This window comes from Tamandua tetradactyla, chromosome 7 (assembly GCF_023851605.1).
Source record: "Tamandua tetradactyla isolate mTamTet1 chromosome 7, mTamTet1.pri, whole genome shotgun sequence".
NCBI lineage: Eukaryota > Metazoa > Chordata > Mammalia > Pilosa > Myrmecophagidae > Tamandua > Tamandua tetradactyla.
Genome location: NC_135333.1, coordinates 29,131,593 through 29,269,387, shown reverse-complemented (window position 1 = coordinate 29,269,387; position 137,795 = coordinate 29,131,593). Strand labels below are relative to the sequence as shown.

Sequence of the window (137,795 nt, the reverse complement as noted above, 5' to 3'; positions counted from 1 at the left end):
TGGAAAAGTCATTCTCAGAAAGGGGTCTTCTCCTGGCAGCCCCCAATGCAGATAGCCATTTTATTTGACTTAACATGTTTTCACTTAGTCTTGTTTTCAAGTTGATATATAGAGATCTGCCTCAAATTTTAAACCTTGTGATCTAACATTCTTATTGAATGGTGCACGCTCACTGGATGCAAACATGTTCTTATTGAATGGTGCACGCTCACTGGATGCAAACATGAAGCAGCTTTTATCCCTGTACCACCCGCCTCACCAGTTCATATGGGCTCTCCTCTTCTCATTTGTTAGTGGCATCTTGAACAATTGCACAGCTTTCTGGTCACTATCAATAATTTTAAAACTTCACTCTCACTTCTCCTTCCCCTAATGCCTGGGAGGCCCTTGGTCACCTGGTCCCTCTCATAGCCTCCTCCCACGGTTCCAGCTTGGTGTTAGGGTGGCAGCAAGAGGGAGGGTGCTGTCTTCTCCAGGGCCTCTCTCTCTGTTGCTTCTGATGGGTGCCCTCCCCTGGAGATAGGGTGTGTGAGGAGGGACAGGCCCTCGGCTCAGCTGCTCCCCATCCCGCTTCAGATCCTGCCATCCCCTGCCCTCCCCCACCCCAATGATGTTGGGCCAGACTGAATTTATTAATAGAGAAACACGAGCCAGAGATTCTGGATTCATTCTGTCAAATTGAGTGGCTGGATAGTACTAACAGTTTTCTGAGTGCTCCAACCTGCACTCTGTGATCCATTAAATGAACTGAAGATGCTAGAACTTGCTTTGGTATTATTATAGAGGAGGAAATCCAGACTTAGAAAGATAATATGTTGAGACCTATTTACTCTATGTGACCTGCTCATTCATCTGCTGGGATCAGACAGAGACCACTCCCTTCATCCAGACTTTAAAATTACATCGGGGTGATGAAACGCTGGGAGGTCTAGTAAGAATCGAGAAACCTGGTTCCGACTGGGGACGTGGAGCTATGCCACAGTGCAGATGTGCAGCTGCACAGAGACAAAAATATTATATAATGAGCATGCAAAATGCTTTCTCAGAATGAATCGTGGTTAGAAAAAGTTCATAACAACAAGGCATAATTTGTCATAATGTGCTAGTGCTTACTAATTTACAAAAGAAGCTGGATCTTTCAGGTGTGATCTTACATGCCCCACACACACTCTGTTGAGACACCAAGGGAAGGTGTCATTTACTGTTGGAAAATGGGAGAAACAAAACATTTACTGAGGGACCGTTAACATCACCATAAATCCTTATACTTTTTAATCTATTTGCATCACTCTCTATTAAATTAGCCACATGTTATACAGCTCTTTGTTAAAGTAATTCTGGCTTCAATTGGTAGGAAGAACACTAGACCCCTTGAAAGGCTCTTTTGTCTTTTGCAAGCTGCTGATAATGGTGAGAGGTGCCCTATTTGCATCAGAGATGCCCCTGAATTCAGTGAGGTGATGGGGTTTTGGAGCAGTGGGCACCGAGAGAAAGAACTCAATATGGCTACTTAATGGAAGGGTAGGGTGAAGTAGTAAAAGTAGAGTATGACCTTAGAGATTTTTGGCAGAAGTTAATTGGTCACGGCGTACGTAGGGCTGAAAATTGTTGTATAGCCCATTAAAATCTTAATCTGTACAAGTGAAAACAAATCTAAAACTAGTGACAGAGGCTTTACTTGAGTCACCACAATAGAGAAGTATGCCTTCCCCTTGTTCAGTTCCTAGAATTGAGCCAGTTCATAGACCCAGAGTCCCTCAATTAAAAGGAAGGGAGTCAGACCCCTTGAGGAGGGACCCTGCTACACTGTCAAATCTTTATGTGGTCCATGTTTCTTCTACCCTTCTCCAAATGTACTGCGTACTGGAGAAAGGGAAAAAGTGAGACTTTTGAAGATTACTAGACACTGACTCTGAACTGATGCTAATTCCAGGTGCTAAATTTCACTGTGTTAGATCTGTCAGGGTGGGGCAGATGGATGTCAGGTGATAAATAGATTTTATTTCACAATGGGCCCAGTGGGTCCCCAAACCTATCTTGTGGTTCTCCTCTTCTATGTAATAAATATACATTGGGAATAGACAAACCCAGAAACTGGAAGGATTGCCATATTAACTCAATTGTTCGAATGAGGACCATTTGTTAAAATGTTTTTATTGAGAAGTCTTCACATACATGCAGTCCATACATACAGTACAATCAATGGCTTACAATATCATCACATAGTTGTGTATTCATTCCCGTGATCATGAGAGAACATTTGCATCCTTCAAGAAAAAAAAGAAAAAGAAAAAAGAAAAAACTCACATGCTCCATGCACCTTACCCTTCCCTCTCATTGACCACTAGTATTTCAATCTACCCAGTTTTGAATGAGGACTATTTGATAAGAAGGGCCAAATAGAAACTCCTAGAACTTTTTTGCCCTATCAGAAGCAGTAAATCAAAGGAAATAACACATTCCTGGAGGAACTGGAGAAATTAGCTAGTTTCACCATCAAAGACTAGATTCACTCACATTTCCATTCTTCTTGCCTATTTAGCCTGTGCAGGAGAATTACAGGGGATTATCAGTTGCGCCTTCAACTGTAGCTGCTGTTTCAAGTTGTGGTCTCATTACTGGGGACAAATCAATATAGCCCCTGACACTTGGTTTGCAGCTATTGATATATTAAATGCTTTTTCCTCTAAACCTGTTGGAAAAGACCACCATAAAGTAATTGCCTCTACTTGGAAGGGACATCAGTACAATATCACAGTTTTAATTGCAGAACTAAGTCCATTTCGAGTTCTCTGTTGTAGCAGAGATGAAAGGGACATTTAATATTTGGTCCACAACAATGTTGATATTATGTTGATTGGGTTATTAGGACCTAGCAAATCCACTAGGTGCTTTGGAAAGGCATAAGCATGCCAATGGATGGAAAATAAATCCCACAAAATTTTAGGGGTACACCCACTGGTGAAGTTTCTAGAGATTCAGTGATTTGGGGCGGTGTGGCAAGTTGTATTTTCCTAAAGACTACAGCAGTCTCTCCCATCCTGTGTGTTCTTCTTATAATGGGATTTTAACATTTCTACCACCGAGAGGTGGGGGTCTCTGTTCCTACCCCTTGAATCTGGAAGGGGGATTTAAAAATATATATATATATAAAAGTATACTTCATGTCTGCTCACTCTTTTTTGGGGATGTTCACTCTGAGGAAACCAACCATCATATGTGAGAAGGACCAAACTGTCTTGTATGGGACGACTACTACATGGAGAATATGTGAGGCCCCTTGCCTGACAGCTGGTATTACCTGCCAGACATATGAGTGAATTGCCTTCAGAGAATTCCAGTTTTCAGCTGTCAAGTCTTACATCTAAGCACCCAGACATTGCAAAGCAGAGACAAACTATCCTTGCTGTGCTCTGGCCTAATTCCTGTTCTACAGAATTTGCAAGCATAACAAATGTATATTTTTGGATTAATCTGTTAGCAGCTGTGGCAACCGGAATAGGCATTTCAAACTCTCTCCTCTAACACGAAGCACAAGTTCCTGCATCTCGCACCTCTTACCACAAAGCACCCAGTGAGTCTCTTTGGATTCCAGAGACAGCATTTACCATCTTTAGGTGTGCTGCTCTGGCCCATTTACCAAGTAACGCACAAGGTTGACAGTTTAGAGTTTGCCTCAAAATTTTATTGGTTATTATCCTGCTATTAGTTTTCCCAGTTATCTTTAGAATCAATTTATCAATCATTTTTAATAAATCCCTCCTGGTATTTTTACTGGAATTGCATTAAATTTAATTCTTAATTTGAGAAGGTCTGAAGCTTTGACAACTTTATTATATCGTATTTTTCCGTCCAGGAACTATGAATGCCCATTTATTTGGAAATTTTGTTTTCTTCTCAGATTCTTGATAGATTCATCTCAAGGGTTTAAAGATATTTCGGGGCTTCCTTCTCCCCTTCCTTCCTTTTTTCCTTTCCCCTTCCCTTCTTCTCTCCCTTCTCCCTCCTTCTTTCCTTCTATCTCTACTCTATTTTGGCTAATATCTCCCCCCAGCCTACTTCATTCCAATCGGTTATTATTAGTACAAAGAAAAGCTATTGGTAGTTGTGTAAACAGTTTATACCTAGCTCTTTCCTGAAGTCTTACTTGTTGAATAATTTTTATTTAAATATTATAGATTTTCTAGATATACAACCATTTCTTCTCCAAATTACATAGTCTTAGCTCTTGTTTTTAATATTTTACTTATTGTTCCATCCAGCTGCATTAACTAAAAGTGGAAAGTGTTGAATAATCATGAAAGTGTGTTTCTCTGTCTTCAGTGGCACTATCTAGACGATAACTAACATCTCACCACTCAACAAGAGACTTGCTGTTGAGTTCTTAAAAACACTCTTGGTTCTGCAAAAGAAGTGCTAAATATGTCTTACATACAAAGGCTGCCGTTCCCTCTCCAGGGTCTCTGTGTAAGGAGCTGTGCCTACCTCCATGTCCTGTGGCCATGTGAGCACCTGTTAAGGCCACACCAACCACACCTGTAGTTGGACAGTAGTGGCAGATAATAGGGGCTCCCAGCTTGGTGACATGGGAGTCTCAGGGGTGGGTCAGTCCCCTGGGACCCCAAAACCCACCAATCCTGGGCTACTGGGAGACTTCTAGTGCTATGGTGCATATTTGTAGAGTTTCTGTTTTACTCTACTGTCCTGATTGATTTCCTAAGTTGTCACCATCATTGCATTGCCAGAATGAACTCTGCTTGATTAGCCTTTCCTTCAACAGCTGGACTTGATTTGCCAATATTTGATTGATTTTTGTGTCTGTAGTTGTAAATAAGGTTATTTTATACATCTCTTTTTGTGCTACCTTTTTCAGGTTTGGGAACATGGAGGAAAGAGTTTAAAAAATAATAAAGCACATCTTTATGTTTATATTATTTATTATTTACATTTATATTTAAATGTATTAGATTACATTTTTATGTCAACATAAAAAGGAGTCAGATATCATTTATTAAATAGTCTGGTACAGTAAAAAGATTAATACTATAATCATCCACTGAGTTTTTATAATCTTTGAATAGCATGCTTTTTAAAGAAAATTTTCTAAACTTACTGTGGAATCATTCATAACATTGAAATAAGTTCTGAATCATCATCAACTTTCATGAAGTACCTAATTTAGCCTGAGCAATGTTCCACAAGCATTTGAAACAACTAAATTATTCAAAGAGTCTTAATATGTGCAATAAAGAATAAACTAACATGTTTATAAGCATCAGAAGAACTCTTTTCTTTTCTTGGGAGACAAGAGTTAGAGTGTAGGTAAGGCAAAAATGCATTGACTGGTCTTGAAGCCTTCTCCTGAGCTTTGAACTCTAGCCTGCAAGCGTTTTTTGATTAACTGATTTCCATTCTAAGAGAACCCTCATCTTGATAGTTGGATTTCTCTCTAAACAGAAGCTTGTGTGCTTTCTCCCCATATCTTAAGGATGGGATGGGGCATTAAATGAATTAGGAAGTTTTCCTTCCATGTTTATCTTTTCTCTGGCATTATTTAAACAACATAGGAATTATCAGTTCCTTAAAAATTAGATTACACTTGCCTATAAAACTGTTGGGCCTGAGGCATTTATAAACTTCTAATTTATAAAGTTTTGAACAAGCTTTTCCATTTTTTTCTGTTTTGTCTCTGATAAATATTCTTTCTATATGACAGCTGCATTCATCTCTCAAGGGTGCAAGGCCAAAAGCCCGTCCTGGGACCTGTGCCTTGTCCACCACCAAATGGCATCTGTGGCATAGTATTAAATTGAGCATCTGATTAAAAGCACCACCAGAAACAGCCTGTTCTAGTGTGCTAGCTGCTGGAGTCTGATATACCAGAAACAGAACGGCTTTTAAAAGGGGAATTTAATATATTGCTAGTTTATAGTTCTAAGGCTGAGATAATGTTCTGATTAAAACTAGTCTACAGAAATGTCTAATCTAAGGCATCCAGGGAAAGATACCCTGGTTCAAGAAGGCCAGTGATGTTCAGGGTTTCTCTCTTGGCTGGAAGGGCATGTGGCAAAGTCTGCTAGCTTTCTCTTCCGGCTCTTGTTTCATGAAGCTCCCCGGGGGGCATTTTCCTTCTTCATCTCCAAAAGTCACTGACTGGTGGACTCTCTGCTTCATGGTGCTGCAGTGTTCTGCTGTGGCTCTCTCCTGGCTGTCGTCATTCTCTGCTCTTTCAGAATCTCAAAGCTTTTCCAAAAACGCTTTCTATTTTAAAGGATTCCAGTAAAGTAATCAAGACCCACCTGGAATGGGTGGAGATACGTCTCCACCTAATGAAGTTTAATACCCACACTTGATGGAGTCACATCTCCATGGAAATAATCTAATTAAAGTTTCCAACATACAGTACTGAATAGGGATTAGAAGAAAGGCTCTTTACAAAATGGGATTAGGATTAAAACATGGCTTTTCTGGGGTACATGCATCCTTTCAAACCAACATACAGCCTTATCTGTTTTTTCCCAGTCAGCATTTCTATGTCTTTTTAAATTAATTTGATAAGTTATATAGTTGTATATTTCATGTAGATTTTCCAAATTATTGGCTTAAAATTATGCATTCTATTCTTGTGTAAGTCTATTAATGTTCTCTATTTCTAGACTTACATGATTTTCTTTTCTCTTTTAACAATTTAAAACAATAAAATCTACATGTAATCAATTAAGGCCGTCAATAACCTCAGTGCAAAATGTTTTCTAGCCCAGAAGCAGAACGAGTCTTGGTTATAGCTTTGCCCCCCAGTATGAAATGCCACTTTGGTTGCTGTGGTCCCCTGGAGGCAGCGCCCTACGAGGAACCTAACTGAGCATGAGGACTGTCTTCCCGCGGGAAGAGGGCGTTGAACAGCTTAGCTGTCATCTCTTCTGCATCCCTTCTAGGAAAAGGTTGTCTCTTTAGTAAGGAAGAATCACACCATGCCCAAAAGTTCTTTGTCCTGTCTTCTCAAAATTATGTTAGAAAATCTGTGCTTGCCATCTCCACTTGCTTACTGTTTATTTACGTAAATGCTTCTTTTAAAGAAATTAAAGAAAAGTGACCGCATTATTATCCCCAATGAGATAAAAAAAAATTACCCGGATGTCATATGGACCATAGAAACCATCTTCCGAGGGCACCTGCGAAGAGCCATCTCGCTGGTGCAGGGACTCTCTCCGGCCATGGACAAACCCCGCTGGTGTAGACACAGCCTGAAGGAGAACTGGTATAAAGCCAGGCTCTCCCTTGAGAGTTAGAAGAGTCCTGCTTTCAAACAGAGGGCTGGAAACAGCTGTCTAGGGTAATGAGCCTGACAGGGTAATGAGCAGGACATAAACAGGGGCACTCTGTGAATTGCTTTAGTCTCTTGGTGTTGCAAAACTGCTGCCATTTCATGGGGATCAAGAAGAACCATAGCGCCATCTGGTTCAACAAGGAGAGGCATGCTTGGCACCCAGGCCCGGGGGAGCCCCGCCTACTTCCCTTCATGGTTCGATGGCTTCCCCGGCTCCATCGGAGCCTGATGCCAGTCCAGCCGCCCAGCCCCTGCCCACTCGGCTTGAGACCGGGTGACAGCCTCCTGGTACCAGGGTTCCCCACAGGATCTTCCATGAAGTGCAGTGCCCTGGGCAGACAGGCGCCGCACTCTGTCCTGCTTGGCTGTTGGGTTTCATGACGCACGATCACATTTCTTGTGAGTTTAATAAATTAGAGCCAGCTGCGTGGAGTCCTGTCAGCTCTGGGTTCCTGGAAGTGCATGTTCTGGGCCTGAGAGGTCAGGCTCCGAGCCTATCCGTGACCTCGCCACCCCTAAGACCTCCAGGGAATTATACTCACAGTTCCCACTTATCTCTTCCAGCCACAGTGGGCCTGTGTCTTGTGGTCCCACTTGCCTGTCAGACAGACAGAATGCCATGGCCAAGGTCACTCTGGAGGCCGCAGCTGGTGGTGTTCTTTGGTGGAACAAGAAACCCATGAAACATGAGGGCAGTGTAAGGGGCCACCTGCCCTTTCTTGAATGGACCATGCTTCTAGCTGAGATTAGAGTTCTTTCCACTGCTTTGGTAGTAATATGTCCTTTAATTACATATGTATCACGTTCACAGTAAATGGTGGGTTTTCTTTTTAATTATATTGTGGCAGCATATATACAAATAAAATTTCCCATTTCAACCACTTTCAAGTACAATTCGGTGGAATTAATTACACTCCCAGTGTTGTACTGCCATCACCCCCGTCCATTTTTACCAAAAACTTTTTGGGAGTTTCTTTTTAATTGTTCTGGATTTAAAAATTAAAAGTTGGTGCTTTTCCTGTACTTCAAGACTGCAAACCTCCCCCCCCCCTCCCCTCCATCCCCACCCCACTGACTTTTTGCTGCACAGTCACGAGTTGCCTGGCACTGGCCAGGGTGGGAGATGGCAGAGGGGCTGGGAGGGAGCTGGGGCCACGTGGCCTCCTCCCCTCTTGGGAATTTTATTCATTGATGAAAACTTCATCTGGAAACCACTGATGTAGATGTACGGAAGCAAGAAGTGAGCAGTAAGTAAGGGAGGGAACGAGGTCCCTGCACACGTGCTGAATCCAGTGACCAGAGACTGGCCGGGGGCTTCCAGCAGGAATTGGGCCCCACATCCAGGACCCGGGGTGCAGTCTCCAAGCTGGGGAGGGTAGATCAAGGCAGGTCTCTATCTTGAGATTTTAAGACACAGACCCCTGCATGGGGAAGAAGTCAGGAAGCCAGCTGTCGGGGGCTGGCATGAGGCGGCCCTGCCTCTTGAAAATAAGACTGCACCCAGGGATGAGAACACAGGCTAAAGAGGTCAGGGGATCGCACCTCCTGCCTTGGGTGGGGGTACGGGGGAGCTTCACCACGGGGAGAGGAGGACCCAGGAATAGGAGGACAGACAGGTGCTGTGCATGGGGCTCCAGGCTCTGGGTTGGCAGGCCAAGGTGCTGCTGGAGGAGCTGGGAGAGCTGGATGTGGGGAGCAGGTTCAGAGGGAGCTGGCGGGGCTGGGGGCTGCACAGTCATGAGTTGCCTGGGGCACTGGCCAGGGTGGTAGGAGCTGGCAGAGGGGACAGGAGGGAGCTGGGGCCACGTGGGCTCCTCCCGCCTCCTGGGATTCAGTCCTTAATCGCAGCCATTGACAGGGACCTGCATAGGTCCCACGGGATGCTCAGAATCTGCCTCTCAAGTTCCTAGCTTTTTTTTTTAACATGGGCAGGCACCGGGAATCGAACCCGGGTCCTCTGGCATGGCAGGCAAGCGTCCTTGCCTGCTGAACCACCGTGGCCCGCCCTCAAGTTCCTAGTTTTGTGAGAACCGACCTTTCTACCCATCATGCGACCCTTTTTCTGTGTCTGGCCTTCCTTTGAAAACTGTTAAGAGACAACTCTTAAAAGAGATTTATATCATGCAGATATAAAATGAGCACATGTTAAGAAATGTATTAAATCCATTGTTCAGGAGGGAACTAGGCAGCTATCACAACCAGTTCAAAGGTGAATGCAAAAAACAAAGACGCATTTACACTTATGGACCAGCAATGCTGAAATAAACCATGGTGGGTGGGTGGGGGAGTGAGGGATGACCCTCCACCTACATAGTTTATTTGCTTATCTATAGATGAGGGTTATTTTACATTGCTCTTGGTTATTGACAATTTAAGAGTTAATAAACTGCTCAAAGGCAATGAAAGGCTAGAATCAGACAACCTGGAGGAGTGTACTTTACACAAGGAGTAGTTTTCCACTGGAAACATCTAGTCCTCTTTTTTATTACAAATTCCCTTAAGTCACAAAGAGAAACTTTAAGGTATCTGGTTAAAACTGTTGTAGTAGAGTTTCCAGCAAGCCAGGGCCAAGAAGTGAATTGTATTACCCCCACTACTCATGAACCAGAAGTGGCACCGCTTGGCATTCTCTTTGTCTCATATGAAGCTGAGACCGTTAGGTTCTGGTGTCAACTTGGCCAGGTGATGTGTCCAGTTGTCTGGTCAGGCAAGCGCTGGCCTGACCATTGCTGCAAGGACATTTTGTGGCTGGTCGATAAACAGGAAGGCTGGCGTATAATTAAATCATCAGTCAGTTGGTTGCAGCTGTGGCTGATTAAATCTGTGATTAACTAAAGGCTTGTCCCCCCCTGATGAGATAATCCAATCAGTTGAAGGCTATTAAGGAAAAAGGAGACTCTTTTGCTGCTTCTTCAGCCAGCGAGCCTCTCTTGTGGTATTTGTCCAGACCCTTTATCGGAGCTGCCAGCTTCACAGCCTGGCCTACAGATTTTGGACTCTTCCATTCCCACGGTTGCATGAGATATCTTTATAAGTCTCATATTTACACATCTCTCCCATTGGATCAGAGAATCCTGACTAACGCAGCAGCCTTGATCTTTTACTTTAGTGACTGTAAAAACATGTGCCTAAGGGCTTTCTGAAATTTCCTGGCATCCTCTACTGCCCCACTCCATTTTGGGGGGATTGTTTGGTGGCAGTGGCATGGCCCCCTCCCCCTGTACTCAGCTCGGGGTGAACGGGACTTTGAGAGGTGCACCTCCACCTGGCCCATAGGACTAGGTGCCAACTGATCCCCTTGGGGCTTATGAATATCCTCAGTGTTGTAGGGAGGCGTTGACCCCACTTGGGAGCTGAACCATGCCTGCTGGAAGCTTCCAAGCACAGGTGGGAAGTTGATCCCTCTCATGAGAGTTAAGGAAAGCTAGTCTCCTTGGGGACCAGGGGCATCTTGTCCCTTGGGGAGCTGTGGTGGGTTTTCCAGACACAGCACAGCACCTGGGCATTGGAGTAAGGCTTCTGTTGTCCTCTAGCCCAGCCTTCCCCCATCGCAGTGCATTCAAGGGTGGCCCAGGCATCAAGGCCCCCAAGATCCCCCCACACCCTCTTTGGTCTGTAGACACAAAAGCCCCTTCCTCCTTCTGGCATCTCCTCACCTTCCAGAGACCCTTTAGGAAGTAGTTTAAGGCCTCATAGAAGGTGATTATTGTAGTCTCATTAATCCTCACTCTCATCCTATGAGGGAGAGAAATACCTATTTTTGTTCATTTTGTGGATGAAGAAACTGAGACTCAGAAAGGTAAAGGAGCTTGCTCAGGTCGCATGGTGACAGAGCAGGCTGCAACCCCCAGCCAACTGCACAGCTAGCACCCCTCCTACTGCTCCAGGGTCCGAATTAAGTCATGGGATCCTTGGCTATGAATTTTCATAAGCGAGCCCTAGCACTGGGGAGGGAAGGCTGCCATGTTTTTCAGCATTGGGACTTAACTGCTTTGTCCTCACGTGGGGGTAGTGCATTATCTGTCTTTGAAGAGAATAAATGCTGACTGGGTCTTTCATCCTTATGGCTACAGTTTAATTCCTGGTATCTCCTTTCCTTGTACCCAGCCTGAGGTGTGGGTGTTAGGGCTTGCTTTCTAGTTCTCCATTTTCAGCTCAGGCCACCCTTGCCAATGAGTAATCACATGCCTGGGCACTTCTGTGGCCTTAGCAGAACCACTGGCCTAGGGCAAAGCCACTCTAAGAGGGTAAGTAGGGGTGCGGTGGTGGTGGTGATAAAGGGCTGTATTTGCACATGTTGAATTTGGGGCCCCTCTGGAACACTAAGGGGGTATCCTGCTGATGGTCGATTGGATGTACGGCTTTCAGATTTGGGGGAGAGAATTTTCCTAGACATGCAGGAGCTGATTATGACTTGATTATGACTGAATGGAGTCAGTCATAACTCCATTTGAATGGAGTGGGTGAAAAAGGAGTGCTAAGAACTCCTGGGAACATGGGGTTACGGGCCAGGCTGGGGAGTCTGAGACCCAAAAGAGGGCAGGAGAGAGGTAGCTGGAGAGGAAGAAGGAAAGTCAAGAGTGTGGTGGGAAGGCATAAAAATAAGAGATTTTCAAGGTGGTAGGAGAGGCAACAGTGGTGGACGCTGTCTCTTAGAGGTCAAGGTGTAGGTGAGTCCATCAGACTAAGTGGGATGAGCTCCTTGATGATGCTGGAGAGAGACAACTCTGGGGTGCAGGGTTGCAGAGCCAGCTCTGTGGAAAAGCTTGACTCTTTGGAAAGGAAGGAAAGGGATGCCATGGAAGCCTAAAGTGGACATCTGGTTGGGGTGAAGAAGGTGCAGGGTCGATTACGTTTTCAGGCCCAAGAAGACACACCATACGTACACGAGATACAGGAAATAGGGGGGCCAATTGTTGGGATGAGGAATAGTGGAGGAGTGGGATCCAGGCCACACATTGCCCAGTACGGGGAAGTCGGGAGACACGGAGGATCTGAAGTTGGGCTTCAACCTCAGAAAATCAGATGGCCACGAGCCTCCTTCTGGAAACTTTGCTAATATATGATCAACTGTGTGATCCCAGAGATTACACTGAATCTAAGCAGGAAACCAATGATCACCATGAGAACAAGTGATCTATCACTATGAGAACCACCCCCAAACTTAGAGGCTTAAAAGTGCAACCACTAATTATAATGGCAATTCCAGGGCTTGGCTCAGTCAGTGGTTCTCCCGCTATGGTGGGTCATTTGTGTGGCTGCATTTAGCTGGGAGCCTGGCGAGGTGGTCTTGCTCACACGTCTGGCAGGCGGTGCTGGTTATGGGTTGGGGTATCATTTCCTTCCATGGGACCTCTCCTCTCCCAGGCTTCTCTCTACATGCACAAAATATCATAGCATGGCTCGGACTACTTTAAGAATGGCTGACTTCTAAGAGCACAAGAAGCTGCGATGCCTCTTAAGGCCTAGTTCCAGAAGTTATACAGCTTCCCTCCCAGTGCATTCTCCTGCTCAAAGGAAGTCACAAGGCAGCCCAGCTTCAAGGGAAAAGGAAACAGTATCCACCTCTACCCCAAGGAATTTGTCTTCCACAGAGAGATCCGGTCTTTGTCCCAGGTCCTGGAGGGTAAACTTTGGAGTTTTCCAGTGGGAGTGTCTTTGATATTCATGGTGGGCTTTTGGACCAGATCTGATAGTTTATGATAACAAGGTGACTCAGCAGAGGGGCTGGCCACACCAGAAAGACCAACCTCCAAACTAGAGGGTTGAGACTTTGAGCCACATCACAGTATATCAGCTGGACCTCGGGGGACGAGAGGGAGGCTGGAATTGAGTTCAACACCATGGTCATTGATTTGATCCATCTTGCCTGCATAATGAAACCCCAGTAAGAACTCTAGACCCTGACCTTAGGGTGAGCTCCTTTCATTGACAATGCTCTGTGAGCATCGCCATACACCTTGGCCAGAGTGCCAAGTCCTGAGAGTTCTTTGTGACTAAGAACCTCCCAGACTTCACCTGATGCGTCCTGTCTTTCGGCTGGTTGTGTCGCCCTAGTGTAGTGCTTGCCTGAGTCTTGCAAGTTGTAATGGTGAGTTCTTAAACCTGAGTCTGTGGGGAACCCAAATTTGCAGCCAATTGGCCAGAAGTAAGGGCAGCCATGGGAACCCCCAAGCTTGAGGCCAGTGTCCGAAGTGAGGACCACCTCGTGGAGGAATGGGTCCTTAACCTAAAAAGTTTGGCCTAACTCCAGGAAATCCATGTCCAAACTCCTGGCCCTGTTGGGACAAGCGCTGTGGGCACTTGGGGTGGGAGATCTGAGGAGACAGCAGATGTCTCATGCTTATAATGCATGAGAGTAGAGGTGGAGACTCAGGCAGGGATTCCACCAGGCAGGAAGGATAAAGGAAAAACACAAACCATTCAGGCAGGTGGAAACAGGAATCTTCAAAAGAAGGGCCAGGTTTTTGTCTTATTTTTGGATTAGAATTTTATATTTAAGAAAAATATTTTCTACCGTTAAATACAACACAAGTACTAACCATATTTAGCTTAATAAGTTATTAGGTGAATATTGTTGTAATTGCCTACCCGCAGGACAGAAGATGGAACCTTGCCAGCCACCCCCCCACGTGCCTCTCCCAGATAAGCACCTCTCTACCCCCATAATCAGTACTCTGACTTCTATAGTAACCACTTTCTTACTTTTCTTTACCATTTTACCAGCCAAGTGTACTTCCCTGAACACTATAGCTCAGTTTTGCCTGACTCTAATCTATAGGTACCCACTCCATTTCTCTCTTTTTCCCTCCTTGCAATATATTTGTTTGTATAATTTTTTCTGTTGAAATTGAATCAGTCATTAGAAGTATAAACACATGTTTATTATTTCAAGAGTAAAATACTTCAATAATTAATTATCAGAAAGCTGTTCATTTTATGGAGAAAAACACTAATTAAGAACTTTAAACAGTTGGATGGAGAAATTGCGAGTTAGCACCATAAGGGCCCAGGCCCCGCCCCACCCCTCCCCCATTTTCGGACAGATGTTAAAGGTCAAAGAATGTTGACCTCCCTCCTCTACTAACCAAAGATTGTTGAACTTTATAAGCCTTCCCCTGGGCACACCTGTCTCTCTTCTCGTCTCCTGGTTTTGGGTGGAGTGCAGACTTCCATCTCCCAACCAGCCGCCACTGGGAAGATCTTCCTGCGTCTGGAAGCCCCTAATTCACCCCCTGGGTCATCTTCTCTGGTCTTGGGGTTGTACTGGTTTGGAACCAATACAAATATTAAGAAAGAGTGTGTTTCTGGTGTTTATGGCGGCAGTGTTTGTGATTCCCAATGGATGGAGGTGGCCTAAGGGTACAACAATGGAGTACTGGAAGGGGGAGCTGCGGTGTTTACTTACTACAGACTACTGAGCAGGTGCAAGAAGGACTGAAGTTGTGGGATATGCAACTAAGTGAATGAACCTTAGGACTGTATGTTGAATAAAATGGCAGAAACAAAAAGACAAATACTATCATGCCTCACTCATATGGACTAATTATAATATAGAAACTCAGGGAACTGAAGCCGAGAGCATGGGCTGGGGCCTATTGTAAGGGGTTCCAGATTGTAAGCTCTTAAACAGCAGTAGTATATATTTAGGAGTTGTAACTGATATTTCTAAAACTCAGAGTTAGAGAACTGAAGCTAGGAAAGTCAACATTACCCCATTTAGCAACTGTTTAAAAAGCTGAAAATGTAATCAGACTTTGCTTAGAGTTATGAATGAAGCTGATTTGGATAGGACTAAGGTAAATCAGAGTACTGGATAAAGGATGATATGGCTCATATTTTCAAACTTTAACCTCTGTGCAAGACCAAGGGAAAAGATGTTTATTTGGTGTAAAATTTTTATTTTGGGTAGCACGTTATCTAATTTGGCTTGTATGGTCAGTTTATTTGAACACCATAATTCCATGGAGCCTTGAATATGGTGTGAGATCTTGTTGGTTGTACAGGTTAGTGTGATGCCCCAATAGAGCCCAGAGTAATTTGGGCAGAGAACAAAACACTATATGCAAAGTCCCCTTGAGGGACTGGGAAGAAAAGATAGAATATTTAACTTCCCTGTCTGGGGAATTCCCAATATTCTCGCAAGCAATGGGGACAACCAATTCAACAGGCTGAGCCCTGGATCTTGGGGCTCAGCCCTATGAAACTTATTCTTGCAAAGGAGAGGCTAAGCTTAATTATGACTGTGCCCAGGAGTCACCCCCAGAAAACCTCTTTTGTTGCTCAGACGTTGCTCTCTCTAAGCCAAGTCAGCAAGTGAACTCACTACCCTCCCCACTGCGAGGGACATGACTCCCGGGGGTAGAAATCTCCCTGGCAATGTGACTTCCGACTCCTGGGGATGAACCAGGACCCAGCATCGTGGGAATGAGAAGGTTTTCTTGACCAAAAGGGGGAAGAGAGAAATGAGTCAAAACAAAGTCTCAGTGGCTGAGAGATTTCAAACAGAATCAAGAGGTTATCCTGGAGGTTATTCGTATGCATTTTATACATATCCCCTTCTTAGTTTATAGTGTACTGGAGTGGCTGGAGGGAAATACCTGACGCTACTGAAGTATATTCTAGTAGCCTTGATTCCTGAAGCCGACTGTATAATGATATAGTTTTTACAGTGTGACTGTGTGATTGTGAAAACTTTGTATCTGATGCTCCTTTTATCCGGGGCATGAGCAGATGAGTAAAAAACAATAAAGGATTTAAAAAATAAACAAATGGGCGGGCCAGGGTGGCTCAGCAGGCAGAGTGCTCATCTGCCGTGTCGGAGACCCGGGTTCGATTTCTGGTGCCTGCCCATGGCAAAAAAAAAAAAAAAAGAGAGGGAGCTATAGGGTAAAAATCAGGTAGACTGAAGGGGTAAGAGTTATGGGATGTATAGCTTCTTTTTTTTTTCTTTTTATTTCTTTTTCTAAAGTGATACAAATATTCTAAAAATGATCATAGTGAAGGAAACCCAATTATGTGATGATATTGTGACCCATTGATTATATAATATAATTGGACTGTATATGTGTGGATATTTCTCAATAAAAACATTAAAAAAGGCGGGCCGCGGTGGCTCAGCGGGCAAGAGTGCTTGTCTGCCGTGCCGGAGGACCCTGGTTCGATTCCCGGCCCCAGCCCATGTAAAAAAACAAACAAACAAACAAAATATAATAAAACAAGAAAATGTTTAAAAATGTTTCCCTTTCTTCCTCCCTTCCTTCCTTCCTTCTCTCTCTTTCCTTCCTTTCCTCCCTCTCTCTAAAAAAAAAAAAAAAAAAACATTAAAAAAGAGAGAGACAGTGTGTTTGTCTACTGCATGGGACCAAAGGCAGAGAGGGCTATTGTGTCTAGAACCTAAATTTTCTTTAACACACAGTCTAAATCAAACTGTCTGTGTAGCTCATTTAGACAACCCAAACACATGGAGCCCATAACAGGAACAAAACCTTATAATTCTGCATTAGCGTAATGTAATACCCGGAGACATCCCAGACTATGGTGGGCTGATAACTAAAGAGTATCGGTACAGTCCCTTGAGGGACTGGAGAAATAATATGGAACTGTTAAACTTTCCCACCTGGGTAGCCCCTGTTGCTCTCTCAAACATTAGGGACTCCAAGAAAATAGGTCAAGCCCTTGATTTTGAGGCTTGTCCTTACGGAACTTTTATTTTTGTAACGGAGAAGCTAAGCCTACCTATGTTTATGCCAAAGACTTCCTTCCAGGAAAGCTCTTTAGTTGCTCAGATGTGACTCCTCTCTCTCTCTAAGCCTAACTCTGCAAGGAAAATCGTTACACTCCCCCCTATGTGGGACATGACATCAGGGGGTGTGAGTCTCCCTGACAATGTGGGGCATGATTCCCAGGGATGAGCCTGGCACCATGGGATTGATAATGACTTCCAGAGCAAAAGGGAGAAAAGAAAAGTAACAAAATAGCATATCAGTGGCTGAGAGAGTTCAAATAGAGTTGAGAGGCTATTCTGGAGGCTGCTCTTATGCAAGCTTCAGCTACATATTGTTAATTGCCATGGTTTGCCAAAACCCAACCAACATCATGCGTCTTAACCCTGAAGAACACTTAGGGCTCTAACTGAGACGCCATAAAAGTTTCATGCAATAAATTTACTTTCCTGAAACCCAGAGGGGCCAGCCTCTCCAAGAGTATCTATTAATTCCACCCCCCTATCCTATATTATAGACACCACTTTCCAATATGAAAAAGTTAGAAAGAGCATAGCTCAAAGATCCTTATAGTGTGGGAGAAGGATCAAAGGAGAAAGTGGAGTTATAACAGAGAAGATAGGATTTAACAAATGACTCCTGAATCGCTATATTGATATTTTAGCCTCTAGTGTTTGGAGAAGCTTGAAGGAAAAACCTGAGACTGAAACTGCAGCCCATATCAAGCTATGGAATCTGTTCTGTAGCTGCTTGTTGGAGTGTACTTTGAAAATTATTGCTTTTCCTCTTTTGGGCATATGTGTTATATTTCACAATAAAAATGTTAGAAAAGAGAATGTGTTTGCTTGGTAATTTTAGGAAGAATATTATAAGTTATTTGAGCCAACAAATACATAGATTTAAGTAAAAAGGCAGAGTAATAGAGATTTAATTATAACTCTAATTTCTGTATAAATTTTTGGATAGCAATATTCTTTTTACTTTTAAACTTTTAAAATTGAATAACATATATACAAAGCAAAGAAAGAAAAAAGCAGTAATTTTCAAAGCAGTCTTCAGCAAGTAGTTAGAGAACAGATCCCAGAGTTTGTCATGGGCTACCATTCCATCATCTCAGATTTTTTCCTCCTAGGTACTCCAGAACATTGGAGGTTAGAATATATATATATTTCTCTATATATGTTTATCATCACAATCGACTTTTTTCATTTTTTTGTGAAAAATAACATATATACAAAAAAAGCAATAAATTTCAAAGCACTTTGCAACAATTAGATGTAGAACACATTTCAGAGTTTGGTATGAGTTACAATTCCACAAGTTTAGGTTTTTATTTCTAGCTGCTCTGAGATACTGGAGACTAAAAGAAATGTCAATATAATGGTTCAGCAGTCATACTCATTTATTAAACCCTACCTTCTGTGTATAACTCCACCATCACCTTTGATCTTTCTCCTTCTCTTTATGTGGGTTATGCCCACTCTAACTTTTTCATATTGAAAGGAGCTGTCAATAATATGCGATAGGGGGATGGAGCTAACTGACGTTCTGGAGAGGCTGGCCCTCTGCATTTCAGGACTTATCCGTTCCAGGGACCCAAATGGAAGTTCAAGGTTTCTGGAAAGTTATCCTAGTGCACGGAAACTTTGTAGAATCTTACGCATCACCCTAGATATTCTTTAGGATTGGCTGGAATGGTTTCGGTTGGAGTTTGGTGAGTTATGATAGGTAGCATTGTCTGACTGAAGCTTGCATAAGAGTGACCTCCAGAGTAGCCTCTCAACTCTATTTGAACTCTCTCAGCCACTGATACCTTATTTGTTACACTGCTTTTTCCCTTTTGGTCAGGATGGCATTGTTGATCACATGGTGCCAGAGCCCGGCTCAGCCCTGGGAGTCATCTCCCACACCACCAAGGAGAGTTTCACCCCTGGATGTCATGCCCCACGTAGAAGTGAGGGCAATGATTTCACTTGCAGACTTGGGCTTAGAGAGAGTGAAGCCACATTTGAGCAACAAAAGAGATCCTCCGGAGGTGACTCTTAGGCATAACTATAGGTAAGCTACATACATTAGCTTCACAAGAGCAAGCCTCAAGATCAAGGCCTTGGCCTATTGACATGGGAATACTTAATGTTTGACATAGTATCAATGTTTGACATACCATTAAGTAATCGGTACAATTTGGTAGTCTTGTTTTTTCTTCTGTCACTCAAGGGACTTTGCCAATACTTTTTAATTATGTGCTTATTATACTCTGGGATGTGGCCTGGCATTACATTAATGAGTAACAGTATTCTTTGAATATTTAATTTTTTAGTAGTTTGGTTTCATTTAGGTCATGAGTCTTTCAAGATAAAGTTCGGTTTGAGAATTCCTCACATCTTGTGAGAATAAGTTAAAATCAAAATGTCAACTTTGACACATCAAAAATTCCCAGAGAAAAGAGTCTAAAATCAAGTACAATAACCATGATAAATTATCTTTGATTCTGATTCAATGAAGCCTATGAAGAGACGAAGAAAGGAAAAAACTGAAAGATAAGCAAGGCATCCAAAACACATTTTGGTCTCATTCAAACCTCAAAACCACAGACAAAATAATGCTTTATGAAGGCAATTCCGAATAGTTTTGAGTCTCTGGAGGTAAAAATTAAAACAAAATGCTTGTAGGAATGACTCCTGTAGCTTGCCAGCCATTTTCAGAAGTTGAAGATAAAGACTTTGGAGATCAGCCTGAGCCATTCATACTGAGGACAGTCCCTTCTACAAACATATCACCAGAAACTTTTACCTGAATTCTGCTCGCTGTGCTATGGAACAGGCTGGCTGAAAGGGGGCATCTACTCGGTACAGGGGGAGCACAGGAGATGAAACCCAGAACAGCCAAAGTTTCCAGGGTTGAGAAACTGTTGTTCTTACACTGAAAATTGCAACATTTAAAGGTCAAATAGTAACATTTATAGCAATAAAATTGTAGTGACATTTGTCATTTCTGGGGGGATGACATTTCAGACATACTCTCATATATGTCTGAAACCAGAAGTTGGTTTTATAATGGGGATGCTTGACTTGGCCTCCTCATTCCCAGGCCCTGGGTTCGGCTTGCTCAGCTAGTTGACCAAGGGCCAGGGGCATCAGCAGAACAGAGAGGGTCAAGGGGGACTCCAGGCATATGAGGCCTGGGGCTGCAGGGGCCTTGGGCATGAGGGGTCAAAGTAAAAGGTCTCTCCCAGGCAAAGACTGGTAAAACCCATACAATGCTCACATTTTGCATATGCAAACACTGAATGAGGCTCAGAGACAGTGAGCAGCGTGCCCCAAGTCACAAAGCCAGGCAGAAGTCGAGTTCAGGCTGGGGTTCCTCTCTTTCCGTTCCCTCAGCTCCTGGAGCTCAAGTGGGAGCCTGAGCGTCAAGTACCCACCCAGCTGCCCAAGCAACCGCTGTTGCCTTTGGGATCCTGGGAAGAGAGAATGGTGCCCCTCTTCCATTTCTAGGTCCTGACGATTTCCAATCACCCTTCTTAGCTCAGCATTTCTGTTGCAAACTCCTTATTGGTGATTTTACCTAAATCTCACCATTTTATTTGTCAACTTGTACCCTCCTCCCTCACGTCCACCTCCCTGTGTGGGAGGAGATTCTCCAGTTAATTTTCCTGTATAGAATTTCTGTATTTCCTTCCTAAAGTTCAAGTGTCTAAACTAACAGTCCCTCTTCCTGTACATCCAGGTCCTCTTCCTGGTGTTTCATGTTTCTCCAGTGACACACCACCCTCCCATCCTCTGGGCAGCTCTACTTTCGGACACAAATCCAACCGGAAACCAGGACTTGCAGTTTATCAGAAAGAAACTGACATAAAGTTAGAAAATAACGAAACCAGTGGGGTGTGGAGAGTTCACGTGGAGTTTATTGGGGTAAATAAACCAGGAAGTTTCCCCTCAGGGCAGACTTAGAACAGTTCTGGGGGTGGGACACCTTGGTTTAGAGCTTTATTTAATGGGAACAAGCAAATGAAACAAGGAAGCATGAATGGAGCTCAGTTAGAGGGAGTTGAAGTCCCACAGTGCTGTCAGGGGTTATAAAGCTCAGAAAAGAGCTCTCAAATACCACCAGGGATGCTTGCCCATGTCGACAGTAACAACTCGGTCATAAAGCTTCAGTATAGGTCACGCCCTGTTACACGTGCTTTACATATACCTACTAACAAATCCTTTTAATAACTCTGTGAGTGAGAGACGTATCATTCCCATTTTATAAACCAGGAACCTGAGGCACAGAGAAGCTAAGTAAGTTGCCCAAAGACACACAGCTAGCAAGTGGCAGAGCTGAAATATGAAAGCAGACAGGCTGGCTTCAGTTGTATCATTAACCATGCCCCAGCACTGCTTCTCTCTACCCCACCTCCCAGAACAGAGCAACGGGGAATGATTATCCCAGATACCCACTTGCGATTGATTCTCGTGGTCAGACCCAGGACCTCTCACAAGTTTCCTTTACACTTGTCTGATTTTTAGATATTTTGCTATTTAATATTATGGTATATGTATAAAAAGATCATATTTTAAGACTTTTGGGGTATTGAAATCTCTGTAAGAAGCTTTTGCTTTGACATCTCCCTGTGTTTTATTTTCCACGTCCCACTTCATGGCAGCCTGGCCAGGGGACACAGCCCCCACCAGGCTTAGTCACTCAGAAAGCCAGGAAGCAGAAGGAACAACCTTTGCAAAGTCAGTGAGGCTTACAATGGAAACCTCATTATCTCCATGCCTGTAAAGCTGGGCCAGGGCTTTGAAGAGTCACCTGTACAGACACAGGCCTGGGTCAGCATTGCTCCCTCTTTCTGCTTCTGTTTCCTGATGATGTCAGCATCCACAGGGGGCCCGTGGGGTTCACTGCCATCGGGGGCACCCACAGAAGGCTGATCCGTCCCACAGCAAACAGGCAGCGCTTGGCTTTCAGGGCAGGCCTGAGGGGTGGAGAGGCGCCTGCTAGGTTGGGAGCAGGGGGCAGTGTGGGGAGTCTCCAATGGAAAGGGATGGGGAGAGCCTGGAAGGGACATGTGTGTGCTCTGGGGAGTTGGGGAGGTTGGGGACCAGTCCCCTTGGGCAGGCAGTGGGATGAAGGGACAGTTTCGGGCATTTTGTTTCTGCTTGGATGTTTTGAGAAAGGGGAAGTTCCCGTCCCCATTCCTGCCTGGGAGTCCTTAGATAGGGCCTCAGGCTCGGTCAGCCTCTGCTCTGGCAGGGACGACATCTGAATTGGAAGAGAGAGCTCGGAGGTCAGATAACCTTACTCTGTCCCTTGCTTTACCACGATGTGTTAGTGACAGTGGGAATGTTTCTTCCCCACGTTGGGCTTCTGCCTCTCCATCTTCTGAAAAGGGGTATTGGAGTAGACAATGTCTGAGACCCCTTCCAGCTCTGACACACGGATTTAGGAGTGTTTGTGTGTGTGTGTGTGTGTGTGTGTGTGTGTGTGTGTAAATATTTGGGGAGTTCGGCAGCAGGAAAAAATGGATGCAGAAAATGGAACCTGGAAACCTGCTCTATTCAAGTTCAAAGCTCAGTGTAGCCTGGTAAACTGAGGATAATCCCTTCACCAGAGGTATATGAGGGCATTGACTCTCTTTGAAAACTAACCATCCTTTCTCCCAAATGCTCATATATTGACCTTGTATCCTGTGACCTTGCTACATTCACTTGGTTTTAAAAGTTTTATTGTAGGATCCATAGAATTTTCTACATACATTAGTGGGTCGTGTGTAAATAAAGCTAAATGCATTTTACTTCTGTTTCTTGACTTATTGCATTGGCCAGCACATCCAATACAATGTTAAATAGAAATGGTAAAAGTAGACATTCTTGCCTTGTTACTGATTTTTTGGGAGAAAAGAAGTGTTAGCTTTTTCATGTATGCCTTTTATTAGGCTGAAGAAGTTTTCCTGTATTCCTAGTATGTTGGAAGGTTTTCTTTGTATTTGTATTTTTTTTAAATCATGAGTGGGTATTGAATATTGTCAAATGCTTTTTTCTGCATGCATGAAAATAATTATTTATTTTTCTCTCTTTTAATCTGTCAGTGTGGTAAATGACATTGACTGATTTTCAAATCTTTGCATACTTGGTATAAATCTCACTTGATCATCTCTAGGAGTTTGGTTTTTATTTTTACATCTCCCATTTCTGTCCTCATCATGTTTTAGAAGTATTAACCCTATTTATGAGTGCTGTTTTAAAGTCTTTCTCTGCCTATTCTATAATCTATGTCATTTTTGGATTGTTTCTTCTTTCCAAGTCTAGTGAATTTTTATTGAACAAAAGATGTCGCTTATTTTTTGTTGGTGTGTATTGGATTGCGTTGTCTTCCTTAAAAAAATGTTGGGCTTTGATCTGACAAGTTATTACATGACTTGCAGATCAGTTTGATCTCTCAAGCTTTGTTTTTTTGTTTCCTTAGAACTGGTTTGGAGGAGTCCTTACTCTGGCAGGCGGTGGAATGAGGGGGCAGTTTGGGGTGCTTTCCTTCTGCTTGGGTGTTTTGAGAAAGGAGAAGTTCCTGTCCTCGTTTTGCTCTAGTTTAACCTTCCTACTAAGTTCTCTACTGAATATGCTGGGGGTCAGCGAGGACTTTCCATTCTGGCTTGTTGGAATGCAGTCTTCTTCTGTCCCTCAGTGAGCTCTGGGAGTTGTTCAGAACACGCCTTTCTTGTTACTTACTCGGTCTTGCGGAGCGTCACTCTGTGCGTGCATAATTTAATATTCAACAATATATTCAAGGAGAAACCTAGGTAGATTTCTGAAGTTCTTTCTCTGTGCAGTTCTTTCTTCTCTTGTCTTCCACACCTCTACTTCTAGCTTCCTCCTTTCTCTGGTTCAGATATTTGCCTCTTGACGCAACAAGATCATCACGGTCGCCTTGTGATGTCTCTCCTTGCACTGCAGTCCAGAAAGAGGCAGGAAGCTGGGGTGATCATAGGACCTACCTCATTTGTTTCCCTTCTGGGAGGGATCACAGTCCTGGGAGGCTTATTTTCTGACGGTTGAAAATAGTGTTTTATATATTTTGTCAAATTTTGTGGTTTTGAGAGTGGAAGGTTACGTCCAGTTCCAGTTACACCGTCATGGCCTGAGTGGAGACTCGTCCCTCCCACTTGTGTCCTCCCTCTGCTCCTCTGCCTTGGCTCATCCGTGTTGATTTTGGTGTGCATCAGAGCGTGCTGTCAGCCTCTGTGACTGTGCACATGGATGCACAGTGTGTGCACCTGTGTAGGGGTCAAGTGGGCATGGATCTCCACATGTGCAATGGCAAGCGAGCCTGGGGGTCCGTGCCAGCCAGGCACAGTGGAAAAGCACATAAGGAGAGAGCTGGATTCTTCCAAATGCAGAAACAGATTTGCATTTTCTGACCTTGCTATTTGTCATCTTTTCTACATCCTGACTTTTTTTTTTTTTACACAGCGGGTAAAACGTCATTATTTTACTTTTACTTACTTTTTCTATTTATCTATGTTGTTTATACCCTGCCATGCCAATGACTATTCTTTTTACTTGTTGAGTAACATTTCTTTTAGTTGTTTGAAAGTTATACATCTTATTTTGTATATACAGGAGAACATAAAAACTCACAGGTACAGTTTTAGGAAAAATAATAAACTGAACATCAGGCTAGCCATCACCCATATTAAGGATGTATTCACCTCATAACTATTTGTTGAAAATTATTCTAGGTACTTGAGATACATCAGCGAAATGAACAGATCAAAAATTCTTTGCCCTTATGGAGCAGGTAGGGATAGAAAGATGATGGAATGAAATGGAGCTAGTGGGGAGAAAGAAACAATAATACAAGCAATACATATATGATAATAGCATATTAGAAAATAACATGAACTATGCAAGATAAAGAGCATTAGGAGTTTGGGGATGGGACGAGGTGGGTCAAGGTATGCCTTTTCGAGAAGGTGCTTGTTTCCGTCTGCTAAAGCTACCAGAATGCAATACATCAGAAATGGGTTGGCTTTTTCAACGAGATTTATTAGCTTACAAATTTACAGTTCTAAGCCTATGAAAATGTCCAATAAGGCATCAAGAGGAAGATACCGTCTCTGAGGAAAGGTTGCTGGCATCTGGGGTTCCTCTGTCACATGGGAAGGCACATGGCTACATCTTCTCTCCTGGGTTCTGATTTTAATAATTCTCTCCAAATATCCCCCTAAACTCTCTCTCTTTTACTCTCTCATTATTTTACTTTTACTTACTTTTTCTATTTATCTATGTTGTTTATACCCTGCCATGCCAGTGACTATTTTTATTACTTGTTGAGTAACATTTCTTTTAGTTGTTTGAAAGTTATACATCTTATTTTGTATACACAGGAGAACATAAAAACTCACAGGTACAGTTTTAGGAAAAAATCTGTACTTTTTATCTGCCTTTTATCCTCTCATAAATGGCTTCAGCAAAGGATTAAGACCCACCCTGAATGGGTTGGGTCACATCTCAATTGAGCCAACAGATCCCACCCACAGTAGGTCTTCCACCGCACGGATGTATTAAAATAACGTGGCCTTCTGTGGAGCTGTGTGAGCTCCAAACCTGCACAGTATTATTCAGCAGAGACTTGAGAGGTGAGGCAGTTAAGCCTGTGAATATTTTGGGAGAAGAGCGTTCCAAGTAGAGGGAACAGCTAATGCAAAGGCTCAGAGGCAAGATGAATATCCAAGATGCCGGTGGGGCTATTGCACAATGAGCTAAGAGGAGAGGCGTGGGAAAGGAGGTCAGAGAGACAAAAGGGAACCAGATTTTGTAACGTGTTGAGAGGACTTAGCTTTTACTCCAGCTGTATAGGAGAATCATTGTGAGTTTTTCATCAGACAACTGGCACTCACCCTACCTTTGGCTTCTGTGTTGTGAATAGAGGATATGGGCAGCCAAGGATGGAAACAGGAAACTCTTTTAGGAGGATTTCCCACAATTCTAGATGAGAATAATGGTGACTGGCACCAACCTGTTGACCTTGAAGGTGATAAGAAATATGGGCCAAAATCTCAATCCGAGTAGGTTAAAGATAAAATGGATGGAGAGGAGTTGGAATGGGAGAAGAGAAACAAGATGTAAGATGGTGCAAGAATTGGGGCCAAGAAAATATTTTTTTTTCCAAGGATGGAAGAAATGACATGTTGTGAGCCAATGGGAGCAATTCAGTAGGAGGCCAAACTGATGCTATAGGGGTGAGAAAGGGAAGGGAGAAATTTTGGAACCATGTGCTCATGTAGATGTGGTGGGGGGAGACCCAGTGCATTAGTGCAGGGGTTGGCTGAGTGCAAGAGCACGGACAGTTCATTGGTGCAGCAGTGAGAGTGTGGGTGCAGATGCTGGAGCTGGAGGACTGTGGAAGCTCTTTCCTGGTCTATCCTCCTGGTGAGGTCCAAAACAAGAGGAGGCTGAGAGTGAGAGTAGGGGGCTGTGGATTGGTGGTTGCGAGAAGAGTTAAGGTGTGGGGATGAGGAGAGCGAATGGACAGGCAAGTGTAGGATGAAGGTCTGCCAGCATTAAGGGCTGGATTAGAGTCATGAATTTAAAGTGAGACCAATGGGTATGGCTTGGGTCACTTACGTAAAGTACTTGAAGAGTTAGATTTCACCAAGCTTTTGGTTTTGCCTAACACAGGGACAAAAGAGGAGGATGGGGTTGAGGGTAAATGCTGATGGTGTATAAAACATTACCATTTTCTGTACCTTGGAGGCACTACCTCCTCCTCATGAGCTGCAACCCAATCGCATCCTCCATCCAACCTCTTTCTTAAGGATGACCTTCACATTGAACTCTGCGTTTGTTTTTCCCTGATGTTTTAGTTTCCTTGGCTGCTCAAGCAAATACCATGCAATGGGTTGGCTGAAACAGTAGGAAATTTATAAGCTCACAGTTTAGAGACTACAAAACTCCTAATCTAGGTGTCATCAAGGCAATACCTTTCTCCCAGGGAGTGGCACTCTGGGGCTGGCTGCCTGAGATCTTTGGTCCTTGGCTTTTCTGTCACATGGTGATGCACACGGCAGCCACTCTGGGCCCTTTAGGAACATAATTCTTATGACTCACATAGAAACTTGCCAGCTTACAAAGCTCAATCACCAATGGGTCTCATCCAATTTCTGCAGCAGCCCATTTTGTAGATGAGACATTTGACACCCACAGAGGTTAGTAACTTTTCCACCGCCCCATGTGAGCAGGAATATATGGATAATTACAACTTACCGAGTGGGTCCTGTAGCTTGTCACCTCATCGCTCTTGCTGAGTGGCCCACCCCTCAGCAAGGTGGGCAGTGCCCGCAGTGGCATGTGAAATAATTAATGATCCTGGTTGGGTATAGAAGATCATTTATAGATAAATAGGTTTTATTTTACTTTATATTAGAAATAAATACAACTAGCAGTTCAAACTCATAGATTCGAGGAAATGATTGCTTAGAATGAGGCTAAATACAAACAGGGAAGACATTTTGTAAAAGTTGACCTTGATATGGCAAAATCCGTGCAAATGGCTGGCTTCTAGGAGCTGCAGGGTTGCCCTTACTTGATTCTCAAAACAATACCAAAGCATGCACTTTTATTGTGCCATTTGAATGGTGAGGAAACTGAGACCGAAGGAAGCGACTTGCTGAAGGCCACTCAGCTCAGGACACTCTGAATTTAGGACCCTGATCCTGTCACTAGACCACCCAGCTCCTACCTGCAGGTGTGAAATAGGGCAGGACCCCCGCCTTGCTTCCTGCCTCCTTCCCCAACAGCATCACAAAGCTGGCGTCTGGGAGAGGGGATGGTAGAGGCCACCAGGAATGCACTTCAAATAGTCTCCACGTATGTGTTTGAAGGGTGCCAATGTCCCATCCTGAATGGGGCTCTCGGTGCAGAGACTGGGGAGACGGGGAACCACTGGACATAGTCCCATGCATGACTCAGGAAGGCGTTGTGTGCAGGGGCAGGAGCCCCTGGGGATCAGCACAGGCTTCCCAGGGGAAAGTGCTCTGCAGCTGCAAACTGAAGGCCCAATAGGAGGGGAGAGCGGGAAGAGCACTCCTGGCTCAGGAAACAGCATGTGCAAAGGCCGGGAGGCTCAAGGAAGTGAGGCAGATTGGGAGAACTGTTAGGCTTTGGGATCTGAGGGCATCGACTTCAAGAAGGCTGGACAGCTGTCAGGGAGGAGACGGGGATGCAACCAGGGCTCCTGAGCCTTGCAAAGGAGATAGAATTTCCCTTCTGGAGCAGAGGTTGGCAAATGTCCTATGCAAAAAACCAGACGGTGAAAAATTGTAGCTTTGGAAGCCATGCTGTCTCTGCTGTAACCTCATTGTAGGATAACAGCTGTAAACAAAGCAGAAACAGGCGTGGTACCTTCTATAAAACTTTATTCACAGGGTTCCATTTAATTTCCAGATTTGGGAAGTATTATTTGATTTGATTTGATTTTTTATTGCTTGAAAACGTGAGCAATCCATTGCTAGCTCATGGGTCATTTGCCAGAGGGCAAGGGGCTGGATTCGTTCTAGGGGCCACAGTCAAGTGTTCACTGCCCTGTGGGCGATGGTGGCATTGAGGGAGCACCCCGTGCTCCTCCCCATCAGCAGCACCGGGGACCGTTTCGTGCTGAGCTGGAGCGTGGCCCTCAGGGGTCCCCAGGGGAGCTGGCTGTCCTTGAAGGCAGTGGCCTCGTCTGGGGACGAGGCCCAGCCCCAGAATCTCCAGTGCATCTTCAACGGGGCCGACCTGCTCAGCTGCTCCTGGGAAGTGAGGTCCGAGGTGACCAGCTCAGTCTCCTTCACTCTCTTCTACCAGGCCAGCCCCGACTCAGGGTGAGAGGCTCCTGCCCTCCTCCCCCTGCCCCCCAGGGCCCTGCCTGCCCCAGCCCCCTCCTCTCCCTGGAGGCCCCAGCAGAAGGCCTGGCAGCCCCATCCCCACCCCTGGGGCCCTTTCCTCCTCCCTGTCCTCACCCGGCTGTGCTCCCCAGGAAGGAAGAGTGCTCCCCCGTGCTGGCGGAGAAGCTCAGCGGTCCCTATACCCGGCACCGATGTCAGATCCCCGTGGCCGACCCTGGGGCCCACGGGCAGTACACAGTCTCTGTTGAGCCCAAGACGGAAGAGAAATTCATAAAGAGCTCAGAGAACAGTGAGTTTTCCCCTAGCCTTCTACGTGGGGGTTCTCGGGGCAGTGCTGCTTCCTTGTGTCACCTGAAAAAACTTGGGGCCCCACATGACCCGGTCCTCAAGTTCATCAGTTTCAGAACAGCCCAGTCCAGGAACCACAAGTGAACAGAAGGAGTTCAGATGTTTATTTATAGTTCTCCGAAAATATTACAAGTGATACTTTGGTAACCCAACCAGAACAATTCTTAGAAAACATACCCCTATCCCTTTTGCTCTGTGTTTTCTTCTCTATCTCCGCTCTCGGGATCTCTCATCTCCACCACTATCTCCTAATTGCCATCTCCTTTGGGACTGCCAGTGGTCACTCCACATTGAGCACGCTTCAAATGGTATTCCCCGCCCTCCGTAACCTGCTTTCCCACAGTCTTCCCCTTCTCAGTAAGTGGCAACTCCGTGCTTCAAGTAATCTGGCCAGAGAACTTGGGTCATTTTGTCATGTGTTTGTCTCAAATACCATGTCCAATCCCCCCCGCAAATTCTGTCCTCTCTGTCTTCGCACAACATCTAAAATCTGACCATCAGTCTGCTGCTTTGGCCTTGGTTTCAGCCACCTAATCTCTCCTGCATCCCATGACAGCCTCCTCACGGGCCTTCCCGCCTCTACCCTTGCTCTCCCTTCAAGTCCTTCCCAATCCAGACTGGGATTCTCAGACCGCTCCCGGCCCCGAACCTTCCAGGGCTCACCATGTGCCCAGAGTAAAAGGCAGAGCAGACCATGGCCTGGCCCCAGCTCAGTTCCCACACTCTCCTCTCCCTCCACTCCGGCCACCCCGGCCTCCTCCCTGTTGGTGGAACTTTCTGGACACACCCCTGCCTCTCTGTTCTGTGAAATCTGAGTGGCTTCCTCCCTTTTCTCCTTCAGGTCTCTGCTCAAATGCCAGTACCGCTGTGAGGTCTTCTGAAAACCACACCTGCCCCAGAAATCATGCTCTATCCCCTTACGTAATACACTTGATTACTGTGTTGGCCTCATGCGGATAAGGGCTGGTTAGCTTTCTGCTCTATCCCTTGTGCCCAGGACAGTGCCTGGCGCACAGTAGGTCCTCACAGTGTGTAGACTCAGCCTGCGCACATAGCCTAAAGGTAGCTCCCCTTCCCGCACTATTCCTGCCTCCGGGGTTCTGGTGTGTTCTCAGTCCCTTCACCCCAGTCCCCCAACACATTCTCCCGCCCTCATGACCACATCTACCCAGCATGAATTTTTCTAGAATGGGGAGGGGGGAGAGGGAGGGAGATAGTGGGACTGGGCTGGTGGAGGGTCGGGGCTGGGGGAAGGGAGAAGGAATATTTTCGTCTGGAGGTCTTTGACACATAGGAGGATAAAAAATAACAATGCAGATAAATGTGATCCCGTCACCGTCATTTTGTCCCTGCTGTACTTGGAAGACCCTGAGGAGAAGATAGCTCTGGTATTCGCTTCTATTTGTCCACACTTTAACAGTCCAGGAGGCCCTTGGCCCCAGCCTTTCACTGCTAGGACGCAGCAGCGTGGGCACGGGGGAAGAGTGGCAGGTTTCCGCCAGACTCTGCAGCTCCTCGGAGGCTGATCTCTGACTCCCACTTTATACTTTTATAAAGGGAGACCAAGAAACTCTCCCCCAGCCCCACAAGGAAAAAGAAGGAGGTCCCGGATTCGGGCTCAGCTCGGACTCTCGAGGCTGCATTCTTTTCCCTGCTGCGATGCCGCCTTCCCTCTGCCCCAACCCCTGACCCCGAAATAAAAAATCTGGGCCCTTTTCCGCCTGCAGAAGATCCTTTAGTGTCTGCATGTCCTGAAGCCTGAGAGGGATCAGGCTTGTTTTCGCAGGATAAGTGAGAACTCAGGCTGGGCCGTGCTGGATCCTTTTCCCATGGGACACTTTAGCCACAGGTGCAGACCTGCCCGTGGGCTGCTCTTCAGTGAGTCTAAAGCTGAGACCCCCCTTCACTGACCCCTTCCCGAGGGGCGGGCTGAGCAGTTGGTTACTCCGCTCTCCATCTCGCAGATGAGGAAACAGAGGCTCCGAGAGGGAAGGCCACTGATGCTTGCTCAGCCCTGCCTAGAACCTTCCGCCTCTGTGTGAGCTTCCTGGGACTGCTGTAACAAATCCCCACCAACCAAATGGCTCAAAACAACACAGATGGGTCCTCTTAAGGTTCTGGAAGCCACAAGTCGGAAACTCATGTCTCTGGGCCAATGTCACAGTGCTGCAGAGCCACGCTGCCTCCACGGGCTCCAGGGGAAGGAGTGTCTCCTCACCTTTCCAGCTTCTAGAGCTGCACTCCCTGCCCTCCTTGATCCCGGGTCCCTCCTCCATCTTCAAAGTCAGCCACCAGCACCTCCCACTGTTCTCCCTGCTTCCATGCATCCCCTTCTCCTCTGCATGTACTCAGATCTCCCACGGCCTCCCTGGGCTTACACTGAGGGTCCGCCCCATTGTCAAAGCTGACACCACCACCACCCCCCCACGCCCTTCACTTAAGCACACCTGCACAGTCTCTTTTGCCAAGTAAGGCAACACATTCACAGGTTCCAGGGTCCAGGCACAGATGTCCTTGGAGGCCAGGATTCATCTGACCACAGCCTCTCTCAGGGCTCTTCTCCGTGGCACCTGACATCCCTCCCTGGGGTGGACCCAGGGCCGGAGTGGGGAGCCCAGCCTGTGTCCCCTCAATGCTGGACCAGCCTCTCGGGGCCGGGACGGGGCGTCTGTAGCGATGCCCCCGAGTCCTCCCTCTAAAAGGGCATCAGTATTTGCATTCTGTCTCGACATAGAACAGAGGACAGTCCCATGCCTGGATAGCCACCCAGGGCAGCAGCACAGATGAGATAGGCTGGAGCAGTGGGGTGGAAAAGGGCACCTTCCCAGGGCCTGGAACTCTGCCCACGTTCCTCCAGGATGCACGAAAGGCAAGTGCCTGAGAGACGCCAGCAAACGCGTTTACTTAGGGTATAGGCACATGATTGCCAGACTTGGGCCCTTCAGCTCCAATGAGGGACCAGTGATGTGGCCATCTCTCACTCCCGATGGACAGACGGTGGCTATCTCCTCATCTCCCAGCACGGAGGGGGACACAGAGTCACCAACATGGGCTGGGCTTGGGGGCCAGGACCAGGGCTGATCGCACCAAGAATGCTGCATGTGAGGCTGAGAGTTGGACCCACCCTGAAGGCATCCCTCCCTCCAGTCCAGATGGCCTTCCCAACCTGCAACGTGGCGAAGGGTGGTAAGAGCTGCCGCCTGCGCTGGGAAGCAGAGGGGCTGTACTCCAAAGATGCAGGACACACCGCCCAGGCCCAGTACAAGAAGATATGGCCTCCTGGGAGATGAGGATGGGGGTAGGTGCATGGATGGGGAGGGAGGTGGGTGGGTGAATGAGTGAGAAGAGACCCAGGAGGGCCGGTCAGAGGCGGCCACTGGACCATGGGATTGCAAACCCGAGCGGTCAGCAGGCCACTGTGCCATCATTTAGGGAAGGAACTGGGGCTCAGAGAGGTGTTGTGACACCGTCAAAATGAACCCACTCGACCCTGAATTACAAGAAAGAACAGACCGCCAAGACGGGGAGGGCTCAGAGACTTGGGATGGATTTTCAAGAGTTGCAAAGCCCTGGAGACATTTATTTGGAGAATTCTTCCCCAGAACCCCACTATGCAGCCGCCAGGAGCAGACTGCTCTGATGAAGAAAATGGGACAGGCAGGGCTCAGGCTCCAGCCCCCCGCCCAGGTGGTCCCTGGGTCCACGGAGTGCGGAGCAGAAACCATTGAGCCAGCCCCAGTCCTCAGGTTGCAGATGGGGAAACTGAGGCCAGGAAGGAGCTGTCCTTCCCCCAGTTACTCTAACATATATACACAGGCTTAGGGTTTGTTTTTGTTTTATGTTATACATATTACATTGCAATTTTTCCACATAATCATGTCCAAACATTTGGGAATTAATATCTTGAACTACCTAATGTATGGAGATCCAATCATTTTTCACAGAGTAGTCTACTTTAGAACGTACTAAAACTTTGATGGTAATTTCAGTATTGTCAAACATCTTAGTTGCCCTAATTTCATTTTATAACAAACATTGCTGTAATGAACATAATTAAAAGAGAACGACAACAACAATAAAAACCAAGAATCATTCTCTGCCACTTAATGAAACATACTATAAACCTACAATACTCAAAAGAGTGAGGTGCCACCGAGAGAACAATGTAATAAATTCTAAGCCTAGAAACTGAGGTACAAGGATTTTCTATATCATAAAAGCGGCATTTCAAATGCAAGGACAAACGACAGATGATTCAACAAATGATGCAAAAACAACTGGCTTCTCATTTGGGAAAAACACAAAACTAGATCTCCATCTCACAGCTTCCACCAAATGAAATTCCAAAGTAATTAAAAATTTTAAAGATAAAGCTCGAAACCCCGAAAAGACCTAGAACAAATAGAAATTGGCACATGTACAGTTTGAAGTGGAGAGGGCCTTTCTAACCTGCACTAAGAGTGGTGCTGTGCAGGGGCTCCCTGATGGAGCTGGAGACAGCACAAAAACGTGAAAACTGTGCAGACCGAGAAGCTGCATGTACCAACTTAGAAGGCGAACCAGAGACTAGAAAAAAAATTGCACCATTCACAAAAGGCTATGGCCAAATCATTTAAAAAAAACTTAGAAAAAAGATGAACACCCAATAAAACAAAGGCCTTGAGCATAAAACACTAAGCTTAGCAGGATAAAAAAAATCAGTGTCCAAGAAACTATGAAGATGTGTGCAAACTTGGTAGTTATCAAATAATGCAAATTAAAACAATCTAATGCCGGATTTTCTCTTTCTTCTTTGCATCTCAGAAAGGCAAAGACTTCAAAGACAGGCGACCCTCAGTACAGGCTCAACATTGACCCGCAGCCCTTACCATATGGTCGGTCAGAGCAGCGCTTTTGGAAGGGAGGGGAACTGGGCAGTTTGGATGAAAAACCCCACAATGTGTTTGTCCTTTGGTCACTCTCCTTTGCGCACAGTACTTTCCAACTTGTCTCCAGCAGGTGTGCATTCCTGAGCCACCTCTTCTCCCACACTTCCCCAGCTGCCTCCAGCCTGTGGGTGGCAAGGGGGTCACTGCAGCCATTCATCAGCCTTTCACAGGACGTCTCTCATTGCGGGGTCTCCAGTCCCCTGAGAGCCCCCAGCCATCCGAGTGAAAAGCAGCAGGGCTTCCAGGAGCTCACACGCAGTCTCTCGTGTTCCTTCCTCGCACACTTCTCCAGGTCCCTCGCCGTTTTCTGGGAGTGACCATCAAGACTGGTACTTTGATGCTGTGTCTGGGACTGCCAGCATCTGAGGTGAGCTGGCCCAGGGCCCACGCAGACCCTCCCAGCCCCAAGCCCCCCAGGGCCACCTGCCTTGGGCCTGCCCTGCACGTTAGCACCTGCTGCAGCTGCACAATCCTCAAGCACAACCACACGTGTCTCACTCTCAGAACAGGCTCGGCTTGGACCCCAACTCACTCTAATTTTTAAAAAAATCACTGAAATAAAGAGGGAACAAAACAGCAAAAGCAAAGAATCCGATTTAAAAAGAACAGGAAAGGGAAATGGTACGAGTATGTATGGAAACCTCTATTAATACCAGATCTGAGAAAAAGTTAATTTCAAAGAAAGTGTGTGTATGTGTGTGTGTGTGTGTGCATGAGAGCAAGACTGAGTGAGAGAGAAGTGATTTGGTGAAGGGCAGGAGGAGAAAGTGGTTATGGAGCTGACTCATTTTCCAAGTTTCCATCCATTGCACCATGGAGGTCTCTCCTGGGCTTTGCGGAGATGACCGGGAATAGGACACCGGGACAGAAGGCAAGACAAAGGGAAGGCAGACCTCTCCTTCCTCACTCTCCAGCCTGGAGGGTCTCAGCACACCTCCCCAGCCCTGCCGACATCCCAAGGGGGCAGCGACAGGTAGTCTTGCTGCTTCATGGCTTTGAAGAGCTGAACAGCTGGTACCTGGGGCATGGCCTGGCATGGAGGAGGCTTCTTGGCTTGGATAAGCTGGTCCAGGCCCCCCATCTCAGGACAAGGTCCAGGAGAGGAGGGCTTGCTCCGGGGTGAGAGTGGCCCAGGCCCAAGGCCAGGGAGGAAGCAATAATCACCCACCTGCTGCAGGACCAGAAGACCCTCAGGTTGAGGGGACACAGGGGTCTCAGGTGCCAGGGGTCCCCCTGGGCTTAGGCCTGGGCTGCTGGCTGCAGGGGATGTGGGACTGCCCAGACTGGGCTTGGGGGACTGGCCTATGGTTGCAGGGAGCCCCACATAGTCCTCAAAGCCTGGCTGCAGGGGCACTGAGGCAATGGGGGGCCCAGTGGCCAGGGCAGGACTGAGGTTGTGGTTTTGGTCTGAAGGGAAGCCCAGAGGGGGAGCCAGGGAAGGAACCAGGGGGACAGATGGGGCCCCTGAGGGTGGGGTGAACACCAGGTCTGCGGTGGTGACATAGCCAGAGGCCAGGACGCCTTCCTCAGGGTCCCCAGTGGCAGTGGGCAGCGCAGCTGGGCTGTCCCGTGGGGCCTGTGCACCCACCGTCGGCCCAGAGTGAGGAGAGGCCGGGCCTTCCCCTGCTTCCAGGGAGGGGGTCCCCTCAGTCCCTGGGCAGGGCCTCCACGCCCCACCCAGGACCTGGGACAGGGGGACCAGCTGCACCTGCCCCCCGGCAGGCAGACACAGGTACTCCAGGGAGCCCCGGGAGCTCACGCCTGCCTGTGGGGGCGCCAGCTGGCACTGGAGGTCCGGCAGGGAATGGCTGTGCAGTGGCCCCAGGTAGGGGCCGTTGAAGTCAAAGCCAGAGGCCTGGCTCTTGGGCCTGCCTGGGGTGGGTGACGGACTGGGCCAAGGGCTGGGCGGCTGCTCCGGGGACAGGTCTGAGGTGGCCAGAGCCCAGCCAGGCTCAGATGGTGGATCACAAGTGTCCTTAGGGTTCTCTGTGGTGAGAGCTGACACGTCACTGTCCCTGCAGACTGCAGGGGACATTCTGCAGGGAGGACAGAAGCAGAGATGTTGGGCCCACTCTGAGCAGGTGCCTCAGCTCATGCACAAGGGACAAGGGGTGACTCTGGAAGGCCTGACCCCACCCAGGGCTTGTGGGGAGTGTTACAGGAGGGTCAGGGCTCCAGAGAAGGAAGGACTTTTGTTTCAGTCTCCCTGTGCACTACACACCAGGGCCTCCTTGCTTTTCCTCAAAGTGTACCTTGGACTGGCCAGATCTGGGTCTCCTCTTCCTTCTACCTGGTGAGGTCCTTCAGGGCACAGGGTCAAACCAGCCGTGCATGACGGACCCACCCGGAGCTCCTACATTCTATCAGCCACACAATCAACTGTCCTTGAGAAAAGGCAGTGGTGGGCTGAAGGCACCAGCCCGAGGGTCTGCAGCCCTTGCCACCCCCACTGAGACTCTAGGGAAGCCCAGAGGCCTCGGCGGTGTGCAGTGCCCCAGGCAGGAGCTCAATGGAGGTCATCTGTCCCAGACTCCTGCCTCTGGTCAAATTCACCATCTGGCCCTCTGCTAACCTGAGGCTTAGGAAGTTCTTGCTGATATCTGACTGAGGTGTCTCCTGCTTTAGAGTAAACCAGCTTCCTTGAGGTCCCTTCACAGTGCACCACAGACCAAAGCACCTTATTGGAGACCCTGATGGGCCCGACAGAGTTCCCCACCCCACTCCACCACTGCCCTCTGAGCGGTCAGGAGCGAGCCTGGCAGCCAGACACTCACCCCACAAGCTTGGAGACGGGGCTGTCCCATGGCTCCTTGTGGGGGGGCCTCCTGCTGAGGAAGGCCGACGTGCTCTCCGGGAGCTGGAGCCCCACACCTCCGTTCTGGGAAGAGGAAGGACATTTCTGTCTGTGGGGTCTGGGGGGCCTCGGGAAGGTGGGGGTGGGGCAGGGAGTGGAGGGGTGGGTGACGAGAACCCCCCAGACCTGGAAGGAACCTCAGCCCCGTCGGGCCACGCCACGGCCTCTGAAGTGGAACAGTGAGGCCCAGAGGGGGTTGTGAGGTCCCCAAGGCCCCCCGAGCATCAAGACCGGCGGCTGTGTGCCCGAGCCCCCCAGCCCTCCTCCACGCGGGCCATAAGGCCGTCGGCACAGAAAGCGGCCCTGCCGCCCTGACCAAGGGGGCCCGGCGCCGGGCGCTGGCAGCACACTCTGCCTCCCAGCAGCCCCGTGGCCCCCTGGCCTCATTTCCCGCCCACGCTGGTTCCCTTAATGAAAGACCCTGGTGTACCAGGAGACCTTTACTTCTGCTCACAGGAACCTTTCCCACCACCTCTGACCCTGCCAAACTCAGCTCGGATGTCCTCCCCCCTCCCACCCCCTCCCAGCCCTGGCGAAGGAACCCCTTCCTTTGAGCTCAGTTGGGCCCAGGACCTTCTAGCCCTCAAGTCTCCCAACCCTACTCCCGTGGGTGGGGCTGGGGCTCCTTCACCTCCAGGGCCCCAGGAACAGCACTGCAGGCCTCTCAAAGCTTACAGGGTCCCTGCCCTGCAGTCACTCAAAGCCCACGGGGCGGGGAAGGACGGGGGTGGGGACAGAGACATGGGGATGCAGGAGCAGAGAACTCATCCCACCTCCCCCCATTACCAATGGCTGCTGTCAAGGGCAGATGTACCTGGAAGAGGCGGCTCTTGCTGGGGTTGGGGATTTTCTCTTGCCACTTGCGGTTCAGCCTGGAAAGACACCAGGAGGTGAGAGGGGCCAGAAATCTCAGGGCCAGCCATTCCCATGATCTTGTACAGAGGGGAAACTGAGGCCCAGGGAGTAGGCAGGACTTCTCAAGGCCCCACAGGGGGTTTGTGGTCGAGCAGGGACTGGAGGGAGCCCCGAGCCAGGTGCCCCTGGTGCCCACCCACCTGCCCCGTGGGGTCCCCTCACCTGTACCCATAGATGCCGCAGAAGCGGACGGCCAGGAGCAAGGCAAGCGTGAGGATGATCAGAATGAGCACCAGCGCCCACACGGGCAGCACTGCCGGGGCAGCCAAGAAGGGAAAAGGAGCATTAACATCACATCTGGAGCAGGCAGGAGACTTAGGAGGCAAGGGGAGGGTTGGGACCGGGTCAGTGCCCTCCCAGTCCCTGCTCCGTATGGGTGCAGTACTCTAGAAATTCCCTGTCACAGCGGATGCCCTGGGGGAGTAGGTACATGCAAAGCTGGGAGGGCATTGAGCTGACTTCCCGCCACAATGTTCAAAGTGCTGGGAGGGCACAGCAGAATTAGATCATTTCCAGTAGCAGGCTTTTGTGCATGGAGTGGCAATAACTACAACCCATGGCAATCATGGGAGGCTTCCTGAAGAAGGCAGCATGTAAGTGGGCCTCAAGGAACAGGGAAGTTTTGGAGAGGTGGAGATGGGGAAAAGCCATGTTGGCAGAGGATGAAGCATGTGCAAAGGCCAGTCAGGGGCTCCCTAACACCTCCTGCTGCTCCGGCCTTAAGCCTCTCACAGGCTGAGCCTCCTCCAGGATTCCCTCTTCTGCCTTCTCCTGGGCCTGGTGGCCCTTCCTTCCTTTCTGCTTGAGTACAGCTCTGGGCTCTTCCCAACCAAGGGTGGCTGTAGACAGGTGCGTGCTCCCGGAGCCCTCTCTATCCCCCTGAAACCACCCATGGCCCTTGTCACTGTATGTGTCTCCTTGTGGTCACTATTAGGAAATGTGAGGGGACAATGAAAGTGACAAGTGCACAGAGGTGAAGGAAGATCAAAAAATCCAATCAGCATTCCAAACCCAGATCCTAGTCTGCAGGTCTTTGCTTCCATGATGTCATGGTTAGGGACATGTGTCAACTTGGCCAAGTGGTGGTACCTATTTATCTGTTTGGGCAAGTGCTGGCCTGTGTTTTGCTTTGAGGACATTTCATAGAATTAGATCATGATCACGTCAGAAGCATCCACAGCTAATTCCACTTGCAATCAGCCAAAGGGGAGTGTCTTCCTCTAATCTAATCACGGGAAGCTTTTTAAGGAGGATTCAGAGGAGACAGGTTCCATTCCTGTTTCCGCTGGCGAGCCTCTCCTGTGGAGTTCATCCAGACCCTCCATCGGAGTCATCGGCCTGCCCTGTGGATTTTGGACTCTGCATTCCTGTGGTCACGTGAGATACTTTTATAAATTTTATATTTGAGAGTGTTCCCTGTTGATTCTGTTTCTCTAGAGAACCCTAACTAATACATCTTGGTACCAGGAGTGGTTCTTAAGAAACAGAATCTTAAAAATGGGTTTTTATGAATGGTTTTCTACTCTGACTGGGCTCAGAGACACTAAGGACTCTGATTCCCATAATCAGAATGACACTCCCAATCCACGGAGTGAGTTGGCAAAAGACATAGTCAAAATATCATCATTCAATTCTCCTAATGCTTCGCTTGTACGAAGCCAGACCTGAGGGATAATGTTTTTGACACCTTTACAGAGTTTTGTAGAAATAAGAGGTATAGAGATGTTGCTTGGTTCTTGTTAGATACACCGGCTACGTTAAGGGGTGAAAGGAATGGGCTTAAGGCTTCAAATGAGAAGTTAAGTGCCGTCTGAAAGATGTAGATGTTTCTATGAGCATCCTGAAGGAAAATCTTATTTCCTGTAGCCGTAAACTTGAGATCTCTGAAAATCAGACTCAGAATCTTATTGTTAGAGTAGCAACTTTACAACATAAACTGAAATCTCAATCTTGCATGGTGTCTGCTGTTAAAGTGAGGGCATTGATTGGAAAGGAGTGGGACCCTGAAAAATGGGATGGTGACATATGGATTGATGATAATGATGTCGGGGATGAGGTTGAAACCTTAGATCATGCTGAGTCTTCTCTATATAACCCTGTAATAGTTTGCTCTGAGGACATAACCGCCCCACCTCTAGCCTGCCTTGAGGAATTGGCCACCCAACCTCCTTCTGAAGGGATTAGCCCTAAAGTTATTAATCCTATTTCACCAGATGAAACTGCAAACGAAAGCCCTGAAACAAATGGCTTGGAAGATATTTCTAATTCTACTCATGACCCACCCCCCCCACCCCTCATTTCTTCCAGACCTATAATATAACTAAAGTCCCAACAGGCCCCTAAAGGTGAGAAACGAAGTATCACACATGAAGAGGTACATTATACTCCAAAAGAACTGTGTGAGTTTTCCAATTTATATAGACAGAAATCAGGGGAATATGTGTGGCAATGGATTTTAAGGGTGTGGGATAATGGTGGGAGGAATATAAGGCTGGATCAGGCTGAATTTATTGATATGGGCCCACTAAGCAGAGATTCTGCATTCAATGTTATAGCTCGAGGGGTTAGAAAAGGTATTAACAGTTTGTTTGGATGGTTGGTTGAAACATGGATTAAAAGGTGGCCAACATTACCTGAGGTTGAAATGCCAGAACTGCCCTGGTATAATGTAGATGATCCAGAGGCTTAGAGAGATTGGAATGTTAGAGTGGATTTATCATGCAAAGTCTGCTCTTACGCCCCAGGAATGTCCGGAGGATGCACCTTTTACCAGAACTGTGAGAAATAAATTTGTGAGACTAGCACCATCATCCCTAAAGAGCTCTGTGGTTGCACTTCTCTGTAGGTCAGATATTACTGTAGGAACTGCTGTCACTGAACTGGAATCCTTAAACACAATGGGGATGACAGGATCCCGAGTTGGCAGAAGCCAGGTGGCAGCACTTAATTGCCAAAGACAGGATAGACGTGGCTATTATAATACACAGCAAACTCAAAGCAGGCGTCAAAATTATATTACACGCAGAGATTTGTGGCATTGGCTAGTAAATCATGGGGTACCTAGAAATACAATAGAAGGGCAGTCTACTAAATTCTTGCTCAAGCTGTATAAACAAAAGAGTTCTAGGTCAAATGAACAGAAGTCTAACCTGAATTACAGAAACACAGAGTCATGGCCTCTTAATCAATTTCCAGACTTGAAACAGTTTACAGACCCTGAGCCCCTTGAATGAAGGGGAGGCCAGATCCCTTTGGGGGAGAAACCTGTTACACTGCCACAAATTTATACTGTTAATCTTCCTCCAAGACTTCCCCAAGGAGACTGACAGCCTTTTACCAGGGTAACTGTGCACTGGGGAAAAGGAAATGATCAGATATTTCAGGGATTATTAGACACTGGTTCAGAAGTGACATTAATTCTAGGGGACCCAAAACGTCACTCTGGACCACCAGTCAGAGTGGGGGCTTATGGAGGCCAGGTGATCAATGGGGTTTTAGCTCAGATCCATCTCACAGTGGGTCCAGTGGGCCCCCAGACCCATCCTGTAGTTATTTCCCCAGTTCTGGAATGTATAATTGGTATAGACATACTGAGCAACTGGCAGAATCCCCACGTTGGTTCTCTAACTCGTGCAGTGAGGGCTATTATGGTGGGAAAGGCCAAGTGGAAGCCACTAGAACTGCCCCTACCAAGCAAAATAGTAAATCAGAAGCAATACCGGATTCCTGGAGGGATTGCAGAGATTACTGCCACTCTTAAGGACTTGAAAGATGCAGGGGTGGTAATTCCCACCACATCCCCATTCAACTCCCCTATTTGGCCTATGTAGAAAACAGATGGGTCTTGGAGGATGACAGTGGATTATCGTAAGCTCAATCAGGTGGTAACTCCAATTGCAGCTGCTGTTCCAGATGTGGTATCATTGCTTGAGCAAATCAATACTTGAGCAAATCAATACATCCCCTGGTACCTGGTATGCAGCTATTGATCTGGCAAATGCTTTTTTCTCAATAGCTATTAGTAAGGACCACCAGAAACAGTTTGCTTTCAGCTGGCAAGGTCAGCAATATACTTTCACTGTCATACCTCAGGGGTATATCAACTCTCCAGCCCTATGTCATAATCTTGTCCGCAGAGACCTTGATTATTTCTGTCTCCCACAAGACATCACACTGGTCCATTATACTGATGCTATCATGTTGATTGGACCTAGTGAGCAAGAAGTAGCAACTACTCTAGATTTACTGGCAAGGCATTTGCGTGTCAGAGGATGGGAGATAAATCCAACAAAAATACAGGGGCCTTCCACCTCAGTGAAATTTCTAGGTGTCCAGTGGTGTGGGGCATGTCGAGATATCCCTTCTAAGGTGAAGGATAAATTGCTGCATCTGGCCCCTCCCACAACCAAAAAAGAGGCACAATGCCTAGTTGGTCTTTTTGGATTTTGGCAACAACATATTCCTCATTTGGGTGTGCTACTCCGGCCCATTTATCGAGTGACCAGAAAAGCTGCTAATTTTGAGTGGGGACCTGAACAAGAGGAGGCTCTGCAACAGGTCCAGCCTGCTGTACAAGCTGTTCTGCCACTTGGGCCATATGATCCAGCAGATCCAATGGTGCTGGAAGTGTCAGTGGCAAATAGAGATGCTGTCTGGAGCCTTTGGCAGGCCCCTATAGGAGAATCACAACGCAGACCCTTAGGATTTTGGAGCAAAGCCTTACCATCTGCTGCAGATAACTACTTTCCTTTTGAGAAACAGCTTTTGACCTGCTACTGGGCCTTAGTAGAGACTGAATGCTTAACCATGGGCCACCAAGTTACCATGAGACCTGAGTTGCCTATCATGAGCTGGGTGTTGCCTGACCCACCAAGCCATAAAGTAGGGCATGCACAGCAGCACTCTATTGTAAAATGGAAATGGTATATACGAGATAGGGCCAGAACAGGTCCTGAAGGCACAAGTAAGTTATATGAGGAAGTGGCCCAAATGCCCATGGTTTCCACTCCTGCCACATTACCTTCTCTTTCCCAGACCAGAGCTATGGCCTCTTGGGGAGTTCCTTACAGTGAATTGACTGAGGAAGAGAAAACTCGGGCCTGGTTTACAGATGGTTCAGCATGATATGCAGGTACCACCCAAAGGTGGACAACTGCAGCATTACAACCCCTTTCTGGGGTGTCCTTGAAGGACAGTGGTGAGGGGAAATCCTCCCAGTGGGCAGAACTTCGAGCAGTGCACCTGGTTGTTCATTTTGCTTGGAAGGAAAACTGGTCAGAGGTGCGTTTGTATACTGACTCATGGGCTGTTGCTAATGGTTTGGCTGGATGGTCAGGGACTTGGAAAGACCGTAATTGGAAAATTGGTGACAAAGAGGTCTGGGGAAGAAGTATGTGGATAGACCTTTCTGAGTGGGCTAAAAACATGAAGATATTTGTGTCCCATGTGAATGCACACCAGAGGGTGACTTCAGCAGAGGAAGATTTTAATAATCAAGTGGATAAGATGACCCGTTCTGTGCATACCAGTCAGCCTCTTTCCCCAGCAACTCCTGTCATTGCCCAATGGGCTCATGAACAAAGTGGTCATGGTGGTAGGGATGGAGGTTATGCATGGGCTCAGCAACATGGACTTCCACTCACCAAGGCTGACCTGGCTACAGCCACTGCTGAGTGCCCAATCTGCCAGCAGCAGAGACCCACACTCAGCCCCCGATATGGCACCATTCCCTGAGGTGACCAGCCAGCTACATGGTGGCAGGTTGATTACATTGGACCACTCCCTTCATGGAAGGGGCAGCGATTTGTTCTAACTGGAATAGACACATACTCTGGATATGGGTTTGCTTTCCCTGCATGCAATGCTTCTGCCAAAACTACTATCCGTGGGCTTACAGAATGCCTTATCCATCGTCATGGTATTCCACACAGCATTGCTTCAGATCAAGGAACACACTTCACAGCAAATGAAGTGCAGGAATGGGCACATGCTCATGGCATTCTCTGGTCTTACCATGTTCCCCATCATCCAGAAGCAGCTGGATTGATAGAACGCTGGAGTGGGCTTTTGAAAACTCAATTACAGTGCCAACAAGGTGGCAATACCTTGAAAGGCTGGGGTAATGTTCTCCAGGAAGCTGTATATGCTCTGAATCAGCATCCTTTGTATGGTGCTGTTTCTCCCATAGCCAGGATCCATGGGTCCAGGAACCAAGGGGTGGAAATGGGAGTGGTACCACTCACTATTACCCCTAGTGATCCACTAGGAAGATTTTTTGCTTCCTGTCTCTGCTACCCTGAGCTCTGCTGGTCTACAGGTTTTAGTTCCAAAACGGGGTGTGCTTTCTCCAGGAGAAACAACAGTGATACCACTGAACTGGAAGTTAAGACTGCCACCTGGTCACTTTGGGCTACTTATGCCACTGGATCAACAAGCCAAGAAGGGGATTACATTATTGTCTGGGGTAATTGACCCTGACTATCAGGAGGAAGTAGGACTGCAACTACATAATGGAGGTAAAGAAGAGTTTTCTTGGAATATAGGAGATCCTCTAGGGCGTCTTTTAGTACTACCATGCCCTGTGGTTAAAATCAATGAAAAACTGCAACAACCCAATCCAGGCAGGACTACCAATGGCTCTGAAACTTCAGGAATGAAGGTTTGGGTCACCCCACCAGGCAAAGAACCACGGCCAACTGAAGTGCTTGCTGAGGGTAAAGGGAACATGGAATGGGTAGTGGAAGAAGGTAGTGATAAATATGAACTTCGACCACGTGATCAGTTACAGAAACAAGGACTGTAATGCTGTTTTGTTCACGTTATACTATTTAAGTTGTAAGATATCAAGTTTAAGAATGAATGTTGCTCAAGGATTTGCACCCTATTCTGGAGAGATTTAATGTGTTTCCAGTATATGCAGGACAATTGAGTATTGTCAGGTAAAAGGAAAATAAATGTGTGTTTTATTGTTTTCATTCAGAAATTAAGTATGGTTTAAGGTGATATATATATATAGCTGCCAAGTTGACAAGGGGTGGACTGTCATGGTTAGGGACATGTGTCAACTTGGTCAAGTTGTGGTACCTGTTTAACTGGTGGGGCAAGTGCTGGCCTGTCTTTTGCTATGAGGACATTTCATAGAATTAGATCATGATCACATTAGCTGCATCCACAGTTGATTCCATTTGTAAGCAACCAAAGGTGAGTATCTTCCTTAATGAGTGATGCTTAATCTAATCACGGGAAGCCTTTTAAGGAGGATTCAGAAGAGATAGGTTCCATTCCTGCTTCGGCTGGTGAGCCTCTCCTGTGGAGTTCATCCAGAGCCTCCATCGGAATCGTCAGCTTCACAGCCTGCCCTGAGGATTTTGGAATCTGCATTCCTGCGGTCACGTGAGACACTTTTATAAATTTTATATTTGCATGTGTTCCCTGTTGATTCTGTTTCTCTAGAGAACCCTAACTAATACACATGGTAACAGGAAACTCAGGCTGAGGAGGCACTGGGATGTGACTGCCTTAAAGTTGAAGCCACAGGTCACATTAACAGAGGCCTAAGCTCTAGGCTGAGGGAGGGGTGATGGATGGATCAGCTCTTTAGGCTTCTTTTGCAGCCTGAGTGGTATCCCAGGTGTCCTTTTCCAATGACAACTGACACATAAAGAGGGAAAAATGCCCCTGCATCTGGCCTGCAGCAGGAGGGGCAGTGGCAGCTGGGCAGACATACCCCACTCCGTGTCCCAGGCGTGCTCCTCACTCCACTCGCTCCAGATCCCACTGTAGCCGCCGGGGGTGGGCTGGACCCTGACCCTGGCCCAGTACCTGGTGGATGGCTCCAGAGGTGGCAGGGACATGCTGTGGGTGTTGTGGAGGGTCTCTGCCTTGCTCTCCTGCAGGGGCAGATAGGTGAGCAGGGTGGGCTGAGGCTGAGGCCCCTTCCCTGGGCACTTAGGCCCAACTACACACTCCTCCCCATGTCAATGCCTCCAGCTTTTCCTTCAGTTGTTGCTGCAGCTGCATCCCTAGAGCTGCTACCACATCACTTCCACCCCTGGGAGACTCTCTTCAGTGCCCTCAGGGGGCAGCACTCATTTTGAGACTCCACAACTTCCAGCTTCTCTGGGGGCAGCCCGGACCCCAAAAGATGACCTCCCGGGGATGCAGTGTGTGCACCAGAACCCGGGCTCTGAGACAGGTGCTCAGGAGCCCAGGGCCACTCCCAGCACCAGGGTTGAAACAACCTCTCCAGGCCTCAGTTTCCCCATCTGTAGCCTGAGGACTGGGGCTGGCTCAGTGGTTTCTGCTCTGCATTCATGGACCCAGGGGTTGCTGGGCTGGGGGCTGGAGTCTGAACCCTGTCCCACCTCCTTCAGCAGAGCAGCCTGCTCCTGGAGGCTGCACATTGGGACTCTGGAGAAGATTCCTCTGAAGAAACGTTCCAGGGCTTTGCAGCTCTTGAAAATCGATCCCATTGGTCTCTGAGCCTTTCCTGCCCAGGCGCTCTGTGCCCAGTGCGATTCAGGGTCGAGTTCCATTTGACCAAGTCACAATGCTCCTCTGAGCCTCAGTTCCTTCCCCAAGAGATGGGGCAGTGGCCTGCTGACCTCTCAGATCATCCTAACAAAATCCCTGTGGCCACCCCTCAGTCACCGAGTCGCCTGGGTGCCTTCCCTCCTACCTGCCCTCCACCCATCCACGCCCCCCCACTGCCGCAGACCCTCACCTCCCAGGAGGCCGCATCTTTCCTGTACTGGACCTGGAAGGTGTAGCTGATGTGTTTGTAGAAGAGTTCCTCGGCTTCCCAGCGCAGGCTGTAGCTGCTTCTGTCCTTAGTCACGTTGAGGGTTGGACGGGCCATCTGGACTGGAGGGAGGGAGGCCAAGAGGGGGTGACCTTAGCATCTGTCCTCAGATGGGACCTCCCCAGCGTTCCCTGCTGGCCATGGGTCCTGCCTTCCACCATATCAGCATCTGCTGTGAGCTGAGCAGCCCTTCCCTGGGGCTATTCTAAAAAACACTTATAGTAGAGCAGCTCTAGGCATAGCTTAATCCTAATATATAAAGTAAAGACAAAGCCCCTAGCAATTGGTTTCCTTCTTAGTGTACTGGTTGTGCTCCCGGCAGGGCCGTACACGTGCGCCTGTGCTGATTTCATTCAGTTCTAACAACAACTCTGCAGGGTCGGTACTAGAAACCAGCCCTGTTTTCCAGATGGGAAAACTGCCCCCCAGAGCACTTAAGTAGGTTGCCCAAGGACAAGCAGCTCATCTGAGGCAGAGGCCGTGCCGTAGGCCCAGCGTTGTAACTCCAGCGTCCTGGGCTCCATCACGCCACCCACCTGCTTCACCTTCCCTGCGATCCTGCCTGACCTCAATTCCAGCTTCTGTCCCTCCACACCAACAGGCGCCGCCGCACGGTCTCACCACCAGAGATTCACGGGCCTTCGCCGCCAGCTGTGGGCCCTTCCACTAGTAGAAAGGGTGCTGTGCAGACAGCACCTCCTGCTCAGCGGGCTGGCCGGCATATTGGAAGGGGCAAAGTGCAGAGAAAGGAGAGCCGTGGGCGTGGGGTGAGCAGTTTTGGATTCCAGCCCTGGGCCAACGCCCACGAGCTGAGCAGCCTTTGGTAAGTCACTTGACCACTCTGATTTCAGTTTACTCATCAGAAATGAAAGCGTGGTCACCTCTATGTGATGACTGTGGTTTGCTGAGGAATCCTACATGCTAGACTAGGACCTTTACATGTTTGTGCACTTGAACCCTTCGGAGTCCCTAAGGGATCTCCTGTGGGTGCAAGTGGGTGAGCGGCAGGGGTGGAGGCCGAGGTCCCCTCCCTGGGCACCTGGGTGCGGCTACACATCCGTCCCCATGTCAACGCCTTCAGCTTTTTCTGCCACCTTCAGTCCCTGCTGCAGCTGCATGGCCAGTTGACCATGTAGATACAGACCAACTGCACGGAAGGCTGAGCTCGGAACTCCGTGGAGAATTCTAAAGTCAGGGAGGGAAGGCTTTGGTGGGAAGATCAGGAGAGTTTGGTCAGCAGGGGAACCTTCAGGGAAGCTGCAGAGTTGGGGAGGAGAAGTGAGCACTGGAAAGAGGGGGAAAGACACTTAAAGTGACCATGTGGCTATTAATTGTATCTTTCTTATTTTTTTAGTCATTCTTTTGTTGTTCTTGAGAAGTTCAAGTAGAGATGGGAACTCCTTCTGTTCACTTGTGGTTCCTGGACTGGGCTGTTCTGAAACCGATGAGCTTGAGGACCGGGTCATGTGGGGCCCCAAGTTTTTTCAGGTGACACAAGGAAGCAGCACTGCCCCGAGAACCCCCATGTAGAAGGCTAGGGGAAAACTCACTGTTCTCTGAGCTTTTTATGAATTTCTCTTCCGTCTTGGGCTCAACAGAGACCATGTACTGCCCGTGGGCCCCAGGGTCGGCCACGGGGATCTGACATCGGTGCCGGGTATAGGGACCGCTGAGCTTCTCCGCCAGCACAGGGGAGCACTCTTCCTTCCTGGGGAGCACAGCTGGGTGAGGACAGGGAGGAGGAAAGGGCCTCAGGGGTGGGGATGGGGCTGCCAGGCCTTCTGCTGGGGCCTCCAGGGAGAGGAGGGGGCTGGGGCAGGCAAGGCCCTGGGGGGCAGGGGGAGGAGGCAGGAGCCGCTCACCCTGAGTCGAGGCTGGCCTGGTAGAAGAGGGTGAAGGAGACTGAGCTGGTCACCTCGGACCTCACTTCCCAGGAGCAGCTGAGCAGGTCGGCCCCGTTGAAGACGCACTGGAGGTTCTGGGGCTGGGCCTCGTCCCCTGGAGGGGAGAATCCCCGCACCCATTAGGACCCAGCTGCCGTCAATGCTGTGGCATTGTTAGTGTCGTGGGATGAGCCTAGAAGTGAGTGGGGCGCAGCCGCAGCCTCTGCCGTGCTCACAGCAGACGGGGTCAGCCCAGGGAAACTCGGAAGTCAATGCCATGTGGTGGGTGCTGGAACGCCCCCATGGGGACTCCTAGAGCCCCCTGTCTAGGAGCCCCTGGGCCCACCCTGCCCTCCGAGGGCAGACCCGGTTACCTGGCTGGGAGATCCAACGAACCTCTGGGCTCCACTGGCTGGGCCGCCCTGACAACCCTGAGCCCGGGGCCAGCAGGGTCCGCACTCTGGCCACATAGGTGCTGCTGGGCACCAGGTGCTCGGGGAGCAGGACGGCCTGGGAGGAGGCGGAGTGCAGGGTGAGGGCGTCCTGTGGGAGACAGGGGTGCTGGAGGAGGCCACACCGGACCAGGGGCTTCCCTGGGGCGCAGGGCAGAGCTGACCTCGGTCCCCTACCTCCCAGGAGTCCTGAAGTCGCCTGTAGACCACTTCAAACTCCAGGTCCCTCAGGGACAGCCAACTCCCCTGGGGACCCCCGAGGGCCACGCTCCAGCTCAGCATGAAACGGTCCCCGGTGCTGTTGACATAGAGGTCTGTCGGTGCTGGGGGCTGGACTGGGGAGGAAGTAAAGGGATGTGTAAGGGAGGGAAGCCCATGATGAGTGCGGAGACTTCATGGACTTTTGTAAGCCCAGACTTGGGTTCCAGTCTCAGCGCTACCCCTATCAGCTCAGCGACCTTGGGCAAGACCCCTGCCCTCTGGCAGCCTCAGGCCTCTAGCTGGAAAGCTGCGTGGGACTGCGTGTGAAGTGATTGAATGCTTTGCAGACTGCCTTGCACATACAATATAAACTCAACAAAGGGTGCTACAAACTCTCACGGGAGCCTTTTTCTGTCCTGTGCCCCTCCATGCCCATGATCTGGCCTCTGTGGCTTCTCTACCCACGGAAGAGCCATGACTCAGGTTGCCCCTGGCCTGCCGTCCACCCTGTACCTCCTGCCCCGCCTGCCAGTTTCCTGTTCCTCTGTCAGCGCCGAGGGTCTAGGGGGCTTCTTAGACCCTGCCTCTGCCAGGAAGAGCCCCTGCTCCTTTGTTTGTCCCATCAGTTGGTCTCCCAAAATCAATGAGGAGCTTACGGAAGGCAGGGGTTGGGTCTTAAGACCCCCCTGCCCAACCAGAGCCTAAGATGTAGCCCCTCAGTGAATGGGGGGTTCCACTGTGAATGAATGAATGAATACACGCAGGCAAGCTTCAGAGACCTCTCATGAAAGCTTTCCTTTGACTGAGAGCAAGATGGTAGCTGGTGGGACGTAACTGGGTGAGGTGGGAGCCCTCACCCACCTCAGGAGCTCCTGAGCCCAGCGTGACGGGACGACCCTGTGCCCGGAGCTTCAGAGGGCCACTGCCAACATACAGACTGGGTGCCTGGCCACAACTAGTCATCCAGCCTAGGGCATGCAGTCTGCACTCTCGTTTCACAGAGGGAGAAATGGATGGAGGAAGTGAAATGTCCAAGGTCTTCAAACACAGGAGCCTGAGAGCAGCACACAGCCACATCCGTTCCCCCCACTGACCCTCGGGCCCCCCCCAACTCACTGTTCGGATCCGCCCTCCCGACTCCACGTGTGCTCCAGGTGGCACAGGGCTGTGCTCCCCCGTCCCTAAGCTGTCCCGGCCCCTCCACCAGGAAGCCGTCCCCGAGGTCAGGCCCTACGCTCCACAGGGACAGGAGCACGGCCTGGATGCTTCGCTGCTCTCCTGGTACACGTCAAGTGTTTAAACTTAAGGAATGAATCACCCCTACACCCTAACCCCCCTGGCCCAACCCCGAGAGCCTCAGGCCTCCCGCTGGGCTGCTCGCTGCAGCCTCCCCCTCCTCTCCCCTCTGTGACCCTCACCCTGATCCCCCCACTCCAACTTCCCTACCACCCCTCATCCCCTCCACTCAGACTTCCTCAACAGCAGGCCACAGGGTGCTCCCTCAACACCCCCATAACCACTAGAGCCCCTGGGAAGAATCCAGCCCCTCGCCCCATGGCAAACAGCTAGCAATGGGGGCTCACATTTTCAAACAGTAAAAAATAATCCATAGAGAATAATTCCCAAATCTGGGAATTAAATGGACTCCTGTGAATAAAGTTTTATGGAAGGCAGCACACCTATTTGTGTTCTGTTTACAGCTCTTCTCATCCTACAGTAGTAAAGCGGAGGTTACAGCAAAGACAGCATGGCTTGCAAAGCTACAAATATTTAACCTCTGGCCTTTTGCACAGGACATTTGCCAACCCCTGCTCCACAGGGTGAACTTTGTCTCCTTTGCAGGGCACAGGAGCCTCTCTGGGTGCGGGCCCTGACTGCATCTCCCTCTCCTCCCTGACCACTGTCCAGCCTTCTTGAAGTCGATGCCCTTAGCTCCCAATGCCTAACAGTTTTCCCAACCTGCCTCACTTCCTTGAGCCTCCTGGCCTTTGCACATGCTACTTCCTGAGCCAGGAGCGCTCCTCCCTCTCTCCCTTCCTATTGACTCTTCGGTTTGCAGCTGTCAAGCACTTTCCCCTGGGAAGCCTGTGCTGATCCCCAGGGGATCCCCTGCACACACCCACTTTCCTGAGTCATGCATGGAACTATGTCCGGTGGTTCCCCGTCTCCCCAGCCTCTACACCAAGAGCTCCACTCAGGATGGGACATTGGCACCCTTCAAACACATACGTGGAGACTATTTGAAATGTGTTCCTGGCGGCCTACACTGTCTCCTTTCCCAGGCTCCAGCTTTGTGATGCTGCCGCAAAACAGGCAGGAAGCAAGGCAGGGCTCCACTCCCATATCACACACGCAGGTGTGATAGGGTCAGGGGCCTAAATTCAGACTGTCCTGAGCTGAGTGGCCTTGGGCAAGTCACTTCCTTCTATCTCAGTTTCATCATCAATCAAATGGCAATAGTAGAAGTGCATACCTCGGTGTTGTTTTGAGGATTAAATAAGGGAACCCAGTATCTCCTAGAAGCCAGCCATTTGTGTGGCTTTGCCATATCAGTGTGACTTTTACAAAATGTCTTCCTTCCTTGTATTTAGCCTCATTCTAAGCAATAATTTCCTTGAATCTATGAGATTGAACTGCTGGTTGTGTTTATTTCTAATATATAGCAAAATAAAACCCATCTGTTAATCTAAAAATAATCTTCTACACCCACCTAAGGTCACTAATTATTTTATTTGCCACTGTGGATACAGAGACAAATTGAAGGCCACTTAGTGAGGGTCATAAGGTGACAAGCTACAGGACACACTCGGCACATCGCCCTCATTCATATATTCAAGACTGTGGAAAAGGTATTAACCTCTCTGGCCTCAGTGTTTCATTTACAAAATGGGCCATTGCCGAAATTGAATGATACCACATTGGTGAATGAGTTTTGCAAGCTGGTGAGTTTCTATGTGAGTCATAAGAATTATGTTCCTAAAGGGAAGCCCCCATCCCAGAAGCCAATGGCTTGGCAGGTGATGGGAGCAACTGGTGGCAGGGGGGTACCTGTGGTCAGAAGCTCCACCAGATGTCCGTGCTCCAAAGCCTCTTCTCTCAAGAGACCCCAACCCAACCCCAGTCTGCACCTCCACCCCTTGACACCCTCCCTTCCCTGGTCCACCTCCTGCTGCCCATTGTCCAAAGCCTCATCAGGGACCCCAGTCCCTCACCGTGCTGGGCCAGAGAAAAGGTGCGCTGGACAGCCAGAGGCCTGTCGGGCTGGAATGAGTAATAGTCCTTGTCGGCCAGGACGAAGAGCTTGTAGGGAATGACGCATCTTCTGGGCACACAGTCAGGTTCCGGGCAGGCTGACCAAGGCAGTTCGTCACTGAGATTGCACGACACCGGCTGCGGAGCACCACTGCCAGGAGAGGGCATGGTTAGCCCAGAGCGTGCGAGAACCTCTCATCCAACAAATAGTTACTGAGTGGTTACCATGTGGCAGGCTTCGTCCAGGGGCAGGGGCCTGGCTGGGAACAAAACATACATACAGTCCTGCCCCATGGAGCCGATGTCCAGGCGGAAGGAGACACGCATAAAATTGAATCAAATATGCAGTGTGTCAAGTGGAGGAAATTTTATGTGGACAAGTAAAGCAGGGAGAGCGGAGCTGTGGGCTTGAAGGTGGGGGGTGCAACTTGAAATGGGGGGTTCAGGGAAGGCATCATGAGCAAGCACCATTAGGGCTAAACCCAAGACTGAGCCCTGGGCATCCCACCATGCAGAGCTGAGGACCCAAGGATGAAGGAGCAAAGGAAACTAAGAGGCCAGAGAAGCCCAAGGAACCCTGGGGAGCACAAGGTCCAGAATGCAGGGGTGCTGGCACCTCCAAGAGCAGAGAGTCAGATGATGCTCAGTCAAGGCAGAAGAAACCTGCCCCTGCCCCGAAGACTGAACAGCATGGAGGCCACTGGAGGGTCTCGATAAGAAGGACCGGCTGAAATGTTGGGCGTGAAACCCTTAGAATCAGTTCACAGGAGGGCGATGGGACAAAAGTAGAGGGATTTGGCTCTGAGGGAACTGAGAAATGGGGCCCCGGTAGGAGGCGGTGTGGGTCAGGAGCTGGTGCTATGGTGGTTGTGGGCATTTGTAGGGTGGGGGCATCGGTCATGCTTGCAGGATGATTGGAGCGAGCCCGGGAAAGAGCACAGTGGGTGGCACAGGAGAGGGCGGGGACATCGGTGGCAGCAGTGCCGCCCCTGATGGGGTCCAGGGCTTTGGCCTCAGGCAGGAGCTGCCAGATAACCCCTTGCAGGACAGAGGCACAGACCCAGACCAGAGGCAGGGAGGTAGGCAAGTGGGGGTGGGGATGCCTCTCTCCTGGGGTCTCAGTGCAGTAGGAAGCAGGTCAACAGCTGAGGGGGGGTGGTGGGGAAAGGGGGCACCTGAGGAGAGGCAGGAGGCAAGATGGAGGCATCCAGGGGGGCGGGAGGGAGTGGACACAACGTTGCGATGGGTGTGGACACAGCCACCTCCTCCCCAGGGGGTCTCCGCTACTCTGTGACTCTACCCAGATAGTTATTTCCTTATGGCTGATTTAGATCCTTACTAATATCCCAAAATGGGGGGAGTCACCTTCCCCAAACGGCCAAGGAGCAGGAGAGCAGGTGATGAGAAAGGGACAACCCTGCCCCTCTGGAGATGGGGGCGGGGCCCGGGAGAGAGCACAGAGCCACGCCCCTCACCTCAGGCTGAGGGACCCCCACCGGGCTCTGTGGCCCACCCACCCACGTGAGGGGGGTTGACGACCTCTCCCTTCCCCCTCCCATGGCCTCGGTGTCCTCATCTGTGAACTAGGCATTGCGTCCCCGTCCTGGTCATCCCACAGTGCGGATGAACTAAGATGCAGTACACGGGGTCATTTTGTTCAACTGCGCCAAAATAAGAGAAATGACCAACAACTACAGCCACGATACAGAAGACCCTCCCAGGAACCCCGACATCAGCACCTGCACCGGGTGTGCAGGCTGCCCACCCCCCACCGCCCTGGCTCACCCCCACCCCCACCCCCAGCTGACCCCGAGCCCTCTCCCTCCAAGCCACAGGCCGCCCAGCAGGCCCAGCCCTCCCCTCCCCACTTCGCCCTCCCTGGCCTCTGCCCCTCCTGCCCCACGTCAGCGCCACTCACTCGTTCAGGCGGCGGTGGAGCGTCACGGGGATGAGCCCCCGGGCCGCCCGGGTGTCCGCCCACCTGCAGATGATGCGGCTGGTGTAGTCGTTGTAGCAGCGCAGCGTCCGCAGCGGGACCGTCTCTGACCGGGAGAGGCAGGGGCGGGTCACACATGTCCCCTCCAGGTGGCCCCTGTCACAGCTCCCTAGATCCCCCACCCCGGGGTCGGCAGTGGGGAGGGGTCTCCCAAAAGGTTGCAGGGGCTCCTGGCTGCCAGGCCGAGGTGCCCCGGGGTGGGAGGGTCCCGGTTGTCAATAATTCTAGTTCATTCTGGGCACATTTCCTGAGCCCCTGGCCTCTGCTTCTGGAGCCCGGCCCCAGTGGGGGACACGCATCCGGCACAGGCCCCACTCCAGACTCTGGGTATGAGGCCGGGGAAGAGAAGCTCGCACCCCCACCCCCTCGCCCCTCCCCCCTTACCCCACCCCACCCCTCCCCCACCCGGACAAATGCACCATGGTGGAGCTGGAACCCTGGGGTCTCCCATTCGGCCCCTCTGTGGCCTGGTGTCTGGAAAATGGAATTTGTCCCCTCAGTCATCAGAAGCCAAGGTCTGTGGGAGAGCTTCTGGGAAGGGTACACAATTCCTTTTGCCTCAAGAGCCAAAGGAACCTCCCGGTTGGCCCCAAGTGAGAAGGAGGGGGCTGGGTGGGCGGGGAAGAAGGGATGAGGCCCAGGTCCCAGCAGGAGCAAAGGCGCAGCCCCCAGGGAACGTTCCGGGTGCCTTGGAGAGGGTGGCCACTCGGAAGGAGCGGAAGAGAAAGGCTTCACCACCGGCCTGGGGTTCAGAGGCTTTGAGTGCCGCCCCAAGAAATGCGGGTCTGGGGATGACACACTCTGAAGTGGACTGTGCCAGGGGAGACAGGGGGAGAAGGGCAGGACTGTGGGCGGAGGGCAGGGTGGGAGGTGGCCAGGGAATGACAGGAGGGAGAAGAAATGAGGGAAGGGGCCGTTGTGCCTCTTCAGAGTCCAGGGAGGGAGCCTCATCCAGGGGGCCCAGCAGTGAGCCAGGGCAAGGGAGGGGAGGGAGCGGTGGGACTCACCTTGGGTCCCTGCCACACTGGGCCTCCAGCACAGAGCCAGCAGGGCCAGGAGGAGCAGCCCCCTTGTCCGTGCCATCTCCCCCACTGACTCTGGATCGGCAGGGGTCCGGGCGGGTGGGTCTACACTTCGGGAAACGTCTGGGTCCTCACTGCTGGGGATTCTGGTGTCCCCTCTGCCTGGGGCTCAGGTGGGCCGCGTCACAGACCCTTCCTCGGGGGCTCTGCCTCTGCTGGGACCTGTGGAAGGAGATGTCAGCTGGAATTGCCCCTCTGTGCCCCCCCCCCCCAATCTGCATGGCCCACAGCCCAGGGACACAACCAGTGTTGGTGGGGAGAATCCGGGATGCGCCCCAGAGGCTTTTGGTGCTGTCCCCACTGCTTTCTCAGCCTGGCACCCTGGGGACAGTCCCTTCCCCTTGAGCCTCAGTGTCCTCAGGTGTGACCACCAGGGAGATAGAATGAGGACCTCTGACCGTGGCTCCCCTCGGGTCATACCCCTTGATGGAGAAGCTGAGAGGAAGCCTGGTGATCCATTTGTACCAATTTCCCGTGGTCTGCTGGGTGTGCATGCCACGCTGTCCCGCCCTGGCTGTGAGCTCCCACACACACTCTCCTGCACAGGCAGAGCCTGGTGCTAACCCGCCCCCGCTCCGATTACCGTCACCCCTCCCCACCCCACCCGCTGAATGCCAGTTCCCTTTTCTTTGCAGAAGCCTGGGGGTTTCCTCACTTTCTTTTTTCTTGGGCCCTGGGAAGTACCCAGGAGCCTCCTCTTCTCCCCACAAGATTGTCTGAAATGGGATGCACACACATACACATCACACACACATGCACACACAATGCGGGAAAAGCACAACTCCGGTCCCAGCCGACCTGCCCGCCCGCGCGGGCTCCCGTACCCGAGCTGGTGGCCTGGCCTGGCCATAATCCCAAATGTTTCCTGAGCCTCACTATCTGCATCGGTAAATCAGGCACAAGTAGACATATCTCGTGTGGTTGTCGTGAGAACTGGATGTGATGAGGCCAGCAAATGCTCAGGGAAATCGGGAGGGCGTGTTCGGCTATGGGGCAGAGGGTCTGACCGTGTGAGTGCCGCGAGATGGGGAACAATGCTGCAGAGTGAGAGTCCGTGGGGGCTCGGCTGCCTCCCCGTGGGCAGCCTGAGAATTCCGGAGCTTCCATTTTGGTCTTATCACAGATAGAAATACTACATGTGTCGTATTCATCCCCAACTAAGTCGCAGACTTAACTCATTGCCGATCAAAGTCTAACCGGGTGTTTTTGCGGAAACTCGTAGGAAAAAATGTACATGAAAATGTAAGCTAATGAAGTTTTTAAAAACAAGGAGGCTATAACCAATAACAAAATGTATCATAAGAATCTGATAAGTTAAGCAGCGTCCTTAACACACATGCAAGATAGGTCAACGGATAAACTAACTAGAAACAAATTTTATTTTACCGAAGAATTTACCATATGATAAAGGTGGGATCATGAATTATTGTGGAATGATGGAACACTCAATAACAAGCGCTAAGATCATTGAATAATAACATAAAAATATCAGTTTAAATCCCATCTCATGCTATTCCCCACATATCAGGTTAATGAAAAATTAAATGTTAGAAGTTAAAGCAGTTGGTTCCCAGACCATGCACCAAAAAGAATATAAAGCATGTTAAACTGACAAACCATAGAAGTGAATATCTTTGAATTATTTAAGCTTAAAAGCAGAGGAAGAAATTAGATGGACCAAGACTGACAGATATAACTTCATAAAAACAAAAATCTTTGTATTTTATAAAAATGATAAGCATAAAGCAAAGGACAAAGTGCAAAAACTGCACCAAAATTATGAACTTAAATATCTTTGTACCTTAAACGGTTAATATGAAATAATAAGTCATTTGCAAATACAAGTAGAAAATTCACCTGCACACAGAATTCATATTTGTGGCTGACCTGTATTGAATGTCTACCTGTAAGCCATACACTGTTCAAGGGGCTTACAGGTGTTAACACAAAGATGTGTAGGTTACTGTTAGGAGCCCACTTTAGAGATGAGGAAATGGTTATATGAGTGTCGAGTAATTTGCCTGTGTTCACACAACCAGAAAAGGGCAGACTGGTTACAGAGCGTGTGTTCTTGACCACTGCACCAATAAACGGCGTGTATTTCCCAATCACTGCTATCATTCTTGTTTATTCTGACCTGTGCTGAGTCAGCAGGCACTCCTGCAGACATGCACGAACACAGCAGAAACAAAAGAAAGCTTTAAAGCCACTCGATTAGCACTCTCAAGAGATTTGAGGTATCATAGGCATTTAAAAAAAAAACAGACTGCTGTGCAAAAGAGTTCTTTGTGATCCATACTTTAAAAAATAAATACTTCAGAAATGGTCTAAATTTCAGAGTGGACACTACAAACAAATACATTCTAGAGGTAGGGGCAAGGAAATTTAAAGTCAGAGAAAAGCTGAGACCTGGAAAAGAGATATCCCAAAGTTCCAACAACCAGAAGCAGAGGACAGAGAGAATTGAGGATGGGTATGGCAGTGCCAGCTACCTACCTGTCCCCTTCCTCCTTGGTAACAGAAGCCCAGGTTTTAGCTGGGCTTATTGCTACATGGAATAACAATTATATTTCCTATACTTCCTTGCCACTTGATGTGGTCATGTGACTAAATGTCCAAGGAGATAGGTGGAAGCATTCAGTATGCCTTACAAAAAGCCTGCTTAAAAGGAGTTAAGTCAAGTCAGGGGGGTCATTTTTCCCTTCTGCTTTTCTTCCTTTTAGCCTGCAACTCAGGAGTGATGGCTGGAGCTTCAGCAGCCATATCAGACCATAAGGTTACCTTGAAGATGGAAGCCATAAGTCAGGATGATGTCACAGAAAGATGGCACCTGGATTCCTTTTGTCCCATGGAATAACCATAGCAGCCTAAGATTGCCTACCTTTGAATGTTTTTTATGTGAGGATGAAATAAACTTGTGTGTTGTTTAAGTCTCAATTGTTTGGTGACTTTTCCGTCTGGAACCAAACAGTTACAATTGGAAATAGCAGAAGAAAGCATCACAGGCAAAAAAGCAACAACAATCCACTAAGTGAAGAACAAGATCCATTTATTCAAGTGCCTATGCAGACACATGCTGGTGAAATTTCAGTCCCCCAAAGAAGGGAGTGGGGGAAGAAACCCTAGAAGCTTCCAGAAGGAGACAAACAAAACATGTTACCTTCAGTGGAAAACGTCAGGTCAACAGAAGATTTTTTATGAGCAACCCTAAACTCTAGATACTAGGGAACATATGTTTAAACCTAGAATAATAAAATACCACATTTTCCTTGAAGTGAAAGAGCAAAAAAAATTTTTTTTTTGATATATAAGGACAAAGACAGTTTTTTAATCTTTTCTAGAAAAAATTACTCTAAACTGACATTCAGAAAAAAATAAACCCCAAGAAACATAGCATGTGATTATGGAATCAGTGGTGAACAAAGAAACTGAGGCTTACAGTTAAGAACCTGTTACTTCATAAAATAAAAATACATAAATACATGATAACAATATGGAACTAAAACTCGGATGATTTTGATGTGGGAGTTGGCTATGAGTGTAAAGGTAGAAAGTAGAGGAGAACTGAAAGCTTGCTAAGGGTCTTATCTTGTTTGGGAATAACACATATATGGAATTAAACCAACATGCTGATGAGAAATTTAAGTTTAAATATATGTGTGTTAAAAATGTAAAGGTGACATGTCAGTAGGAGTGAAGGTGAGCATGGGGGAAGGAGCATGAGAGAGAGAGAGAGAGCAGAGGAGAGGGGAGGGGAGGGGAGCAGGGAAGAAGACAAGAGGGAAGAGAGAGGAGAGAAAAACCAAACATCTTCTCATTCAAAATAAAAATGCACGGCAAAACTCCCAAACTCATGAAGATTTTAATAATAGGAATAAAAACTGAGAAGTAAAAAAAAAAGGCAAAGCCTAAATTCACCCTAAACAAAAATAATTTCATGTAAAATCTGACAAAGACTTTTTAAAAACGAATGCATCATGATCAAGTAGGAATTATTACAGAATGCAAGGGGCATCTTTAAAAAATCTACTTATACAATTGAGGACTTTAACAGATTAAGAGAAGAAAGAAAGATAAATTCATCTTGACAGATGCCTCCAAATATTTATTTGATAATATGCAAGTCATTCTTGATTAAACAAACAAACAAACCTCGTGGCAAATGAAGAGTTGTAAAGAATGTTTGTATTTCTAGGTGTCCACCAGAAACTGACAGCAAATGTTAGTACCTTCCCTGACAAAAGGCTCAAACAGAAAGAAGTTGCCCACTATTGGTATTTTCCAGTAGTCAGTGCTCCCCTCAAATAACCTCTAAATTCAGTGCAATTTAAATTGAAATTCCAAGAGAATTTTTAATAGATTTGACAAGCTGATTCTAAAATTGGAAATATTTAATCCAGTGGGGTCCAGGGCCATCACACTAGACAAAAGAAACATAAAGCAGTAAAGAAAATAACCTAGAATATATAGGAATTTAGGAGGCAAAATCATTGAGGAAAGGCTGGTCTACATAATCAATTATTTTGAGGCAATTGTATGATACTTTAGAAAAATCAGATTATTTATATAATAACCATCCCACCAAATTCTAGAGGGATTAAAGATCTAAAAATCAAAGGAAAAACAATAAAAGCATTAAAAATATTTCTGTAATCTTACAGGTTGAGTAAGACATTAAAACCAGAAAACATGAAGGAAAAAATGATGACAGATTGAACTAAAAACAATCAAACATTTTTATATGATGCAGGACATCTTAAACAAAGACAAGTGACCATCTGGGAGAATTTATTTTCAACATATGTAAGCAAATTATTAAGATACATGATAAATGAACCGCTCCTGAAGCCAATACATCAAAGACAAAGAACCTGTAAGAAAATGAACAAAGGACGTCTCCATGAATATCATAAAAGGAATCCAAATGGTCAGTGAATAATGTGGAAGATGCAATCTCACTCAAAATTAGAGGAAAGAAAAATTCAAGCAACACTGAGATAATTTTCATCTATCAAACTGGACAAAATTGAAAGACTGTTAATTTCCCTAAAGAAAAATTGGCCCTTTCATACACCACTGTGGGGATATATATTAGCTCAGCTACTTTGATGATGATTTGATGATACCTTTTGAAATTTTAAAAGCACACCCAGCGATTCTGCTTCTAGGAATCCAGGCTACAGAAGCCTTTAACAGCTGTGCAAAAATTGGAACCAACACAAGCGGCCATCAAAAGGGAATTAGGTAAATTACGGTGTCCCCATACTAATAAATGTCACCTATTTCTTAGGATTAAACTAATGAGTTGTCTATATATGCGTCATTTCAGACAGTGGTCCAAAATGTAATATTAAATGAAAAAAATAAGTCACAGAACAATCCGTATGTTATAATCTCACTTACACAAAAAGGAAACCTATATACTTATAACATGCTTAAAAACAGCTTTGGAGGGATGCGTATGGCAAAGAGATTGGGAGGTAGGAGCTGGGATAAAGATGATTGGGGTCTTCTGTCTGCTATGCTACATAATTCTGTATTGCTTGAATTTTTAATAAAGCAAGTATTCAGGTATTTACTTGTAAAACATGAAGTACTATCGTCAAACAACTCAGGAACTATTCCATAGTATTGGGGGATGTAGTGCAATGTAAGTAAAGCTGATGAAGGAAGAAAAAGTGACCAAATGCTAACAGTAAAGGTTATGTACTCACTGCAAAACTATTAGAAAGCAGAAGAGAGGATGACATGTAGAAGAAATTAGAATCCAGTGATGCAAAAAATATAACAGTAGGACGTGAGCTGTCATGACAGTCTTTCTAGGGTATGTCCGCAAAGCCCGACCCCAATGCAGACCCACGCACGTCTCCGCTGTCTCATCCAGGGACAGGCTCGCACACCTGGACACACCCTGAGGAAGCCCACCCACCCACCACACCTGGGAACAGGAAACAGCTGGGCCCAGGCCCAAATTAGCAACAGCTCGCTATGGTTTGGGGCAGGGTGTGATGGTAAAAACACGTTCTTTGAGGGAGAAAATGGGAGCCCGGGTGGTGCCAGGTATGTTTCTGGGCGCGGGACTCGGGTCCCTCCTGCTCCTGCCTGGAGTTCTGGGCCCGAGCTGAACAAGGTTCCAGGATCCCCCCTCCTGCACCCCTCTCTCTCTCTCCCTCTGCACCCCTGCACTTCCATGGACACACACAGACACATGCGCGCACACACACAAACACACGCACGCAGACACACTTTCTACACCAGGGTGCGAGAGAACATCAGCGCTCTCCCCAGTTCACAGATGAGACCGAAGCCCAAGGCAGGGAGGGGATGTGCTCCCTGTCACCAAAACCTTAGTGATGGAACAGGACAGGCAGCACCGAGGGGTCTAACTCCAGACCCCAGCTCTCCCTGTCACTCATGCCTGCTCCCTGCCAGGACAGTCCGATGCCCCCTATAAGGCCAGGTGCTCCACCCACCCAAAGACCTTTGCTCAGCGCCCAAGTAGGAAATCAGTACCCTTTGCTATTCCCCCCCTCACTGGCTGCCCCTGGGCTCAGGTCTGCCCAAGAGGCCAAGTCTTGAGCTGCCCAACTCCCCAGAGCACACACATGCCCTTCCCAGGCTCTCCCCATCCCTTTCCATCCAAGACTCCTCACGCTCCCCTGCTCCTCACCTAGCATGCCCCCTTCCACCCCTCAGCCGTGCCCCTGAAAGCCGAACAATACCTCTCTGTTGTGGGGAAGATCAGCTTTCTGCTGGAGTCCCCAGACACCAGTGAGCCCCACTCGCTTCCTATTAATGCTGACGTTGTTAGGAAACAGAAGCAGAAAGAGGAAGCAATGCTGACCCAAGCCTGTGTCTGCCCAGATGCATCACCCAGCTTCTTAGAACTCTGGACAGGGCTCTGTTGCGTAAGCTTCACCGACAGTGCATGTGATTTTAGTTTTCTGCCCAATTAGTTTCCACTGCTTTGTCTCCCTGTAAACTCCTATGCATCCTTTAAGTCTCAGCTCAAATGGAGCTTCCTCCGTGCAGCCTTCCTGACTTCCCCCTGGGGGATAGAGGGTGGGGGGTGGCTGCAATATGCAGAGCAGGTGAGACCCCAGAGCCAGGCAGATCTGGGTTTGACTCCCACCTCCACTACTTCTTAGAGTGTGCAAATTACTTGCATGTAACTTCTCCAGACCTCAGCCCTTTACTTGTTACTTTTACATAAATGTATGCACAAACTTTGAAGGACTGTTGAGGGAATCAAATTTGATGCCAGCTCATAGCCTGACAGTGAGACTCCAATAAGGGTTTTATTATTTTGATTCCCCCTCTGTCCCCTCTGTCCTGAACCTCCCCACATTGACATTCATGGCTGTCTCCCCCTAACACTGTTTTTAGGGCAGCCTGATTCATGTCTCTTTCCCCAGTATCTAACAGGGGCCCTGGCACAGAGGAGGCCCGCCATGACCACGTGTGAAACAAATGAATGAATGAACAGACGATCAAGCAAATGATTGAATGAATGGATGATCAAACAAATGAATGAGTCACTCTCAGAGTCAAGCAAGGACCTAGATCAGGGCCAGGCACCCACTTTTGGTGCAAAATTTAAGGGCCCAGAACAAACAAACAAAAAACCCTTAGTAATCAAGATAAATAATACTTTTATGCAATATTATAAAAAGTGAAAAATAATGCAAAAAATAATGCACAGTGCACAGAATATTACAATTTTCCACAAAGCCAGGACAGGTAACAGTGCTAGCTACCCTGAGCTTTATTGGTGCCTGGGGAAAATGGAAAAATCAGCAACCGGCTCCTACGTGCAGACAGGGTGAAGGCAGAGGAGGGGCCTCCCAGGAAAAGACATCTAGCAGCCTGGACAGGGTGAGGGGAAAGGAGGGGTGGGGACCTGTAATGAAGGCTTCAGACTTCCAGCCCGATTGTTGTTTGCTTTCTTCCTGCCAGGAAGGGTAGGCCTGGCCAGGAATAGCTCGGCATGCCCGGCCCTGGGGGAGAAAGCCCTGACCGGAAAGCGGGAGAAGTGGCTGCAGATTAGGGTGGCCCCTGGCACTTCCACCCCTGGGCGAAACCCCTCCGTGGGTGGAGAGGGCGGGCAGGGTCCCAAGTGGATGTGATGGGTCTGCATTGGCGCAGTGCCCAGGCCTTTCCTTTCTCCTAGGTGGCCGCCTCGGCCTGTCCTCCCTGGACCTCTGCTGTGCCAGCCAGTGCTGAGCGACCCAGGGCGGGCCACACGCAGACCTGTCCCCAGGAGCTCGGTGGGGAGGAGAGAGCCGCTCCAGAGGTGGAGGAGGAACAGTGTTCTCTCGCCGTGCTCTGGGCCCAGGGTGGACCTGGACACTGGGGCTTGGGGAGACCTCGCGTCCGCAGTGCTTCCCAGGAAAGCCAGGATTTCTGTGGTCTCGGAGCTCAGGAAGCTCCTTCTTGTGGCCTCAAGAGGGCGTCCAGGGCGGGCAGGAAGCCCACAGTCCCCTCCTACGGCTGGACCAAGGGACCCCCTCACCTCCCAGTGTGACAAGGACTGGGGCGAGGGATGACAAGGACTCAGCAGGGAAGTGGCCTGGAAATGGAACGCAGGAACTTCAAGTTCGAAAGATAAAATTGTCAGGGCACTAAAAACTAGCAGACAAACAAAGCAAAGTAAAACAAGAAAAGCTTAATCACGTTCCTGAGGGTTGCCCTCACCCTGGGTGTGGAACCGACCAGGAGTCTTGGAGTAATCTTTACAATGTGGTTCTGCCGAGGGGAGCACTTGGGGACCCCCTCTAGGTACTTGGAGGTTTGCTTTTCTCTGCCTTAATGGTTCTTGGACAACGACCTTGAAAGCCATTGTGCCAGTGTGAAAGGATTATGCACCCTGGAAAAACCATGTTGTAATCCTGAGCCATCTCCTGGAGGCAGCAGTTTCATTCAATCCCTACTCAGTACTACAGGTTGGAAACTTGATTAGATTGTCACCGCAAAGATGTGACACACCCACTCCAGGTGGGTCTTGATTACTTTGCTGGACTCCTTTAAAAGGGGAACCGCGGGCAGGCCACGGTAGCTCAGCAGGTAAGAATGCTTGCCTGCCAAGCCCAAGGACCCGGGTTCGATTCCCGGTGCCTGCCCATGTAAAAAAAAAAGGGAACCGCTTTGGAAAATGCTGGAGAGAACAAGGAGAACGCCACGAGAGCAGCACAGCCACGAGAAGCAGAGGGCCCAGGCAGCCGGAGACCTTTAGGGATGAAGAAGGAAAACACCCCTGGGGGAGCTTCATGAAACAAGAAGCCCGGAGAGAGGAGAGAACGCTAGCAGACGTCACCAGTTCACCATGCGCCTTTCCAGTTGAGAGAGAAACCCTGAACTTCATCGGCCTTTCTTGAGTGATGGTAACCTCTTATTGGTGCACTTCATTTGGATATTTTTATAGGCTTGCTTTATTTGGGACATTTTCACGGCCTTAGAACTGTAAACTTGCAACTTAATAATTTCCCCTTTTTAAAAACCATCCCAATTCTGGTATATTGCATTCTGGCCGCTAACAAACTAGAACAGCCATGGGGCCAACTTCCTTTCTATCTGGGACCAATAAGATTTTCTCAACTACTTAAAAAAAAATTCTGCACTGTATGTTCCAAGTGTACATGCCAGGGATATTTATAAATACGTGCACTTATATAACCACCCCTCAGATCAAGATACAGAACATTCCCAGGCCCCAGAAGGCTCATTGTTACCCCCTCCAAGACACTGCATCTCGATGGCAACCACTACTCTGATTTTTCTCATCAGAAATTAGTTGTGCCTCCATTTCAATTTCACTTGTATGGACTCACTTTATACCTGATTGTGACTTAGGTGCTTTGATTAAATGAAGTGACTGGCCAAGGCTTTCTGATACCCCTGATCTGTTCTGACACGTAATTGCTCATCTATTTTAACTTCATTATATTGTATCCCTGGGGGTGACCCTGTCATCAGACTCTCAAATTTTGGTCCAAAACCCACGTGCAATTTCTGAGGTGCTGTTAAAAATGCAAATTCTAGACTTCCAAGTTAAATACCAGAATGAGATGAAGTAATACATTTTAACTCTCTGATACTGATCAAAATGACCAAATAATTAATAAAGAAAATGAGACAAAAATGTACCAGTAGCAGCCAATCAAGTAAATAGAAATGATTTTATACCCCCAGTTTTATAGTGTGGAAGTCAAGGAAAGTAATAGAAGAGGCTGGCAAGCCCGGAACAGGTGTGCCTTGGCCCACTGAGTCTGAAGAAAGAAGTTGAGTGGACAAAATCCTTAGAGAAACACCCTGCAATGTGGAGAGGAGTAGGTTGAGTTGCTAGGTAGAGAAACTTGCAAAAATCTGAGGAAAGACTGTCCAGAATAGTCATCCCCACATACTGCTGAATGAGACCAGAAAAAAAAAAAAAAAAGAAAAAAACCAAGTCCAGGGCAGCCTCAGACCTTCCACAGTGACTTTCTACAGTGAGTAAAGTGACGAAAGAAAACAGAAGAACTATTACTTCAGGTGGTGTAATGGCCTAGATCCTCCTAGGGCTCCCATCACTCAAAACACCTAGATCCTGGATAAATATACATTTCTTTTTAGTGCATTGCTGTGCTCCTAGGAGGTGAAGAAATTCTCTAAGTCAGCCCCCAAACAAAACCAAAGCAAAATAACAACAACCAAAAACACACACACAGAAGTAAACAAAAATAATGAGCTGAAACCTGAATGTTGAGCAAACAGGAAATGTGCTGTCAAGTTTGCTGTCAGTGCAAATGAGGACAGCAGTTCTGAACATCTGGAATCAGAGCCCTGAGCTTCTAACAAAGAGAGGGAGCTAAACTTGAAATTCTCACCTTCAATTCAGGGCTTGAGAGAAAACCTACATCTATTCCGGGGTAGGATAGCTTCTGCCTGCCAACAGAAGCAAATGCAAATCTCTCCAAAGGAATGCATTCTCAATTTAAGCCCCCAGGTTTCCCATGTACAAGCTGACAATTAAGAAACACTAAACTCACGAGAAAACAAGCCACCATGGGTGAGATTAAACAGAAACAACAAAAAGTTGATACAAGCCCTTAAGAAACAAAGATATTGGAATAATTGGATATTGAATATAAAATATATGTGTAAGAAATACAGGGATAAAATGCGTAATCACAAAAATGAGCAAGTGACAGGAACTAAAAATAAAATCAGGCATGACATAGTGCTTTTCACCTACACTGATGACACTGATGACTGTTATTTTAAAAATGGAAAATGAGTGTTGGAGAGGATGTGCAGAAATCGAAACTCTTATGCATTGTTGGTGGGAATGTAAAATGATGGAACAACTGCTGAAAATGATATAGTGAGTCTCAAAAAGTTAAATATAGAATTCTCACGTAATCTGGGAATTCCACTTTTAAGTATACACCCACAGAAATTGAAAATTAAACAGATATTTTGATATCTGTTCATAACAGCCAATGTTCATAGCAGCATTATTCACAGTAGTCAGAAGGTGGAAACATAAAAGTCTATGAACAGATAAATGGATATCCAAAACATAATGGAATGTTATTAACCTGTAAGAAGGGATTAAATTCTGAGACATGCTGCAACCTGAATGAACCTGAAAATAGGCTCAGTGAAATAAGCAAGGCACATAAAGACAAATATTGTATAATTTCACTTATATGAAATATCTAGAAATAACAAATTAGAAGACAGAAGATTGATTAGAGGTTTCCAGGGACAGGGGGTGGGTGGTGGGGGAGAATAGGTGCTGCTTTTGGGTATTGATTTTTAGTAAATTTTGGAAATTTCAAAATAAAATTAATTTTTAAAATAATCAGGCATATTTGGAAAAAATGAAGTAGAATGCTTATAAATGAAAATATAATTGTTAAAATAAGAAGGTAAGTGGACAGATTAAATAGCAGATTAGATGCAGTGGAAGAGAGAATTAGTGGATTAGAAAATATAAAACATAAGAAATTATTCAGAATATAGCCCAGAGAGATAAAGGAATGGGATATATAAGAGATGTATAAGCTGTAAGAAGAAACTTCATCTAACCAAATCTCCGAAAGAAGATAATAGAGAGAAGAGAATGTAAGGATGGGAATATTTGAATATATAGTCTTTCAGAACTTATGAGAATTTTCCAATGTTTACAAAACACATGGATCTATAGAAGAAAATACAATATATACTAGCGTGAAAAATTAAAATAAATCATTCCTAAACACATTGTAGTAAAGTTATGAATCTTAAAGACAAAGAAAAGTTGAAAGCGACCAGAGAGAAGAGAGTGATAATTTACAAAAGAAAAAACAATTAGAATGACAGCAGACATCTCCATAAAAACCATGACATTCAGTAGACACAGTGCCACAACACGTTCAAAGTGTTGAAAGAACATAACCATGAAGTTAGAATTCTGTACACTACAAGACCATCTTTCAAAACTTAGGAAGAAATTGAGAAGTGTTAAGATTTTTTTTTTTAACCCTGATGAAATCTCCCACCAGCAAATCATCAATAAAGGAATTTCTAAGATTCTTCAGGGAGGGAGAAAATTATCCACAAGGGAAGTTCTGAGATACAGAAACAGATAATAAGCAAGAAATCGGAAGCCATTTACATAAATCCAACAAAAATTTGCATAAAATTAATAAAAATGTCTAATTTTCTGGTCTTTTTTATTGTATGCTGAATGGTGGGGTCACATTTCATTCTTTTTCCCTGTGAGTATCCCATTATTGTAGCACCATTTGTTGAATTTTTGTTTGCTTATTATTATTATTTTTTGCTTGTGCTTCGGGAAGTGCATGGACTGGGAATCAAGCCTGCATGGTCTCCTGCATGGCAGGTGAGAATTCTACCGCCGAACTATGCTTGCACCCCCTTTTTCTGGACTTTTTTAAAAAAGAAACTATTAAATAAAAATGACATGTTAATTGGAAAAGGGTTGTATTAGTTGGAGTAGTTAGGCTGCAGTAACAAGTGAATTGAGAAATATCTGCTATTTCTTGTTGAGCAGTAGTCCTGGGAAGGTGTTCGTGTCTGTGGGTGGCTCTCCCCCCAGGTCAGTAAGGCCCGGTTCCTTCCATCTTGGGGCTCTGCCATAGGGTCTTGTTGTTTGTATCCAGATGGCAAAAGAGGACAGGAGAGGGATAGCAGGGAGGTTTGTATGGACTGGGGTGGGGAGAGGAGGGCACATGTGATTCCATTCACAGTCTATTGGTGAGAATTCAGTTACAGGTCATGCCTAACTGCAAGGAAGTGGGGGGAATGTAGGCTAGCTGTGTGTCCAAAGAGAGGAAGGACGTACATTAGTGGACAGCTAGCCAAACTGGTCAGAATTAAAATGTCCTGAGGTCCTTGGATTATTTGAGAGGGAGTTAAGGTATTAACTGTAGACTCTGTTAAATCTTCATGTAAAATTTCAGGTAACAAGTAATGGAATAGATGGCGAGTATAGACTTAGTTTATAAGTCAAACTAAGAGAAAAGAAAGAGAGAAAAAAGCCAAGAGAACAGAGTAAATGAAAACCAAAAAAGTAAGATAATAGAAACAAATCCAGATATATTGGTAATCAGAGTAAATGAGTAGACTTACAAGCTACAAGAAAGACAAAAATGGCTTTTTTAATGAAGATTTGAATAGATAATTAACAAGTATATTTTAATGGCCAGTTGTAGAATCCTACAGCCAACTTTTAGAGAATTCATATTCTTCTTAAGCATAAGGGAAAATTGTAAAAAATCAGTGCTTACTAGGTCACAAAGCAAGTCTCAACAAATTTCAAAGTATTGTTATATAAAAGACATGAAACCATTTCCATAAAGTTCTGTGGGAGTCGACCCCAGCAAAGTTGCCATTTAATTATGAAGGCAATCAGAAGGTGTTATCAAATATGAGAGAACTCAGGAAACATGGCATTCATGAAAATAAAAAACACACTCACTGATTAAGTCCAGCTAATGAAATTGAAGATATAAATAAAAATTGAAACTCAAGAAAGGTTAATCCACATGTATTTGTTAGGAATTGTACATGGCTATACGGAACAGAAACCCAACCTCATGGCTTAACCAGAGTGTTCTTTCTTTCCTTCCTTCCTTTGTAACTTCTTTCCTTCCTTTCTCCCTTCATCCCGCCTTCTCTCCTTTCCCTCTTCCTTCTGTTCTTTTTTCCCTCCCTGCCTCCTTCTATCCTTCATTCCTTCCTTTGTTTTCCTCGTATAACATGGAGTCGGAAGGTGTGCAGAATGGGTGGGTGTCAATGACTGGGAAGAAATTTCCAGCAATAATAGCGGGGGCACTCCTGTAAGAGAAGCTGCGTCATCCATGCCCTCGAGGGAAAAATGAAGACACCCAGGACCCGGAGTCAAAATGGTTCAGGAGCACCAGAATCCAAATACGAAGAAGTTTTAGGAACACCTCAACCAATTTACTTTGCTTATGATTTCCTTTATATGAAAGCAATAGAATGGAAAATCTAGATCTAATAAGTCTAAAAGGGCTCTCTCAAGTATTAAATTCTAATTGATACAAATTACTTTGTCAGATTTCAATGGGGAATTACCACACCCCCAATCCCAGTGGCTTATAAAATAATGGTGTCTTACAACAAATGGCATCTTCGATTCTAGGAAGTAAGATCTTATCTGGAACTGCATAGTGCATTCAGTTGTTATTTGCATCCATCCTCCTTTCAGTCTGGAACAGATGCCTCAATTTTCCTTGACAGCTTTGAAGATGACAGGCCAGTCGTTTTTTGAACGTCCTTCAATTTGGATTTGTCTGAAGTTTCCTCTAGGTGAAACATTTTTGGCCAGAATATCACAGAAGTTACTCTGAGTTCTCAGTGCATCCTACCAAGTTTAAATGTTCAGTTTGTCCTGTTACTGATGATGTTCTCTGATCATTTGATAAAGTTGTCTGCCAAGTCTTTCCATCGTAAATCTCCCTCTTTTCTCCTTTGATGATTGATAAGTATTTTGTGGAGAGATATTTTGAGATGATATAAAATTTCATAACTCATCCCACTTTCACCCACTAATTTTAGTAAACAGTGATGTTTCTTGACTAATTAAATAGCACTAGGATGGTTGCCAAATATGATGTTTAAATCCCATCATTACTTCTACATTTAACAGTTGGCATTCTACTGTAAGGAAGAGCTTTCTTTACTCTCACTTATTTATTTTCTTAGTTCATCAGTATGAACTCATGGATTCAGATTTTATTCAGTGGCTTATCATCAGTTGCTGTCATAATTTTGATCCTTAAGTCATCCCAGATTTGGTTAGTGAGAGCTTCTTTGAATCGGATCTTATGTCCTTTTGACACTTCCCCATTATTCTTCAAGATCATCCTATTTTTCTAGCATCCTAAAATTCTCTGGGCTCATCTTGTACTTTTCTTGCCCCTGCCCTGGAATCAGGAATTTCTCCAAGATCCTTATAGCAGCAAATGGAATTTAGAACCAAGATCCAGCCACAAGGTATGCTCACAGCTGCTGCAGCATCACAGCTGGTAAGCCCTCTTTGTGGACAGAGCCAGAAAATGAATGAATGACCAAACACATAGAATTACGTCTATTTCTTTATCTATTGTTTTGAGAATAGTAAGTTCATACTGAAGTTTACCTCCAATTATAATGCAACACCATAGGGTCATTCTAGATTTCTCCCTTTCCATACATGTGGGAAACCCAATCACTGCTGTCCTCAGTACATTTACGCATTTTCTTGCCCCCCCAACTCCCCCCCCCGCATGAAGCCCATTTCCCTGCTGCCCTGCCCAATCCAACATCCTCCTTGCAGGATCCTGGCTGCTGCTGGGTTGTCTTCTTGCTCAGATCAGGCATGCTTAGTGGCTTTGATGGAAAAAGAATGAACAGAGGGAGAGAATCTGAAATTTGAATATGATCCATCTATCTTCAAAGAGTGTGTTGGTAATTGTTTTGCTCTTTTTATACATTAATAGGGGAGACCAAAATAAAACTTATAGAAAGCAGATGCTGATAACTTCTATAGCCGACATTGAAAAACTATGGCCTGTGGGCCAAATACATCTGCTGTCTGGTTTTGTTCAACCCTTGAGCTAAAAAATGTTTTTTGGTTTTTTTAATTTATATCGGTTGGGGAAAAAATAAAATAAAATAATTTGGGGGGGGACACATGGAAATTATATGAAATTCAAATTTCAATGCCCACAAAGTTTAATTGGAACATAGTCATGCTCATACACTTACGTTTTGTTTATGGCCACTTTCACACTATGGTAGCAAAATTGAGTAGTTGCAAGAGAGACTGTACAGCCTGCAGAACCATAATTACTATCTGATCCTTTACAGAAAATGTTTGCCTGCCCCTGTTCTATAGTGGAAATTCAAACAGCATTCTTTCAGAGTATGAAGAAGGAGACGTGAATTCTACCTGGGGAGGAAAAGGAAGGATTCCAGGAATGTGATGTTGGTGCTGGGTTGTGACGGAGGAAATAGAATTTTGACATTCATTCATTCATCCCTTTGACAAGCATTCATTTTGCACCTGCTTCATGCCGTGTAATTGGAAATGAAGATAAGAAAAACTGGGCACCTGGCCGAATGGAATTTACAGTCTGACCCCCTCTCCTGTACGCTCTGCAGACCTCCACTTACATCGGGAATGTGTGGAAGCTGTCTCCTAAGAGATGCCTCCTGGGAGGCTCCACAGAAGGGTTGGCCCTGGAGCCGGACCTTGGCATGGGAGGAGTATGTTAGATTGAACCGTGGAGCCCGGTTTGGACGTGCTCTTGATCTTCGTCCACGTTCTGGTGGATGTGGACTCCGTAAATAAGATCTCTTCAAGATGCTACTTCAGTTAAGGTGTGGCCCCACTGCGTCAGGTTAGGCTTTAATCCTAATGAACCAGAGCCCTTCATAAATAGAGAAAAGTCAGATGGAGAGAGAAGCCACAGGAAGCAGGCAGAAGCTGGAAGTCAGCAGAACCTAGAAGAGAAAGCAGAACAAGGAGAGGCTGCCATGTGCATTGCCACATAACAGAAAAGCCAAGGACTAAAGCTCTCCAACAGCCAACCCAGAACACCAGTCTTCAAGGAAAAAGCATTGCCTTTCCCACACCTTGCTTCTGGATTTCTAGCCTCATGTGCCAGTTTGAAACTGTTCTGTACCCTAGAAAAGCCACACCTTGGATGGGATCTCTTTGATTAAGTTGTTTCCATGGAGATGTGACCCACCGAGTTGGGGATGAAACTTTTTGATTGGATGGTTTCCATGCAGCAGTGTCTCCACCCATTCAAGGTGAGGATGCTTACTGGAGCCTTTTAGGAGGGAATCATTTTGGAAAAAGCTTCAGTGCCAACAGAGCCCACGTGAGACCCAGACATTTGAAGATGAAGGAAGAAAATGCCCCCGGGGAAGGTGTATGAAAGGAAAAACCAAAGACACCAGCAGACCCTGGCGACATGCCTTTTCAGCTGACAGAGGGGTTTTGGACCCATCGGCCTTTCTTGAACCAAGCAAGATACCTTTCTGTGGATGTCTTAGTTTGGACATTTTAATGACCTCAGAACTGTAAAGTTACAACTTAATAAGTTCCCTTTTTAAAAGCCGTTCCATTTCTGGTATATTGCACTATGGCCGCTTTAGCAAACTGAAACCCCTCAAAACCATGATCCAATAAATTCCTATTGTTTAAGCCAATCCAATTGTATGGTATTTGTTTTAGCAGCCAGAAAACTAAAATAAAGAGGATCTAGAAAAACAGAAGAAAGAGGACATCTTGGAAACCTTCATGGAGGCGGTGACTTTTGCTCTCAAGCTCATTGTCCCTGGACTCTACTAACTGAACAACTGGCTAAGGAGGACACCAGGCAGTCGAGGAGGCATCTACATAGGAATGAGCCCAAACCCCCTTCCAAGCTGAGGGACAGCGAGCAGCTCCTCCAAGGTTACACAGTCAGTTAGTTTCTGAGTTGAGGCCAATGCTGCCTCATTGGTAGCACTGCACTTTATTGAGCCCAATAACAAACTCCAGAAGCAAACTTAGGAACTTTCTGTGCCTTTCTCCCTATCTGTATATGTCAGCTCCTGGGTCTTTGGGAAGAAAGATGATGAAGGAAGGCTCCTCATGGCCTCAACTCCATAGAAAACTTAGTGAGAGAAGGAAACTTCACTCTCATCTGTTCCTGCCTCTATTTTAGCCTTCCATGTGTCTCTCTTGTTAGCCTGACAGCTAACAAGAGTCAGGAATAGGAAACCTAACCTTTATTTCTATCCCCATTGAGAGTTGTAGATGCTCAATGTCTGTTGAATGGACTAGAACGTGAAGGGATTTGGTGTAGTGGCCAGGATGGGACTGGATCATGTAGACTCAGTAAGGGCACCAAGAGACGATTTCAAGGCAGTATCAGTGGCCTCCCTATGTCGATCTCACAAGTTAGAGTCTTCCATCAATCTTGCCTTGGGTACGTGTTGGATTCCCTTTAAGGGTCTTACCTAGAAATTTATCTACAATCCTACTTCTTTTTTCCAATTTTATGATCGACGTAGACTTCCTTCTTCTTTCTTGAGCAATTGCAATGACCATAAACCTCAGTTATTATCTCCCCAGTACAGGCAGCATCTGTCCTGAAGGCCCTTCCATAGATAACTTAACATTCAATCCCTGTGATCCACATGACATTGGATCCAAATTTGTGTTAATTCATTTCATAGGGCCAGTTTAGTGGCAACCAAAGCCCTCAGCTTTTGCTTATCTGGGAATGTCTTAATTCTTCCCTCATTGTGTCTTCCCTCAGTTTTGAAAGACAATTTTGCTGGATTCAAAATTCTTGGTTGACGATTTCTTGCTTTCAGCACTTTTTATGTTTTCCCGCTGCCTTCTTTGCCTCCATCGTTTCTGTCAAGAAGTTGACACTTAATCTCACTGAGGGTCCCTTGTGTGTGACAGGTTGCTGCTTTCTTACGGCTTTCAGCATTCTCTCTTCATCTCTAGCATTCGATAGTTTGGTGATAACGTGGCATGGTATGGGTCTGTTTTGGGTAATACTGTTTGGAGTTTGCCGAGCACCTTTGATGTGTATATTCATGTCTTTTACTAAGTTTGGGAAGCTTTCAGCCATTATTTATTTGAATTTTCTCTCTTCCCCTTTTCTTCTACTTTTGGGACTCCCACAATGCACATATGGATATGCTTGATGATGTGACACAGGTTCCTTGGGCTCTATTCAGTTTTCTTCGTCCTTTTTCTGCCCCTCAGACTGGTTGATTTCAATTGTCCTATCTTATCCTCAAGTTCACTGAGTCTTCTTCCAGCTGCAATCTGCTGTTGAACGTCTCTAAGGAATTTTAAATTCATTTTGCTGTGGTCTTTGGTTCTGTTGCATTCCTTTACATAAGTTCTATTTATTGATATTCTGTTTGTATTCATGTAGCATTTTCCTGATTTTCTTTACTTATTTGCCTGTTTTTCCTTTAGCTGTTTGAGCATATTTAGGGTCATTTATAAACTTTCTTTGTCTGGAATGTTCCAGGTCTGGTCCTTCTCACTGATGGGTCCTAACACTTTAATCTTCTCCTTCGCCTGGGCAATCGCTTCTTGTTTCTCTACATGTTTTGTAATCTTTTGTTGAAACCTGGACATCTTGATATATTAGTGTGCTATTGCTGGAATTTAGACTCTGAAGTGAGTGTTCCGTAAGCTTTTATCCAGTTAGTGTTATGACAGAACATTCCTTGAATGCAAAAAAAAAAAGGAGGGAAAAAAAAACAACCCTTTTCCCGTTTTTTGCAGGCTGACCTGGAGGAGTGTAGGAGCCTCCCTGATCCCTTCTACACGTGCTTCTTACCAATGGCATGTGCATGTGCATATGACTGCACTTGTGGTCGTAAGAATTCCCCTGTCTATGTGGATACCAATGTCCCCTCTTCCCTAGGAAACAGTTTCTTCCCAGTTCTGCACTGTTGTCTCACAGCCAGCAGCCCCCTGCCCCAAACAGCCACAATTTGACTGCCCTCCTGCAGACTACGCACAGGGCAAATGCTGGGACAGAAAGACCCTCAGGTCACCACCAGACAGATGGAGCCAGACACACACACTCCCAGTATGTGCATGAGGGTTACTCTGCTCCTTCCAGAATCGGGACCAATGCCTGGCGCTGGGAAGGCTGCATGATGAGTCCATGAAGGGGTGGGGGAAGGGACAGCCAGGCGCCAGGAACTTTTAAGTAGCTTCCTTTTTGATTTGATACTTACTAAGTTTCTGCATGTTTTCTGGAGCTTTTAGAGAGATGTTTCTGCCAGTTTTCAGTTCCTGCCTTTTGAAGCTCAAAGCTTTGTTCAGAACACAGATAACTAACAAGCAAAAGTGTGATGGAATCTTACAGAATTTTGCAAAGGGAAGTCTAATGGCTATGAGAAGCAAACTGCAAGGGTGACTCATTTAGTCCTTAGGTTAGGGAAGGTGATCCAGAGGCAGCTTCATTTAGGCCGAGACTTGAGTTAATCGTGGAGAAAGCCAGAAGGAAGAGTGTTCCCTCATAGTCCCTGAGATGAGAGAATTTGGTGCACTTGAGCAAGTGGGAGGAGCCGAGATGGAGCCCAGAGAGAGAGGGGAGAAGAGCTGGAGAGGTGAGAGATGAGGGGCCAGGCCAGATCCTGGGGCAGGTAAGGTTTTAGGATTTTCTCCTCTGGGCACTCAAAAGTCATGCCATGAGAATTTCTGGCAGGGAAGTGAGACAATCAGATTTGCTTTTGAAAAGATTGTGCAGCTGCTGTGCCGAGAACAGAAGGCAGGCTGGGAGGCCACCGAGGGGTAGTCACCCAAGTGGAAGGTGATACTGGCTGGGATCTCACCCTTGACAATGGGGAAAGAAAACTGAGTGGATTCAAGAAATATTTAAAGGATGGAATCACAGGATTTGGCACTGACAGCATCTGGGGCTTCCTTCTGCAGCAGGCAGGTGGGGTGCCTTCGCCGAGATGGACAGCAGGGCCAGGTTTGGGGGAAGCCATCAGCCGACATGCCCCCGCCCCACAAGATGGTCTTTCAGTATCGGTGGAAGAGCCTGGTTTCCTTGGCCACAGGCAGCAGGCAGGAGCTGGTCTGACATCCTGGGATTGCAGAACCATGCTGGGTTTGAACCCTCAGGAGTCGCCCCCCATCTCCTGGTAGCAGCCCCTCCCCCACCCTTCTCCGGACCATCTCAATGGCGTCACTCTGACCTTCATCCCGCCAAGGTTAGAAGAGTGCCCCAACAGGGCTCTCTTCACCAGCGGGGCCATCCTGAGCCAAAATGGGGAACTGCTGGCTGGTTATCGAGGGCAGGCCAAGTTGCTGACAGAGATACTGGGAACCAACCCCATGTGGTTTGGAGTCACAGGGTAGATAAGCCCCTGTCAGCATTTGATCTATGCAGGCACAGATAAAACAAGTGCCCTCATGTGAGAAGTTACAGGAAAATCCCTATCCGAGAAACTTGATGCCTCCTCTTAGGGATGCGGGCTGTTTCGCAAGGTCCCCAGGTGCCAAGGCTCAGAGCTAAGGGAGTGAAGGACGGCTTGCTGGCGGCAAGTGGCAGCTGCCCGAGCGGGAAGGGCAGGCCCCACCCGGGCTGATTACAGGGATAGGAAATGCAGGGCACTTCTCAGGAACGGGCTGCCCACAGGCGCTGGACCACAGGCCTCAGGGCAGAGCAGGGGAGGTGTCCAGGTTCAGCTTTTTAGGACAGGGCCACTGGCATGGGGAAGAACAGAGGAATCCAGGACAGGGTGGGTGGGACCCCGCCTGGGAAGAGTCAGGAGCTCAAGGAGGCTGGGGGTGAAGCTCTGCCCCTGTGCGTCCCTCCTGCATGGGCCTGGGTGGTTCTTAGAGCTGAGGATGGAACTGAGCTTCCAGCTGGGAGGGTGGGTAGGAGATAAGGGGGGTGGGGAGGACAGGACATGGGGCGGGAACCAGGCCGGGTACCACCGAGAGTGCCGTCCTGTGGGTTGACGGCCTTGCACCAGGCAAGAAGGCAGGGGCCCTGGGGGTTCTGGGAGAGATGTGGACAGACACGAAAGTTGGCTGGCAAAGGGGCTGATGGAGGAGCAGTGATAGGAGGGCTCAGAGCGGGCAGGCCGGGCTGGGGGCTGCACTGCCATGAGGAGCCTGGGGCATGGGCCCCGACTTGGGGAGCTCAGACCCAACGTGGGCTCCTTCCCCCTCCCAGGAAGCCCCCATCTCTGCACTGCCTGGGACCTGTAAATGCATCTTTCCTGGGGGCTAGCGTGAGACCTGGCTTCTCTCCAGACTATGGTTTTGGCCAAAACCTCCAGACCACTCTGTCCATTGCATAATTTGCTTTCTTTGAAATGATAGCTACTTGACTACGACAGAGGAAGTGGTGAGCATGTATGTCAGGGTGATTAGTTTTGGGGGTCACTGGATAGACACATGGGATCCTTCTCACACCAGGTGGGCCCAGAGTTGGGGTCTGGCAGGGAGGCAGGTGAAGAAGGTTTAGTGGATTCACATGGTGGGAAGTTATCAGCCTTGGGGTCCAGGGCCCCTGGGGCCTCTTTTGCCCAGGGGCTACCCCAAGACTTGATCTCCAGCTCGCTCTTTCCTTCCAGTCCAGCCAATGAGGCGGCCTTCTGAGCTCTTGGTTCTCCTGTAGGTCCCAGAAATTCTCTGCATCACCTGCCTCTTTCCAAGGGGCCACTCCCTCCACACCTTCAGGGGTTCCTGGTCCCACAACACCCACTAAAGCTGGCAGCCTTGTCCCCCAGCATCTCCAAAACAGGCACAAAACCTTTTTTACGTTCTTAAGAATTTTGTTTTTTACTGATTACGAGAGAAAGCTTGTCAGGGGTAATCTGGTTCATTGAGGGAAGTCACAAAGTTTCCAGAAGCGTGCAGGAGCCGTGCACCCTTCCCTTATTATGCAGAACAGTCAGTGGGGCTCCGAGATGCCTGCATTTAAGGCCCCTGGGGGAGCTCTCCCATCCTTTCATATCTAAGAGGACCAACACCCACCCACCCCCCCACCGCACACACGCACAAAGCTGCCTAGAGAGTGGCCCCTGAGAGGCCTTCACTCCCCGCCTGGCACTGCACTACCCACAGTGCCCAGCTGTCCAGTGGCTTCCGCCATCCCCAAGAGGCCATCACAACAAAGAATACAGAAGTGTGAGTTTGGAGCTGCGAGGAGCAGCTTAATAACCAGCATAGGCAGGTTATTCAAATGGGAAGAAAATAAGGACATGGGCTGAGCGTGGGTTGAAAAGGAGCTGGGCTGTCCTATAAAAGGATGAACGCCTGTGGTCACGTTGACCAGGGAATTTCTTGGTTTTCTCTGTTATGAGCCCTTTGAGAGCCACTGAGTGACATCTTCCCAGAATTTAGAAAACAGATCACCCTCTGAAAGTTGGACCCTCCAGTGCAAAGATATGCCCAAAAAGCTCATGAGACCAAGCGAAGAGGACAAACTAAAGGACAAAGTTTGCAAAACACATGCTGGATACAGAGTTGATGTCTTCACATGAACAGAAGTATTACAGATGCGTAAGAAAAATATGAACATACCAATTAACAACAAACAATAATGAATGCATGCACATGGCCAACAAAGGTGAAGAAAGTTTAACCAAGAAAATGAAAATTAAAAAAAAGAACCTCAAGGGGTGCAAGGGTAGTTCAGTGGTAGAATTCTCGCCTGTCATGCAGGAGACCCAGGTTCGATTCCTGGCCCATGCACTTCCCAGAGAACAAACAAACAAAATTCAACAAATGGTGCTGCGATAACAGAATACTCACATGGAAAAAGAATGAAATGCGACCCCTGCCGCACAGTATACAAACAAAAAAGGAACCTTATAGCATTTTCTCAATAAAAATGGCAAATATTGAAAAAATAATAATAGCCAGTATTTGTAAAAGTAACGGAAAAGGGAGACTCACTTTCTCATGTACTATTGATGACAGTGTCAGTTGTTTAAAACTTTCTATGGAACTATTTGTTGATAATTATTAGCAGCCTGAAATAAAAATGCGCATATCCCTTCACCCAGATACCCCACTTCTGGGACTTTATCTGTTGGAGATACTTGCCGAGATGTGCACAGACATTTACAGGGTAGTTTTTAAAGGGCTTTTTATGGCAAAAAAAAGAAAAGTGAAAGCCACCTAAATATTTAATGAGAGTATTGGTTAAATTAATTAAAGGCCACTCTGTCCATACCTTCAGGGGTTCCTGGTCCCCCAACACCCAACAGTATATACTCTATAACCAATAAGGAATAATGTTGTAGATATCTGCTTTGTACATGCAAAAAAAAAAAAAATGGTCTCAATGTACTAAGTAAAAATCCTGACTGCAAAATCATGTTTGGTATGATCTAATTTTTGCCCTGAAATTATAAATTATGTGTATTTCCAAATAGAAAAAGAAAAGTCTGTAAGGGCATACACAAAAAATGTTAAAAAAAAATTTCTGGCCAGGACTATAGGCTATTTTTTGTTACTTCTTTTTGCTTAGCTGTGTGTCTAATTTTTCAACATATATTATTTATATACAGTGCAAGAAAAGAGAAGGAAAGACTTGGTGGTCACATATCTAAAGATAGCACACGTCCATCAGGAAGGAGGGGACAATCCTAGAAGGGCAGACATGGGCAGTCTTGAATGCCAAAGCCATCCATGTCCTGTTCAGAGGTGAGCACCCCTGGTGAAACTGAGGCACAGAACTGCTCTGTGAGGGGGATGCCTTAAGCCATCTTAGCCTAAACTTTTTGACCATGTTAATCACACACTTACCTCCCTGTCCCGGGCCTTGCAGGTTGACTCATCTTTCCATGGTGGCTTAGAGAGAACGTGTTTGGTCCCTTGCAATTATATCTCTCACTGTAACGTGAAAATACTGGGGCAAGGGAGCAAGCTCTGGTCTGGAGCTTCCAGCACTCAGGGGCCCCATTCTCTGCCCTGACCCGAGAGGCCAGTGCTTGGCCAGTGGATGGAAGGTCTTGGGTCCTCAGGACTGCCAGGAGTCATTGTAAAGGCAAGGGCATCCCCCAAGGCGAGTGGAGGGGCAAATTCTCAGAACTCTGAAATAGAAAGAGACATTACAGAGGAGACATGCTTTCCCCCCTGGAGTCGGGCCACCTGGCAGGTGGGGAAATCCATGGAAAGTGCTTACCACAGGCCCTGGCCAGACAACATGCTCCTGTTGTTCTCAGGCTGGGAATTCTTGGCTCAAGAGTGATTTCTATCTCCTCCATTATCGTCAGATTAATTCAAGACAGCAAGTTATTATTATTTATGCATGTGTTAGTCTTTGAACCATTCAGTGATAGAAATCGATGCATTCAGTTCATTTTAAAAATACTTTTTCATAACACAGCCCATTATTTTTCCAAAAAAACTTCAGTTTTTCCCTTTGGCTGTGGCCATGTTCTGGGTTGTAGACATTCGTTGACTTTCTTTAGCCCTGCCATTTACTCTGCTGGACACTTGCTGAAATGTCACCCCAGAAAGATTTTCATAAGGGAGTGCACTTTGTATTTTTTCTTTGAGTTCTCTTTTTTTTTTTCCTAGAAAACTTGTATGGCTTTAGGCTCCAGCGGTCTCAGCAAAATATTCAGCATATTCAAAGGAACAGCGGGGCATCTGGCTGCATCTGACTTTGTCCTTAAGCTGCCCCTTCTCTGACAGGGCAACAGGTGGGCAGAGATGGCATTTACCAGGTGGCCTCGGCTGTTCCCAGTAACCTCTGATCCCTCACCTGGCCATCTTCAGGTCTCTTCCTACTCCAGGCTTCAGAAATCTTATTTTAAAAATTATAAAAACATTTTGCATAACTTTGGTTCATCCCTCGGGTGCTGGTTTTGTGGCTTTGGGAGTCTCCACCCTGCCCCCCTCTCCCAGTGCGCACAGGCACAATACACCCACACTCACACATACATGCACACACTTATACACACTCACATGTACACACACACACACATATTCATATGCATACGCAGGCCCACACGGGTACACAGATTCACATATCCATTCACAGATACACGTGCACACAGTCTCAGATGTACACTCACACAGAGTCACACACATATACACTCACACTTGCACTGACCGTCAGAGGGCTAGTGAATCAGTCGTGGGGATTTTAGGGTCCTGGTTGTCTCGGCTTCTGAGGTTAGGAGATTTTAGGATCTGCAAGAGCTACTGTTGTTCCTCAAAGATCTCACTTTCAAGCATGAAGGGGCACAGGTCCTGGACCCAAAGCACCAAGTGTTCCCAATGGGGCAATCTGTGTCCAAATGTAAATTATTTAAATGTCAAACAAGGGAAAAGTCAGTGCTGCCCTAAAGGAAACCTGTTGATGAATTCCTTTAAACAGTACGAGAGGAAAGAACACAATTATAAAGGCTACTTTAGAGTAATAACAGAGTCACAAGCACAGTTTCTGGGTGGTTTAACATTTAAAGCAGTTGGGAAAATATAATGGAGGTGCCAGTGGCTTCCCCCAGGCTCCAGCCAGGGTTTCCTGCCCTCTATTCCCGACTGTGCCATGGTCCCCATCTCAAATTGCTCAGAGTTTCTTGTTAAAGCTTAAATGACTTAGGCAGTCTTCTCTTTACTAAATCAGCATCACTGGAGTGGGTGCTGTGAACCAGGCAAAGTACATATTATATTTTCTTATTCCCACGAAAACCCTGTGATGAAGGAAAGTACTCATAAGAGCCCATTTTACAGGTGGAGAGACCCAATCTCTCACCCGAGTTAGCCAGCTAGGAAGTGATTTAGAGCTGGCATCGCCACCACCAGATACACGCTCCCTGCGTTCCCTCCCTTCACTGCCCCCGGTGCCCCACTGTGGATCTGAGGGCGGCACCCACCCTTCCTTCCTTTTGTCCCTCTCCTTGCTGCCCTTGACAACAAACCTCCACATCATAAATTATTGTGTGCATTTATTGCACTTGCCTGCCGGGAAACGGACCATTAGCTGGAACTTCCAAAGTGGAAAGTCCCAAAGCTTGCAGCCGGGAAGAGAGCTCTGAGTCCCTTCCACAGCAGCAATGGACTTGAACTCCTTCCTCCACTATCTTTCTCTAAAGCGAGGCTTGCCAAGATGCAACCCTCAGCCCATCCTGTCTGTCCAGAAAGCACCCCTGTCCATCGCGTTGACGAGAAGAGGAGGGAAAACATATCAGGGTCTTTCAGGAAACTTTCACAAATGTTCTATTGCAGACTTAGCATTGCAAAGAATAGAAGCCACTCCCTCTCAGAACTAATGGCATCCTCCAAGTCCTGGAAAAGGGGGAAATGGGATTCCTCACTCCTGCCACGCTTTTCCAGGAGCCAGAAGAGAAAGGATTGGTCAGTGTCACCTAATGTTAAAAGCTGTGCAAAGTGGTCCAAGGCAGGGAGGAAGTGATATAATTAATTCATGTAAAATAAAGGCGAAGTTCTGAAAACTGGAGACTATGAATCTCCTGTGGGAACCACATTTAAAAATGTCAGTCTGTATTACATCTTTAATCTCGAAGGATACAAAAACAAATATGTACCATGTATGCAATCTATAAAGTATAATGTAATGAGAAGCTGTTGGAACCCAGCAGTGAGACCTGAGAGCTGGAATAAATTACCAATCATTTTTTACCTTCCTGTGCTTCTTCCCCACAGCATCCCTCCCAGAAATAACTCTACCTTGATTTTGTGTTGATTGTTGCTTTTGCTGTTTTTTGCTTGTGGTTTTGGAGCTTTATACAAATGGTATCATATCTTCTGAGATTAGATTTGTTTTATCAATTATGTTTCTAAGAAACATTCATGCAGTCACTTGTGTTTGTTTCCTTGTTGTATTACAATCACTCTGCGAGTATACTATCCTCTGGATGGGTGTATGGATTGTTTGTGCGGGGTTATTACAAAGAGAATTGTACAAGCATTCTTGCTTCTGTCTCTTGGCCTCCTGCAAGAATTCATCACTGGGTTATAAAACATGGATGTTAGACTGCCGCCTAAAACCAAATCGTTTTCTGAAGAGATTGAGCTAATTACATTCCTCTTATTGCCACGGAACACCTTTCATGCTTTTTAAAATCATTTTTCTCTCCTTAAGTGGAATACCTATTCATGGGGTTTTTGCCCATTTTTTACATTGAATTGTCTTTCTTTTTCTTATTGATTTGTGGGAGTCTTTCATACTTTTTTTTTTTTTTTTTTATCATTTTTCTCTCCTCTAGTAGAATACCTATTCATGGGAGTTTTTTGCCCATTTTTTTTTACATTGAATTGCCTTTCTTTTCTTATTGATTTGTGGGAGTTCTTTATATATTCTGGATACTAATACTTTGTCAGTTATATGTCTTGCAAATATCTCCTCCTAGTTTTTGATTTATCTTTTTCTTGTCTTACGTTTTTTGAGGAACAGAAGTTCTGAAGTATAATGTGTCAAATGTATTCATGTTTATTATTTCTGTCTTGCTTAAGAAATGTTTACCAACCCCAAGATTAGATAGTATCCCATATATATTTTTAACATTTTTGCTTTTCCCTCTTATGATCTAAAATTACTTTTTGGAGTGGTTTGTATTAGTGATCCAATTTCATTTGCTTTGTTTACCGTATGCTTGACCAGTTGTCCAAGTACCATTCTATGATTTTTTTTGTTAGAGCAGTTGTATATATACAGAAAAATCATGCAGAAAGCACAGAGTTCCCATATATCACCCTCCCCCACCCCCCACAGCTTCCCTATATTAACATTTTGCGTTGGTCTGGCATCTTTGTTATAATTGATAAAATGCTATTTTAATCACTATACTACAAACATTATGGTTCATTCTTTGTGTTCTATGGATTTTATTAAATTTTATTCCGGTAACATATATACAGTATAAAATTCCCCCATTTTAGCTACTTTCAATTGTACAATTCAGTGGTGGTTACATTTATAATATTGTGCTGCCATTGCCACCATCCATCCCCAAACTTTCCCATCACCCCAAACAGAGACTATTCCAATTAAGCATCTGTGCCTCCTTTCCCCACTGATCTGCAAAACTACCACTTTCCTATATTGAGTAACACAGGCGCATGGTGTCTCTGTGCACTCTATTCTGCCTATTAGTAGTTCATCAATCCCTGTGCCAATATTGCAGCATTTTCATTTCAATTGCTTTATAGTAGGTCTTTGAATCTGGAGGGTATTTCTTATCACTTTATTCTGCTTCAGAACTACCTTGGCTATTCTAAACCCTTTGCTCTTTTATATACATTTCAGAATAAGTTCATGAAATCCTGAAAAAAACAAAACAAACACAAAAATAATGTATTGGGATGTTTCTGTTGATTGATCCAAATCTATGGATATCTATGGGTTAATCGGAGAGAAGGGACGTCTTTATATGATAGGAACTTCCTAATCATGAATCGGTCTTGCACCTTGTTAGATTTATTTTCAAGTACCTTGAAGATTTTATTGCTATTGTGAATGGTGCTTCTAATTAGAATAATTTTCAAATTGTTTATTGCTGGGGTGTAGAAAGGCAATTTTAAATATTAATATAATCAGTCACATAGCTGAACTCTATCAACACATCTAATATTTCGCCCATAGAGTCTATTGAGTTTTCTATGTAGGCAATCATTATCAAACGTGAATAATGACAGATAAGTTCATTTGCCTTTCAATCTTTGTGTTTTAATTCCTTTTTTATTGCCCTTCCTGGGCTGGCCAAGATCTCCATTGTTGTTACTGGCTCCAGTGGGGCAATAATGGACATTCTTGCCTTCTTCCTGATTTTAAAGGAAATACTCCTAACATTCTAATATTTTCCTGTCAAGAATGACGTTTACTTTAGCTTTTCTTAAAGACAGCCTTTATCAGATTAAGGAAGCCCCCTTTGTTCCCAGCCTGGAGATCGGGGAGGGACTGGGGAGTTGCATGTACATTCACACATGTTCGTGTTTAAATCATAAAGGATCTTGAGTTGTATCAAATTCTTTTCTCCAATTCTGTTGGCTTTTTTTTCTTTAATTCTTGTGTAGTGAAATTTATGTATAGATGTTTAAATGTTAAACCTCCCTTGGATATTTGGGTTAAATCTATTGCAGACATTTGCGTGATTTTTTTCAATACCCTACTGGGTTTAGTTTACTAAAATTTATATCTATATTCATACGTGAGATTGATTTGTACTTTTCATTACTTGCATGGTCTTTGTATGTTTAGAAATCAAGATTATTCTGGCTGTAGGGATGAGATGGGAAGTATTCTCTATGTTCTGGAAGATTTCTTGTAATAGAATGATCTGTTCTTTGAATGCTTGGAAGATCTCACCCATAAAACCATATGTGCCTGGTAAGGCAATACCACTGCTTGAATTTATTGAATAGCTAAAGGAAAATTCCTGTTTCTAGGTCTCTTGATTTACTTTTAATAAATTATGCTATTCTAAGTATTTATTTTGTTTAAATTTAAAAAACTGTAGATACAAAGCTTTTGATGAGTTTCTTAATACCTTTTAAATCTTTGCTTGATCTATAACTATGATTATTTTTCATTCCTAATACTGTCATGGTTTTTTTTTCATTTTGTTTTGTTTTATCATCTCCTCTCTTTTTGTTTTCATGGATCTTGACAGAGTATTTCTAAAGAAACTATTTTTGGCATTGTTGATCTTTTCCATTGTATTTTTACATTGTTAATGACCTTTAGTTCTTGCTTATCTTTGTTATTCTTTCCTTCTCTTGAGCTAATTCTATTGTTTTTCTTTCTTTTTTTTTTGCTAATTTTTAATTTTTGAAGCATAGTTTACTAACTTCCAGCTATTTTCCTTCTTAGGCACTTTCTGGAATGCTGTATTTGACAGAAAAGTTTTTTTAAATCCTCACACATTTGGACATTTTTAAACACTTCTGAATAACTGATGGCTCAAAAAAGATGTCATTGAATTTAAAGATACTTACAATTCCAAAGATGATGACAATAGTACATATCAAAATGTGTAGGAAAAGGCAAAGATGGCATTTAAAAGAAAATTAAAGCCGTTTGGATTTCCTTGTATCACTGAGCCAACAGGGAGAGAAAGAGTCACTGCTTTGGTTGGGGTGATTGCGCCTTCTTCTTGGGGGAATTAGGTTTCTGTTATACAAAGAAGTCAGGGAGGACTGTCTTTTTTCACAGGAGTGCCTCTTACTCTTCTTTATTCATTCATCCTCATCAATGGGAAATTGAGGCTACCCAGCAAAGACAAGACTGACAAGGAATGACATCCCATAAGAATGAAGTTGTGGGTCACCCCACCAAATAAAAACCCCTATATGGCCAATGTACTGGCAGACAGTAATTGATATCTGAAACTGGTGGTGCAAGAAGTTAGCTAAGATAATCACTTTAGGATCCGCCACCAGCTACAGATGCAAGGACTTCTAACAGCTTTGGGTATCGATTTTCTACGCACACACATACACACACACACACACACACAACCCCACACCCCCTACTCTATGTGAAAACTACCTGTGACAGAGAATGTTTTAGGTTTCAGGTAGGAGTGTGTCTGTGTTGACTGCACCCTGCAGTGATACTGTAGCTGATCAGTCTTCCCATGTGCTCTGCCTTAGAGCCATGGAATTTTCACTTGGATGAAGGACAGCAGTGGATGGTGAGGGAGTAAATGGGTGGACTGTGCCAGATATCTTAATTTGCTACCCATATCTACTCTGCACTCTTCACCCTGCTCTCTGCCTGTGCTGGTGCAAGGCTATTGTGTGCCCTAGAAAAGCCATATTCTTTTTCCTAGTCAAATCTTGTGAAGGTAGACTTACTGCTTGGGTGGAATCTTTTTGATTGAATTGTTTCCATGGAGATGTGACCCACTCAGTGGTGGATGCGACCCTTTGGGTAGATGGTTTCCATGGAGATGTGTCTCCACCCATTCAAGTTGGGTCTTAATCTGCTGACTTTAAGAGGGAACCATTTTTGGAGAAAGCTTGAGAGCCAATACAGACAGAGACTATTGGAGATGCAGAAAGAAAATGTCCCCAGGGAAGCTGTTTGAAACCAGAAGCCAAAGGACCAGCAGACACCAGCCACGTGCCTTCCCAGATCAGCCTTTCTTGAGTCAAGATGTCTTTACCTGGATGCCTTAGTTTGGACATTTTTATGACCTTAGAACTGTACACTTGTAACTTCATAAATTCCCTTTATGAAAGCCAACCCATTTCTGGTATATTGCATTTCTGGCAGCTTTAACAAACTAAAACACTAGCTTAAGAAGGTGGATTACAACAGCCTAGTCCTATGGCTTACAGTTGGGTTTGGCAATGCCTCCAGCCCCCTACCAGAAAAGAAAAAAAGAGAGCAGAAAGAAGGGGGAGAGGGAGGATGCGATATTTATTTCCCCGGTTCCCTCCCTGCAGGGTTACTCTGGGCTGTGTCCACAGCCTAGAGTATTTGCCTTTCAATCTTTGTTTTAACTCCTTTTTTATTGCCCTCCTGGGCTGGCCAAGATCTCCATTGTTGTTACTGGCTCCAGTGGGGCAATAATGGACATTCTTGCCTTCTTCCTGATTTTAAAGGAAATACTCCTAACATTCTAATATTTTCCTGTCAAGAATGACGTTTACTTTAGCTTTTCTTAAAGACAGCCTTTATCAGATTAAGGAAGCCCCCTTTGTTCCCAGCCTGGAGATCGGGGAGGGACTGGGGAGTTGCATGTACATTCACACATGTTCGTGTTTAAATCATAAAGGATCTTGAGTTGTATCAAATTCTTTTCTCCAATTCTGTTGGCTTTTTTTTCTTTAATTCTTGTGTAGTGAAATTTATGTATAGATGTTTAAATGTTAAATCTCCCTTGGATATTTGGGTTAAATCTATTGCAGACATTTGCATGATTTTTTTCAATACCCTACTGGGTTTAGTTTACTAAAATTTATATCTATATTCATACGTGAGATTGATTTGTACTTTTCATTACTTGCATGGTCTTTGTATGTTTAGAAATCAAGATTATTCTGGCTGTAGGGATGAGATGGGAAGTATTCTCTATGTTCTGGAAGATTTCTTGTAATAGAATGATCTGTTCTTTGAATGCTTGGAAGATCTCACCCATAAAACCATATGTGCCTGGTAAGGCAATACCACTGCTTGAATTTATTGAATAGCTAAAGGAAAATTCCTGTTTCTAGGTCTCTTGATTTACTTTTAATAAATTATGCTATTCTAAGTATTTATTTTGTTTAAATTTAAAAAACTGTAGATACAAAGCTTTTGATGAGTTTCTTAATACCTTTTAAATCTTTGCTTGATCTATAACTATGATTATTTTTCATTCCTAATACTGTCATGGTTTTTTTTTTCATTTTGTTTTGTTTTATCATCTCCTCTCTTTTTGTTTTCATGGATCTTGACAGAGTATTTCTAAAGAAACTATTTTTGGCATTGTTGATCTTTTCCATTGTATTTTTACATTGTTAATGACCTTTAGTTCTTGCTTATCTTTGTTATTCTTTCCTTCTCTTGAGCTAATTCTATTGTTTTTCTTTCTTTTTTTTTTTTGCTAATTTTTAATTTTTGAAGCATAGTTTACTAACTTCCAGCTATTTTTCTTCTTAGGCACTTTCTGGAATGCTGTATTTGACAGAAAAGTTTTTTTAAATCCTCACACATTTGGACATTTTTAAACACTTCTGAATAACTGATGGCTCAAAAAAGATGTCATTGAATTTAAAGATACTTACAATTCCAAAGATGATGACAATAGTACATATCAAAATGTGTAGGAAAAGGCAAAGATGGCATTTAAAAGAAAATTAGAGCCGTTTGGATTTCCTTGTATCACTGAGCCAACAGGGAGAGAAAGAGTCACTGCTTTGGTTGGGGTGATTGCGCCTTCTTCTTGGGGAAATTAGGTTTCTGTTATACAAAGAAGTCAGGGAGGACTGTCTTTTTTCACAGGAGTGCCTCTTACTCTTCTTTATTCATTCATCCTCATCAATGGGAAATTGAGGCTACCCAGCAAAGACAAGACTGACAAGGAATGACATCCCATAAGAATGAAGTTGTGGGTCACCCCACCAAATAAAAACCCCTATATGGCCAATGTACTGGCAGACAGTAATTGATATCTGAAACTGGTGGTGCAAGAAGTTAGCTAAGATAATCACTTTAGGATCCGCCACCAGCTACAGATGCAAGGACTTCTAACAGCTTTGGGTATCGATTTTCTACACACACACATACACACACACACACACACACACAACCGCACACCCCCTACTCTATGTGAAAACTACCTGTGACAGAGAATGTTTTAGGTTTCAGGTAGGAGTGTGTCTGTGTTGACTGCACCCTGCGGTGATACTGTAGCTGATCAGTCTTCCCATGTGCTCTGCCTTAGAGCCATGGAATTTTCACTTGGATGAAGGACAGCAGTGGATGGTGAGGGAGTAAATGGGTGGACTGTCCCAGATATCTTCATTTGCTACCCATATCTACTCTGCACTCTTCACCCTGCTCTCTGCCTGTGCTGGTGCAAGGCTATTGTGTGCCCTAGAAAAGCCATATTCTTTTTCCTAGTCAAATCTTGTGAAGGTAGACTTACTGCTTGGGTGGAATCTTTTTGATTGAATTGTTTCCATGGAGATGTGACCCACTCAGTGGTGGATGCGACCCTTTGGGTAGATAGTTTCCATGGAGATGTGTCTCCACCCATTCAAGTTGGGTCTTAATCTGCTGACTTTAAGAGGGAACCATTTTTGGAGAAAGCTTGAGAGCCAATACAGACAGAGACTATTGGAGATGCAGAAAGAAAATGTCCCCAGGGAAGCTGTTTGAAACCAGAAGCCAAAGGACCAGCAGACACCAGCCACGTGCCTTCCCAGATCAGCCTTTCTTGAGTCAAGATGTCTTTACCTGGATGCCTTAGTTTGGACATTTTTATGACCTTAGAACTGTACACTTGTAACTTCATAAATTCCCTTTATGAAAGCCAACCCATTTCTGGTATATTGCATTTCTGGCAGCTTTAACAAACTAAAACACTAGCTTAAGAAGGTGGATTACAACAGCCTAGTCCTATGGCTTACAGTTGGGTTTGGCAATGCCTCCAGCCCCCTACCAGAAAAGAAAAAAAGAGAGCAGAAAGAAGGGGGAGAGGGAGGATGCGATATTTATTTCCCCGGTTCCCTCCCTGCAGGGTTACTCTGGGCTGTGTCCACAGCCTAGAGTATTTGCCTTTCAATCTTTGTTTTAACTCCTTTTTTATTGCCCTCCTGGGCTGGCCAAGATCTCCATTGTTGTTACTGGCTCCAGTGGGGCAATAATGGACATTCTTGCCTTCTTCCTGATTTTAAAGGAAATGCTCCTAACATTCTGATATTTTCCTATCGAGAATGATGTTTGCTTTAGCTTTTCTTAAAGACAGCCTTTATCAGATTAAGGGAGCCCCCTTTGTTCCCAGCCTGGAGATCGGGGAGGGACTGGGGAGTTGCATGTACATTCACACATGTTCGTGTTTAAATCATAAAGGATCTTGAGTTGTATCAAATTCTTTTCTCCAATTCTGTTGGTTTTTGTTCTTTAATTCTCGTATAGTAAAATTTCTGTATAGATGTTTAAATGTTAAACCTCGCTTGGATATTTGGGTTAAATCTAGTCACTGGTTCTAGAAAGGTCATTGGTTCTCTCAAGGTGACTTTCTCTATGCAACTCTTTCCTTCCAAGTTTTGTAAACACTCCCTCCCTTTTTTCCTTTGGCCCCAGAGACAAAACATGTCCATAGTGCTATCTCTGGGATATTGAACTATTCCTTGCGATTCCCTACGTGCTGCTTACATCGTTGTAAATAGTCCCTTTATTAAACCCTCCTTAATTTATCCTAATTTGAGGATGCCATGTTTTTACCATTGGATATCTGATGATGAGTCTGGAAAATGCTACTAGTGGGGGCTGGGTGGGCAAAGGGAGCCCAATCCTCTCAGTCATGCTTGCTTGGAACAGCACTTCCACACCCCAGCATGGATGGGGGTGGGGAGTGGATAAGAGCCACTGGTAGCCTTCCTCTTGCCGAGTGAAGCCAGAGCCCAAGTCTAGGCACCGAGGAGAGAGAGAGAGCACTCATTTTCTTGGCTGCACCTGCCCAGGGTCGGGTTTTATCATATAGAACTGGGAGTAGCAGATGGGAGCAAGTTGTGCCTCAAATGTCATAGACTGCCCCTGTTCTTACTGCGATTGAGTAGATTTTCTTGAATAAATATTTCTCCATTTTCTATATGTCCTTAGAACATGTACAGACTTTAAATGGTTGTTTGTAAATAACTTCTACCAATTAATGGCTTTTTAGCTAGGGGGAGGGTCTACTATAAGATTTCTGGAAGTCCCACCTATTTAATCTTGATGAATTAGGAGAGAAATAGTTTCAGCTCATAGAAGAAGGTCCCGTCATTCTGCTCCTCCTTCTCCCCGAGAGGACCAGGGTCATCCCCTCCTCTTCGTTCTAACAGTGGGGACAACCACCAAGTCTCCCCCTGCCCTGCACAGAGCAGCAGAGACAAGAGGGCAGAGGAAGCGCTCCCAGCACCCACTGCACAGCGGGGAACGTGACATTGGCCTTGGCCTTGGCCTAGCCCCAGAGGACACCTGGGAGCAGATTATTATTTAAGGCCCGTGACCAGTTAAAGACGAGGGTAACAGTAGGATGAAAAGAGGCAAAAGAGAAGCGGGCAACAGGGAGAGGAGAGTCACATGGGCTTCTCTGCCCTTTGACAGGGAAGGGAAGAGAGGGGCTGGATCAGAAGTTCAAAGCCAGGGCCCCCTTCCAGATGGCCCTCTGCCGAAGGTCATTGAAGGCCATTTCACTCCCTCCCCTCTCCTCCAAAAGTTACTCCTTCCACAACCCCGGTCCCTTAAGGTAAAATGATCCATTTAATTCAGAGATGAGGTGTAGAAACAGAGAGAGCACAAGCCAAGCTCGGCGGGGCCACCAGCAGTGGGACGGGCCTGTCCGGCCTGTGCGTCCCGCCGTCCCTGAGGCCTGGCGGCGCTTTGCTGGGGCCTCCCTGCCCGGGCTCAGGGCACCGTGTTGTAGACGCTGTAGTCGCCCTTCTGGGTGACGTGCAGCTTCCAGGGGAAGAGGCGCTTCTGGGCGGGGAGGCCCTTGGCCTGCCTCACCATGAGCCCGACGTCCTCGTCCGACAGCAGCCGGACCAGGTCCCCCTCTGCGTCCCGGTAATTTAGGGCGATGTCCTCCTTCTGGAACTCTCTCCTGGAGGGGAAGGCCAGGGAGCCAGGATTAGCCAAAGATCCCGGGGGGGGGGGGGGGGGAGGGGGGAGCCAGGGGACTTGGGCCTAAACACGGAGGCCCGAAGAACGGGCAGAGGGACTTTTATGGCCTAGAGCTAAGAATTAGAGAAAGTCAGGAAACTGAGACCTAAAGGGGAGAAGGAATTTTTTACAATAAATGAGTAGCCTCCCCTAAAATCCCTTGGGTATGGACATGCTGGAGACCTGTTGTGGGGCAAGAGGAACCAGTTGGGCAGGAGAGAGCTGTGTGTGCAGCTATTGGGGAACCCTTTTTTTTTTTATTTTAATGGTTTGCACTAGTAAAGGCTTTATTTTTTCTCACATAACAGGAATTCTGGGGGTGGACAGTGGCTGGTGTTGGCTCAGTGCCTCTGGTATTTGCAACTTTCCCGATGCCGCTTAAGGTTTTTTTTTGTTTTTGTCCTTGTTTTTAACTTTTGAATTGTATAATAATACGTACATACAATGCAAAGAAAGAAAAGAGCAATAGTTTGCAAAGCATTCTTCAACAAGTAGTTACAGGACAGATCCCAGAGTTTGTCATGGGCTGCCATGCCATCCTCTCAGAGTTTTCCTTCTAGCTGCTCCAGAATATAGGAAGCTAGAAGGAATACATATTTTTTATCATCACAATCTACTTTTTTTCTCTTTTTTTTTCTGAAAAATAACATATCTACAGAGAAGCAATAAATTTCAAAACACAGGACAACAATTAGTTGTAGAACAGATTTCAGAGTTTGGTATGGATTACAATTCTAGCTGCTCTAAGATACTGGAGACCAAAACAAATATCAATATAATGATTCAGCAAACACACTTGTTTGTTAAACCCAACCTTCTCTGTATAACTCCACCATCACCTTTGACCTTTCTCCCACTCTTTAGGGGTATTTAGGCTATGCCCATTCTAACTGTTTCATGTTGGAAAGGCTGTCAATCATATGGGGAAGGGAAACGGAACTAGCTGATGCTCTGGAGAGGCTGGGTATTGGGGAACACTTTTAAAGTCTTGGCACTGTCTATTGTGGGCCTCCTCGTACCTTCCTGGCAAAAGTCAAAATCAATCTGACCTTTCTACAGGTCACTTGGCAAAATGAGTCAGAAGCTCAAAAGACTTGCAAACTCTCTGATCCTCATATTCTTCTAGAAAATTACCCTAAGGATATACTCAGTAAAGTCATCAGGCACAGGAACAAAGATGGTCATCCTGGCACTGCTGTTAGTAGATAAAGAAGAGAAGATAACCTAAATAACTACAAAACTTTGTAACTTAGTTACAAAACTAAGAAGCTATGTCAGTGACGGTGCATTCAAAGACTGTTTCCGTGCAGTTGATTAAAGTATTATCTGTGTGTGTGTGTGCGTGCGTGTGTGTGCTCAAGCAAGTAAGTGAACATCAAATAGCAAGTGGAGCAAATATGGGGTGATTTCACTTCTTTATACCTTTCTGTGATTTCTGACATTCTTTAGATATTACTTTTATCCTCAAAAGAACTGTCCACTAATGAACTGCATCTTGGGAGGTAGTGAGTTCCCTGCTGGCAGGGCCTCCAAGTCCAAGTCCGAGGATTTTTCAGCTGGAGGGACTTGGGCTCTAGCTGTGAAGCTGCACACACCTAGGACCTCAGCTAAGTCCCTTTGCCCCTCTGCAGTTCCGGGGATGGTTTCTAACCTGGGAGTGGGGATGCCTACCCCGGGGCTCAGTGGCTGTGAGTCAACAAGACTGCAGAGCAGACGATGAGCAACTAGGACCCCAATATATCATATTTCTCCCCCTGGGCTCGTCTCCAGCCCTGCCTCCCCACCCTTGCCCCCTCACCGCATGAGTTCCAGCAGGTCTTTGAACAGGGGGGTGCTGCTGAGATCTTCCTCCACTGCGATGTCCCTAAGGGGGCAATGGGCAGGGGTGAGGGGGCATCAGGCTGCAGGGGGCATCAGGAGGGGATGAGGCGGGCCCGGCCATGCTGGGCCTGGACCGCTGGCCATGGCTGATCTGGAGTGCAGTGGGAGCCCGCCGCAGGCTTTTAAGTTGGGGAAGGACACAATGAGATTTGGTTTGGTTCTCGGTGCCAGGAGTTGGGGGTGGGGGGAGGGGAGGTGGGCAGGAAGGTAGTGAGGGGAGGTGTGGGGAATGGACGAGGGGGAGTAGAGATGGGCAGGAGTGCAATGGCAGATGGGCGAGGGTGGTGGGGTGGACGGTGGACAAGGAGAATGCGGAGGTGGGGCGCGAGCAGAATGGTGGTGGAGTGGGAGCGGGAAAGGGTAGAGATGGTCGGAGGTGGGGGGTGGGCAGGCCCCTCCCTCCCAGCAGCCACAAACTTGATGGTGCTGATGGTCTCTTCGTAGTAGTAGCAGCGCAGCCAGTTGGTGGGGTCATCTTCCTCGGAAAAGTCCTTAATAATCTTCACAAAGGAGAGCGGGAAGATGCCCGTGGCGCCCCGGAGCGTGCCCTGGAGGAGCGAGCGGAGGGGCTGGGGGCTGGAACAGAGGCCGCCGTGCCACACTTAGCAGTCCCCTGCCCTTTCATAGATCTGGGGATCCGGGCCTCCTTACCTGAGTTCACCCAGCTGTCCATCCCAAGATTTACCTTTCGGTTCTAAAGTGGGTCAAGACCCGAATTGATCTAGGAAGCTGTTTTCACCTCATTCACTCACTCACTCACTCATTTAGTCCATAACTTCTGGAGCACTAGCTGTATGGCAAGTTCGGGGCACAGGTCAAAGCCCCTGCCCTCCTGGGGCTTCCATTACAACCGAAGGAGACAAGGCTTTAACACTCTGCAGTGAGTAAGGAGCCTCAGATGGAGTCAGATGGTGGTGGTAGGTGTTAAGGAGGGAAGTAGGACAAGGGAGGGAGGAGGCAGGAGAGCAGACACTTCCTGGCGCTGCTTTACCCAAGTGGTCAGAATCCTGTTTCCCTAGCCCAGCTCTCTCTTAAACTCCAGCCCCAGCCTCAGGCCTCCCTGTGTCTTGTGCATTTTCCCCTCTTCATCCTCAGAAGAGCCCCACAGAAGACATACTTTTTACTCCTCATTTCACAGATGTGTAAAGTGAGGTTCAAATTGCCCCCCTACCTGTGGGTCTCCTTCCACTGCCTGAGGACAGAAGTTAGCCAGCACACTGATACATAGAACTCTCCAGAAAACAGGAAGGCCACATACATTTCCTGTTTCTGAAGAATAACTTAGAGATCTCCTTCCTGAGTCGGGGCTTCAGGATCGGGGTCAAGTGGAAACTGCTAGGTGGGATAGACCAGTCATCCTTTGCTCCCTTCCTGCCCCTGGACAAAAGGGTCTGTCTCTGACCCACCCCACCCCACCCCACACCCACAGTGGAGCTGTCTCAGCTCGCTCTCCCAAGGGCCCTCACACAGGGCATCCTGTGGGCCAAAGGCTGGGCACCCACCAGTCCATTTTGCCCATACAGGACCTCTATGACAAACGGTCAGTGTTATCTCATTTACAGAAAAGGAAACCATGGGGTTGAGCAAGTTTCCTAAAGTCGCAAAGCTGGTTAAAAACATGACTCCTATCAGGCAGACTGCAGAGCTCAAGCTCTCAATTACTATCTTTTCTTGCTGCCTGCAAGATAAGCAAAGCTATCCTCATATTATAAACCAGTGACTTTCAACCAGGGGTGATTTCTGGTCCTCATGGGCAAATGTCTAGGGATATTTGATTGTCAAAAGTGGGAGGAGGGGGGGAAGGCTGTGAGCAATTTACAAAGTACAGGACAAGAAAGTATCTGGCCTCAAATGTCAGTAATGCCAAGGCTAAGAAATCCAATTATAGACCAAGAGATTAAACTCAGTGGATTAACCGGCTTGCCCAGGGTGACCCATTTGTTGGAGTCAGAAGCAAAGGCAAGTAGGTTAGCCCCAGAGACTCCTGCCCCTGCCACGCACCTGTCTCCGCCAGGGTTTTCTCACACTGCCCACTCCCCCATCTCTTTCCTGAAGCCTTCCCTGGACCGTCCCTGGCCTCGACCCCCACCGGCTGCTGAGATGGCCTCACCTCTAGCCAGTCTTTGTTGATCCGACTGAGAAGGAAGATCACGTCTCCAGTTTTGAAACTCAGCTCCAGTTTGCTGTTTCCAGTGAAGTCAAACAAGGCCTGGGCAACAGAGCATGGGAGTGGAGTGAGGGAACCAACACTCCTTGGCTCTTATTGAAGTGCTTTATGTACTTCCATATCCCCATTTTACAAATGAGGAAACTGAAGTTCAGAGAAGCTACATGACTTGTCTGAGGTCACCCCATGTGTTAGTGGTGGAGTCTGGATTTGAACCCAGGTCTCCCTGACTCTAGAATGCCTACTCCTTCCAGCTCAGGACTGATGAGCATGGAAGGGAAGGGAAGCACACTCTTGGCCCACACCCCCTCCCTACCCCCAGGCCTCACCAGGGGCTTCCCAGGTGCCCATAACCCTTAGTTCCTCTCTTCGGGCCCAGCCAGGCCCTGGGTCAATGACCTGTGAAAGGTCACTGAGTGAATGGATGCCTCTGCCCGTAGGTGCTTGCCACACTCCCTCCCTCTCCTGACTCAGCATTAGAGGCTTTGACCCCCTAGATGCCCCCTCCCCAGCACCGTCCCAGGCACACAGCTGGGGCCCAGCAGGAGGCGCTCATTAGTTGCCCCCTGGAGCAGAGGCTGCTGGCGGGGCCAGAGGGCCTGGCCTGGGCCTAGGTTACCTCTGCTCGTGGAGCTTCCAGGCGGTCAAAGCCGGGGCCTTGTGGGGTGACGCTCTTGCTGTGAAGAGAGAAGAGGGGCTTGTCGGCCCACCTGAGACCCTCAGGGCAGGCTCCCTGCTCCTGCACTCCGAGGAGCCCCTCACCAGGTGTGGGAAAGGCTGGGGGTGGGGGGGTGGGGAGCGCGTGCTAACATGTGCAGCTGCTCAGGCTCCTCTCCAGCCTGGTCCTGATGGCCTCAGAGTGCGCGCCACCCCCATGGAGGGGAAGCAGAGCCTCAGAAATGGGGTGGGGAGAAGTTTAAACATTTGTTTAGTGCCTACAACTTGCCCAAACTTTCACATTAGTTTTTTCTTTGCATCCCCACAGCCAACCTTTGAGGTGAGATTTATTATTCTAACTTTTCAGTTGGGGAAACTAAGGCTTAGGGGGCAGCAGAGCTGGGATTCTAACCCGCGTCCTGCATCCCCTGTGGGTACTGAGGACCCAGGGGACCCTGGCCAGGTTTGCTGGAAGGGGGGGGGGGGGGTGCTGGGAGAGCGGCCAGGGGCTCCGAACACCGTTCCTGCTTTTCCTGAAACTCCTAGCAGCTGAAACCCCCGCTTTGGAAACCCAGCACAATTCCAGCCGTTTGGATTTTCTGATGATTTCCTGTGTCTGGAGGGGGTGGGAAGGGAGCGGTAGGCGCCACCTTCAGGTCAGTGTGATACAGCAGGCGCCTCAAACGACCCTGGGAGGTAGAACAAATGAGGGATGTCCCCCCCCCCCCCCAGATGCTCAGGGAGCGTTCATTGGTTGAGTGACTCTTCTCTCCCCCGCTCTCGCCCTCAAGCAGTCCCCACGGTCCTGTGCCACCAAACCTTCCCTGATCAGCGTCCCAGCCCTTGTCCTTGTCCAGTCCTTACTGTCACCCACATCAAAACATGCCCCACCCCACCCTCCAGGCCCTGCCCTTGGTTTTCTAAGCTCACCTAATAAGCCAAACCTTCCTGGAGTGCTCAGGGGCAGAGCAGACCTGTGCTCCTGCTCTCCTCCCGGGGAAGAGGGGTGGCTCCCCAGGAGCCGTCCCGAGGACAGCCGCCTCCTGGCGAGGACGTGGCCCGGGCTCAGGCTGGGTAGGAGGCAGGGGCGACGCTTACACTTTGCGGGTGCGTGGGCGGAGCCGGCGGAGCGCCTGGGGCACCTGCTCCGAGTCGTAGGGCGACTGGTAGAAGAAGATCCTGACATCCTCGTCCATCAGCACCCAGATGGGCAGGCTGAGAAGGCTCTGCATTTGCGTGGGGCGGGCGCGGCGGTCAGCAGAAAGGTCTGGACTTCCCAGCCCTACGGTCCAGCCCATCCTCCTGCTGCTGGGCCCCCTCTCCCTACCAATGCAGATGTGCCCGAGAACAAAAGCACGAGGGCTTTTTGCTGTTGTTAATTTTATCTTAGCAAGTTGAAGGAAATGTTTCACAAGCTTTGCCCCTTAGTCCAAGGTCGGGAGGGAGACAACTGAATTGAAAGCAGCTCATTTGGAAAGGACTTACAGGCCTCTAGAAATGACAAGCCAGGTGATGGCAGGTGACATGATGTGATAATGACAGTGTAAGCACTGCCCTACCTGCCCCCCACGTTTTCCCTCACTCCATTTCACAAGAGCCTGGTGAGCTAGGATCAGAGACATGAAGACACCTGCCCAGGCCACACAGCTAGCAAGTGGCAGAGCTGGGGACACCCAGAGCCAACTGCTGTGAAGGTGAGACAGTAGTGAGAAGAGGGACCCCCCCAAAACTAAATTAACAACAGTTGGTGACATTATGACCCCCAAAAAAGTGCTTCCTGATACTTTATCTCACATGGCGGTCAAGGAAACTAGGTTTGGAGAAGTGGAGGGTCTTGCCCACAGCAGCAGAACTAAGAAGTGGTGGGGTCGGAACTCAAGCCTGGTCTCCTCACCGCGCTGGTCACGCCCACCACACACAAACCCGAAGGCTGTGTTTATAGACTCGGAGTTCTCAGACCCTGGCAGGGTGACCTCACCAGGCTCTGAACTGCTCAGCTCCCCACTGGGACCAGGGTGGACGGCTTGGATGTGACATCTCCAGAACCACCTGGAAGCCTGCAGGGAATCCCGAGGGGGCGGCAAGATGGGGAGGGCCTGGGAAATTCCATCCTGGAGGAACTGGATGCAGAACCCAGAAAAGGCCAGGCTGAGGGAGCTGGGTGAACTTTCCCATGGGGCAAGAGGCAGCCCAGAGGGGTGCTGAGGGCACAGACACCCAGCCGGGCTGCACCTGGGAGGGAATGCAAGCCCTGCCACTCACAGCTGGGTGACTTTGGGTAAGTGTGCCGCCGTTTCCTCATTGGCAAAATGAGGATAATATTGCATCAGCCTCATGGGATTGTATAAGAATTAAATAAGTGAGTACGTGTAAAACATTTAGAATAGCACCACGCATACAGCAAGCGCACCATCAATGCTAGATAGCATCGTTATTTTCATTGCAATATAGAACAGTGGGTCAGAGGACAAACCCCGCATTCACACAGATGTGAATTCAAATTCTAGCCCTCCTTACCTACTTGCTCATGAGTGACTTCACCTTTATCACCTTTGCTTCCTCATTTGTAAATAGGGGTAATAGTATCCAACTCACAAGTCACTGAGGGGATTAAATAAGAGGGTTTATTTATCCAGCAAATGTATGTCTTAGTTGCCAGTCAAAGCATCCCATGCAATTCCAGTTGTGAGCATGGATATATCCTTCAAGAAGAAAGGGGTGAGAGCACCAGTAGGTGGAAGTTACAGGGAATCAGGCTTTTCTGGTAGATGTCCAACAAAGAGACAGGCAGCCTGGGTCAGGAAAGAGTGAGTGGTAATGAGCTCTCTGTCATCGGAGGTGTGCAAACAGGGGATGGAGTTGCCAGAGCAAGAATCCCCATTCTGACTGATCTCTGGGCTTCTAGGAACCCAATCTGATACAAACCTATAGAAATAGAATCTTCTGTCTTTAGTTGCTAAGACCAGGGCTGCTGTTGGTGTGAGAAGAGCCCAGGCTCTGCAGCCTCTGCTCTCTCCTTCCCTACAGAGCCACATCCCCTCTTTTCCAGCCCCACCCCAGGAGGGTGGAACCACGAGTCAATCTGAGCAAACAAGCAATTGTCACAGTGCCCCCTTAAGGGGAGATGCCTCCAGTGCTGGAGTCCACAGGGCTTCCCTGCTTACCTCTTCCCTGTCCCACCTAGCTCAGAGCCCAGGATTCCCGCAACCACTGGAGACAGCAGGCCAGCCATTGCCTCCCTCCTCTTAGCTCCTCTGCACTCCACTTGCCCCAGCACCAGAAGTCATAAGCTCTCACATTACAGGAGCTGATCCACAGGGGGTAGGAAGCACTGCGCCATGTCATAGGTGAGAAAACCAAGTCCTAGAGAGGATAGCCAACTCGCACCAAATCACCCAGCCTGTCAACATAGGAGTCAAAGCTGGAGACTTGTAGCACAGTGCTCCTTACCCACGAGAGTCAAAGAGGAGGTGGAGCCCTCAGTTGCCTGTGAAGACCCTCTGGGTGATGAAGAGTGCTTCCCTCTCTGACTGCCTAAAGGTACCATCAACTTTGACTTGTATGCCTCTAGTGCTGGGCCACTCACTACCTCATGGGAAACACAGTCCCTTCCTTGGACACCTTGATTAGTGAAAGGCCTTTCCTGGCCTTCCTGGTTTTTCCCTTAAGATGCTTCTTCCTCTGTGCTCCCCTCTCGTAGGGAGGGTTTGCAGATTGGGGAAAACATAAGGATGTCTGGCCATTCGCAAGGGCAACTGGAGTCCAGCCTGTACCCTGGAGAGGGAAGGCTTTGGCTGAGAAGGGGATCTTTCTCTAGTTCACACAAAGGTGCTGTAAGAGTGAGTCATGGCCCCAATCAGTCCATGCCCCCTTTACATAGCCCATGTTTCTTTGCTTTGTGATTTTATGATCCATATAAAAGTGCCCACTGGGCAGCGGGTGTCTGAATACCTGGCAAGGCCTTGGAGCACCAAGGGAGCAGCTGGTGATTGAAAGTGAGCCTCCCTGTACCTGTCTCCATGTACCAATCTGGCCGGGGAACTCTAGGACCACATGCTCTTCCTCTCCCCAGGACAGACATTCAGGGATTGGAGATGGAGCGGGGCGTCTCAGATCTGGAGAGTCAACCCAGTCCCCAGGGACGGTCCCCGGGCCAACCCTGCTCCCAACGCCCGCAGCAGGGCCCCGCTGATACCTTCATGTAGGCGTTGAGGGCTGGGATCCGCGCCTCGGCGATCTCCTGCTTCACTCCCACGTAGACTTTGGCTGGGGGGAAGCAAAGAGCTGTCCTGGGAGCCTCACCCAGGAACGTGGCTCCCAGGCTCAGGCCACCCATCCAGGCAAGGAGTGGAGCCCATGCCACCAGCTCGGGCTCTGCCCCTGATTGTTCCAAGGTGGCACCTTCTCGTCATTTAAGTCCCTGACCTCCCGTCCGGAATGGCCACTCAGGCACAGCCCACCATCCAGCCTGAGCTCTCTGAATTGCCCTATCTCCAGCTCCTAGATACCTTGTTTAGTTGTTTGTTTATTGCCTGCTCCTCCAAACACACACACAGAGGGGTCTAAATGCCAAAAGAGCAGGACCTTTGTCTCTTTTGCTCCCATCACCTAGGACAGGGGTCCTCAACCCTATGTACATGTCCCAGTCGCCCGAGGGGCTTTGAAAAATCTCAGTGGGCAGGCCCCACCCCAGAGCAAATAAATCGGAGTCTCCAGGGTTTGAGTCACCACAGTACTTTTTAAATATCACAAGGTAATTCCAGCATGCTGTTAAAGTTAAGGCCGTGGGTTTAGAGCCATACCCAGGCCACGCCCATCCGTGCTGATGGATGCACGAACAATTCCTCAAACACAGGACAGAGAAGGGGAACTTGACCAAGAGACAAACGTCCTCTACAGGGGCCTTCAAGCAGGGGCCACCGGTGGGGCTGTCCACCCAGGAGTCAAGTGTGAGACCCATCTTTCTCACGAGACCACGAGACAGGCAGGTGCGGATGTCTGCTGGAGGATAGAGGGTAGCATACATGGATCTGGGCTAGGGGTAGAGCCAGAAATTTTGGAGCTCCTAGCAAGGTGGCACCGAAGGCAGGGATGGGTCAGATGGCCTGGACGAGCGATTGGAGACAAGACAGAGGACAGCGGCAGTACAGAGAATGTCCACCTTGAAAGGAGCATCCAAGAAGGAAGATTCTATAACTGAAGAGTTGGAGGAGGAGCCAGAAAAGTTGGAAGGGAATCAGGAGGCATGGGTGCACAGCAGTGAAGGGGGAAGAAGGCTTAGGGGTGGAAAAGGTGGGTCCACAAAGACAAGGCCTGGACTGTGCCCCAAAGGCAGAATGAGGTGGTCATGGACCCTGGTACTGAGAGGCATTTCGGGGGTGCATTAAGAGCTGAAACCAAGCTGAGGGGCTGAGGAGTGGAGAGGAGATGAGAAGACAAGACAGAAAATGAAGATTTATTGTGAGTGAAGGGGAAAAGAGGCCCTTGGAGGCTCTGGGGACCTGTGAGATCGAGGGAGGCTGTTACAGGAATGCTTAGTTACAGCCTGTGTGTTTAAAGACAGAAGAGAATGGAGCCTGTGCAGCTACTTAAGAGAAGGTGGGGATGGGGCGGTGCAACAGTGGCTCAGTGGCAGAATTCTCGCCTGCCATGGCCAGAGACCTGGGTTCAATTCCCGGAGCATAGAGAGAGAGAGAGAGAAGGTGAGGATGCAAAGAAGACGATGCAGAGGCAGGAGGAGAGGTTAGCTTGGAGCAGGGGACACTGCATCCTCTGCCACCCAGGGAGGGAGAAATGGACAGGGGCAAGGGAAGGGGCGCATCATGAGGAGTGCACAGCCGGAGCTGTCCTTTCCTTTGTGGCAATGCGGAGTGGGAATTATGTCATTTGCTCAGAAAGAGTGGAAGAGGGGGCTGGAGAGGGGGGTTGGAGCTTGAATAAGGGAAGATCAGGAGTGGTCCCAGGCTTGGGGTGGGACCACAAATGGTGCACTGTTTGGCCTGCAGGACTTGGAGGGGCCTCTGAGGTGACCCCACTTAATCTACACCTAGCCAGGGCCCTAGCGGCAGGGGCGGGAACCGAGAAGCCCGAGCCTCGGAACTGTCCATGGTGCGTTGGGACAGAGTAGGGGAGGGAGGCTGGCGAGGCTGGGGGCCAGCGGGGAGGGATGGAAACTGAGCCTCTGTGTTCAGCGGGGACACTGGAGTTGCCGTCCCTGAAGGAGATGGTCAGAACCGCGGCCTTGGGGGTGGGTGGCTCATGCAGGGCGACTGTAAAGGTCACTGGAGTCCAGGAGGCCGGAGCGCTAGCGGTGGAGGGCCCGGGGTGGGGGGGGGGGGGGGGGGGGGCAGAGAGCCGGCGCGGCCGCGGCTGCCCGGAGAAGGGCCGAGGGCTGCGGGAACGGTTTTCACTTGGAGTCAAAATAGAAGCCCCAAGTCGTATCAGGCAGAGCTGGAAGGACAGACCGACACGGCTCCATCCTGGGGCAGAGGGTTGCCCAGCTCTGCGGGCAGCAGGGCGGGGATCCCAGCGGCCTACCTGGGAGGGTGGGCAGGCTGCAGGTCAAGGGGTTGGTCTTGTTCTCTGGCCCAAACCGCTCCTCCAACTTGGTCTGCAAGGCATAGAACTGGCGGTAGCGGCGGTAGATGAGGTACTTGGTTCCCCCTTTCGTCTTCACCTCGATGACAAAAACCTAGGGAAGTCAGAGGTCAAGGGGCAGCCTCAGAGGCCAGGAGTAGCAGCTAAGAGGCGGGGGGTGGGGGCGGTAGTTCACAGGCCAGAAGGGTGTAGGTTCAGAGGTCAGAGGGGGCAGAGCAGGAATCCCCAGCCTCCGGCCATGTCGGGGCCGGACAGTTTCTTGTCAGTGGGAAGGTGGGGCTGTCCGTGTTGGCGGCTGTTTAGCGGCATCCATGGCCACTGCCCACAACATGCCAGCAGCACCCCCACCCCCACCCCATGGGGCCTCCGGCCTCCAGGCAAATGTTCCTGGGGAATGGGGTAGGGGGAGCAAAATCATCCTGGGGGAGAGTGGCTGGGATAGAGGTTAAGAGATAAGAGAGGTGGAGGTTCGGAGGTCAGAAGGTGAAGGTGCAGAGGTCAGAAGATTGGCGGTTCAGAGATGAGAAGGATGGAGGTGCAGTGGTCAGAGGGTGAACATCCAGGGGTCTCTCTTACGAAGTGACTGGTAAAGCCTCTCTTCTCTTCGATGTCGGCGATGTTGGCTGAGATGGGAACGTCATCGGGAAGCTGTTCGAAGTCACTGATGGAGGACAGAGGGGAAGAAAGCCTGGTTATCACCCACCTGCCCAGTGGGCTGTCTTGGTGTGAGGCCATGTGCAAAGCCAACCAATCCTGCTCCCCAGCCTTCCCTCGCTCAGCACCCTCATTCGGGACTAACACCGGGTATTCAGAGAGCAAAGTCCTGCCCTGAGGGTGAGGGCTTTGGAGATGGGTCTCCAGGTGGGTAGGCATGTTAGAATCTAACGAATTGCTTTGCAACAGCACTGATGCATTCAGGGGTAAGCCCCTCCTCCGTGCCAGGCTCTGACCCAGCCCCTTTGTTCACAGGGGTAAACAAAGTCCACACACACCCTGAGCAGAATGCTGTGGGATCCCCAAAGAGAGATGGGCTAAGTACACCCAGGTTGGAGAAATCCTTACAAGGAGGTGACCTGTGGGACGGCCTTCCAGCCAGCAGGAACAACATATGCTCAGGTTCTGAGGCCTGGAGCCCAGCATGATCTGAGACTGAATAGGCCGATGAGGGAACAGTTCGAGAAGATTCTCCAGCCCCAAGCCAAGAGTTGTCTACGGGCAACAGGGAGCCATGCTGGGCTTCAGAACAGAGTCAAATGCACAACGGTCCCAGCTTTAGGAGGCCGATGCTGGCAGAATTATGGAGAGGAAAGGGAGGGATGGACAGGAGGATGGACAAGGCCAGCATGGACTTCCCCCCTCCCCCATTATGCTTGCATTGAAATCAGATGTGATAGCTGGACTTGCAGCAGCCATATTGCATACCTGAGGCAAAACTATAAAGAAGGCTAAAGGAATCTCTGGGCTGTGAGTCCTGAACTCGCTGAGCTGTGAAACAATTATGACCGACCATTGAATGTCTCATTATGTGAAAAAAATAAATGTCTGCTTGCTTAAGCCACCATCAGTCCCTCTGTTCCCTGCAGCCTATTGTATTTACAATGAAAACACTACCAATTTGTGAGTCATTTCTGAGTTACAATCAGCAGGATTGGATGTGGGGTGAAAGGAAGGTCAGTGTCAAGTGTGATATCCAGATTTCTGACCAGGACAGGGGGGCGGGATGGAGTTCATGGACTCAGATCTGGGGTATCTAATTATACACGCCCAGCAGGAAGCTGGTGTGTGTAGCTCTGGAGCTCAGCAGGGCGGGGGGCTGGCTGTCGGTAGGAGTGGGAGAGGAATTGCCGTCTGCTTGGGGCTTGTGGTTTAGACTTCTAGAGAAGAACAATTGATGATCAAAGAAGAGGGCCGAGAGGGGGCGGGCGGAGGAAGCGCAGCTGGGGCCACTGAGTCCAGCCACTTGTGACAGATGAGGGACCGAAGCAATTGTGATTCTTCTGTTGTTGTGATTGGGAAACTGGGAGTGGGGGGGCAGGGAGGGGTGTACGGAAAGAGGAAGGGAGGGAGCCTTGTCCGAGGCCTCGGGAGAAGTCAGTTTCAAGGTCTGCACGACCTGTGCCTCCACTCAGGATCTTGGGCTGCGTCAGGACTCAGGGGGCTGCACCGGGCTGGGACTCCAGGTGGCGGGGAAAGGTGACAGAGAAAATCCCGCACCACCCCCAGGGCAAGGCAGTGGCTGCTGGCAACCTCCCCACTCACCTTCCACACGTGCCCCTGTGATGACACCCTTGGCAGAGGCTTCCTGCTCCACTTTCTACTCCCCGCTCCCCACCACCCCTCCCCTCCCCCCACCCAACACTGAGCACTTCATTTGCAATATGCTGGGGGTGGGGCCGGAGGGACCCAGAGGGTGAGGAAAGGGGCCAGGCAGGGTGCATAAGAACTTCTACTGCTGATATTTCCCGAGTGCCCAGCACACCCCAGGAACCAGTCTAAGACAAGGGAGGAAATTGAGGCACAGAGCAGTGAACCAACTTGCCCGAGAAGGGTGGGGAGCTGGGATCTGGGTGCTGGCTCTCGAATTTTGCTCCCCACACTGCTCCATGGCCTCTGAAATGACAATCACAATTGAGCTGACCCCGCGCTCAGTGCATTAGGACGTGGCCCCTGCCTTCTTGGATCTTCCAGCTGAGTGGACAAGTCGGACAGTAAACAGATAACACAATTGAACAGGTCAGCACTGCTAGGAAGGAAAAGCTCACAGTGTTTTGAACTGCAACACAATATGGATGTGGGTGATGCACGTCCTCTCAAAGAGTCAAAAGCGCATCGGGCGAGAGAGCTCAGAGCAGACACGTGGGACATGATGGGTTACACATTGCCAGAGAGGGGAACAAGGGTCTGCCTAGACTGAGGGTGGCCAGGGAGGACTTCCTGGAAGAAGTAGCGCCAGTGGTGAGCTGAGCAAAGAAAGAGGAGCCAGCCACAGGACAGCGGGAAAGGCATTTTAGGAGAGGGAAACCAGGGCCATTGAGTCAGAGCTAGTCCAGGGAACTGTTGGCTGAAGGGAGTCGAGTGTGGCTGGAGCACAGAGCTAGAGGCCGGACATGATGAGGCAGGCAGGACCTATTCACGAAGGCCTTTGTGCCTCATAGAGGGGCTTCGACTTTCCCTAAGGTGGTGGTGGCAAGGAAGCAGGGGTGAGGGTGGGATCGTCAGGGATGGACATGGTCAGACTTGTGCAAAGCGGCCTGGGCAGGGCATGGAGCCATCCTGCAAAGCTAGAGCCCCCATTCCTGCCCTGCCATGGCCAGCTGGAGGCCTCAGGAAGTTTCCTCCTCCCTGCTCTCTGGCTCCTTCCTTTCCTCTGTAACAAGGAGCAAGAGGAATGCGTACAGCTTTGGGTGGCCGTGAGCTCACATCCATAACAGATGCTACCCTAAAATCTCCCAGAGAGCAGGGACTCACCACCAGGGCTCAAAGCAGCACACGACATGTAGTAGGTGCTCAATAAATGCCACGACCTCTGTGTTTTAGCAAATCTCTCTGGAGGGCGGCAGGAGACCGGCTGGGCTGCCTACAGAGGTGAGGTTGGAGGCTGCGGCAGGGGACCGAGGAGAGCCGCCAGCACAACCGACAGTCCCCTTGAAGGGGTGTCTCTCTTGGAGGCTGGTCTTTGCCCAGCTCCTCTCGAGGGGATGGCAGCGCAGGGCCCTGCCAGGTGGGGATGCTCGAGGCTTCAGACAGGCTGTGCTATTCGTGGAAGAGCTGCTTTCCAGCCCAGCTCAGAGGGTCCGAGGGGTGGGAGGGCAGTTAGTTCAGGTCCGTCCAGGCACCAAGTATACAGAAGGCGCTCAAACATGGTCAGGGGAACTAGACTCACTGCCCCTGCGGCCGCGCTATCCATCTTTGGTCATCTCGGGCTTCTGGAAAGTCCTGTGATGTGAAAACTGTCACCTGCGGTGGGGGACTTTGCCTTGGCCCCAAGCAGAATGAATCTAGGGTCCATTTCCAGAGAAGGCGCTCAAGGCACAGGGGGACCAAATGGTCCCAGAATCCCACTCAAGGACCCCCGCAATGGGGTGGGAGAGGGCAACCTTTCCCCTTCTGAGGCTAACACTGGGCAGGGAGTGGGAGGGAGGGAAGACACGGTCCTGCCGGTCTGCCCCTGGCACCCCATCCCTGCCCTTGGACCCCGAGAATCAGGAAGTGCCACCAGCTTCCAACAGCTGCTGCTTCCTGAAGGTCTGTGTTCACGTGCCAGGCCTGACCCAGTGGAGACCTGTGGGGAGGAGGGGCTGCAATCTGGCTGAAGCCCCCGCCCACCCTTACCGTGCTGGCTCCCACCTCTGAGCACCCCTTCTGATCCCCCCTCCCCACCCTCACAGCCTGACCTGCTTCATTCTGACGTCCCACCCCAGCTCCCACTTCCAGCTGCAGCTTCCACCCTGGTGTCAACCAGCCTCCCCCCATCACAGCGACCCTCCAAGTCTCCCCGCGTGGCTAGCACAGACCCTCTCTTTCTGTTGTCACCCTTCTCCAGTCCAAGAAGGCAAGAGCCAAGCCCTGTTTCCTCACACCCTCACCTTCCTGCCCAGCTCGCAGCACAGCGCTTGTGACCAAAACATTCAGAAGCTGCTCGCTGAGAGACGAGGGGAGGCTATGGCCAGCCAGGAGGCCGTGGTCTCAGCCCTGACCTCACCACCCTTGGGGATCAGCATTCTCACCTGTACAATGACAGGGTTGGACTGGAAGGGCCTAGGGATTTTTTTTTTTTTTTTTTTTTTTGCAGCTCAAACATCCATTCATTAACTCAGTCAATAACATTTGTTGCCCACTTTCTATGTGCAGACACAGTGGTGCATCCTAGGAACACAGCAGTGGCCAAACGGACAAAATCCCTCCTTGAGTTTGTTACTATTGGAGGGACAGTGGCAAAGAAAATAATAACAGATGAGTAGATGGTAGAGTGCCCATAATTAAGGACTATGCAGAAAAAGGAAACAAGCTCAGAGAGTGATGGGGGATGGGAGGAGGCATCCGGGAAGGCTTCTCAGAGGAGGTGACATTTGTGCTGAGTCTTGAATAAAGAAGGAGAGCAAGCCCAGTTCTATGCTTCTGTTTGAACGGAAGATGAGAAGCCATTTGTGAACACGAAGCAGAGCAAGGGGTCCGGGCCCGGGACCCAGGATGCCTGAGTTCCTGTCCAGACACTGCCTGGCTGGGCAAGTCACTCCCCCTTCTCTGAACCTTGATTTTCACATCTGTGTCTGGGGGAGGTAAGCCGCATCCCAAAGGTTCCTTAAAGCTGCCCTGAGAGTCTGTGTTTCTGGGTATTTGGGTTCTGACTCAACCCAGCCTCTTAGGGTTTGCAGAAGGGCCAACCTCGGAGCCTCCAGGTCTGCCTAGACCAGCGAGGGGGCCCAGGGAGGGCAGCGCCCACCACTCACCTCTCGGCCCGCAGCTGCTGGGCCAGGGCCATGGCGGCCGGCGGTGTGCAGAGCCGGTGGCAGAGGGTCTCGCCTAGCCAGGCCCAGGCTGGGTTTGTCTCTCACTTCCCTCCAGCCACCCTGCAGCTGGGCCTGTGGTCCTGGGAGTCCCCACCCCAACTTCTCTCCATCTAGAGGAAGCTCCTCCTCCAGGCTCTCTCTCCACCAAGCTAGTGGGTTCTACTTCCTCTTAGCCCAGCTGCACAACGAGTGGGGAAGTGTCCCCACTCCGGAACTGGTTTTGCAGGAACCCACTGACTTGGGGGCTTTGAGAACTTCCGTGGTGTCAATCCTTGGTGCCAAACCCTGGTGGGTGGGGCGTCTGAAAATCTCATTCCATCAGAGACGATCCGGGTGCTGGCTCAGCCACAGGGGGCCGTGTGGGCTTGAAGAGTTACTTCCTACCCCCTGGCTCACCCGATACCCTGCACACTCCCTCAAGATCAAGCCTTGTGCAAGCTCTGCCCTATGCCTGCAATGCTGGCCTTACCTTGCCTGCCAGCCCTCAGCTCAAAATGCTACCACCTCCAGGAAGCCTCCCTGGTATCCCCAATAGCATTAGTGCTCTGAGAGACTTCATGCTTACAGTCCCCTCTGTTGTATTAGAGTACGCAGGTCACTCTATACTCCCGTCTTCCCCTCAGCCCAGAGCTCTGGGCCATACCCTCCTATCCCTAGGTCTCCAAGCCCAAGCCTGGCAGAGCCAGCCCTCTCCACGGAACTGCCAAGCACAGCATGCATCACATTATAAACCTAAGCATGCCCCTTCCACTTTACTTTTCCCTGCCCTGCCCTGCCCTGCTATTGGAGTGGTCGAACTCTTACCTGCCCTGACTGCCCCCCAGGTCCTGGAGGCCCCTCTCTTGAGCTCCTTTCCATTTCTAGAATGCCCCAAGATGTCTGCGCCTCAGGGCCTTCCTGAAGACTGTTCCCTCTGCTGGAATGCTCGTTTTCCAGAGGGGCCTACCCTAACCCTAAATTACACCTTCCTTGTTATATGCTCTCACAGATCCCTGTGCTTTTACTCTAGCATCCTTGTAGCAATTGTCATTTCATATTCCTTTGTGCATATGTTTACAACCGCCTTCCCCGCTAGCTCAGTGCCCTGCCAATATTTGATGAGTGAATGAAGTGCCCCTGGTTGGTGATTCTGCCCCTCCTTCTAACACATGCAGCTGTTTGACTCTAAGAAATCCACAAGGCAGAGGGCACGGCCATATCCAGTAACCCCGACCTGGGCACACCTCGTCACACAGCGCAGAAGGAAGCGGGGGGCGGGGGGAGTAGTGTCGCCTGTGTCTCGAAGCCCGTGGCACCATGCAGGGGCCTTTCTGAGAGGCTGGCCCGGGCCTTCCGCTCCCCCTGCCACGTTAGGAATGTCCGGGAATGGGTCGGGAGCCTGGGAGAACAGAGCCAGCTGGATGGAGTCTGTGGCCGAGGTCCCCACCCCAGGCCTCTCATCCCCAGACACAGGGACGGGGACAGGAGCCATTCTCAGGATCCAAGGGGAATAGGGAGCAGCTGACAGCCACAAGACCTTCTTCTGAGCCTTATCCCCACGGCACCAGCCTCCCCAAGGGGCCTCTGTCCCAAAGAGAGCTCAAGACAGAGCCAGACCCTGGGACAGGACATCCCCGACCCAATGAGGAGCAGCCTCGCTTCATCCAGCCAGACCGGGGCCAAGGGCTTCTTAGAAACCAGGATCCTTTATGGATTCCTCGGGAGGCCGAGACAGAGTTGGTTGGAGTAAAGGCAGGGGCAGGTACAAGAAAAGGGCAAAACAGAGAGGTAATCAACTACAATTTACTGAGCAAGGCATTTGGAATACAGAGATAATTCAAGAACAGAAGCTGAAATTCCCCATCCCACTCCAAACATACATAAATGCTGGAAAATATATTTCTAAATATTTTGCACAGAATGAGCCAAGTTCAAAAGCAAGTATACATTGAAGACTCTAGGAGGAGCAGGAAGCTGTACCAGTGAGAGGAGCTAGTGCCCCGCAGTCCGTGGGGGAAACCAGGTGGGGATACAGGTTGCATGGGCTGCTGTTTTAATGCCTCCTCTAGGATTAGGCCCTGGCTGCAGGCCTTGCTCTCGATTTCACACTGGGAGCTCACATCTAAGCTTGTTCAGGACTAACAAGGAGAACAGAATTTCTCAGCTGTCAGCCAGGGGGTCACTGCAGGGATTGCGGTGCTCTCCCAGGCCATGGCTGGAACAAAAGGACATGCCTACCAGATCAAAGCCCTAAGCCCAAAACATGCAATGGTGTGAGGCCCAGATATGAGCTACCCACATGGTGCAGAAATCCTGGGCTGAGACATTATAAAAATAGCCTGGAGTCACTGAGTCAACGGGGGAAACAACCAAACTGCCTAGTGAGCTCACAAACCATGATTTAAGAACACATAAGGCATTCCAAGGCTATGAAAGCTTACAGACTCAAAACACAGGAGAATTCACACCCAAAGAGCTAGAAATAATAAAGATGATGGATCCAAATCCAGGCATCAGTGTCTCAAGACCCCCAGTCTCGAGGAGGGGAAATTACATGAGCAGCTACAGGACAGTGCTTGCAGCAGCACCAAGAGGCACCAGCACCCAGCACCCAGCCACAGTCGAGGGGACAGGAGGGCATCAGCCTAGAGTGGATCGGGAAAGAAAGGAAGCAACAAAACAAAGCTAGTGAGAAAGTGTGATTCAGCACTGGCCTGTGATTGCATGTGCATCACGTGAGCATAAGTGGAAACTCATTTACGTTTATAAACATGCCTGTAAGCACGTGCAGCTGTGTGTAGGCGAGTGCGAGGGTGTTTATGATTGTATCTATAAAAGAGCAGGTGACATGTATGGTGGTGACGTTGTGAGGGTAGGAATATATCTAGTTGCTCAAATACAAGTGGGTGCAAGATGAGTGAAAGCACGAGTACCTTTACAGCATGCGGACTCAGGCAAGCTCGATGTCTTCTTTGATTCTTTACTCATCTGTAAAACAGGCATCCCTAAGGGGGTGTCGTGAGAGCTGAGACTATGTCTGTCTAGTGCCTAAGCACATGGGAATTTCTTGTTCTTATTCTTGTTCATAGTTTTCAGTGTGTGTGTGTGGGGGGGGGGGGGTGCGCGAGTGATGGAGAGAGCCAGCAAGCGAGAATGTGAGAGTGTCTGTATGTGCCGGTTCACGCAGGCAAGCCAAGCCCTCGGGTTCACCTCCCCAGGTTTCCCCAGGTCTCTGCCTTCTGATCCCCCAGCCCCACTGGCCCTGACTCAGCCACGTCCAAAGCAGGGAACAAGGGAGCCCAGGGAGGACCTGCAGAGGGGCGGCTTCCCCGGACCCTGACTCCTTCTCTCCCTCTCTCTTCCGCCTGAAGTTCTGCTGAATGCGGATTTTTCTTTGGCTCCTTTCGCACAGAACACTGCTGCTAATTTTATGCCTGAGCTCTGACGGGGTGTAATTTCAGGCCAGACACTCTGTCAGCAGTGGGCTTTCGTCCGGCCGCTGCCGCTGTGTCTTCAGTCCCTGCCCCACGCTGAGTCTCCTGCTGCTGCAGGTGGGCAGGAGGAGGCAGCAGAAAAGTCTGGAAGAGAAGCCAAACTCTCACACACTTCACCAAGTATTTACTGATCCTTTCTGGGTAGATACAAAGAAATGTCCAAAGTGAACTGGAGGGAATGGAGATCAGACTTCTAATAACCTTCACCTCCACAGACTGGAAAACAGAAGACCATCAAGCCCTTCGAACTGGTACCCCCAAGTCTGTACACTAAAGCTCACATATGTGGTTCATAGACTAAAGCCCCTCTGGCCCTCACTTACTGCCACGTTCCTTTGTGTGCACATGTGACCCTAACAACTTAAGAGACTTGAAACAGCAAACGAGGAGGAGGTAGAGGACTGCCAGGGGTGGTAAGAGGCAAGTCACAGTGAAGCGAGAGTCTGACCAAGTGACTCAAGAACTCAGTACCAGGGACCATTCACAGAAGTGGCATCGCTGCATTATTGAAGTTAACAAATGTCCACTCGTAACTGCATCTCCAATAAAAGGTCTAATACCCTCAGACCATTCCCAAGGGAACCCCAGGGGTGAATGAGGAAAAGATGTACAGGCTGCAAAACACACAGCATTTTTCAAACCTTATAGGCTGTGGGGTTTAAAATATAAGGTACACAGATAAGTCCTGAAATCTAGAGGGCCCAGCCACTCCAGAAAATCAGCTAGTTCCTTCTCTCTACCCCATATTAATGACTGCCCCTTCCAACAAGAAAAAGTCAGAATGGGTATAGCCCAAATACCCCTAAAGAGTGGGATACGAAAGATCCAAGGTGATGGGGGTTATACAGAGAAGGTAGGGTTTAACAAACGAATATGATTGCTGGATCATAAAATTGATATTTCTTTTAGTCTCCAGTGTGTTAGAGCAGCTAGAAGTAAAAACTTAAAATTGTGGAATTGTAACCCATACCAAACTCTGAAATCTGTTCTACAATTAATTGTTGTGCTGTGTTTTATTGCTTTTTGGTATATATGTTATTTTTCACAAGAAAGAAAAAAAAGTGGATTGTGAGGATAAAAAAATATTTATGCTTTCTCGCCTCCTATATTCTGGAGCAGCTAGAAGGAAAACTCTTGAATGATGGTATGGTAGCCCATGGCAAACTCTGGGATCTGTCCTGTCACTACTTGTTGAAGAGTGCTTTGAAAACTATTGTTATTTTTTTTCTTTGCTGTGTATATACGTTATATCATACAATAAAAAAAATTAAAAAAAAATAACCAAGAGAAAAAGAAAGATAAGGCAGACAAAGACGCCAGCCAGCTTCCAAGCAGCCAGCGGTCATGACCAAAAGCTCCAGCTCCAGGAACTGGACGGAGAGATGGGCAGGGCCTGGGTGAGGAGGAGGGGGGCACTTTTGCAGGACCAGGACATGCCCCTGGGTGCTCATCCCAGGGACTCTGCAAATGCCTGCCACCTGAGTCAGTGACTCTGTCGGAGGAGAGAAGGAAAATCCCAGATTAGACTGAGCAAATTTCCTCGGATTCCCTCACGAACTGAATTCACCAAATCTGGTCCACACGCGTCTCCCTTTATAATTTATGAGGGGAGCTTCCCGGGGCCTCCTCCCTGAGCTATAAGTAGCCTTCCCTGGCACGCCGCCCCTGGAAAGGGTATTTGAAGACAGGCAGGGTGTGAGTGAGGCCATTTAGATAGCAAGCCTCTGGGAATCCCTCGCACACAGTAGGTCTGGAAGGCAGGTGCCTTGGCTCTGTCATGCCACTCTCCCTGAGATCTTTGGAAAGTTACCTAACCTGTCTGACCATCAGTTTCCTCGCTGTTGCTGTTGTTAGGGGAGATAATATTCACCTCATAGAACTATACTGCTATTTATTTGTTCAAAATATATTGAGCACCTACTATGCACCAAGCACCTACTGTGTGCCAGGTTCCAAATGAAACAAAGTCATTATTCTTCTGATGTGCTCTCTGGAGATGTGTTAAAGAAGGCAAAGGATGTCAAGTGCTTAATAAAATACTTGGCACATGGTAGGTAGTCCTTAAATTACGGCGAATGTTATTGTTATGAATGATAATTTCCTTTGTATACCTTAGTTCCTTCCTTCTTGATTTCTCTCTGCACACTGTGCTCCTCTGCATCATAAGACTCATCACATTAAATTCTAATCTGGGGGGAGGGAAGGGGGAGGATGAGGATCCATATCTGCCATCCACTTACTCACTACAGGAGCAAGGCCAGATTTGATATATAGAAAAGGCTCTAATCTGTACAAACGGCTCTAAAACGCAGTCAAAATGTTGACGGAGTCCGACCACCAGGGGGCGCCGCGCCCCCACAGGCCGGTTCCCGCTCTGCAGCGCCACCTAGAGGATGAACGTCCTAAGCAGCAGGAGGACCAGCCGGCCCGACAGGGGGTCCTACCTTGAACTGGCTCCCTGCCTATTGGACCCCACTGCCAACTCCAGACTGCTCCATCAGTCAGAATCTGAGCAAAATCTGGGGAGCATGTCCCCAGAGGATGGGGATCCTGAACCCGTCTCCAAAGATCACAAATATGATAATAACCGGTGCAACACCATAACCTTGCAGGGAGGAGCATAGGAGTTAGTCCCTGACAAAGCCCTTGGGCCAGCGTCTGGCCCACAGTCTGCCGTCGGTACAGGTTGGCTCTGGTTCTTGTTACTTAATCCTCGCAGCACTCCCCACAAAATAGATTGTATCCTTATCCCTATTCTGGAGATAAAGAAACCCAGGCTCTATGGGATTCGGAGACTTGACTGAAGTGACAGTGACTTAGCCGCAGAGTAAGATTTTGCCCCACACTGTTGATTATCGGGTTGTACTGATCCCCAATCATCCATTTATTCATTCATTTATTCCGTCCACAAATACTCATTTACCATCCACCCCGTGCCAAGCACAAAGGATGCAGGGATGAATCCGGCACAGCTCTCAAGGAGCTCACACTCTTGTACACGTGCAAACATGCATGCACACAAGTGTACACACAACACACGAGCACATATGCACAGTTACACACATGGCCACATGAACCTACACACGTGCACACATACACACAACCAAATACAATTCAGGCAGAAACCAGATGTTTAGATCCCAGTTTCCATGTTTCCATCTCCAGTGTTGTGTTCAGGGGTTGCGAGCACAAATGTCTGCAGGAGTCTGGCAGGTGCCCTCCCAGTTCCAGTTAGCGCCAGGGTAGGAAAGCAATAAGGACAAGCAAGTGTCTGCCTCTCCATGCCACCACTTCTTGGTACAGAACTCCAAGGAGTCCTCAAATTCTAAATTTGAACCTGGCCTTCCAGATTGTTATGAAGACGTATCTGTGAAGGTAGGAAGACAGAACTTGTTTTACTAGCAGTCTGTTGGCTTGATTTATAACTCTTACCTATTTAAACACGCGATATGCGGGCTCTCATTTGTACGGTTCCTGTAGGTCCCAGAAGCGTTGGTGTGGGTAAGCAGCACACAGTGCTTCTCTGGATTTCATTCCAAAAGGAAAGAGAATCTGTCAGAATGTTTTAATAAGGGAGTGACATAATATGATTGATGTTTCAAAAAGATCCCTTTGTCTGCTGTTTGAAGAGTGGCTCACAGGAAGGTGACCTTGGAAGAAGAGTAAGCTAGCATCATTCCAGTTCGATTGGTAAAAATCTGCTTTATAGAGGTAAAAATCTACACACAATAAAATCCACCAACTTTGAGTGTACAACTGGATGGGTTTTGAGAAATTAGTACAGTTGAGTAACCACCAGCATAATCACAATTTAGGACATTTCCACTATCCCCCAACAATCCCTTGTACCCCATCCCTCCCCCTGGTCCTTGGCAACCACCAATGCTTTCTGTCACTCCACTTGGCCATTTCTCAAATATCATCGAAATGGAATCATAGAGCACATAGTCTTTTGTGCCTGATTTTTCTCACATAGCAGAAGGCTGTGGAAATCCATCAATGTTGTTGTGTACATCAGTAATTTATTCTTTTTATTGCCATGTAATATTCTGTTGCATGGATATTCCACAATTTGCTATACATTCACCATTTGATGAACTTTAGGGTTCTTTCCAGTTTGGGGTTATGATGAACAAAGTTGCTACAAGCATTCAGGCATAAGTCACTTGTGATCATGTGTTTTCATTACCGTGAGTAAATATCTAAGAGTGGGAAGGCTAGGTCATCCAGTAAGTGCATATTTAACTTTATATAAGAAAATGGTTTTCCAAAGTGGTTGTATCATCTTGCATCCCCACCCCCAGCCCAGCAATGTATGAGAGTCCCAGCTGCTCCACATCCTTGCCAACACTTGTCATTTTCTGTCTTTTTAATATAATGTCCATCCCCCTGGAAGGGGTTTGTGTGCTCTGAGGCCAGGGCCGGGTTTGGAGATTTCCACTGGGAAGTAGATGCTCCAAGACCCCAGGTCTGCACTGGCTCGGAGGCAGAATCCAGGTCTCTAAAGCCTGGGAGGCTGAACATAAGCATAGACTCCAGGCGCCAAACCGCGCTTCTCTCTACCAGCCAATCTCCACTCACCTCTGCCAATAGGTGGCACTAGAAGGAGACTGGGCAGGTGGACGGAGGAAGGGACTTGCTCCTTTATGCTTGCTTACAGCCCTGCCCCACAAGTAACAGTTGGCCCCAGTAGCAGCCAATCCTATTTCTGGTCTTTTCCATATCCTCAGGACCAGCTGCACCCCATCCCTTCTGTGGTGGTCTTATGTTCTGAGTCCCAGCTCCCTGAAGGCCCTTTGCTAAGCTCTGAGGGCACCAGCATCAGGTTTGGGCAATAACTGCCCTTCCACCCACCCAAGCGCCACAGGGACCCTTGTCCAGGCTTCGATAACCCTACTCTTTTCCTTCTGGTCCCACGCCTTAGGTGGCGGTTGCTTCCTGCAGTTATTATCTCTCATTACCTCAGTGACCTTTTATGTCTCTTCAGTCCTCCAAGGCCTGTTTAACCAACTTCCTATAAGAAATTCTCACTGTTAGAATAACTTGCATGCTTTCGGTTTTCCTGGTGCCAAGCCAGCCTGGCAGGGCACCACGGCTCATCTCCCAGCTAATGAGGGTCCCAAGGGAAACTCAAGATCAGGTAGAAGAGCCCTGTGCAAGGAGCAGAAGGATGGGCCCTCTCTGGCAATGGGCCTTTGAACAACTCACCCAACCACTCTGACCCTCAGTTTCTTTATCTGTAAAACGCATTCTGTAGGAGCCTGGTAAGATTGAAGGCTCGATAAATATTTGAGGAAGGAGGGGAGGGGAGAAGCATTTTATATTAGTCACTAACACCTGCTTAATTTGGGCATGTTATAAATTTTACTCCAGTACACTGAAGGGAGCACAAACTTTTCCCTCACCTCACTGAGTGCCTTTTTCCTTCATAACTAGGTGTGGCAGAGATTGTTAATACCCCCTGCAATCCACTCTCCCCTTCACTCTGCAGTGATAAAGTCCCTAAGCCGCAACCTGACTCCTGGCCACCCAGCTAAAGACAGCATTTCCCAGGGTCCTTTGCAGGTATGTGTGACCATGTGACCAGGCACCGGCCAATGGATGGAGGGGAAGCCATTTAGGCGACTTCCGGGTTGAGCGCCTCAGGGGATGTGGCGTGTCATCCATTTCCCTTCTCCCCCTCCTGCATGCAGAAACCCAATAGGGAGGACAGGTGGGCCACAAAATAGAAGGAGTTTGGGGCTCTGATCCTGCAGGGGCTCCCCCAGTCAACGGCTTACATTCAAATTATTAGGTGAGAAGAAATACATTTATATTATGTTTAAGCCACTGAAGTTTTGACTTTTGTTTCAGAAGCTGAACCCTCCTCCCACCCAATACACTGGAGCAGGGACTGGCAAGCTTTTTCTGTAAAGGACTAAATAGTAAATATTTTTAGTTTTGCAGGGCATTGGTGTCCGGTACAACTACTCAGTTCTGCTGCCGTAGCACGAAAACAGCCATAAACAATTTATAATTGAATGAGCATGACTGTTCCAAAAAACTTCAATTACAAACACAGGCAACAGGCAACATAGGTTGCTGATTCCTGCACTAGAATTGAAAACAAAGAGTTTTCTTTGTGGTTTGACTCCATCCCTACCTGGGGTCACCTCCTCCCCAAGGGGTCAACCTCTGGCTCCTGATGCTACTAAAATGCTATAGCCTTTAAAACCTGCTCCAGGAAAGGAGGAATCCCCTGGCTGCTGGCTGCACAGGCACATACGTGTTGGAATTTGACTTTCCTAAAGGCACCAAAGGGGCAAAACATAATTAGCACAAAAGCCATGTCTCTACACTGCCCAGTGTTTGCACGGAGTCACTTTCAAAAATCCATCCAGCCTCCAAATAGTAACTAAAAAGGAGTGCCAGTCTTAGGCCCCCTCTACTCCTCTGTTCTTTCACACCCTCCACCTGCCCTGAAGCCCGCCCCCCACTCTCCCTCTACCCTAGCCCCCCAGGGCTCTCCTTCCTCCTTCTCGCCTTTCTGCTTTTCAGCCTAGACACCCAGTTGGCCTCCCCTGATGTGTTCTCCCTATTTTCCTCCCACCTCTGGGATTTTATGGATTTCTCCATCTTTTTGATTCTCTGCATCATGGGAGATTCAAAGCTGAGCAGGCAAAGGCTTTCCTTGGAGGCAAGGGACAGCCCTTCCCCAGCTCTTATAGGCTGGCTGTGGTCTTCCCACCCCTTCCTGCTAAGGATTATTCAAAGGTCAAGATAGGAAATCACTGCTGCAAAACCTCCCTATAAAACAAGCTAACCCACACAAAGGCATGTTTCGCTCTTCAGCATGTCTGCGCTGACACTTGGGTGTGTACTAACATTTCAATAAACTTTACTACTTACTGCTCTGGCCTTATCTCGTCCTGAATTCTTCTTGCAGCAAGACCCCCGAACCTGGAGCAGGACTCAGCTGACTCTGGTGTCAGCAGACCTCCAATTACAGTCTGCATGCCTGCCCATGCCCTTTCCTTCCCCGCCCCCCCCCTTTCCATCCCTCTCTTCCTCCTTCCCTCCCATGAACCCTTGTTAGTCAGTTTTGTACACTGGAGATCTAGAACTGAACATGACAATCCTTGCCCCAAATTGGCTTGCTTATGGGAAATAATCCTTAGCAGGAAGGGGTGGGAAGACCACAGCCAGCCTATAAGAGCTGGGGAGGGGCCTTCCCCTGCCCCCAAGGAAAGCCTTTGCCTGCCCAGCTTTGAATCTCCCATGATGCAGAGAATCAAAAAGATGGAGAAATCCATAAAATCCCAGAGGTGGGAGGAAAATAGGGAGAACACATCAGGAAGAGATAACTTTCGGTGCTTCTGGAGTTCCATCACATATTCAAAATTTGTTTGGGGGCTGATGTTTAACAATCTTTATGACCTCAGGCTTTCTGTCATTAACTAAGAGTCTGCTTGGGGCTCATGATTTTACAAGCTTTATGACTTTGGGGGATTTCGGAGCTTTAGAGGAAATTCTTGCCTCATGAAGTTGGCAGCTGTGCATTAACCCTCTCAGAGCTGGATAAGAACCAGAGTCCACAGCCTCGATGCCCTATTCTATCCTGTCTCACAGAAGACCTGGACTGGGCTTCTGGTCCCAGATATTCACTCCCTTCCTGCTGGGCAAAGCCAGCACCTAGGCGACTGAGATAGTACATTTCCTCCTCCTCATGGACCCCCTGGTAGTACCTCAACTACCATATCCTCCCCGAAACTGCACACCCAGGGACCAGAGAGCTTTGCATCATAAGGTCCTAGATGTTCTGTAACTGCCCTTCCATCACCTTAGCAATGGGAAGATTGGTCCTTAGCAATCTTCACCCCACCCCCGAGCTCCTGAGTCTTCTCTTGCCAAAACACCAGCAGTCTCCCAGAGGCTCGTCTCCACCCAGCGTTCTCTATTACCATCTTGACATTGATGCTTCCCCAGTCTCTCCCCTGAGCCCCAGAACATGGGTCCCAACTGTCTCTTGGTCACTCCACCCCCAGCCCAGAAACCCCAGCCCCTCCCTGTGGCTCTTCTGTTCTCTCCATAGTGGCTCCTGCTCATACACACTTTGCCTCCACCATCCACCAAAGCCAGAAACCTGCCCGTCCCCTTGGCCTTCTCTTCTTCCTTTATCTGCCACATCTAATATCTCAGGAATGTATTTTACCTCTTGGAGTTCTCTCAAATCTGCCACTCTTTCCCCACTCCTTCCTTCACCCACGTCGTATTTAGACTTCTCTCTTCTCTTCCTTGAACTATTTCAATAGCTGCCTGGCTGATCTTTCTGCCCGGGGTCAGCTCTCCGGTCTGTCATCCATCCTGACCCCAGGGACAGCTTTCCTAAATATAACGAGCTGTCATGCTACAAATCCCTTTGGGTCGCCCCAGTGCTAGGAAAGCAAGTCCAGACTCTTCATTCAAGCCAGGCCCCTGCCTTGTTGCTCTCCCCACCCCCCAGCTCAAACCCCACATTTGTGGGTTGGTCCCCAGTTGTGCTCAGATCATTGCACATGTTACCTCTATTTGGAATGCCCCTCCCCCCCCCGCCATGCTTTCTCAGCTTTGCCAGCTCTTATTTCCCCTTAAAGACTGAAGATAGCATGCACTCCAAGAGTGTCACAGGGTTAGCAATGTTTCTGCCTGGTACACAGTAGGAGCATAAGACAAAGGAGTTAAGATTATTACATGGGGAGGAGAAGCTGCAGTTCTGAGGTGATAACAATGATCATTACTTGACTGCTTTCCAGAGGATCTTAGACATGGGCTTTAATTCCATGGTTACATTTCATACTCAGGCCAGTGTGACAGTGGGGGTAAGGGTCGCCCTTTCTCCATTTACTTAGTAGAAAGATCTAGACCTTCTCTAGCCCCCTCCCCCATCCCACAATGTTTTCCAGAAGTCCCCTTCTGCTAGTATGAGGAAGAAGAAGGGCCTTATCTCCCACCTGCCATAGTGCAGTATACCGCATGGATACAATGCTGGCTTGTAGCTTTATGGCACTATTAGCAATCTAAATGTTTTCTTCTGTTCCCTGTGTTATGTCAGTTTCTTTTACTATCTTTTTATTTCAGTCTATCTTTCATGTTGGGTGCTTCCTTTAAATGACTAGTGATCTTTTGTTGCTCGTTCATATTTCAGACGAAGGCACTATAGGGCCCATCAGAGGCTCTGCTCGTGTGATGAGAGTTTGTGGGCTGGCAGGTTTCCATATGGGTGTTGGGAGCTCCCACAAATGATAGTATGTCATTTGTGGATAAATGTTTGAATAAAATTTCCAGTGACCTGCCTGGCATCTGGCATTCCACACTCAGAATATAGGAAGGGACTGGGGTGCATTGAGGGGGAGGGGCTTGGGGGTATGTTATGACCATTTGGAACGCAGATTTCCAACAAATGCCCTGTTTTCAGCCCAGGTTTTGTCCTTGCCCTCTGTTGTCCTGGTGCCCTTGGAGTCCTGAGTCTCTAGAGACGTAATGCCCTGCGGGAGGCTCCAGCTGCTGGTTTCCAACTCACCCACATCATCCTCCCTGCCTTGGTGGGTTCTGGAGACTCAGTAGTTTCCTTCTCCCTAAGAGAGGAGGTCAGAGGCCACCCAGAAACGGATTCAGCTCTCGCTTGAAGGAAAAGAGGATCCCGTGTGACTGATAGCTGGTGTGCCCCTCTGTGTGCTGTAGTGTCTTCTGCTCTTTGAAAAGCATTTACGTTCCTCCGAACACTTCAGACCTTCCAAAAATGTGTGGCAATCTCTTACAGGTTGATACTTCCTTTCCATTCTCTTTGTCCTTTGGAGATTATACATCTTATGTTTTTTCTCATCTCCATAATATCAGCAAGTGCATAGGAGGGATGGGAGATCAATGCCTGAACCTTTTTTCTGCAAAAACAATTGATTGCTTTTTGCATGTATAAATGTCTTCCAAACAAGACCAGGCCCAGGAAGCCTCCTCTTTTAACAACAACAGGAAAAGAAATTAAGGTACATCCTTTGCTGAACTAGGAAATCTTCTGCTACCTGTCCCCCAAGAATGCAGCATAACAAACATTGCAATTTTTAAATTTGCAGTGTGTTTCCTTTTTCTTTTCTTTACATTATTCCTCTTGGTTTCATAGATGAGGAAACTGCAGCTGGGGGAGAAGGCATGGCCGCAGGTTACAGAGTGGGACCTAAGATCCATTCTTCTCATTTCTGAATGCCTCCTTTTCCCCCAACACCATGTGGTTTCAGGCCCCAGAGCTCCCCTGAGAGTGCTCGTGCCAGTGCTTTACCTGCTCTCCTTCAGTCATGCTGGCCACAGAGTCCCTGTGCTATACATAAGTGAGACTCAGAACTACCCAAGTGATACACTAATGCCCTCCGAGGCATCAGAGGCATCCAACATGCCAGCCCATGGGGTACCATGAAATACATGGAGCAACAGACACACAGGAGAGAGTTCTCTCTGCAGACTATCATCCTACTTGAGCGGCGAGGACCCACCAGCTCAAGAGCTTGTGCCACCTGAGAGAAACCATCATTCATCTTTTAATATGGCTGCTAAACTGCGGTCCCAAAGGCTAATCCAATTTGCAAACCTATTTGGATGCAGGTCTCTGAAGGCGAATCATTATTTTGCATGCCGCCTCATGCAAAATATGTTTAGTATGTGATGGGGAAAGATGAGCAGAGCAGGCTCAGAGCTCCCTGCACCTGCTGACCGGAAGCCCCTGGACTCAGGGATCTACAGACAAATGAACCCGGCCAGATGGGTGTCCACGGTGCCGTCTGGCAAAGGAGGCTTTCCAAGCCCTGAGGACAAACTCTAGGGTAAAAAAGAAAAAATGGGTCACCCAAACCTATGACCTTCAAAATAAAAGCCTGCAAATGGTGATGGGTGGGAGGTGACTGGCAGAGCCATAGGACAAGGTCTGGGGAAGCTGGGGAGGGCGAGGAGGGATGTGGGGCCCAGGGTTGGATAAAGAACTTCCCGGGGGGAAAGGCACAGCTGTACCAATTGCCAAGCTATTGAAATGCTCCTATACCAGTTGTTTACACATCGCTGTCCCCACTCCTCAGCACCTCTGCCAGCCCGGACCCCTGCCCCATGGCCCCCACACTCCAGCAAAGAAAAGGATTAAGCCCTGGCACAGCAGGACCAGAAACAGACAATTGTAGTTAAAGATTTTGACTCCTGGAAAAAGCAATGGCATGCACAGACATCAGTGTCACATTGGCTTCGGAATATTTCTGTAAATGCCTAATCCCATCAGGGCTGACATTGAATGGGGTTTACAGAGCTCCTACTGGGCTGCAGGCACTGTGCTAGGCCCTGAGGAATCGGAGATGAGGCAGGTACAGCTCAACGCCAGGGATAGCCTAGAGACCTGAGAGCCTGCCTGGAAAATGGAGCAAGAGAGGAAAGGGAAGAGAGATGAGGCAGAGAGGTCAGCAGGGGACAGACCAAGGAGGACCTTACAAGTTAAGCTAAGGTATTTGAACTTGATCTTGCCGGCCAGGAGCAGCCATGGGGGGGATTTGAGCAAGGAAGGGGCCAGACTGGATTTGTGTTTTACCAAAAGGACCGCGGAAGCCAAGGGCAAGGCTAGAAGCTGGTAGGTTGGTGGTGGGTAGATGGGGTGGTGGCAGAGTCTGTATCCAGGAGAAGCTTAGTAAATAGTGTCTGAGGGGACTGCCGGTGGAGATGGACAGATAGCAGGTAGCATCACAGAATGAGCAGCCAGTTTCACACAACCATACCATGTAGAGAGCAAGCTACAACATTCATCCCCAGCCAAAAGAAAAGTCAAAGCAGCCCACCTTTATTTAGTTGTGGCTGCGGGTCGAGCACTGCCCTAGGAACAAATGAGGTACTTGACATTGAGAATGCTATGGTTTCCATCTTATAGATGAGGAAACAGAGGCAAAGTGAGACTAAGGTCCAAGGTCATGCTGCCAGGAGGAAGTAGAGCTAGATGAAGCGAGGCAATCTGAGAAGAGGAGACAGCTCAGAAAAAGACTCATTCTGGCTCTGAAGAGAAGTATATTTATTCTGGAAATTCTAAGGACAGGGGTCGAGATGACTAGGAGGAAACATCAGCTCCATATAAAGAATGCGCTAACAATCCAGCTGCCTCGTGGAGCAGTAAGCTCTTGCTGGATAGAGGTAAAGAAGAGTGAAGCTGTGACCCTACAGAGTGACCCACCAGGAGAGGAGGGATGCCTCTGAGAAGGAAGAACTGAAAGGTTTGGTTAAGAGGGGACTGAGTGTCCTGCCTCATTGAGTTCAAATCCCAGCATGCTACTTACCAGCTGAGTGGTTTTGGATAAGTTACTTAGCCTCTCTATGATTCAGTTTCACTGTTATCTGTAAAATGGAGCAAAGAATGGTGTCTGTTACATAGGTCAGTGGTAAGTATTAAATGAGTTTTGTATGTGAATTGACCCACTTATCATCCTCATCCCCAGAAGGATTGGGAATTCAAGCAGACACACCTGGCAGGGGGATGGGGGGGTGGTGGCAAAATGGCACAGGTCCCAGGAAAGTAGCCTAGAGCCAGTCAACGAGGGACACACGAAAACCTCTTTCTCTGGAGTCTCTTGAAGGACAGACTGCAAGCAGTTTCGGAATACTGTATATTAATTACGGCTGGCATGGATTCATGTCCTCTTTGTGATTATTTCCCAGTTGTTCCCCCTTAGAGTTTGGTAAAGTCTTTTGACAGACTCAGCCTGATTCAGCCATTCTAAGAATAAATTCCATGCAGGAGTTTGTGGCCCCAATTGGGCCAGAGCGTTAAAGGGACAGCCATGTGGAAGTGCTGTAAGGTGCCCAAGCCAAACTCTCAGGAAGGTCCTGTCCCATTGCTCCTTGGGATTCATCTTTATCACAGTATAATCACACGCTCACCATTCAGGGCTGTAAACGTAGAAAACAAAGACAGAGAGGACAGAGATAGCTTTCTAAGTTACATAAGGAAATCCGTCTCGTTTCTTCCTGGTCAAGCCATCATCATACCCAAAAGAGAGTTAGATAACCTGATCCTCCTTTTTTTTTTTCCAAGAGTGGGGTCTGAAGGATGACTACCCCAAATCAAAGTTACCTTGCCTAACTTTGACATTCAGAGTCTTGTCAAAAAAAAAAAAAAAAAAAAAAAAAAAAAAAAAAAAAAACAGAAGGCATACTCATCATTTTAATGGAGAAAATTCAAGATAGGGAATTGGTTAAGCAGGTCTTGGAGGATTGAAAGGTGAAAGGGGACGCTGAGGCTAACCAGAGATCATAACTGCAGGATGGAACTGTTTACAGAACAAAGGGGAGGGGGCTGTTTAACAGAACCCAGACTTTGGGAGGACTCCATGGAGTCGGCACCCCACTCCCCACCTCCGAGGAAGGGGCACTCCTTGGTTGGTTCTGGGTGCTGGAAGAAACTGGAGACTGCCATCAGGATGAAGGGCCATTGCTGGGGTGAACAAGGAGAAGCGAAAGCACACCACCCTTCTTCCCCTCCAGCCTCATGGTCTCCCTCTAGTGGCCGAGGCTAGCAGGAACCAGCTGGCAGCTCAGAAATGGGCTCGTGAATCCCAGTCACTGTGTTGCACCATGAGCAAAACAAAGAAAGGTGGGTTTGGGGCTGAAATGACAGCTTGATAACAGGCACCCCCTCCGATTTCCCTCGCATTAATTGCCTGCCCACTGTGTTGCCCAGCACAGTGCTTGGTACTATGGGGAGGTTTGAAACCACAGAGAAAACTTCAGGATTCCATTCCTGCTTGCTAGGAGACCTCAGACAGGTCACAACATTGGCCAGTATTTTCCTTAATCATCAATTGCAGCTGGGGGTAGTTACCTAGTTCCTTTAGGCATAGATCTCACAGTGTAATTAGAACAACTGGATGAGCTAACAAAGGTGATGAGCCTGGCACATAGTGTTCCACCAGGTAAATCTCCCTTCTCCCCTCCTTTTCCTCTTATTTTCGTCACCTTGGTCTTTCCCCTCTTCCTGCCTTCTCTTTCCTCTTCCTCTACCGCCATCGCCATCACCATCACCACCATCACCACCATCATCATCATTATTTATCACACACCTAATATTTCAACCCTGTGTTAAATGCTGGACATGCGTCATTTAATGTACCCTTCCTAACTGCCCTACACAGTGAGTAGCATTGTCATCTGTATTTTATAAGTGAGATTGAGGGTTAGAGAAGTAAAATCACATGCCCAAAGTCGCAAGACAAAATGGAGACTATAATTCCCATTTTAAAAATGAAAATATCGAAATCCAGAGAAGTTAAATCACTTAAAGTTTTGGACATGATGATGAGTCTGCGAGTCCGGAATTCAACTTGCCAAAAATCAGTTGCAGGTTTTTCTATGATGTTTTATATTACAGCTAATAGGGTTGGTTTTTTTTAAGTGAAAAAAGAAAAGTGAGTTAATCACCCTACGGCCCAGATTGCACCTCTAAACATTTTTTAATAAAAATAAATCGTGTACATGAAAAAAAAAACACAGAACATTTCATTTTATGGCTAACTCATAAACGTCTCCCACTGATGGAAATCTAAATCATTTATAGTTTATTTTAGCTACTACCCCAAATCTTCTGATGTCAGCTTCTCTTTAGAAAAATATTCAAAGGTATCCATAGCAAATTCCTGAGTTGTGGAGCTCCTGGGTCACAGGGCGCAGGCACTTTGTGTGTGTGTGTGCACGCACGTGTGTGTGTGTGTGTGTGTGTGTCTGTTGTATGGCAGGGTCACATTTCATTATTTTTTTTCCATGTGAGTATCCAGTTATTGCAGCACCATTAGTTGAATTTTTGTTTGTTTGTTTTGCTTGCCTGTTTGTTTTTGGGAAGTGCACAGACTGGGAATCGAACCCGGGTCTCCTGCATGGCAGGTGAGAATTCTACCACTGAACTATCCTTGCACCCTCTTTAAAAAACATTTTTTATTGTGAGATATAACATATATACTAAAAAAAAACAATAAATTTCAAAGTACAATGTAACAAGTAGTTATAGAGCAGATTTCAGGGTTACAGTTTCACAATTCTAGGTTTTTCCTTCTAGCTGTTCCAAGACACTGGAGACTAAAAGAAATATCAGTACAATAATTCAGCAGTCATATTCATTTGTTAAATCCTATCTTCTCTGTTATAACCCCTCCTTCTCCTTTGCTCTTCCTCCCAATCTTTAGGGGTATTTGGGCTATGATGAGCATTCGAACTTTTTCAGGTGGAAAAGAGGTGTCGATAATATGGGCTAGGGAGATAGAACTAGTTGATGTTCTTGGAAAGGCTCTGGGTTTCAGGACTTATCTGGCCTAGGAACCCATCTGGAGGTTGTAGGTTTCCAGAAAGTAATCTTAGTGTGTGAAACTTTTGTAGAATCTCAGATAGAGCCCTAGGTGTTCTTTTGGATTGACAGGAATGGTTTTGGCTGGGGTTTGGCTAACCATGGTAATTAGCAAATCTAGCTGAAGCTAGCATAAGAATAGCCTCCAAAATAGCCCATCACCTCTATTTGAACTCCTTTAGCCACTGATACCTTATTTTGCTAAATTTCTTCCCCCTTTTGATCAGCAAGGCATTGTCAATCCCACGGTGCCAGGGCCAGGCTCATTCCTGGGAGTCATGCCCCATGTTGCCAAGGAGACCTTCACCTTTGCATGTCATGCCCCATATACGGGAGAGGGCAATGATTTCACTTGCAGAGTTAGGCTTAGAGCTAAAGGCCACATTTGAATAACAAAAGCGGTTTTCTGGAAGTAATTCTTAGGCATAACTGTAGTTAGGCTTAGATTCTCTGCTACAGAACTATGCTTCCCAAGAGCAAGCCTCAAGGTTAAAGCCTATTGACTTGGGAGTCCCTAACGTTTGAGACAGTATCAGGGTTTTCTCAGGTGGTAAAGCTTTAATAATTCCATATTTTTTCTCCTGTCACTCAAGGGACTTTGCCAATACTTTTTAATTATCTGCTCAACATACTATGGGATGCATCTGGGTATTACATTAACCTGTACAGAATTACAAGCCCTCATTCTCATTCTGGGCTCCCTGTGTTGGGTTGTTTAAATGATCTATCCAGACAACTTGAGTTAGATTATATGCTACAGAAAATTTAGGTGTTGGACAAAATAAACGTCTCTTCCTTTGGTCTCATATAGTAGGTAAAGTTCTGAAATATAGACAGTGTCGTCTTTACCCCTGTATGCTGATTTGCCTTAGTCCGGAGCGAATCAGCTTTGTTCTTATCTCTTACTGAAGCCTGACCTCTTTTAGGTTTCTTAGACAGTTGTATGCAGCAAAGCTGACTTTCAGAGATGTAGAATTCCAACAATTCTGAGTCTTAGGTGTCACACAGAGACACATACACTTTGAATTTGGATGGAAATCACCAAACTTCCCCCCTAAAAGGGAAATTTATGCTCGCAGCAGTACTGTGAGTCTGTTTCCTCCCCTCACTGCCATCACAGGACACAATGATACTTCACAATGTTTGCCAATCTGAGAAGTTTAAAAGGCATCTCATTTTGGTTTGTATTTCTTTGATGGTGGAGGGGCCTGAGCATATTTTCATACGTTTATTAGCCACTTGTATTTCTTTTCCTGTTGCCCTCCTGTCTATGCCCTTGGCCCCTTTTTTACAATTGGACTGCCCATCTTTTTCTTTGTGATTACAAGTTCTGTGTAAATCATAGATATTGACCCTTTTCTTATCATGTGTATGACAAATGTTTTTCTTCTAATTTTGTTATTTGCTTTTGTCTTCCCCGATGGCGTTTATTGCCTCCAGAAAGTTTTGCATTTTCATTCAGTAACACCTGTCAACCTATTTATTTATGGTTTCTGGGCAGCCTCTGGCTTTAGAGCGGTCTGATGTCTCGTCAGCAGGTGGAAGGAATCTCCCTGGGTTGCTCGGCAACTGGATGCCACCCGGTGCTGGCCCTCTACTACCCGCTGCGAGATGCTGCCCCCCAGAAAATTCAGCAAGTGGGACCAGTTCAGAAAGCACCGCTGCCTCACCTTGCACAGCCAGCTTTGGGGTGCGCCTGGCTTTGGGCTCCAAGCCCCTGACATCCAGCTCCTTTTAAGGAGCTATGCATCTTATTAGTTCCTTAATCCTCCAACTAAATTTACCAGCTGTTGCTTGCAGTCAAGACATCAGCTAAATTAAACTTTGGAGTGCAGTGTATCAGATGCACCCTTGGTGAGAGGTGGCAGGAGCAGCCCCGCCCCCTGTCCTGAGCAACGGGGGTCAAGTTCTCCCTCTCCCTCCCCAAATCTCCTGAAAGCGGCATCCTCCTCCACTCAGAAATGCTACTGACCTGCCACCAGGACACCCTTTCCACAATCTTAAGGATTCATCCATTCATTCAACAAACATTTACCTTGGGCTTAATTTTGCCAGGCACGGCTCTGGAGGCAGGGAAATATTTGAGGTTTTCATTCTAGTGTGGGAGACAAATGATGAACAATTAAATATGTGATCCACAGTCAAGCAGCACGGGAGCACTGAAGAAATGGGCAGGGAGAGGGAGGCAGGGAAGAAGGGAGCGGAGCAGGGAGAGAAAGGGGAGAGGGAGAAGAGCAGAGGGGAGCAGAAGCCGCTTTAGATATGGTGGTCAGGGAAGACCTCTCTGAGGAGGCACCATTTGTGCGGAGACCCGCATGAACTCCTAGAGACAGGCACGCAGACATCAGGTGGAAGTTTCCAGCAGGAGGAACAGCAAAAGTAGAGGCCCCGAGGTGAGAATACGCTGTGTGTCCCATACCAGCAAGGTGGGCAGCGAGACTGGAGCATGCTGCGGCCTGGAGGGGGGCGGATGGCTCAGAGGCGGGGTGGATGGTGCAGAGCCCTGTTATGACTCAGGAAGAAGTTGGGATTTCCCTCCTCATGTGATGGAAAGTCACAGGAGCATTGAAAATTCAGAGTTAAATAACCGAATTCCATTTTAAGTGGGTTTAGTTTGCATTTCCCCGCTATGGCAGCCTGTGTGCAGGAAAGGGCAGAAATCTTGCACACTAAGGGAGGACCTATCGGCAGCTCCACGCGAGCACCAATGGTGGCCTTTAGGGCCCTGAGAACAGGTCCTGGAAATCAACAGTATACGCAGAGCCTGCGGCAGTCCCCTCTCACAGACGTGCACAAGGCCCTCCCTGCTCCCCGGGCACAGAATCACAATGGCAAAAAGTCTGCCTGGGCCCCGACCCCACCCGAAACCCTTAGGGAGGAAGCGCCCCCATCACACCTGGGGCCCAGGCCCAGCAAGCTCCGTGCACGGGTGCAGCTGGGACTCTGTATCCTGGCACTAGATCCTGGCCGTCCAACCTGGCCTCTGAGGCAGGGGCGGGGTGGCAGGGGTGACCATCCAGGTGCAGACAGCCCAGACTGGTTCTGGCTCTCGGTGCTGAAGGCTGCAGAGTGGAACTGGCCAGCACACCCACAGCTCAGCCAAATGTGCTGCCGTTGGCCAGCTTGTTAGGAGCTCAGAGGAGGAACAAGTATAAACACTCTAAACACCTGGTGGACACCAAGGGCTGGACAGATACCAGCTGTCCCTCCCTGGTTCCCTCTCCAATCACACAAACTCGGTCACTACAATAGCAGGTGAGATGCCTACCCCCTTGTGGTATCTGAGTCAGGAGTGTTGGGGATCCAAACACAGTTTGCTGAATTGACAACACACATACACACACACACACACACACACACACACACACACACACACAGAGTCTGCTCCATAGGAATAGACATCAGCAACAATTTCTGCTGAGTGAAAGCCCCCAGATCCAAATATCTTCCTACATCTCTATTGCTAATTCCCACATGCCGCCATTAAAGAATGCTTGCACCTCCAAATTCAGCATATATTCTGCACAAACACCTCAAAGTAAGTGTCCTTCGTTTTGACGTTCACTGAACATGCAGCACAGTACATATCACTAAAAATGCCTCTTGGTGACTCATAGTGTTCCGATAAATTGTAGGTGGAAATTATCCTGATCAGAGAAAATAATGCCTTTTGGGGAGAAATCATCAAAGCTTATAGTCTAGGTCCTATTACTGAAGCAACTGCAAATATCATATGTGCAACTGCAACCTGATGGTCATTTAATTAATAAACATGGCCACTGCTTCTTTAGACGCATTCTTTAATCTTCCTCATTAACCTTCCTCCGAACTGAAATTATCTTTCCAAACTAAAGGAGCATTTCTCTGCCACTTCCACCGTAAATTAATTCATTTTTAGTTATTGGAGATGTCAGAAAACATGAAAGAGAAGCCCAGGGGAGTGGGAATGATGAGTCAGCATTACTGGAGCATTCAGAGTGTAATCAAAGTGAGGAGCTGGAGGTTAAAAAATCCCTTGATAGAGGGGCCTGTCATGTCAAGGAAATATGCAGCAAGTCTGAACAGACTCATTTCCTCCTGGCATAAAATATTCCTTCTGATCATAAAGAAATTCACTAGAAAGTAATTCAAAAAAACCACAGAACTATTACAAAAGAGGTGCTGAGTGCAAATCATAACTTTGATGGTGACACAAAAAAAAAAAGGAGAGAAAGGGAACATCTCTGAATTCAACTTTGCTCTATCTTGTCATTATTAAAAACTAAAGTCCCCAATCCCCCTGCCTCACCTCCATCAAAGAATTATAAGTCCTTCACACCCTAGTATGAATCAGACTGTCTATGACCAGATGGACAGATAGGTGGACAACCCTAGGGAAGAAAGAGAGCAAAAAGATCAAGATGAAGGCACAGGAACAAGTTCTGCCTGGTTCCATTATGTCTTTCTGAGTGTTCACCATCTTTTGCATCAGGTATTCCCAAAGTGTGTTCCATGGAATACCAGCATACCATTTGAAACTGTTATGTACCCCAGAAAAGCCATGTTCCTTTAATCCTAATCCAATATTGTGGCAGCAGACCCACTATTTGGATGGAACCTTCTGATTAGACTATCTCCATGGAGATGTAGTTCCACCCATTCAAAGTGGGTCTTAATTAGTTTACTGGAGTCCTTAAAAGAGCCAACACAGAGAGCAGAGAGAATTGAAACCAAGTGACATGTTTGAAGATATGTGGAGACAGACAGAAGCTCAGAGAGGAGGCCACTAGAAACAGGAGCTGAAAACAACAAAACCTAGGAGCAGAGGGCCAACAGATGTCATCATGTGCCTTCCCATATGACAGAGACACCCCAGATGTGATTGGCTTTTCTTGAGTGAAGGTATCCTCTTGTGATGCCTTAATTTGGACATTTTCATGGCCTTAGAACTGTAACTTGTAACTTAATAAATCCCCATTATAAAAGTCAATTCAGGGGTGCAAGGGTAGTTTAGTGGAAGAATTCTCACCTGCCATGTAGGAGACCCAAGTTTGATTCCTGGTCCATGCAGTTCCACAAAAATAAACAAACAAACAAAAATTGAACAAATGGTGCTGCAATAACAGGATGCTCACATGGAAAAATAGTGAAATGTGACCTCACCATTCAGCATACCAAAAAAAAAAAGCCAATTCATTTCTGGTATATTGTATTCCGGCAGCTTTAGCAAACCAAAACAACCAGTCACATAAGTTTCCAGGGGAAAGCATTCCAGAATATTTTAGAAAAACAGCATGCCATAGGCCTCTTCTTGTCCTCTTGGGGAGAAGACTGCAACTAAAGAAGATTATGTAATTTTTTTGTTTTTCCATTATGTATTTCTCATATGTATTTGACTGTACAATGCTCTGTTCATCAAATACCTGTAATACTATTTTAAAATCAAAGTATTTCCATCTAACTTCTAGCTGAGGGTTCAAGACAAGATCAACCAACTGATCCCACATTCCAAAGTGAGATTCTAGATTAGAACTTAGCAATTTTTTTTCTTAAAGTGTCTGTAGTAAAGACTTTAGACTTTCTGGGCCAAGAGTCAAAATCAGTTATTATGTAGGTACTTATATAACCATTTAAACTGTAGCCATTAAAAAATGTCAAACAATTCTTAACTCATGGGTCATAAAAAATGGTGTTTAGATAAATTTTTCTTTGGCCCAAGGCTGTAATTTGTTGACCCCAATTCTAGGCCTCTTATGCTGGACTTGCAATTAAGAGGGTCAGAAACCAGCTTTGTGACTCTTGGTCTCTCATCCACTGGAAGATATAAAAGAGTTAAAGTGAGAGAAACAGAGAAGCTGAAGGTCGCAGATTTTCTTTAGAGCTGTTGGAGAGCCATGAGCCCTATCCCCAAGGGGAAATTGTTGGCTGTGTTTCAGCTGTCAATCATTGTGGGGAAAACCACCCCCAATCTTAATCTTCAATAATATTTTATTTCTTATAATTCTTTGAGTTGTCTGGGCTCAACTGGGCAGTTCTGCTCCACATGGTACCATCTGGGATTATCCAATCCATTCGGCTTGGATTTTGGCTACAACCGGAAGCCCAAGTGGCCTCATTCAGAAGTCCAACACATCAGTTGGGGTAGGCTGGAGGGGCTGCAGGCTGGCTAGGTCCCTCTTCTTCCACGTGTGCTCTCATCATTCGGTGGTCAAACACCAGCTTCTTTACATGGTGGCTGGATCCTAAGAAAGCAAAGAAAGAATCTGCAAGGCATCTTGAGGCCTAGGATCTGAAATTCACACAATATAACTTCTGCCCGTTCTGTTGGTCAAAGAAAGTTGCAAAGACATCCCAGAGTCAGGGTGTAGGGAAATAGACTCCACTTCTGAAAGGGAGGCATGGCATGCATATACAAGGATGGGAGGATTGTTGATAGGCATCTTTAGAGATAATCTGCAATAGTCTTCCCAAAGAAGTTTATAATTCTACCACAGGCAAAATATGGCGATTTCATCCCAAGATCTGTAAAAGTATCATTCAATTGTAGTAGCCACTGAAAAGCCAGTATCATGTAATCTATGTCAGCCCTAGATGTAGATGAGGTTCCTCAGGTGCATCTCCTCTTGATCTGGAGACCTAAGAATTAATAAGATCATTTATCCCCCCTCCCACCTCCAACACACACATACCCAGCACACAATGATGAGATGGAGACAAGATAATGGCAATGGACACACCTATTCAAAAAAAAGGGAAAACAGAAGCCTTCTAACAGTCGCTGGTCCATATCCACTTGACATCCAGCTGGCACATGTTGCCAGTAGATTTTCAACCCCCATTTCTAGTACCAACTTCTATGTCAGTTATCTAATTTAGAAATGTTAGACCCTAAATGCAGTGTCTTGAAAAAAAAAAAAAACTTTTATCTGCTCATGATTTTGCAACTTAGGCAAGGCTTCGGGAATAGCTTGTCTCTGCTCCATGCAGTGTCAGTTAAGTGGATTCAGCTGGGGCTGGAGGATCCAGGATGGCTTCAGTAACATGATGGGTGCCACGAATGAATGACTGGATGACTGGTGGCTGGGGCTGGTGGAGGTCTCTCTGTCACCCCTGTTGTCTCCCAACTCCAGGGCATCTCTCTCCAAGTGGCCTGCATCTCCAACAGGTAGTCAAACATCTTTACATGATGTCTGGCTTTCTGCTGCACTAAGGGAAGTCACAGGACCAGCTCAGATTCAAAGAGAGGGGGACTTCATCTCTTGAGGAGAGAAGCTGCAAAGAATTTGTGGCCATCAATAATCCACCATACTCTTACCCTTTTGAACACAGATACTTACATTCCTCCCATATGCAAGATACACTGTCCCTTTTCCTAGACCCCCCAAATCTCATCCCACTATAGAATTAGGGGTCAATTTCAGGTTCTCATCATCTAAATCAGGCCACATGCAATGAGGTTCCTCAGATACAACTTCTTGGGGATAGTTTCCCCTTGATTTATAGACTTGTGAACTAAAAAGACAAGTTTTCTGTATCTACACACACACACACACACACACACACACACACACACACACACAGTGCTGATACAGGGATAAGACAATCACAATGGACACTCCCAATCAAAAAAGGGACAAGAAGGAAACACATAGTAGCAGTCACTGGTCCTTGGAAACATTTAGAATCCAGCTGCGCACATGTTACCAGATTCCCCTGCTCTAGGTGCAGGAAATGCTTCTTGATTTGGGGTAATTCTTTAATCCATTCCCAGTCACTATTAGCTCAGCCTGCTGGACTCTTGGCCCCACCCTCTGAATCATCTTTTCTTTCCCATAAGAAATGGCCCACATTTGCAATCTGAAACTTATGAACCCAAAGATCTCTTTCCAGGTTAACTATCTTTCTTTGAGTCCTTCCTTACACCAATGACTTCTCTTAAAGACTTCGTAGGTTTTACATAGCTCTTATTGGGATTTACTCTACCACAAAAGACATCCATAATTCTTTCCAAGACTGACTTCAAACTATTTTGAGCATGGTAAGCTGTGTGGGAAAGCTCCCATAAGATTTTTTAAACTCTTGTGTCTAGCTAAGAGGGTCTATAAGGAACAACTTTAGACCCTTCAGAGGTCTTAAAAGGGGTCCTACTACCTTGATTTTATTTTTATCCTAAAACCACATTTCACTGGTTCACCCTCCTGGGTTTAATCTTTGCCCCAAGACTATTTCTTATTTTGAGAATTTTGTGCTGACTGGAATGACTATCAGGGGCCTTCCAGTTCCCTAAAATTCTACTTGAGAATTGAACAGTTCCTTATTTAGCTTATTGTTCTCTGAAAATACCTTATTATACTTGACTAAAAGAAGCCAATTTATACTTTCAACATTCTGCATGAAAAATCTCTTTAGAGGATCACGTGTTCTGTCATCTACATTATTGGAGGTACAGAATTGCCAAAATTCTGCTGGTACATAAATGGGTCACCCTCTACAGCTACCAGTAACAAGTTTCTTACAGCTCTTGTAGCCTTTACCAACAAGCTTCTCGCCTCCTATACGTTTAGTCTTATTTGTCAACTTGACTAGGCTATAATATCCAGTTATTTAATCAAACACCAACCTAGCTGTTGTAAGGGCATTTTGTAGAAGTGGTTAGCATCTACCACCAGGTGACTTTATTTATGTAAAGGGATTTATCCTCAATAATGTGAGTGGGTCTCATCCAATCAATTGAAGGTCTTAAGATCAAAAACTGAGGTTTCTGGAGAAGATTGCGACATAGAATCCTGCTTGGGTTGCCAGGCTGCTGGCCTGCTGTACAGCTTTCAAACTCGTCAGCTCCCAAACTCATGTGAGCCAATTCCTTAAAATAAATCTATTTTTATATACAATTCCATTGGTTCTGTTTCTCTGGAGAGTGCTACCATCAAGTTCCAAAGGCACTGATTCATCTTTTAAGTTTTGTTTCCAACTGCACCCTACTTCTAGATACCAACTTAGAATTCCATTTTCTGCTGCTGTGAAATAAACTACCCAAACCTTAGTGGCTTAAAACAACATTTTATTATGCCTCCTGACCCTATAGGTTGGCTGGGCTCAGCTGGGCAGTTCTTCTGCTCCTCTTGGTATCAGCTGGGATCCCACTATGGCTGCACTCAGCTGAGTAGTTGGAATGGATGAAGCTTAGCTGGGGTTTCCTTGTTTTCATGT

General features: G+C 47.6%; 2 protein-coding genes and 1 non-coding gene across 4 annotated transcripts; 1 reads left to right on the top strand and 2 right to left on the bottom strand.

Annotated features, from left to right (window-relative positions):
• Positions 1-32,805: 32,805 nt before the first annotated feature.
• CSF2RB (colony stimulating factor 2 receptor subunit beta) lies at positions 32,806-62,481 on the bottom strand. Of its 2 annotated transcripts, XM_077168718.1 has the most exons (14): positions 62,358-62,481; positions 55,561-55,797; positions 54,476-54,599; positions 52,518-52,708; positions 49,282-49,439; positions 49,027-49,195; positions 48,632-48,767; positions 48,320-48,477; positions 46,692-46,831; positions 45,696-45,858; positions 38,132-38,222; positions 37,869-37,926; positions 36,975-37,078; positions 32,806-36,236 (listed from the first exon to the last, which is right to left on the bottom strand). In XM_077168718.1, exons 2-14 carry the CDS (start codon positions 55,634-55,636, stop codon positions 35,126-35,128), a joined length of 2,679 nt encoding a protein of 892 aa, XP_077024833.1. In that variant the 5' UTR covers positions 55,637-55,797; positions 62,358-62,481; the 3' UTR covers positions 32,806-35,125. The 2 variants fall into 2 exon arrangements, with proteins under 2 accessions (XP_077024833.1, XP_077024834.1); XM_077168719.1 differs by lacking the exons at positions 55,561-55,797; positions 62,358-62,481 and having other exon boundaries at positions 52,518-52,817; positions 54,476-54,561.
• A 16,826-nt stretch (positions 62,482-79,307) lies between these two features.
• TRNAD-GUC (transfer RNA aspartic acid (anticodon GUC)) lies at positions 79,308-79,378 on the top strand. The gene has a single exon. It is a non-coding gene; the product is annotated as a tRNA-Asp (tRNA).
• Positions 79,379-92,542: 13,164 nt separating this feature from the next.
• On the bottom strand, positions 92,543-109,943 carry NCF4 (neutrophil cytosolic factor 4). The gene is made up of 10 exons (XM_077168717.1): positions 109,713-109,943; positions 104,839-104,923; positions 104,203-104,356; positions 101,861-101,931; positions 98,764-98,891; positions 97,628-97,685; positions 96,952-97,050; positions 95,259-95,389; positions 94,759-94,824; positions 92,543-92,901 (listed from the first exon to the last, which is right to left on the bottom strand). Exons 1-10 carry the CDS (start codon positions 109,742-109,744, stop codon positions 92,706-92,708), a joined length of 1,020 nt encoding a protein of 339 aa, XP_077024832.1. The 5' UTR covers positions 109,745-109,943; the 3' UTR covers positions 92,543-92,705.
• Between the last annotated feature and the right edge of the window lie 27,852 nt (positions 109,944-137,795).

Excerpts from the sequence above, each read along its gene's own strand:
- CSF2RB (XM_077168718.1), bottom strand. The coding sequence starts at position 55,636 with ATGGCACGGACAAGGGGGCTGCTCCTCCTGGCCCTGCTGGCTCTGTGC. Across the intron at positions 52,709-54,475 it reads CTCCACCGCCGCCTGAACGA|TGGTGCTCCGCAGCCGGTGT; the intron begins GTGAGTGGCGCT and ends CTCTCCTGGCAG. Across the intron at positions 48,768-49,026 it reads TCGTTGGATCTCCCAGCCAG|GGGACGAGGCCCAGCCCCAG; the intron begins GTAACCGGGTCT and ends TCTCCCCTCCAG.
- NCF4 (XM_077168717.1), bottom strand. The coding sequence starts at position 109,744 with ATGGCCCTGGCCCAGCAGCTGCGGGCCGAGAG. Across the intron at positions 97,051-97,627 it reads TGGAAGCTCCACGAGCAGAG|GCCTTGTTTGACTTCACTGG; the intron begins GTAACCTAGGCC and ends TCTGTTGCCCAG. Across the intron at positions 95,390-96,951 it reads TCAACAAAGACTGGCTAGAG|GGCACGCTCCGGGGCGCCAC; the intron begins GTGAGGCCATCT and ends TCGCTCCTCCAG.